Raw genomic sequence first — 121,896 nt, 5'->3', positions numbered from 1 at the left:
AGCTTGAGAACAGAATCATTGTGAAAATAAAATCAAAAACTTTTCAAAGACTGAAAAATTGCTCACACATACCATAGATAAGGACGTTACCCCTGTGATGAACAGGAAACTTGTGTGTGCCAAAAGTTTTCATTTGGAATAACACACCAACTCACGGAGTGAATGAAGGGGTTTGTTTTAATGATACACAAGGACTGTTATGGAAACAGGACCAGAGCAAAGGGAGGGCTCAGCCTCATTGAGATGAGAGCTGGAGGGTGTTCATGTCAACCTAGCTCTTGGTCCTTGAGCAGCAGGTGTCTCTGGAATTTCAACACCTATGGCTACAAAAGGTAAGCTTTTATGGGCAAAGTGCCTTTTGTAGAGTAGCTTAATGTGGCTAAGAATTTGACAAATCTTTCACCCTTTACCCTGTGTTTTGAATCATCAAGCTCAGGATATTAGTTTCCTGAAAATCTTTTTTTTTTTTTTTTAAGATTTTATTTATTTATTCATGAGAGACAGAGAGAGAGACAGACATAGGCAGAGGGAGAAGTAGGCTCCATGCAGGGAACCCGACGTGGGACTTGATCCCGGAACTCCAGGATCACGCTCTGGGCCGAAGGCAGGCGCTAAACCACTGAGCCACCCAGGTGTCCCTCTGAAGATCTTTTTAAGTAAAAGGCCCTAAACTAAGGACCACAGTATATCTTCCAAGAAATGTGCTAGGCATTCTCATTGAGCTGGAGGATTGTTAACATCCAAACCCCTGCGAGACTTAGGGCTGCAGGGCTAGGGTTAAGCCAGCATAAGTTACTGAGGCCTGGAGGTCCAGAAGCAGGCCAGAGGCCAGTCAACATTGTACATCAAAACCAATTCCATAAACTTTTAGCCTGTCTGCCTTTGCCAGTTAAGTCTGAAGCCTCTCCCAGCAACTGTGAACCCATTATCCATAATTTCCATTGTGAAGGACAGTCTCCAAAACATTTTGGACAATGAGAGCCATATCAAAGCATCAGGCCTCCCAAACATTCAGACATCTTACATTGTTCTTACTACATGTATAAGTTCTACTAGTGTTTTAATTTACCTGAAACAACAGACCAAAATGTTGTTATAATTGGTGATGGCGAGTCCCTTTTATGGCTATCACATTAAAGATGAGTTCTTGTAACCATACAGAATCACTACAGTGTAGCACCTTACACATTGCACTTTGCAGCTCTACAACCTCTGACCATTTTTAGGATTTCACGGTCTTGAGGGAAATTAGCTTTTAAAACAAAATGAGGCACTTGTCAGAACTCACTGACCAGTAACGCACATAAGTTTAAGAGGGCAAACTTTACTGTTTATAACTTATACCTCAATAAATCTAGCTTTAAAGGTATTAGGCAATTTTACATTTTAGGATACTCTGAGGAAGGGGTTCACGGTGAGGCTGTACAATTTGGGGCCAATTCTGAGTAATGAGATTATCATCACTGCCGGCAACTGATTCAAGCCAACTGAAGCCCTCTGGGAGACGATGACGAATATACTGGAGAGATTAGGAACTGGTGTGATGAGGCACTTGGGTGGCTGCCGGTGCAGCATCTTCCTTCAGCTCAGGTCATGATCCCAGGGTCCTTGGATTGAGTCCTGCTCAGCAGGGAGCCTGCTGCTCCTTCTGCTTGTGCTCACTCTGACTCGCTCTCAAATAAATAAGAAACTGGTGTGTGTGGTTGGTATGGTAGACCTGAAATCTTGACTTCCCAGTCTCCCACAAAGAGACCCTGGGTACCAATGACTGAGTGTAGTGGGGAGACAAAGGCAGGCCAGCTCCTAGAGACATGAAGTCCCTCAGAGAACTGTGACTCTGGGTTGAGGAGTTCCTGTTAGCCCTGCTGAGACCTTAACTGTTGCATCTGAGACTTCATTCCTCCCCCTTTCTGCTTCAGATGTCCTGCCTGCCTCATGAACTCTCAATTCTCAGGCTCTCCTGGTCTCGTCCAGCTCCTTCTCTTTTCCCTATCAAAAATCTCCTGCATTATCTAATGTTACCTCAGCGACTGCTTCCCCAGAGGACCCGGACTACTGAGTATTTCTTTTCCTGTTCCCTTCTTTGGCTGAGGGCTGTTCCCTGGGACATTATCTGGTGGGCACTCCAGTGTACTGCACAGGCCAAAGGAAGGCCCTCAGGCAGACCTGCAGGTGCCTACAATACACCAGAGCATCCACAGGGGTAAGGGTGGGGCACCACCGTCACATGGTAAAACATAGCCATAAGTCTTTATGACTGGTTTATATTGTTTCAATAAAATAACTTTCCTTTTCAAAAACCTTTCTCACCTATCTTGGAGTTAATTCAGAAGACTGAACCAAAAGGAAAAATTGAAGCAGCAAACCTTTAGCTTTATTAAAATGTCACCCTCTATTTATCTTTTGCCAATTCCCTTCATAAGGATGTACTTAAGCTCTTTCAGGAACAAAACCTTTTCCGGCTGAGACAGGAGAACTCTTGTTTTATGCACTACACTCAATTCACTTCACATCAAGATCCCTATGTGGTATGCAAACCCAACCCTGAAACCAAAACAGCCTGAGGGATTGCACAGGATAAAAAAGTCTCCAAGCTTACTCCAAGAGTCCTTCAAAGTAGATACAGGAAAAGTCACTAGTCTAATGGGGTTGGAAACACAAACTTAAGGCACAAATGATCTGCATGTTGTAACTATCCATGTGTATATGTGTTATTCCACTGAGGTTCTCATTTTAATCCTGTTCACTAGGCCATGGTTGTGAAACAGAATGAATATGTAGGGATACGTAGTGTTCCTACAATAAAGATAAAACTGACAGAGCAGGGCAGCCTGGGTGGCTCACCGGTTTCGCACCTGCCTTCAGCCCAAGGCGTGATCCTGGAGACCCGGGATAGAATCTCATGTTGGGCTCCCTGCATGGAGCCTGCTTCTCCCTCTGCCTGTGTCTCTGCCCCTCGCTCCCTCTGTATCTTTCATGAATAAATAAATAAAATCTGAAAAAAAACAAAACAAAAAACTGACAGAGCACTTAAGAGTGCATGACACTGTTATAAATGTTATTTGAAATGCTCTAAAATTAGTCACCAGCAAAATACAACAAAGGATCTATTTAAAAATTAATTTAATGCTTGGCTAAAGCTTAATTACATATATAATTATCAAACAATAGTCCTTAATTTCCAAAAAGTTCCTCTTTTGAAAATCACAGAATCAGAAAGCATAAACTTTAAAACAAGTTCTCTGAATATTTACAATGTGGTATAAACATTATAGAAGACCAAGGATATTAAATTGCCTGGGTGTACCTAATCAGCAAGGCGTATTCTTTATTGCATATATAACTCACATATGTGGGATTTTAAATAAAATGACAGACTACTAAAATTCAAATGCATGTATTTTTGTAAGCTGGTCAGGGGGTAAAATCATGAATGAGACAGGACAGTCAGCCCAAAACCATGCATTAGGTTTGTAGGGCTATTATTTCTAAAAGTTACACTTTTACGTTCTTCTCAAAAACCTATGTTGCATATATTATTCAGAGTTCATATTAAACCCACATTTGACTGTAATGCTGATTCAAGGAAGAAAGTTTCCATTCACCCAATGACTAAGTCCACACTCAACTCTCAATTTTAAGGCAGCAAAGCTACAGTGATAGCAACTGCTAACCAAAAGGTGATGAACACTTAGTCATTTGCCAGCCCTTTTGTTGCAACAGTGTAGTAATTTCCCTAAGACAATTTGCTACTGAATAATTTTCTGCTGTTAAAAGGCTTACTCTGTAGAAAAACACCACAAATTTCCAGTGTGAAAGTAACTCCATGGTGGTATAAATATATATATGCATAATTACACAATTTACACTGCACACATCGTTTACAGAACAATTAACTGAGAGGGTTAATTTGAAGGACCATAAAAAATACGTCTGTAAACAAAGTATGACAGGCAGTAAGGAAAACATTAATAGGCTTCCTAGAAATAACGTGAATTCCTTTCATTCCAAAGAAATTGCATTTAAGGACACAGTATTGAATATTAATAATGTTCTTTGTATTAAAACAAGAATCAGTATTTTACAGTTAAGAAACTTTACATATATACAAAATTTATACACTGGGAATGGTATTAAAGCAAACAGGCTTTTTAGTCTCACAAATCTATTTTCCTTCAATCAAAGACTTAAATTCTTTCACATTATGGTCACTTGCAACAGACATGGCATGATCCAAAGCACGAACACTTGCAAGGAGTTTTACTATCTGTTTTATGTTTTCCCTAGAAAAGAAAAAATGTAACAACATCTTAAGTTACTGATTTTATGACCATGTTTGAGGTTTGCAATCAATTTTTTCAAGCGTACATTTTTAAAGAAGACAGAGATAAGCAAGCTACAGCATGCAAAAAAATAAATAAATTTGTCCATGTAAAACAAAACTGGTATATGTTTAAATGACTAGCCCGGAGACCAAGGATCCACTTTCAAAAACAAAACCACCCCAAAATTTCATTCAGATCAATGACTTTCACGGATATCTAGATAGGAGAGAAAGCAATCTATTGCCAAACTACTTCAGAGACCTGCTTCCCATTCTCCCAAACCAGAGTTCCCAGGTAATTTTCTGAAATTATCTGGAACATAAATGTATTTGTGTGTATACATCCCCAACCTCGCATAATCTCCATTCTTCAAAATTTGCTAAGAGCATAAACTGGCTTCCTCTATGACCCCAGCTAGCAGCCATTCCCAGTAGTCCTCAAATTTTAGCATACATCAAAATTACTTAGAGGACTGCTGATACATAGATCACTAGGCCCCACCCCCAGAATTCAAAATCAGTAGGTCTGGAGTAGGGCCTGAGATTTGCATTTCTAACAAATCTCCCAGGTGATGATGATAATCCAGGAGCCACTTGAAGAATGACCATTTGAACAATGAAGTTTGAACCATGTGTGAGAAACAGCATACAATGTGACATTATTAGATTTATCTGCAAAATTGTAGCAAGCATCTTTTAGGGAAGGATTATATTTGTAAAACTTTGTAACCCACATGGAACCTATCTTATGGGCTCTGCTCACAGCAAATGCTTGTAATGGGTGAAGTTCTTTTCTTTTCTTTTTTTGTTAAGAATTTTATTTATTTATTAATGAGAGACACAGAGAGAAAGAGAGAGAGGCAGAGACACAGGCAGAGGGAGAAGCAGACTCCATGCAGGGAGCCTGACATGGTACTCGATCCCGGGTCTCCAGGATCACGCCCTGGGCTGAAGGCGGCACTATACCATTGAGTATAATATGCCGGCTGCCCTGAAGTTCTTTTCTGTAGAAAAGTAAATACCATTTGTTGGCATTTAACTTCCTAACAAAAACAGTTGTATATAAACAAATCAAAATTTAAAAAACGATTAGGACTGATCTAGTAAGAAACACTGAGGAGAAATACTAGTGCCAATAAATATCAACCAATAACAAAATGACCTAAAGATGAAATTAAAATATAAATCAAAATCACTTGCCAAAGAATTTTACCACTAAAATCTTTACTATCTACTTGGTTTTTAACTTTATTGTAAGACAGCAAATTTGTTAAAGAAAATAGAATTCTTCTCCATGGAAGGGAAACGAGGGAAAAGAAAACATTTTGTTACAGGGATATGACTAATGGTGTATATTCTGAATATGAAAACTCTGACAGAAGACTATATGAAATAAAACTTAGAAAATTCTTTCAAATTGTACTTCTTAATATTATTACTTACTTTTTATGCTAGAGATTTAATCCCAAATTACATGAATATCCAAGACAACATAAGCAAAAAAGGATAATGGTTCATTCCTTCCTTGCAACTCTTGGTAAAAACTGTGTACAAGCTGCTCCCCAAAAATCATGAACCTTAAGCCTATATGAGGTTGATACAAGAGAACTCCACACGGAGAACAAATGTCCTGAAATTGGCTAACCTTTAATACACTTAAGTTTTTGTGACCAGCTTTTTGAGTGTTTTTATCTCTATAATGAACTTCCAGAGATTAAGATCCATGACATTCTAAGAGCCTGAAGTCTCCCCAATTCTTCAAAGGAGACAAGAGAAAACCATGATTCATTCATTCTCCTTAGAACTGGTGCTTACCAGAAGTCCTTCTTAATACCTTCATAAATAACATATATATATATAAAAAAAAGATTAGGTAAAACTGAAAAAATGAAAAAGGATGTGTATTTTTGGTGGGTTTTCTAATACCAAATCAATGCACAATTTAAGGTAAAATATAAACACGACTCTAAGACATTTTAATAATACTAAAGGTGACAAAAAATAAAGACTCTAGCCCACCATTTCATTAAACAATTACCAAAAAATTACCTTGCATTTCTTTTTTCCACATCAGAACATCCGATACTGTTTCTGTAGATTGTATCTGCTAAATGTACAAGGTATCGACAGAAGTTTTCTAACTGAGAAATAGTTCTTTCTCCTTTCAGGTTCATGAACCATTGCTTTGGGAAACAATTGATTACCTATGAAGAAGAAAGATGTAAAATAAAATAGTTAAAATAAAATGTCTAAAAGCTGAGCCTAGACAGGGGGTAAAATGTATGTAACTAGAAGACCTGCTATTGAACTATATATGTATCGCCAATACCTTTGAAGAGACATTCTTTTCAACCTGACTTTCCACATTAACTATACAAATATACCTGAATATTATCTGTACTTTTAACTTCAACAACAGGTACTCAAAACAAAAGATAAATGACCTTCAATATTTAAGGAAATTAGGAACATAAAACTGTTAACCAATTGCTTCATTTTCCTGTCTTCCAGGAAGCCCAAAATGAACTGAATTGCCATTTTTATCAGTGGCTTTTGATATAAAAACATGTGCAGCATAAATATCACAGCATAAACATGTGTAGCCCCTCCACATCCTGACCAATTCTGAGAGTAGGTGTCCAAGCTAGCCCAGAGTGGGGTCAAGAGAATAGTGCAGCAGGGGGGTGGCTTAGGGCAGGAGGTGACCTGGGCATGGTGTCAGTACAAAACCCTAGTAAGGGGAGACTAGTTTCCACATGGGGGAGAGCAATGTACCAGGAGGATTCATTTAAGTGAGCAGAGGACCAAAGGACCCAGGGATGCTTGGGAAAATGACTGATTCCAGAGCTGGGGCCAAGCAAGTAGAAGATGAGCCTGGAACATCACGGGCCAGAAAACAAGAAAGTGCTCCCCCAAAATGAGAGGACATGTTACAAGGTCACAGAAGTCAACTGGCAGGGACTCAAATGAAATCTGGGACAGTTCCTGCCAAAGATGCAGAATCTGAACCCAGTCATGAAAAGATTAAAAAAAAAAAAAAAAAAAAAAAAACAACCCAAGTTGAGGGACATTCTGCAAAATAACTAGCCCTTCACCTTCAAAAGTGTCAAGGTTTTGTAAAGGTCAAGGAAAGCCAAGAACTCTTCCAGATTAAAGGAGCCTAAGAAGACATGATAATTAAATGCCAAGAATGATCTGGGAAGTATTTTGCCAAGGATGTGATATTATCGACATAACTGACAAAACTTAAAAGATCTCAAAGCTTAGGTGACAGTAATAGATAAATGATATTGATAGATTGTAATTATGTATAAGAACACCCATGTTTATAGGAAACAAACATAAAAGTATTTGAGGCAGGGGAGTATCATGTTAGAAACTTACTCTGGCATGGTTGAGGGAAAAAATTTTCTATCGTACTTGCAAATTTTAATTTTATAGTTATTTCAAAAAATATTTTCAAAAAAGGGAAATTAGGGGTGCTATAGGGCATATGACTCTTGATCTAATATGGATGGTAAGTTCAAGCCCCACATTGGATGTAGATTGTTTTGAGAATAAAATCTTAAAATATAAAAAACATGAAACTGTCTAACTCCCATAAAATAGAAAACAAAATAAAATTAAACAGGGACACCTGGGTGGCTCAGCAGTTGAGCATCAGCCTTCAGCTGAGGGTGTGGTCCTGGACTCCTGGGATCGAGTCCCACACTGGGCTCCCCTTGCGGAGTCTGCCTCCCTTTCCCTCGGACTCTATGTGTCCCTCATGAATAAATAAATAAAATCATAAAAAAATAAAATTAAACAAAATTATTTCTTCAATGAGAGACTATTGCTATAATAACACTCAAAATAGTATGCATCCAATTGTAAAAAATTTATTATTCTGAAATTAACAACTTTAACACCTACCAAAATAATGATATAATAGATGGATAAAAGGATAGATACAAATATTACAATATACATTTTTATGTGAAAAATTCTAAGGGGGTTCAGAGCTACCTGGGAGGCAAACTGATTGTCAACATTTCACCAAGGTCAATAATCAAAGGGGTTTTCACAAAGTCTAAAATCTCTCCTCAAATAAAGGAAACTTAATTCATTGTAATTTACATGCTTTACAAACCACAATATGTATCACTTAACTCACATTTTGGGCTTTTTTGATGCTGTCATCTCCATATTCAGAATTCTGAAAAGCCATGAGAATGTATCTGTTTAATAAACCATCTATTGACAATTCCTGAAGAGTTTTATTGGAGAAAATGCCATACCACTGAAGAAAATTCCCTAATAGCTAGAACGAGAAAAAAAATTATTTCCCCTCAGACTGAGATCATTGACACATAACACTGTATAAGGTGTACAACATAATGATTTGATCTAAGTATATACTGTGAAATGATCACCACAGTAAGTTAGCATCCTTCACCTAACTCTGAATTTTTTCCCTTATGACGAGAACTTTTAAGATCTACTCTCTCAGCTTTAAATATATATCACGTTATTATCACCTAGCCACCACGTTATACATTACATTCACAGAATGTAACTGGAAATTTTACAGATTTTTCATCTGTAACTGGAAGTCTGTACTTTTGGATCCCTTTCACCAGAACCCCCCTACTCACTTCCATCCTGGACTCCCACTTCTGGCAAACACACATCAGATCTCTCTTTCTACAAGTCTGGTAAATTTTTTTTATGAGAAGAAAAACTATCTAGAGGTACTGTTAAGTCAAAGAAAATAGTTACAGAGTAAAACACCTTGTGAAAGAAATACAGTGGACTATGTCTTGCTGAAGTATTAATAGTTTTAAAGGGTCCAAATACTGCCTCAAATGACTAAAGATTTGAATTTTAAGCTTTAATTAGTTAAAACTAACTAACTGAGACATAAATAGCTACATGACTACTACATATGCCAGGCCAAAAACAGAGTATCTTCCATCATCATAGAAAGTACTACCAGGGAAGTGCTGATTCTTAGATAAATGTCCTTCATTAAAAATCACAGTTAAGTGAGTCCTACAACCATCCTCAAAAAGATGGAAATTCTCTGACTACAACACTGCATGTTTACTCAATCTCACGAACCTGAACTCAAGCTACTAAAGCTCAATACATGCAAAACAGAAGCCATTATTACAAAATGGGAGTGCCCGGCCCAACCCACCATAAAAGTTTCTCAGTATTTCCCAGCTCAGTAAACATTAACATTATTAGTAAACGTTAACATTATCCAACCAACTCAGTACACCGGATGCCTGGATGTTATTCTTCACCTTTCCCTGAAGCTGTCTGACCCCATTTCCATCCACTGTGTCCATTTCTCTCAGTTCCTGTTGCCACCCCCCAATCCAAGCTGCCATCGTGTCTTTCTGTCTTTCACCCCACCGTCCCTTAAGCAATTATGAGCATAAGCTCTAGAGTAGTCCTTAAGCAGGGTTCTGTGAGAGAACTAAAACCCACAGAAAATGATCTGAGTTATTTCTTATTTAATTTTCCCAAAGATGGTACATAGCAAGTACCATTCTAGACACAGGGAAAGAGAATTCATTATTTTCCATGGAGGACTTAGGGCATTAGGCATTATTTCACAGAAACCGACTGAGAGGAGCTGCTCATCAGTCAGACTGGCCTCACTTAGCCTCCCATTTCTACACTGAACAAAAGAATGACTTTGGGCAGGTTATTCTGTTGCCTAACTGCTCCAGGAGTAGTATGAGAATATAATAGGGTCTAGTTCTTAGGCTACTGTGAAGATTCAACAATAAAGGGTATGGCACAGTGCTTGGCACATAGTACATCCATAATAAATTTTCATTATTGCTATCCTTACCTGCTGTGATCCATTATCCTCACAACAGCCAAAGTAATCTTAAAAACGGCAATTTGTGCATGTCACTTCCCTGCTAAAAACCCTTCCATGACCAATATTAATTTTCAACAAAGGTACACAAACAATTAAATAAAGACATTTTGAATTGTCAGCATTATTTATAATAGCCAAATTATGGAAGCAGCCCAAGTGTTCATCAATTGATAGTAGATAAAAATGATGTGGTATATATACCGTATACACACACAAACACACACACACACAAACAGAATATTCAGCCATCATCCAGAATGAAATCTTGCCATTTGCAATATGGAGCTAGAGAGTATAATGCTAAGTGAAATAAATCAGTAAGAGAAAGAAATGCCCTATGATCTCACTTATATGTTAAGAAACAAAACGAACAAGCACAGAGAAAGACAAACCAAGAAACAGACTCAACTAAAGAGAACTGATACTCACGAGAAGGGAGGCTGGGGATGGGGAGGTGAGGAGTGAAACAGGTGATGGGGATTAAGGAGTGGACACATCATGAATACTGAGAAATGTATAGAATGATTGACCACTATATTGTGTACCTGAAACTAATATAATGCCATATATTAACTATACTAGAACTAAAATAAAAATTGTAAAACTTAATAATAAAAAAAAGCCTTTTCAATAAACATTTCTGGAACGAAGTTCAATCCAGGCCCCACATCTGCTAAAAAAATTAACTCAAAATGGATTACAGACTTAAATGTAAAGCCTGAAACTATGAACTATCTAGATGAAATGACAGGAGAAAAACTTTGTGGTCTTGCGTTAGGCAAAGATTTCTTAGATATGACACCCAAAACACAACCCTTAATAGGAAAAAGTGATAAACCAGACTCCATCAAAATGAGGAACTTCTGCACTTTGAAAGACTGTTAGAGCATGAAGATAAGCCACACAGTAGCAAAGAAAAACTGCAAACTATATATCTGGTAAGGAATTTATACCTAGAATATGAACTCAAATCTCAGTAAGACAATTTTTAAAAATGCAAAAATATGGGTGCCTGCGTGGCTCAGCTCATTAAGCATCTGCCTTTGGCTCAGGTCATGATCCCAGGGTCCTGGGATTGAGCTCCACATTGAGGTCCCTGCTCAGTGGCAAGTCTGCTTTTCCCTCTCCCTCTGCCTTTCCCCCAGCTCTTTCAAGTAAGTAAAATCTTAAAAAAAAAAAGAAAAAAAAAAGCAAAAGATTTGAACAGATACTTCACAAGAGAACATAGCAAATAAACACATGAAAACATGCTCAACATCATCAGTCATTAGAGAAATACAAATTAAGACTAACAGGACAACACTACACACATAGTAGAATGACTTAAAAAAACCCACCACTCCAAAACTGACAATACCGTGCGTGTGCATTACGTGGTAAAAACGAAGGATAATTGGGGAACATTATATATTGTTGATTTGAAAACCAGCTTTGCATACGTATTCTTCACCCAAGTGAAATGTAAACTTACATATCCAGAAAAGGCCTGTATACAAATGTTTACAGCAGCTTTATTCATAATCGCTCTAAACTGGAAACAATTCAATATTCCTCAATTGGGGAATGGATTAAAAAAAAAATATAGCAACTTGTGGCATATCCACCTTCAAAGGAAGACTACTTAGCAATAAAAAGACATGAACTACTGACAACACTGATAAGTCTTAAATGCATTATGCTAAGTGAGTGAAGCCAGACTCAAAAGTATCCCGTAAATAATACTATTCCTAGGGCACCCTTACAAAGAAAACCATAGGACAAGAAAAATGGGTGGCCATGGTACAGGGGAGGTCTCCACTACAAAAGAGACTGGGGAATTTGGGGAGATGGTAAAAGTGTTCCCATCCTGATTTGGGTAGTGAACACACATTTCCCTTACACCAGGCATCTTGGACTTTAATATCCTGCCTTCCCTCACCTCAGTGTCAGCTCCTAACTTATTCTTTTAGTCTAATAATCTAAATATCACTTACTCAGGGTAGTCGGGGATCTTCTGTGACTCACCAGTGAAGGTCTCTGTACCCTTGTTTTTTTTTTCTTTTCCTGGTTTTATGCTCCCACATCACCCTGAATTTCTCCTTTCAGGATTCATCACACCTGAGATGCTAATAATACTTGTCTGCTGTCAACTGTGCTGATTATAAACTCTACAAAGACTCCACTTCTATTATATTTAGTGCTATATTCCCCACCTTAGAAAAGCAACTGATACTCTACACTTGATGAATAAATTAATTATGATTTAGCAAGTTGATATATTAACTCTGGCTGTATATACATATATATAAAGTAACTTATACATTAAAATGGCTAACTTGGCTAGCTTGGACTTTGCTTGGAACTCAGAAAACATTTTCTTGTGTGGAAATACCAAACCTGAGTAAACTTTTGGAATAAAATTACTTTGTAAAATGGAGTTTCTTTACAGACATCAACCTAAGCCTATAGATCTGCTTAATCAAATAGCAAAATACCTTCCAAAATATATGAGTCAAACAAAATCTGAAGTCTTTTAGATAGCCTACAGACACATACCTTAACTGAAGACCAAAACTGTCGTTGAAAAAACAAATAAGGCCCAGAATTTTTATTTTCCAAGACACTAAGAAAAAAAAACATGAGCAAACATTTTATATATTAAGTGCCATGTGATTCCTGGAAAAGATTTCTACAAGTTTTAAAATAGATAAACAAAAGAGTTAAGTAATTTTTCAAATTTTCAAATAACTATATTCCAGAAGGTAAGTTTTAAAAGATAATGGAAATAGTGGTGAGATACAAAGGGGAACAAAAATTTTATTTGCTTTATCCTGCTTAAGGGAACAATTTCCCCACCGACTTAGGTCTCTTTGGGCTACAGGTTTACACTCAATACATAAAGTTATATATTCAAGCTACCTTTAGTTTTTCGAGAATTTAAGAAGTCTTCTCTGGAAGACAATGGAGAATATTATCATCTTTAATGTTTTGAGGTGTTACTTACTTTTTGGGATACAAGGGCATGAACACATCATCATCTAAAGTTCTCCTCATTCTTAATAAAAGTGCTTTTAGGTACACCTGAAGAATAAAAAACAGATCACACATTTTAATAAGGGTCATGATAAAAGTTGAATTTTAAGAAATAAAAACAAGTCATATTCTAAAATATACTATGTAGTATTTGATTTCAAGTCAATGGTCTTCTTCAATTTTTTACCTTTCTCTCTGAAAGCATAAAGGTCTTTAATACTCACTATTCTTAATTGGGCCCTCAACTACCAGGCAATAAAGCCACTTAGAAATCTGTAAACCCTTAGAGTCTACTATATCACTAAGATTTAAGATCAGACACATAATCTGGTTCTTCTCAAAATAAAGTCAGTGAAAACAGTGATAAAGAGTACCTTTTCTCAGGCACCTGAGAGGCCAGGTGGTTAAAACCTCTGCTTTCGGCTCAGGTCATTATCTTGGGGTCCTGGAATCGAACCCCTGCTCAGGGGGAGCATGCCTGTCCCTTTCCCTCTGCACCCCCTACTCACGCTGTCTTTCTCACAAATAAATATGTAAAATCTTAAAAAAAAAAAAAAAAAAGAGTACATATTCTGTGTCTAAACAGCTCCTAAGAACGCCAGAGGTTGGCAGCAATCTCAAGTTTGGAAACTGTTTTTAAATGTTTTAGCATTTAAATCATCAGCAGTTACCCACTGTAGTAGTTTTACGTTCTTCTTTTTCCAAAAAAATAAAGTTCTTAAAGGGATGTTTGATTAGTGGGGGGTACGGAGGTGAGAAGGATGAGAGGCTACGTGGAGTAATGACATCATCTCGCCAGATATTTTTTTTTTATTCATGATAGACACACACAGAGAGAGAGAGAGAGAGAGAGAGAGAGAGAGAGAGGCAGAGACACAAGCAGAGGGAGAAGCAGGCTCCATGCCAGGAGCCCGACGCGGGACACGATCCCGGGACTCCAGGGCTGTGCCGTGGGCCAAAGACAGGCGTTAAACTGCTGAACCACCCAGGGATCCCCTCGCCAGAGATTTTATTTTATTTTATTTTTTATTTTTTTAAAGATTTTATTTATTTATTCATGAGACACAGAAAGAGAGGCAGAGACACAAGCAGAGGGAGAAGCAAGCTCCATGCAGGGAACCTGATGTGGGACTTGATCCTGGGTCTCCAGGATCACATCCTGGGCTGAAGGCGGTCTAAACCGCTGAGCTACCTGGGCTGCCCTCGCCAGAGATTTTAAAATTAAAAATGATTATCTCAAACCTTGTATATTTCAGGCTGTAAAGGACCAGATGGCCTGAGAGAAATCAGATTTTCTGGCAAGTCTTAGAACGTATCACTCATTCCCTCAACTCTTGCTCATTTTGAAAGGAAAAGGTAGGGAAAAACCTTTTACAGACAATAAATAAATTACCTGTGTATTTTTGTTTTCTGCATTCACTACTGAAGGATATCCGTTTATTAATTTTAGTGTAATTCCAACCATTCTTGAAGTCTGTGTCGTAGAAAAAGGGTCCCACATATTTTCAGCTATTACTATTAAGAGAAAAGTACAATGTGTTGAGATACAGAAGTAAATTGGAGTTGACTTAAATCTGCTGTCAAGCAGTCCTCAACTTATAAATGCCAATCCTGATTTACTTTTTCTCTCTTTATAGTATAAGCTGCAGTCTTCTTTGTCCTCTTAACAATGGGAACGCTGAGGATTAGGCAAATGTGGGGAGGGCATAGATTCGTTCTATTTTCTGCTGCTCAGCGATAATAAACATTGCCAGGGAGGGGAGGATTTCTATATCCTAGGAGATGTCCCAGCAAGAATTCCTAACTAAACTTAAAACTTTATTTTTAATATTTTAAATAGGTTCCCACACCAATGATTCCTAATCTTTTTTTCAGAAATTGATGGAAGTAATGAAAATTGCTCCCCAGGAAAATGTATACCCTCCCGCCAAACTATGTATTCAGTTTTGCCTCAAATAGTGTATAAAAGTCTCTAAAATTCATCTATGGATCAATTACTGTCTCCAACTCCAAGCCCACCCCATGTCCTAGGTTAAGAGAAATCTTTTTTTTTTTTTTTTTTTTTTTTTTTTGGTTAAGAGAAATCTATCCTTTAGTCCAGTGGTTACCTTAGCATTTGTAATATAACTTCCATGAGGAAATACGCTCTGGTTAGAAACTCATAAAAATAGAACTGGAAAACCCATGTGTTTAAATGTTCAATTCAGAAATCTACCTGTTAGTTTAGGAAGAATCACCTTTTCCACAATGGTAGGCAATAGTGCAACATCTACATCATCTTTCTCTTGCTCTCGCTCTTCACAACCATAAAATAGCAAAGATTCAAACCACAGCATATTCTCAAAGTCACGACATTTTGCCTAGAAAAAAGAATGTTATAAGCAAAACATTTAAAATATCTGCTATTTCTGCTTCTAGCCATAATTAAGAATAATGGACAGGATTTAACCTTCAGTCATAAACAACTAAAAACTGTACGAAATATATGAAACATCTATTTTCAGACACTGGACAAGGTAGTATAGGAAGATGGCCCCCGAAAGGGAGACAATCAAATGAGGTGAGCTCCCAGTGGAGAGAGCAGAGCAGGGTGGGAATTGCAAGCAGAGCAGTTTTACTCAGTTGTGGAGAAAAGTACTGGAGTTCAGGGTGGCTGAGACAACTGGAAGTGGTGGGGGCAGAGGAGGGAGTGACCCAGAACAACAACTCCAATATGCACACAAATCCCCAACCATTGCTGTGTTCAAAGACACAATATCCAGCAAAGAGCAAATGGGAGCTGGAGGTCAAATGTTCAGGTTTTTTTTCAGTTGTTTCCAGGGCTCCAACCTCAGTCCTCTTCCCCTTACAACTTACACATTCAACCCAGCCAATCTCACTCAGGCCCATGGTTCTCTGTCCACATGTAGGTAACCTCTAACACTCTCCCTTAAATAGGGCCACTGAACACTTATAGGCCATCTAGCCTCCCCTCTTATAAACCAAACCAACAGGTCCAATTGATTCCACTTCCTAAATTTATCAATTTGTATTATTCTCCCAATTTCCATTACCACCTACTTAGTTCAGGTCCTCCTTTCACATCTGCCTCACTGAGCTTCGCATGAGGTTCTAAATCTTTCTAGGACCAAAGAATCAAATTATTATTCATTCATGTTCATATCCCAGTATCACCATGTATAATTTCAGTTGAGGAAAGCACTGTATGTAACCTGAAAATCACAAACAGCTCTCTTCAGAAGGAAGACTGCATAAACGATCATGACATTATACAATCTGTATTGTAGCCCTGTGACCGTATCTCCCTTGAAAAATATTTTGCTAGCTTTGAGATTAAAATTATCCAGGCATCATGTTATATTGCTTGGTACTAGTGACACAAGCCACTTACCTCGAGAGGAGTCCAAGTGAGAAGCTGTAGCCGTATAAGGGGGTTGAACAGCTTTGGCAAACAAAGGCCGATGTAAGCATCCTTGTAGGACAGGTAGTATTTTGAACGCCATGCCTCAAATTGGGATTTAATACAGTCAATTGAATAGAAACTTTCAAGGACATCTTCAAAAACCTTGCTGGACTCTTTTGAAATGCGATCTAAAGAAAACAACAAAAACCCCACAGAGAACCATAATTTAGTATGGAGTAGACAAAACACAATTCAGTATTTTCTTTGTAGCTTCAGAATCACTCAGGCTCATTAACAGAAGAATCATTATTAATTGCAATTTAACAGAAAGCATAAAGAGAGTAAGTTTAGGTTTCAAATGTCTCTTATGCAAACCAGAGTGCAGGCAGTGTTTGCACGGCTCCAATATATACCATTTCCTATTCCCAGAGTTTTGTTAAATACCACCTGTCCCCCAACAAGTTTTAAATTTCAGTTACTATGGTATATTAATCATGAGTAATTGCATGAAGTACAGACTTTGCTGCTAGCTCTTCAGTTCACAAATCACTATAAAGATCAGAAGTGCATTATGATCAGTGATTTCAAAATCTGTTGGTGAGTGCAAGGATGGACACAGACAAGTATCAGTAATGAATGTTAAGACCTTTAAGTGGAAGGTTACTTGATGACACTGATGACTTGGGAAACAGGAATCTTTTATAATGGGGAGATCTACTTGTGACAATCTTCTCAAGATCAATCTTAATATCACTAATACTGGGACAATCTAACCTTTGCCATCTGATATTATACAATAAGTAGCAGGCTCTTATATGAAGTATTCTTGCCAAAACAAAGCTTAACTTGAAGCTAATCAAGTCTTCAGACCTAAGTGCCGGCTTACGTTGAAATATAGTGAATGGAAAAATCAAACTAAGACTATGAGAAAACAGACAAATTTAGAATGTAGAATGCAAATAAGTGGCCTGATCTCTTCAAAAACCCAATGTCTTAAACAATAGGGGTGTGTATATGTGTAAGGAATTCATGGACATTGATTAGTTCTAGGGAAAAAAAATGGAACCAAATACAGGGCAGGAAATCTCGTGTGGATTCTAGTTTGGAAAATACAGAATAATCCACCAAAAAGAGTCTCAAGAGTTTTATTTTGGGGGAGCTGCTACTAAATAGACACAATATTAAGAACTTGCAGTTAAAACATGCTCAACTGTTTATAAAGTATCATGATGTTTATAGGTTACTTTGAAATAGTTCAGCAATATACATATACACAGGTATACCACCCCCTCCCTCAACTTGGTAGAACTGTTGGATCTGGGTGACAAGTACATGGGTGATCACTGTGGTATTCCGTCTAATTTCTGTCTGTTTAAAAATATTCACTATAAAAAGGTGGGAGAAAAATAGACTTCTCCAACTAAGTTCCAATGGCTTGTAGCCGGTAAAACTCCAAATAACCACAACCAATGATGGGAAATGAAGACTTCCGAAGACCCTTTTAGAAATGCCTGGCACATATTGGTAGTTACTATTCCTCTTGGTTGAAATTATTCAGAACTCCCCAAATCAGTAGTTTCCTTCAGGGCTGAGTGTCCCATGGCCGAGCTATACCTTCCCAGGACAGGTTGCATTAGGGCTATCCTTGGGAATCTGACACTTTTTTTTTTTTTGGTCATTTAAAATTCTATGATTCTGAAGAGTAAAATAATTTATTATGCAAGTGCTAAATAAAGCCCATGATAAGGTATCATCACTATTTTTGAGAATTCATCATATATTCAGTTAAGAAAAATGGGTGCAAGTTTTTACAATTAAGAAAAGAGTGGCTGATTCTAAACGCAGAGGCCACAAAACTTCACACCACCTTATGGTAAAAACCACACACAAATAGAAACAAAAGTGGCAATAAATCTCATTTCCCAATAAATGTCTAACCTTTTTCCAGATTGAAATTTGTAATATCCGTAGAAGTTTCTTCATCATCACTGGAAAGGCCTTCAAGGTGATCTGCCATCTTACCGGTTTGCTCTCTGGCTTGTCTACGACGAGTCCTAAATAACAAAGATCATGTTCCCAAACCAGATAGAAGAGATTCCTCCCTTTGCAAACAAAGCAAAAGCCACACATTTTTAGAATTACCTCCTGGCCTCCCGTTCTGCAATCCTGCGTTTTGCATGCTCTTGATACAGTGCCCGATCTCGCCCAAAGGAATCAAGATTTGGTGCCATTAGAGCTTTATCTGTAAAACAACAATAGTTAAAATTAAAAGCCTTCCTTCAACAATCTTGAGGAAAGAGTTTGCACAGAATAAGCCATAATGATAGACTGTTTGCTAATCTCAATGGCAGGATTCTGCAGTAACTGGTAAACCAGATAGTTCTGTAGTTTAGAGCAAATCTCAGTATTATTCTGCGTTCCCATGAAAAGGAGTAGAAAAATAAATGGAGAGTTCAACAACCCTACACAAATACAATTGGGTTTAATCACTGTTTTTATATCTACTTGTAAGAACTAGTTGATGCTATCATGATAATCAAATAAATTAAAAATCAAAATTACCTGTGCAAAGGGAAAAATAATAGATTACTTTTTAAGGAAGAAGTTAAGCATCACATGTTGAATGGTATGACAGAAAAGAAACACAAGTAGGAAGGATGAGAAAAACAGCTTTGTTTCAGAGAAGTTAGTAATCTATCCTATTTACTCTGATTTTGCTGAGTAGAAATTTATTCTCCTTACTATTTATAGAGCAAAGGCAGAATCAACATGCAAACTGGAAACACGATCTAAGAAGACCAACTTAAATGCTGCCTCAAACAATCGCTTTCAAAGCAGAATTCTGTACTTCTTTTGCTTCCTATTTTCATCTCTCTTTAACTTTCTAGGGCAACTTTCTAGCTTTAACCTTCCAACCTTCCTATTTAAATTTATATTTCAGTCACCATGGTTTTAATTTCTAAGAGATGGTTCTTATTCTTAGAATACTCCTTTTCTATAGCATCCTCTAGCTTATGTCACATGTAGGACACCTCCTATGACCTCCCAAAGGGTAGCAAGTATATTTTATATTTCCTTCTGTCACCTGTGTTGTCTTTGTTTCCTCAGTTCCTCTGGTTCTATTGTGTGTGCTGCGTTCTCTGATGATCAGTAACTACCTCAAATAAAAGAATGAGCCTGGAAGTTCTGTGGACAAAGGTGGGTGGTATCTAACAGCAGCCTCTAGATCTGACCACTGGGAGAATGTCACCTCTTCTGTTGGGGGCTCCCAAATGTTAGTGTCTCAGAGTCTTTTCTCTGGACCCATTCTCTTTCTCCAGAGAACTGTCCTCTAATCTCTTGTCTAGGGTAGGAAGAGGAGTGGGGGTAATATCTGTCTGCAATACTTCTCTCATTTCTACATTTTATAAAGATAATCCATAAGACAGGGATCAAAATAGAAGCCAACAACCCCAGGAATAGGATACAGGGAAAAACACATAAAATGAAAAATACTGATTTAAGGTTTTTGCTACTTTCCCCCAATATCAGAGATGTGCCACCAATAGCAGCAACACGAAAAAAACAAACCCCCAAATTAGCCCTCTACACTTCAGGGTATCCTAACTAATGCAGACCCAACTATTTTAAAAGTTGACTTTCTTATTGAATTGTTCATTCATATTTCAAAATAGTTCTGACATTAGGAAGTCTGTTCTAGAGTTCAGCAATACTAAAGAAAGATGAGCATGGTAAACAAGACTGTCCCTGTTGCACCTCAATTGTGAGTTCACACAGCACAGGTAAATTAGCTAAAGCCCCAAACTATAAAAATGATTCTTGTCTTTTTAAGAGATATCCTTCCTTAAAGAAATGCTTTGAAAATACTCACTGCTATTATAAATACTTAAAATGTTGCTATGTTTATAAAATTCTACAGTATATTAAGGGAGATATGAGAGAGTAGATGATTAAGGGATAGCCTCCTTCACTTCTCTAAGAACTACATGCAGTAACTGTGGCAAGTGTTCACAAATCTCAAAGGATTAATTTCAGGTTGCTTCTTTAAAAAAAGATCAGAAATGGAAGGGATACTTTTGTGTCCCATGTAATTCTCCTCAAACCTCTGACAATGAATACTCCCTTCCAAGACAGTATTTTCCACTTTCTCATTACTTTTGACTTCCTTTTCAACTTTCAATCTAATTAATATACATCATTCAACCCTTACTTCTAATTCCACTTAAGTAAATAGCTCCAAATTATGAAGAACAGATCATAGGTAGGAAGAGGTATTTGGTAAAATGCACAGCTCATACAAACCATTTAACTTAAGAAGGAATCACTTCCCTTCATAGAAGGTTACCTGTAATCTGCCCAGAAATCTGGTTCTGCCTGGATCAAAAGTGATCTGGAAGGCCTGCATTAGCCATCTAGGTGCCCAATACTGTGGCAATAATCCAATTTAAGCTTGTGAGGCAAAAGTATAAGATCAAAGCCATTCATATGGCTCACATCTGAGTCTCGCTCAGCTCTGAGGGCCATACTACCATCTCTTTACAATGCTCCAAAACCCATCCCACACACAGGATGCCTTCTCAGGGATCCAGCATCTACTTTAGATGACACGCTGTATGACAAAGCACTGTTTTCAAAAAGAATAACACTAGGGCCCTTGGCACTTGGATCACCCGTGGTTAACACGCAGATACTGGTCACCATCCAAGACCTAGCAAAAACCTCTGGGGATAGGACCAGGAAACCTGCATTTTAAATTTGTATCATGTGTAATTCTCATGCACACATCATTTAGAACTGTTGAGACAGGAACAAAGAGATGACAAAAGAAGCTACGAGAAATCCATGCTGGGAAAATTCCTAATAGAGCACCAAAGAATATGGAGCACAATGGAAAAACAGAATTAAAAAGTTTAAAACATCTGGTTAAAGAATCACAGCTGAACTATTTAATAAGAGGTTTCCAATTAATTTTGGTTTTTCATAACATAATGAAAGGAATACAAACTGAACCTCTAAATTTTTACATTAAAATTTCAAGAATTGGAGGCATCAACTGACTCACTAAAAAACCCAGGATAAAAGGCAAAGTAGAGAATAAAAAAATTTTGCCTTCCTTGGAGACATGAAGCTCTAAAATCCCCTAATCTTGGAGTTGTTTGTTATGTCATTAAAACCCCCTCTGCCCTCTTTAGTACTTTCCTAATCTCTAAACTCAGAATCTTTGACTATGATCAGCAACAGCATTTGTATTGGTGTTATGAACAGGATGAAAATGGGAGGGGGGGGGATCAATTAGCGCCAAATGATAGTGATTTTAAGATAAAATGCTGATGTCTTTTCTATACTCTAAAGAATGAAAAAGTATATCCAAAGAAGAATAAGATTGATAGAATATCAGTGCACGTTTTTGAGCTCTTAAACACAGTCCAAGTACGTGCTGTTTTAAGTTTTAGAACTACCTGACACAAGAGCAAGGAAATGTGCTTCTTAAAAAAAAAAAAAAAAAAAAAAAAAACTAAGCTCTCTAATTTTCAATTAGGCTGCACTAAGTAAACAAGGTTGTTTAATGAATAATAAAAACCTTCAAGATGGACTGACTTGAATGGCTTGAAAACTCCGAAGATTCATCTTTAATATCATCTTGTCGTCTTTGGACAAGGCGGGAAGCTCGCTGTTTGTACAGCTGATGTATTGCTGATTCAAGTTCATTAATCAGTGGCACCTGTAAAAATACAACACACTCCGTAACACCAAACTCCTCAGTTGCTTACTTAGTTGAGGGTTCCATACTATTTCCGGATTTCTGAAAAAGTACCCTCTATGGACAGAATAATCATGAACTCCCAGTGGGACACAATGGCAATTCGGTTTTAGGTGTTTAGAACACATCTCTTCTTTTAATCCATACATAGAGCTATAATGTCCAGTGCCTAGCTATCGGAGTAAAAGTTTGGTTAGGAAACTTAACACTTAGTAAATATTAGTAAAGAGAGCAAGTAAAGAAATGTCAAAAATTGTAGTGCTTTTTTCTTTCAGAATAAAGTATTTGCAAGTCTTTTAATGTCCATTTTTAATTTTCTAGCAGCATGATCTACCTTAGAATTTTTGTAGCTTAAAATAAACCATTATTGCTGTACAGTACCAAAAAAAGGCAAGGGCTCCATGAGCAGGTAAGAATGGGAGTCTGCTACCTGCCCAATTCTGGACGCTTAAACTGCTCTGTCACTCACATGAACCAAGCATCTTATGGTAATGTCACACTACATTGCAGCTTTATCACACGTTCTTCACTGTGAACTGCATTCACTTACGTTATAGTAAGGCAAATAAAATTTCTAGCTTTCACTAACCTAGTATCAATATCTCGAACTCAGAAGACTTCCTATAAAACGTTTAAATTTTTCCATATTTTGAAATAAAATAATAAAATTTATTACATGAATTATCAGTTTACAAAGTCACTGGATTTTTCCAGGTTAATATCCACAACTAAACATTCACTCGGTTCATACAGCATACAAAAGCTTATAGCATGAAACCTAACTTAAAAAGAAAAAACAGAAAACTTTCTCTTTATCAATATCTTATAACAAAATGCTATGCAACTTTCACAAAACACTAACGACCACTACACATACCTGAGGAAACCAGAAATTCTAGTTTCCTGATGGTTAGTGCAAATGGAAAACACATTATTTAGAGTTTGGGAACACTGGCACCAAGTGTTATAGCAGCTTCCTGAACTGAACAGACTGCAAATGGAAAATAAAAAAAGGCAGGTGGAATTCAAAGATGTCTGTAATAAAAGCAATTTTATACACTTGCATGATTCTGTTGAAAAAGCAGCAGATGTTCACAGAACGATCAAACTGATGGAGTTATTTTAATTTCTACTATGCCACACCATGGGCAACAATGTCCCCAAATCTGCCCTGATTATCTTAGACAGCTGAGCCCACAAGAGTCTATCTTTAAAATTTACGAGTGATTTTTTTTTTTAAGCATTTGGTGCTATATTACTGTGACTTATACTTCCCCATCCCCCTAGTTTTTTCCACACCACACAGGACTAAAGACTAACGTATCCATATACCTAAGGTGCATTCTTTCAGCCCTGGAGACTGTTAACATTCCTCTACTGTAAGAGCTACACACCACAGGTTGAATCAGACAATTTAATTATTCAATTCGTAGTTAAAGTTCTGATAATGTAATTTTTCTGTTTAGGTCATTGGAATGCTTTTCAACAAAGCTGAGAAAAGTCTGAGAACAAAAACCTTCCAACACTTTTCAGCTCTCTTTCATGTTTCTTAACAATATTGATTTGTCTCAAGAGTATGCACCATGACAATTTCTTTACCCTCTCCAAACTCAAAACTGTTCTTGACTATTTTTATTTCAAGACCAAATTTAAGGCGAAGGACATAAGAAGGAAGATGACTAAAGGGAAATAAAACCATGGAAAGTTAAAATGATCTTTAAATAATTAAAAAATCTAAGTTCAAAACTACTTAAACTTTTATAACAAAAGAGAAAAAAACAAAGAAATGTTTATCTATGGCCTTACCCTGAAGCAAATTTTTATTGTATAAAATGAATATTCAAATGTATCCAATTACTCCTAACTAATATTTCCAAGGCAACAATTTATGGCATTATTAATTTAGTAATAGTCTCTTAATAAAGCTCAATCCAATCAAAATATCAAAATGAAATAAAACTCATCCTTAAAAGAAAGGATTATCTACCTCTGTAAGTGACTCTGAAACCATATTAGCACAGTCTTAACTGATTTCTCTAGAAAATTGAGATCAATAAATTATGCTACTACTTGTTTTTAAAACAGCAATTGAATACTATATGAACCAGACATCCTAGCAGTCTCTTTAATTCAAGAATGATATAATCGAGTTGACCATATTACTATCAATTTTTAAGTTAAGCTTATGGTTACAAGTGTATGAGTTTACTGAAGTTAGTTCTAAAAGCAAAGGTACTTCAAGAAAAAAAAACTCCACAGGAACAAACCTTACTTACAAAGTATGGTTTAAGACAAAGATTCTTTCTCTAGTCAGAGTTGCCCACCATGCCCACTGGGCTCAAAAGGACTTTATTAACAGGAAGAACACAACCACCAGCTCTGATACCTATGTCCACTTCCCACCTTGAGTCTACCCCCTGCAGCATCAATTCTGTTTCTTTCCCACCCTTGTACTTGTCACCCTAAGTCAGTGATCTGCCACAAGGGATATCATAGCTCAGGCTATAGCTGCTTCTTCAGAAGTCAGGTGATAAGACAAGAACGTGATAAGCCCTACAAATAAGACCTGGTGAATGCTGTCTCCGTCTGCTCTGACCACAGATTGGCTAAGAACCAGTAAGACCCATTAGGAAGACATAGTCTAGGACTGTTCTTTTTGCAAGTCTTTGGCTTTAGGGTATTGAAGCAACCAGCAGAGATACTAAAATACTCCTTTAAACATATAATTACAGACTCTATGCTAATTCATATAACCAAGAAGGGAAAAATGTGCCTCCTAATCCTGTATCACTTCAAAGTTCAGGATATTCAAAGATTTTAATTTTTTTTAAAAACATAGGGCCACAAAGTCCATAAATGCTTATAAACCAATGCACCAAAAACATTCATCTTAAAAAAAAAATTAAGAAGTCATTTGAGAAGGGGATCCTATGTGCAGCTAATTTTAAAAATGCAAATAAGCAATACAAAAGAACGCAAATCTATGCCAAGTGACTAGTACACAAAAAAACAAGCAAAAACCCCAAACAAAAAACGAACTTGGAAGCAAGAAATGAGGCCTTCAAAGAAATTATGACCAATGTTACAGTTCCTGAAGTGGATAAAGCATAGGCTTATTTAGATGAAAACTATCAGCAGCAACATGACCAACTTTATCTAGTTAAAAAAAAAAAAAAAAAAACTAATAAATTTTCCAAGTTTATGCCTATTTGGAATTACTTGTGGAAACAGTTTGAAGGTTAAGTTTAGACCAGAACCATATTCCACCAGGAGTCCCTTATATTCTAATATTTCAGGGCTGGCCAATAATCTACCACTATATTAAGCAGAACTTGCCAAAGTCTTATTTAAATATGCTCAACCTTTTTTGTATTCAACAAAGGCACTATGCCATCCCCAAGATAGAATGCTGCTAATGAAGTGAAGAAAATGAAGCATGGCTTTTCATCACTTCTAGAGCTGAATTCAGTGGATATACAGAAATGATCTACACAAGGCCGTCTAGACCTCCCTAACTTTGCCTTAGTCAAAGAGATTAGTATTTTTGCATTCTTACCTTTTCACTGAAACACTCAAGCAAGTCTTGGACATACCCTCGCATTTCTTGCAAAAATTTATACCGTTCACCAATACCCCCAGAAGACCCTTCTAATCTTTCAATAGCCCTGGTAGAGTCCACTCGGCTTTGCAGATGTTTCTCATGCTGCTGTCGATTTGTTTTGTGCAGTTCTTTCATGGAGTCCAACCTTAAGAACACAAAAGGATAAATATAACACATTTACATCCAAAAGTCTGTGCTGTCAGGACTCTTGCAATATTATAATAATGCATTTAGTTCCACTATTAGAATATAAAAATACTTGGAGTGGCCATCTTTTCATCTGTACCGCTTTTTTCCTCAAAAAAAAAAAAAAAAAAAAAAAGGAAAAAAAAGGCAGTTTACAGACTTCAAATAAAGTTATTTGGTGGGCTAACCAAAATCTTTCGTTTTTTTCCCCCCATATCTTGACTACACTTTTTCAAAGTCCGAGAGGTACAAACTCAGAACTGTCTTCAACAAGATCATGGAGTGGCATTTTTTATAACTTTTCGAGGCTTCCACAGAAGTAATCCAAGAAGGTAGCAGAACAAAGTATGAAGTCATCTTCTGTTTAGCTTTTGAAGATAGGCCAGTGAAATCTTCGTTGCGGATATTCTGCATCTGCTACCCCAGACTACATGTTGCCTGAGGGAACAGAAAGCTAGAGGACAGGTCTTTAAGAAGTTGATCTGCCCTACCTGTCTTTAAGCTGTTTCTTTACCAAATCAATAGTAACGGGAGTCATCTCATTACTGGGAGTTTTGAAAGGGACTGTATTATCTGTTTTTTGAGATTTGGCATCAGATGATCCATAGGCAGTATAACTATAAGGAATGCCATAGGATGAACCATAAGGCATCGTCTGGTAAGTGTTCTGGTAGTACATATTCACTTCAGTGGGCTGACTTGCTTGAACCTAGAAAAGAAATGGGGACATATGAAAACTAACTGTTAAAACTATAAAATCACACCCCTAGTGTTAATATGAAAAAAAAAAAAAAAAAAAAAGCAAAAACAAATAGCAAAAATTATACCATTTTCCAAACAGTATGCCAATTAAGATAAATAATTTCAGAGTTCTTCAGAATCATATAAAGGTAGTGTTTGGAAACATTCTAACTCTTATGGGATTGCTGAGAATAATTTCTAATAATTTTCAAGAAAACAGTATATCAAAGAAGTTTAGAGTTGGAAAGGACATAAAAAAAAATAATCCAAGGCCACCATGTTATGAATGGAAGAGAATAAATGACTTCTTATAAGATAGATAAGCAGAGACTAGAGACTGCCATCTAAGTATCCTATTTTCTTAACCCACGTGTGCAAAATTCTGTGTCAAAACACCAGTAACAAAAGTAGTTTACATTTATGCAACACTTCCACTGTACTAAATTCTATAAAGCAAATTATTGTAACAATTGAGCAAGACTTTTCATCTACAGTTAAATTTTCACATTATAGAGAAATCCACTTTCCACAAAATAATTTCTAAAGTCAGAAACAATAAGCCATACAGAGAAGAAAGGTTTTATCTGAACAGTGGTTCTCCAATTCAGCGTGCATCACTGCTGGCTGCCCCCCACCCCATTTCTCATTCCCTAGATCTCAAGAGGGTGAGAATTTGCATTTCTCATAAGCTCCCAGCTGCTGCTACTACTGCTGGTTGAAGGACCACTCTGAGAAATACTGATCTAAGAAATCAAACATTTTCCTATTTTGACTGTAAAAAGCAAAAGATAATACAATTTTAAAAGCTTATCAGATACATAACTTTATGTACTTTTCTTAACCACATTGGTTGAATGAATAAGATTCGATTCAATGCACAATGTTTTTAACTCAACAAAATAGGCAAAAAAGGTTTTCCATTTACTTTTTTTTTAATTTTTGAAGTGAAATCCTTTAGTTCTCACCTGAGGGATATTAATTCCTTTTCTTATCTGCTCCTGTTCCCATCGGCTGAGCTCTTCATCTTGTTCTCCAGTTACTAAAGCATCATCATCGCTCCCTTCGATGCCTACAGCCATAGCAGCAAGGAAAATTAAATACTTTTAGAAAAGCAGGGAGGGAAGAGATGCTATCCTGACACTTCAAAACTACTGGTATTAACTCAGTCTCACTAAAATGTCTAACCTGATCTCCTCTCCTTTGATCCTCCTGGCCTTGCTTGTCTTGGCCACCATATCCCTTGAAGCAAAGGCTAAGTATTATGTAATTGTTAAAACCTTAGAAAGGTTTCCTAATCTCTGTGAGCTTGACATCAAATCGACAAAGGGAAGAACAAAACTTAAAGGCCTCTAAAGAATGCTAAGCTGATTATAAAAAATTTACGCATGTAAAGTGCTTAACATAGTACTGCCTACTCAGGAAGTACTCAATAAACATTAGTTTCACAATCATGCTATAGTTTAAAAAAAATTCCAATAAGACACTTGTACCCAAACAAAAACAGTTCTCAAACATTAAACATAGTTAAGTAAATGTGGGTACTTTTCATAGGACTATATTTAATAGCAAATCATATTTAATAGCAATGCAACAGGCTTACTATCGTATTAAATCAAGTTACCTATTTCCTCCGCAATTTTTTGTCTTTGTGACTTTTCTTTCACGGAAAAAACTATGCGGCGTTTCTCATCATCGTCTTCATCATCGCTGGCATCATTCTCATCTTCTCTAACAAGGCGGCCTTTACCAGGCTCACTATCATGAGGAGTAAAATCTCCTAATTCTCGGGCCATTTGACGCTTTTTCCTTGCAGCATGTATAAAAGCTGCATCTGGAATTTCTCCTGGAAACATATGGTAAGGATTATAAAAGATGGAGGTATTAGGGAATAAAATTTCTAGTTTCTTGAAAATATGAAGGGTAAAATAATTTCAAAAACAGCCTGGTTGCAGTGATGTTCTAACTAACGTTAGTTACTGGTATTCCCCTTCCCAAAATGTGCCAGTAATCCATCGGATTTATTTTTAATTTAGCATAAATGGAAACTAAAAGTCGCTAAGGACCCTAAATATATATATAATGGCAATATGTATGGGAAAGGGGGGAGGGGAAAATCCACCATACAGTTACTTTAACTGTAATTTTTTCATTTTTAAAAAATAAACAAAAGTAATCAAATCATATTACTAAACTAGAAAGCAATCAGTAAAAGCACCCAAAAACAACCTTAAAAGCCTATCATAGTATGTTTCTGTTGCAAATAGTCTAAGTTCACCTGTAAGCATACAGAATATATCATTGTGTACCTATTTCTTCCTCCTATTAAAGCAAAGTTTTTTCCATGTTGTTGTTTGGCATAAATATAATTTGTAATGGCTTAATCTACTACATGATCAAACTGACTTTTTACCTCAATAAAAATTAATGCCTTGCTACTTGTCTGTTATTTTAATGGCTTTGTAACATCAATCATGTTAAGTGTACCTTAACTTACTAAGCTGTTCTTCTCTTGCTAGATTCTTTTTCTAAACATTTATTTACTGGAAAGCTGATTACCCAGAGAATAGTTCTGCAAACTATTCCCTATAGAAAAGTAAAAACGAAGTGTGGGCATAAAACTAGTAGCAATTACTTTTGCTTTTAGTAGCATTTCTAAAAATGTTAAAGTCTTGATGAAATACGTGAAAAAAAAAAAAAAGACTTCAGTTCCATTTATCCATTTTCTCAAAGCCCCACATTTGATGATAACAGAAGTGCCTGAGAGTGAACTTGGAAAATTAGAAAGTTTCTAGTTCTCTCACTTTATTTGCAAAAGGCAAAACCCTGGCTTATATAGGAATGTTCTAAGAAACACCACTTCGCTACCTCCTTCCTTCACCATCGCTACACATGGCCCCTCCTTGGGGGCTTCCTTCATGTCTAAGAAGTATTTACAAGTACACACCTGGACGGAGAACGTTCAAAGAAGATAAAGCGTTAGAAAAGGCTCCACCAGCTTTTGGCTTTTCTTCCTCCTTCTCACTTTCCATATCCATTTCATCTTCACCGTGTTCATTGATGATAACTCCATCTTCTTGACTGGTGTCCTTAATATGTCCTGTTTTGTCCAAAGGTGGTTCATCTACATTTTTGAAAAGTTATTAAAAGATATTTAAAACAGACTGCATAAAGAGGCACCTTTTATTCATTTATAAGCTCAATTTATTCAAATTGCAACTATTTTAATTTTCTTAAAACTCAAACCACTGATGTATGAAAACGAAATATCCAACAATAGGCATTAAATGGGAAGTAAAAATAATACAGGGGTCACAGGGATGCACTGGAGGCCCTGTTCAATTCCACCTTGAGTTCATTACATCAAAATTTTACTGAATTTATCAAAATTAACTGTTTCTTCCTCTAGACTCCCACTGATAACTGTTCATACCTCTTTGAAGCTTATTTCATCTTATATGCCAGTATTTTATTAAACTCAAAGTCCATCTGAGGCAGCTTTCCATCAAGAACAATGTTTATGAGCCATATAAACCTCACTGTAGGCAGCCCCGGTGGCTCAGTAGTTTAGCACTGCCTTCAGCCTGAGGTGTGATCCTGGAGACCCGGGATCAAGTCCCACATCGGGTTCCCTGCATGGCGCCTGCTTCTCCCTCTTCCTGTATCTCTGCCTTTCTCTGTCTCTCATAAATAAATAAATAAAATCTTAAAAAAGAAAGAAAGAAAGAAAAAAAAAAACCCTCACTGTAATGAATACGTCAGGATTATCTTCTTAGGTCACAAATATTTGCCATCCATCACCTCAAGGGATAAGACCCTTTTAAGTCACATTTATACAGTGTAACTCTGACCCCACTGCCATGACTGAATGTTCAAGACTAACCAAAGCAGATTCAAAAAAAGTGACCAAAGCAGGATTTGTGACCAAAGCAGAGACAACCTGATTCTCTTTCCGGGAATCTGGAACTGAGACAGAAGACAAGTCAGAGACCAGGTGGCACTAAAAACCACCACATGTAAACCAGGAAGGGAGCTGGAGTGCGCCACATTCTGCCATATGGACAGAGGAGAGAGCTCCCTAATGCTGAGGCCATTCCTAAGACTGGTCACAACACTGCTTTTCCTGCCACTGCACTCCAGGAGGCACCACTGTATCTTTATAGAGCTAACCAGTCCTACTGCACTATCAGTAGGACTGATGAAAAAAAATCACGAGGGGATCCCTGGATGGCTCGGCGGTTAAGCATCTGCTTTTGGCCCAGGGCGTAGTCCTGGAGTCCCAGATCAAGTCCCACATCAGGCTCCCTGCATGGAGCCTGCTTCTCCCTCTGCCTGTGTCTCTGCCTCTCTCTCTCTCGAATAAATAAATAAAATCTTAAAAAAAGAAAAAAGAAAGAAAAAAAAATCAAGAAAAATCAAAGTGTTTTTCACCATGAGCACTGAACCTGGCACATTATAGGTATGATGAATATAATAAAATACTAGAAGTTTATCTAAACATGATATTCTTCTATTGTTTCCCTAGCATGTTCCCCTCCCAAAAAGTGTTTCAAAGATTCTCTATTCTTCTCAAGCCATATTGCACTACCTTCAATAGGAATCCCAGAGATAACAACACTCCCCCATATACACACTTTTAACTTGACTAGGATTTAGGTCATTATGTTTTAAGCTCCTTAGTTTTCTCATTTATCTTCCTACCTCATTAGCCACAGCCTTCCTTCTAAAGTACATTCTGACACTGTAAGATTTAAAAATTCACTGTATCAGATGGATACGGTTAGATGAGAGTCAAAAACTATCCATTTCCTTCTACTCTAAACCCACACTACATCAATGGCTTTTAATAGAACTGGGGTATACTAAACCAGATAGGTATGTTCAGATAATGATTTCTGCAGATTTTAAAAGACTGAGCAAATAGATTTTATGATTGATCACATACAAGTGCACAACATGGTGACAGCTAAGTTTTTGTTAGTGGACATGGATTATCCTTCCAGATGTCTTTATAAAAAGAAATACTAAATAACCTTTCTCTAGGCTCCTCTTGTATCTTCAATTTCTTCTACTACCACATCAGGAAACTTGTTTTCATGAACATTCTCTTTACCTTGATCAGGCCCTCCCACGTCTTTCTTCTGTCTACAGACACGTTTCTATTGAAAAACTTCTCCTTGATCCCAATGGTCTCTCTAGCTACTCTCTCTGTCCTCTACTTCTCTCTCTGACAAACTTCTGGAAAGCAGTGTGGACCTGCTGCCTTCTATTTCGTCGCCACTTGTGCCTCAACCTGGGCAAATGGCGCTTGATTTCTTGCAGTCCCAGCTCCCATACCAGCTATCCCAATGGCTGCAGCTACAATTAATTCATACAGTATCAAGCAATTTAGCAAAAGATGTTTCTTCATCCAAACAGGTAAGAGCTTGTCTAGTGGGCTTGTCTCTTTCATCAGACATTCTCCTCCAGAAAGAAAACAACAGAAACCCTGAGAAAGTTCCCTCAACCCCATGGTCTTTTCTTTTCCTGACTTTTCTGGTCCTATTTCATACAAATGAGTACCATCATCTTGACACTTTCCTATCTCTTCTCTGGCTATTATGATTCTATTTAGTAAAATCCTCTTCTCTATGCATACATTTATTAAAGATAGAAGTCTTTGGTCCTCTGGAATTTCTCTTCCTTGCTGCTCCCTCATCGATTCCATTTACTTCTGCTATTAATAAATACCTTGCTAAGCACCATACCTAAATCCACATCTCCCCAACTGTTTACTGGCTATTTCCACTCAAGTTCAAGTTTAAAAGCAAACTCCTTATTTTATGAATAACACAAAAATGTCAAGTTTTCTAACTTGACAGTAGTTGGAGATTAATGCACCTCTGCCTATCTAAGGAGGACTGCATAAGGAAGAGTTCAGGACTGTCAGCTGATTAATGAAAAGAGCTCCACAGCACCATCATTTCAGGGGTAAAGGTGACAATATATAATACAGAGGCTCTACCTTTAGGGAGGACGTTAATTAAGTCACCTGGCAAGTGCAGTATCAGTTATGTAAAAGTGGAAGACAGGTCACAGGGAAGGCCTCAAAAATCCCAGACTTGCTTCAATTTCTAATGGTCCTTTCTCATTTCTCCTGACCTCTCTTGCACTATTATATTGCACACAGTCGGTTCTCAAGATATTTGGGAAAAAAGCAGTTTCCTAGACTCCAAAATAAGTGGTTCCCCTAAAAATACTCCTCCTCCCACCTGCCTTCCCTATTTCTGTATATAATACAGAATTGTTCTCTCAGTCACCATGGCACAAAAGTTCAAATTTGACTGTTTCTTTTAAATCCAATAGCTAAAGCCTATATCAAGCCTACAAACTTCTTCCTTGGAACGTTTTTCAAATAATCCTTTCTTTTCACTTCTTCTCCCACACCCACAGCGAACATTTTTAACTCATCCACAATTTCCCACTGAGTCAGGAAAAGCCTTAGTCTTGCTCAACTAAGACCTTTTTAAACTCCCTATTAATTGATCAAAGCTGGCCCTTGATTTTAAACAGCTTTAGGGCTCCAATCTCTCCTTGCACCAATCCATTCTGCATGTTAATACCAGGTTACAGTTTCAAAGGCATTTTTCATGTCACCATCTTGGCAAGCCACTGAACACAGCAACTCTAAACCCCTTATTGGAGATTAAACATCCTTCATAATCGGTCAACAATGTACCTTTCACCCCAAACCTCCACTTCCTCTACAAATCATCTACTTTGACCTGACAGGTATACTTGTTCTTGCCTTAGTCACTTTAATCTTCGATGATACACTCTATCTTCCCTTTCCCATCTTTTGGAATTTAAATTATCAAAAACCCAGTTTCATATTCCACTTTATCTATAAAGCATTCCTTCTCCTGCCTCCAAAAAAAGAAAAAAAAAATGTAGTTCCCTTTTAAACCACTCACTGGACATTCTGCCAAACACTAGGTCCAATGATACATTTAAGTAATTTTGATGCTGTCTCCAAAATTAGACTCTAAATTTGAGATACAATGACATACCTTTTCACATTAAGCCTATGGCTGAGAACCTGTGAAATAATTCTATCCTTAATTCCATAGAATAAAAATATTTCTCTAAGGTATTTGCATGAGAATAACTCAGACCACAGCATATTATAATGAATCCACTTTCCTCCCAGACAAATAACTTTTTTAAATTGTTAAGCTTCAGTTGTGAAAGGGTGTGAGAAATGTCTGTACAATGCAGGCAGGGGCCTCACACTGAGGAGTCCTCACCACATATCTGATAAGGCTACAGAATGAGAAAGCATTATCAATAAACATTAAAACAAGGGCGTTCCTAAAAGTTCTGCAAGAATTAAACCAACTGTGAAAATATCACCAAAGAAATTGAACACCAGTCTCTATAAAATACAAGTACAGGAACTTACACAGTACTACCTCAAACAGAAATAAACCTGGGTCTCAGGCTTAAAATGGGAAACTTCCTTTCTCTGGTCAACAGCAGCCTGAACACCAGCAGGAAAATTTGGGGAGGATTCAGGTGCTACAGCAGAAACATTTCAGCAGCAGTTAATTCTGTCTTTGTGAAAAATCACATTTACTGTGTAGCTGTGTTAGAATTAAATAATAGAACTGTATCAATATTCAATTTGGACCTTTGAAAACAATCGAGTCAACTGACTCTACATATACAGCAAATCCATTCAATCCCTGTGAGAAAGAGGTTTCATTTTGTTGTTTCAAAAGACTCCTATGAGTTTGGTACTTACTGTCTGCTGAGGAGTTGAGTTCTGTTTTAATCTTCGATTTTTCAAGATCTTCTTTATATTCTTTCTTAAGTAATTTTACTATCTTTTTGCTGTAACTTGATTTCTTCACTTTGAAAACTTCTTCATTTTCTTAGAAAAGAAATTAAATGAAGTCTGTAGCAACCATTTCAGATAGCTTCGTTTCTAACTTTCACATGAACTTAGGTGCTTTTTGCATTCATCCAAATAGACACTCATAGAACAAAGCATTACATCATTTGAAGTTATTCCAAATCTGTCATAGACCCTCAAAAGCTGAAGTCAACTTCATAAATTAACCTCGCATAATGCAAATTTGAGACCTTTTTTTTAAAAGGCACAACATATGCAACTGCACAAAATTTTCCTGTCCCATTGTCTTCCTCAGGAGGAAAACAAAATCATTGAAAAAAAGCACATAATTACTTTATTACGGTATCAGGGGAAAAAAGAAAAACATCCCAAATCAAAAGATGCTGGGTAATAGAACTGTCAAGTCTGACTAAATCTTTGTCCATCAGAAACTGACATATTATTTCAAGACTAAGCTGAGAACAAAGTTTTCAAAAATAAGTTCGGTATGTATCCACCACCTTTGATTTGAAAATTTTAAAGTCAAATGCAAACACTTTACCAAATAGTTTCTGCATCATTATGCAAAAAAAAAAAAAAAAAAAAATCTGGCAGTGGTCCTCTCAAACAAGATAAAAATTAACAGAAAGGTCAAAAAGAAACTGCCCACCTTACTGGAAAGATGAAAGAAAGCATCTTGCATCAAGATGCAAGTGAGATATCCAAAAGTCTTTCCTCCTAACATACGCTTAACTGAGTTACATAAACACACACACATGCAACTGGTCGGGAAGTTAGATTTAAGGCTCATGTATGATCAGAAAGCTAAATTCAGGGATCCCTGGGGATCCCTGGGTGGCGCAGTGGTTTAGCGCCTGCCTTTGGCCCAGGGCGCGATCCTGGAGACCCGGGATCGAATCCCACGTCGGGCTCCCGGTGCATGGAGCCTGCTTCTCCCTCTGCCTGTGTCTCTGCCTCTCTCTCTCTCTCTGTGTGACTATCATAAATAAATAAAAATAAATTAAAAAAAAAAAAAAGCAAGCTAAATTCACAGCAGCTTGGCCTCTCACACCCGATTGGATAAAACGCCTTCAGTTACTATTGCACCGTCTCTCTCCACCGCCGAGGAAAGCCGTACGTCTGCACCCCTACTCATTCCCATAGGAAAACTGAGGCTTGGCATTTGCAAAGGGCTGACCCCAGGTCACTCAGAACCAGGGCTTCCACTCCGGGGATTCTGCTCCCAGATTTAGGAAATCCTCCTTACAATCCCGGCCTTCCTAAGGTCCAGGATGCCTGGACAGATTCCCCCCAAGAGGCGTGGGCACCGGGACCTGCAGAAGATTCCGAGACCCGGCCAAGAGCAGACGAGGGGGACCCAACTCAACACACCCGCCGGGGGGGGGGGGGCAGCAGGACAGGGGACACTGAAATTTCCACTGAACAAAAATTCAGAATGACGGATCTGAGCAGGAAATGCACAGGAGGACGAGGAGGAGGAGGAGGAGGCGGTGGTTAAGAAAAGGCTGGCGGCGGCGCGGGAACGCGTCCTCCGCCGGGAGCAGAAGGCCGGAGGCGGGGAGAGATGTGCGGCGGGTCGGGCGCGAGGGCCGGGCGTCGGGGGAACGCGGGGAGGCCCGGCGGGGCGCCCAGGGCAGGCGGCCCAGGGCAGGGGTCTGGGCTCCGGGGGCCCCAGCGCGGCGCTCACCTTCCTCCTCGTCCTGGAAGCTCAGCAGGCTGGCCCGCGGCACCTCTTTGTTCTCCCGCGGCCTCTTGCGCGGCTTCAGCCCGTTGCCAGGCTCCGCGCCGCCCGGGAAGCAGCCCCCGGCCTCGGCCCCCGAGCCCGGGGTCAGCGCGGAAGGCGGCGGCAGCCCCGGGCCCTGCAGCGACTCCCCCCCAGGGGCCCGGTCGCCGCCGCCGGAGCCCGGGTCCTCGCCCGCGCCCGCGCCCGCGCCCGGCGGCGGGAGCAACGGCGGCGGCTCCTGCTCCTCATCGCGCTCTCGCTCCTCCTCCTCCGAGTCATTCCGCTTGCGCACGTTCACTCGCCGGGCCTTTCGGAACATCCCCGCGGCTCGCACGGCGGCCTCACGCCCGCTCCCACTCGGCGGCCCCGGCGGCGGCGAGCTCGCGACGGCGCACGCGCGCACCCCGGGCCCCAGCCGGGTCCGGTCTCGCCTGCCGTCTACCGCGCACCTCCGAGCGCGCATGCGCGGGCGCGCTCCCTCCGAGGAGAGCCCCACCGCGCCTCTCGCGAGAACGCCAGCTGGCCGCAGTGTCCTCTGCCGGCGTGGAGGACTGCGGGCGCGGAACTGGGACTCGGCGCCGTCCGACGGGTCACAAAGAGGATCATAGAGACGAGAGGACGGGGTAAGCTCGGTCTTCCCGCGGCCCCCGCTGCTGCAGTGCGTCTTCCGCACTTACGCAGAGTGGTCACGCGAGGAAAGCTCCCGCCAAGCGCGGGGAGGGGCCGATGGAGGGGGAGGAGGAGGAGGAAGGGAAGGGGAGGGAGGGGAGGAGGAGGAGGGGAAGGAGGGGAGGAGGAGGAGGAGGGGAAGGGGGGGAAGGAGGACGGGACGGAGAGGGGGGAGGGGGGAGGGGAGGAGGGAGAGTAGGGAGGGCAAGGGGAGGGGAGGGCAAGGGGGAAGGGAAGAGGAGAGAGGAGGGCAAGAGGGGAAGGGGAGGGGAGAGGGGAGGGCAAGGGGTAGGGGAAGAGGAGAGAGGAGGGCAAGAGGGGAAGGGGAGGGGAGAGGGGGAGGGCAAGAGGGGAAGGGGAGGGGAGAGGGGAGGGCAAGGGGGAGGGGAAGAGGAGAGAGGAGGGCAAGAGGGGAAGGGGAGGGGAGAGGGGGAGGGCAAGAGGGGAAGGGGAGGGGAGAGGGGAGGGCAAGGGGGAGGGGAAGAGGAGAGAGGAGGGCAAGAGGGGAAGGGAAGAGGAGAGAGGAGGGCAAGGGGGAGGGGAAGAGGAGAGAGGAGGGCAAGAGGGGAAGGGAAGAGGAGAGAGGAGGGCAAGAGGGGAAGGGGAGGGCAAGAGGGGAAGGGGAGAGGGGAGGGCAAGGGGGAGGGGAAGAGGAGAGAGGAGGGCAAGAGGGGAAGGGGAGGGGAGAGGGGGAGGGCAAGAGGGGAAGGGGAGGGGAGAGGGGAGGGCAAGGGGGAGGGGAAGAGGAGAGAGGAGGGCAAGAGGGGAAGGGAAGAGGAGAGAGGAGGGCAAGAGGGGAAGGGGAGGGCAAGAGGGGAAGGGGAGAGGGGAGGGCAAGGGGGAGGGGAAGAGGAGAGAGGAGGGCAAGAGGGGAAGGGAAGAGGAGAGAGGAGGGCAAGAGGGGAAGGGGAGGGCAAAAGGGGAAGGGGAGAGGGGAGGGCAAGGGGGAGGGGAAGAGGAGAGAGGAGGGCAAGAGGGGAAGGGGAGGAGGAGAAGGGGAGAGGGGGAGGGGAGGAGGACAGGAAGAAGGGGAGGAGGAGGAGAGGAGTGGAAGTAGTGGGAAGAGAGGGGAGGGGAGAGGAGGTGGGGGAAATCAGAAGGACAGACCAGGTTTGGGGAGAGAAAGTAGGTTCCAGGTGGGAGAGGCCTCCCGAACTCTCTGGTAGTTGTCACGGACTCTAGTGCCTACAGCTTTGTAGCCACAAAGCACTCGCGGAAGCCTTGGATTTCATCTATGAGAACCATTACCGGGCCTGATGGCTGCAGCCCGTGTCTCCGTTAAGCCGAAAGCCAACGTGTTTTAGTGTTTCCGAGGGAATGCCAAATTTTCCAGCATTTCTGAAACGCAGCTGATTTCAGAAACGGAAGGGAAATGGACCTGCACGAGTGGGGATGGTTGTGACATCAGCCTTGCGTCACAGACGAGGCCCCAGCAGGCTCCGGGACTGCTTGCCCAGGGTATCCCCAGACGGAGGCCTTTTCCTTCACCTGTGCGCCTCTAGGCGAGGTCCTTTGCACATCTCAAAATTGAGAGGGTAACAAAGGGCATTGCTATAGTGAAAAAAAAAAAAAGAAAAAAAAAGCACATCCATCACCAGAAGTTTTCCAGTTGTGCCTCAGTTAAAATTCTCATGATCCTCCTGAGATACTCTTTGAACGTGAAAGCAAATGAGTGTATCTTTATGAATTACCTCTTTTTACACAGCACGTAAACTATGTTTTTAGTTTAACATAAATTGGAGTTTGGTTCGTGTCCATACATAAAGGGTTGGCTTTTTTTTTTTTTTTTTTTTTTTTTTTTTTTTTACCTAGCTGCATACGGATCTCTTGTTGGAAGGTACCATAATTTATAAAACCACCCCATAAGGTTATTTCCCGTCTTGCTGTAATAATCAGTGCCACAATGAAAATCTTTGAAAAATGGTCACATCTGGAGAACAAGCTAGAACTGGACTTTGCTAGATCCAAATGTGTGCATTTGTAACTTTGCTAATTATAAGTTGCTCTTTATAGAATCTGTGTCTATTTGTACTCTTACCAGCAAATGTGAGAGCGCCTTTTGCCCACGCCATCCTGTCAAAATTTCGCTTAAAAGTTAAGTTCCTGGGATCCCTGGGTGGCGCAGTGGTTTGGCGCTTGCCTTTGGCCCGGGGAGCGATCCTGGAGACCCGGGATCAAATCCCACATCGGGCTCCCGGTGCATGGAGCCTGCTTCTCCCTCTGCCTGTGTCTCTGCCTCTCTCTCTCTCTCTCTGTGACTATCATAAATAAATAAAAATTAAAAAAAAAAAAAAGTTAAGTTCTTGGGGCAGCCCGGGTGGCTCAGCGATTTAGTGCTGCCTTCAGCCCAGGGCCTGATCCTGGAGACCTGGGATCGAGTCCCACGTGGAGCTCCTTGCATGGAGCCTGCTTCTCCCTCTGCCTGTGTCTCTGCCTCTCTCTCTCCTTGTGTCTCTCATGAATAATTAAATAATATCTTTAAAAAAAAAACTAAAGGTGGCTTAGTCCTTGAGTGTCTGTCTTTGGCTCAGGTTGTGAACATGGGGTCATGGGATCCAGTCCCACATGGGGTTCCCCACGGGGAGCCTGCTTCTCCCTCTGGCTGTGTCTCTGCCTCTCTCTCTCTCTCATACACAAATTAAAAAAAATGTTTTCTTTAAAGAATTAAGTTCCAAGTTGAAGCAGAAGATTCCAAGCCCACCAAGAATTTCTATGTCATACATATCTACCTTTTTCCCCCCTCTGGTTTTCTTTGGATTTGAGAACTGCCCAGCCGGGACCCACTTTTAGAAACTGGAAGGATGATTTAGGTTAAGAGCCTCTTCTGTAACATTTTCGTCCAGTTTATAGGAAAGGTTAGTAGCATCTAACTCCCATTCTACTCTCATTTCTCTCAAGTTCTTATATTCTAGTTGCTCAGCACTGATTTAAGTTCTGATTCCAATAGAGTGTTTCATTGGTGAAATGGAACTCCAGTTCCCATCACAGAAGATTCAAATTGTGCTGATTGGCCTCCAGACACCTGAGCCAAGAGACAGATTTACAGTAATATGATGAGGGCAGAGGCAACAAACATACGGCCCAGAACAGAACATGTTAATATCTTGGCTTAAAATTTCAAAAAGAACTTCCACCGTAAGAATGGTGGCTGAATATAGAGAGAGGGGAGGACACTTGTCATTTTAACATGAGCCAAGAAAGTGATAGACAATGAATGTATTTATAACTTTGACAGTCTACCTATTCAGATAATTAAAGGGCAAAGTTAAGCACTTGAAAGTTATTTTGCTACACAAGCAAGCCAAAGGTCCTTTTATAGAGGTTATAGATCTTGTGGAAATTAAATTCCTGAAACTGAATAGGTGCTTTGGTTGCCTGTCAGCCTGTATATTATGCAAACTGATGATTTTATAAAATGCTTCTGTGCTTTGAGTATTAAACAGACTAACTTTATTGCATATAGTATGTCATCACCATTTATTATTGGAATGTCTTTAGTATTCTAGGGAAACAAACACAGCTTACATAGAACTGTTATATCAGTCATTTTGTTTGAATCAAGAAGTTAGTTCTTCTTAAGCCATCTTTCCAGGCAATAATTCTGATTGTTTTTTTCCCCCACTGAATTGTGACTTCGCACGAATTAATTGACCCATAAATTCAGATAAAATAGGCAAACCAGTTTTGTTTTGTTTGCTGACTCAGTATTAGACTCTATAGTCTAGAACAATGGTTACGAAATGTAGGTCTATGAACCTGTGAAAAGTTTTCCCTAGTCAGCTGCCAAACGAGAAGAGGAAGAACAATCTGTGTAGAGTAGCCAGATGTCCTTTCTTAGGGAAAAAAATATTTATTCTGAGATTGTCTTTCTCTTTCCAGGTTAAGATACTAAAATCTCTTTCTGTCTGAAACAGGAAGGATGGTATATGATTGTGTGTTTGTTTTTGCATTCTTATTTGGCAGATTAAAAAGTAAAAGCTATGAATCCTCCTAAATTTTTAATTTTATCTAAAAATTGTATTTGGCAGGTGAAATCTCATAGTTTAGGAATCCCTGATCTAGGATTTTTTCTCTTTTCCTTCTAAGACTATAATTCAAAAATCCTATTCTGGAAAAATCATTTAATTATTTAAATGTCTTTAGAGCTTGCCTTGCTGAAGGCAGTTCTGCATCAACTTAAAGTGTAAGCTTCATGGGAGAAGAGATTTTATGTTTTGTTCACTGTTATCTTCATGGTCCCTGGAATGCACCTGCACACAATAGGCAATAAATATTTGCTGACTGAATGGTACTGAACATTATCTGTTTATTTAAATACTGATAAATATTTCTTCCCATGTTGATATAAATTACATTTTCTACAGCTTATGTCCCCTTATTCTCAAAAGTTCGCAATACATTTGTTATAAATTACTGGGGAGATGAGTTCTTAAAGCAGTAATAGGTCCCCATAGGCCTTTCGGAACTGGAAGCCTGATTACATAGCACTAACTGGGCGAACATGGGCACCTGATCCAAGGTGAGCCAATCAGATTGTCCCAGATTTTGCACTTGAAACTAAGACCATGAGTCCCTGCTTGTGGCTGGCATTGCAATGAATTCAAGAGCCCAAGGGAAGCCATAAATTACCATGTCGATTCAAAAGCTGAGAAAACTAGTCTGTGTAGCAGAAGAAAAGAATGAAGCAGATGTGCTAGAAAGCAGAAGGCAAAATAGCCTGTGGGGTTCTTGTTTCTTTCCTGGTTCTCAATGCTCCTTGAAGCAGGATTGCACTGCTGTCTGTGGGCTCCCTAAGATGCCCCAGAATCCTTAGGGTAAATTTCTTTTTCATTGTGTTGCTATTGGGGATGTTTTCTTGTTTGACTGTGTGTTTTTGCTTAAAATACTTCACGTTTGGGACACCTGGGTGGCTCAGCGGTTGGGTGGCTGCCTTTGGCTCAGGTTGTGATCCCGGGATCTGGGATCGAGTTCTGCATTGGGCTCCTGTGAAGAGCCTGCTTCTCCCTCTGCCTATGTCTCTGCCTCTCTCTCTCTCCCTCTCTCTCTCTCTGTCTCTCATGAATAAATAAATAAATATTTTTTTTAAAAAAAGCCCTCATATTTGTTTCCATTAGTTAGAATCAACACTAGGACCAAAAAATTCTAACAAATTCTAACAAAATGACCAACAGTTTTTTAAATTCATAGTAATGTTAGTTTTATCTGTGCACTTTGTAAATTGTGGGTTTTTTTCTTTCAAGATTTTATTTGAATTCAAGTTTGTTCACATATAGTGTAGTATTAGTTTCAGAGGTAGTATTACTATCACTATAGTATAGTATTAGTTTCTAGACACTCTAGAGGTAGAGTGTCTTATGATTTGCTTCCCTCTCTGTTTTCATCTTATTTTATTTCTTCCTTCCCTTCTCCTATGTTGATCAGTTTTGTTTCTTAAATTCCACATAGGGAATTCCTACGTGAATGAAATCATATGATACTTGTCTTTGACTTATTTCGTTTAGCATAATATCCTCTAGTTCCTTGATCCATGTCGTTGCAAATGGCAAGATTTCATTCTTTCTGATGGCTGAGTAGTATTCCATTGTATATATATACCACACCTTCCTTATCCATTCATCTCATGATAGACATCTGGGCTCTTTCCATAGTTTGGCTATTGTGGACATTGCTGCTATAAACATTGGGGTGCATGTGCCCCTTCAAATCACTATGTTTGTATCTTTTGGGTAAATACCTAGTAGTGCAATTGCTGGGTTGTAGGGTAGCTCTATTTTTAGCTTTTTGAGGAACCTCCATACTGTTTTCCAGAGTGGCAGTACCACGTTTGCATTCCCACCAACAGTGTAAGAGGGTTCCCCTTTCTCTGCATCCTCACCAACATCTCCTGTTTTCTGAGTTGTTAATTTTAGCCATTCTGACTGGTGTGATGGTATCTCATTGTGGTTTTGATTGTATTTCTCTGATGATGAGTGATGTTGAGCATTTTTTCATGTATCTATTGGCCATCTGGATGTCCTCATTGGAGAAATGTCTGTTCATGTCTTCTGCCCATTTCTTGACTGGATTTTTTGTTTTTTGGGTATGGAATTTGACAAGTTCTTTATAGATTTTAGATACTAGCCCATTGTCCATTATGTCATTTGCAAATATCTTCTCCCATTCTGTAGGTTGCCTTTTAGTTTAGCTTTTGTTTTCTTTGCTGTGCAGAAGCTTTTTATCTTGATGAAGTCCCAGTAGTCCATTTTTGCTTTTGTTTCCTTCTCTCCAGAGACATTTCCAGTAAGAAGTTGCTGTGGCCAAAGTCAAAGAGGTTGCTGCCTGTATTTTCCTCTAGGATTTTGATGGATTCACATTTAAGTCTTTCATTCATTTTGAATTTATTTTCATGTATGGTTTAAGAAAGTGGTCCAGATCAAAACAAAACAAAACAAAACAAAACAAAACAAAACAAAACAAAAAAAAAAAAGTGGTCCAGAAAAGAAATATACCTGAAAATAGATCTGGTCCCATAAGTACCAAAAAAAAAAAAAAAGGAGGGGGGCCAGTTTCATTTTTCTGCATGTGGCTGTCCAGTTTTACCACCACCATTTGTTGATGAGACTGTCTTTTTTCCACCGGATATTCCTTCCTGCTTTGTTGAAGATTAGTTAACCCTGGAGTTGAGGGTCCATTTCTGGGTTCTCTATTCTGTTCCATTTATCTGTGTGTTTTTGTGCCAGTATCATACTGTCCTGATTATTACAGCTTTGTAATACAGCTTGAAGTGAAGCATTGTGATGCTTCCAGCTTTGCTTTGCTTTCTCAACATTACTTTGCCTACTCAGGATCTTTTCTGGTTCCACACAAATTTTAAAATTGTTTGTTCTAGCTCTGTGAAAAATATTGGTAGTATTTTGATAGGGATTGTGGTTTTAAATTTTTAAGTTTAGCAGCTTAATATCTCTTCAGCTTTACTGTAGAAATTTAAAGAGGACTTGTCTTTCTTTTTTTTTCTCTTAAGATATCCATGCAGATATTAATTTTCTTTTATTAAGATATCTATATAGATACTAGCATTTAAGTCACAAGCAAAAGTGAGGAAAGCTCTTTATCTTGCAAGTCTGTAGTTATTGCAAGTACAGAGAACAAGTACCTCCATCCAGAGCATGTGAATGATACTATTAAAAATGTTAGGGCAGCCCTGGTGGCTCAGTGGTTTAGTGCTGCCTTCAGCCCAAGGTGTGATCCTGGAGACCTGGGATCAAGTCCCACATCGGGCTCCCTGCAAGGAGCCTGCTTCTCCCTCTGCCTGTGTCTCTGCCTCTCTCTCTCTGTATGTCTCTCATGAATAAATAAATAACATCTTTAAAAAAATGTTAGACAATTTCTAAATCCTTTTTCTCCAACTCTTTTGAAATAGAATCATTGTATCTACTTCCGTAAAATTATCTTTTTCTATCAAACCATTATTATTGATGGAATCCAGATTTAAATGACTCAGGCTTTTAAAAGTTAAATTTTTTTCCACCACATTAGAATTTTCAGTAGAGAGACACTCAACTTTTAAGAATATTTTAGCAATTCAACTGTAATGGCTCTTCCTCAATTTTCTGAAATGACAGTTTCTTCAAAAAAAGCAAGTGAAATTTCTTTTCATCCAAATTTAGGGTGTCATAATAAAAGTAAACAATGTTTTAATTCCTCGTATGGAAATATTGAGCTTATTCAGTATTTGAAAAATACAACTGCTGTTTAGACCAGGTCATTCTATTATTATCTACTTATTCAACAAAACTTACTAAGCATCTGCTATGTTTTAGGCATTGTGGGCAATAGGAAACAATAATGAACAAGACAGATATGTATTTTCTCCTTCCAGACCTGTAGTCTGTAGTCAGGTGCTAGAGACGTAACAAACAAGTACATAAAAATTAATTACTAACTGCAGTTAATATTATTTAGAAATCAGTAGGGTACTGCATCCTAAGAAGCACAAATATAAAGTGATAGAAATTTTAACTTGATTTATTTCTTCCCATGTGCCAATGACTATTTAAATATCTTCATCATCAGTAAATATGTAAGAATTTCTAGGATTGAGACAGAACATTTTCTTTCAAGATTATGATTACTAGCTCCAGGATGATTCCTTGAGTAAACGTTTCTTAAAAATTTTCATGTAAAATGAGGAGCAGTTGAAATCATTTTATCTAGTTCAGTATTTTACATTTGTCTTTTTTTGAAGTAATCTCTATACCAATATGGAGCTCAAACTCACCACCTCAATATCAAGAGTCCCATGTTCCTCTAAGTCAGCCAGGCACCCCCATATTTTTTTACATTGCTAGTGTTGCTCTGTGAAAGAGTATAATTTGCAATCATAGTACAGATATAATACTTATATTGCATTCATAGTGGACACCTTATAAATGCATCTAAGAAATATACTACTAATGCAAAAGCAAAAATAGCAATGCAGCCTCTCTGAAAGAACTCACTTGTGTTAGCTCAATACCATGCATACATTACTGTCTGTCCTACTTGAGATAAAAATGAAAAGAAAATACATTATTAAAAACAACAGTTATGGGATCCCTGGGTGGCGCAGCAGTTTGGCACCTGCCTTTGGCCCAGGGCACAATCCTGGAGACCCGGGATCGAATCCCACGTTGGGCTCCCGGTGCATGGAGCCTGCTTCTCCCTCTGCCTGTGTCTCTGTCTCTGTCTCTGTCTCTCTCTCTCTCTCTCTCTCTCTCTCTCTGTGTGTGTGTGTGTGTGTCTGACTATCATAAATAAATAAAAATTTAAAAAAATAAAAAAATAAAAAATAATAAAAACAACAGTTATAAGTATCTCTTCTAGGTATAAAAGACAATGTTTCTTTCTTCTGTGTTATTGAGTGTTACTAGAAGGCAGCAAGGTAAACCCAGTAACCTTGTAGTACAATTACATAGAGAAGAACCAAAGCAAGCTTGCAATTCCTTAAAAACTAAGTGGACTTTTATTTTTTATTTATTTATTTATTTAGAAAGAGAGAGTGGTGGAGAGGAGTGGAGGAGAGAAAGTTCTAAGCAGACTCCTCGCTGAGTGCAGAGACCAACACTGGGCTCGATCTCAAGACCCTGAGATCATGACCCAAACTGAAACCAGGAGTTAGACGCCTACCTGACTATGCTACCCAGGTGCCCCAATTAAGTGGACTTTTAAACATAACCTTTCTTTAATTATAAAAGTACTACCTGCCTATTTAGAAATTCAGGTAATGCAGAACAAAAGAAAGAAAATTATTACTTATAATCTTAACACTTAATTTTTGATGCATTTCCTTCCAGAATTTCATTCATTGCTTCTTAGTGACTTCGTCATTCTGGTACATAATCTACTTGGAGTTAGTTCTATACTCTGTTTATCTTTAATAATCATATCCACCACTCTACTTTGGCTTGCTACAATGACTGCACCTCAGACCTTCTCCAAGTCACTGGTGGAGTTATTGGGTATCTTTGAGGAACTGTCTCACTTCCATCCTTCCCGTCTGCTTACTCCACCTCCAGTTACTCATTACTGTTCACTGCCCATTCTCTTCCTCCTGCCTTTGTTTCCCTCCTTTTCCAGGTTGGATTTCATGGGGCAAGATTATAGTCACCCCTTTGCTACAATTTTAACTCTCCTCTCCCCTCTCCCTTTGTTATACTCAACCAGCAAAAATTTAGCCATAGTTGAGGCAGAACTTTCTGTATCTGCTCTTGAGTAGCTAAAATTCCTGATTCTGTTTTAAATGGAATGCAGACTTCATATGGATGCTAAAAACATTTCTAATACATTGTTGTAATATGTTTTTCTGTTTGAGTCAGACAAGTGTAGTAGCCAAGTTATATGTAAAGGTACATGAGATTTTATTTTATTTTATTTTTTATTTATTTTTTTGGTACATGAGATTTTAATAATATAATCAGTGAGCTCAAATGTATAGGTAAAATGATAGAATCATGTACTCTCCAGAAACTACTTAATCATCTGTTTCATCTGGGAAACATTTATAATTAGCCATCATTAACCTGGCTACAATTAAAAAAAAAAAACAACTTGGACAAATTCTTCAGGGTAGAGATTTTACACGGCACATTCTCTCCAACCACAGAGAAAGTTACATGACAAACTAAACTCAAAAAGCAACCCTTCTGAATGTAAATTCCTTAAAAAGCCTTGACTACTTGGGAATTATTGAGCAGCCACCTAAATCTCCGAATGAAAGAAGAAATAAAATATGCTTTAAATTATCTAAAAATTCTAAAATTAATAAAAATGCTGATAGTTGCATATAAAGTATATGATACACATCTAAAGGTATAGTTGAAGTATAACTTCAAACTGTTTGTAATTATGAAATTGTGATAGAAATAAATTACCCAACCTCGGAAAGCACAAAACAAAACCCTGGCAAAGTAATTCAAAGGTTGTGGAGAATTGGAATATTCAAAGAGAAAACTATAATCAATAAATGAGAAAACAATAACACCCAAAACGTAGGAATTATAAAGAAAAACCTAAGCCTGATTTTAAAAAGCATTACAAAATACGCAAACCACCTACAACATTAGATATAACCAGAGCCAAATTAATTACAAGGAGATGTTATATGGAACCCAGCAACAATACATATGAAATTCTACAGAAAATGTACTTTGTAACAAAATACACATTTCACAAAACTGACATAAGGAGAGCCAAATGGTCTTAACAAGCAAATAACAAAAAGAAGCAGGAAAGATATTAAAGAGGTAGACAGAGTTTGACTTAAAGCTGTGAGAATGACCGCAAAGTTATTATCAGTCTTTTCTCCCATTACCCCAATGAAACCATGACAAAGGAGATGAAAGAGACTTCTGCATATGAGGGATTTCAGTAAATTTATCCAGACTTTTAATCTGTGTTCTTGGTAAGTTTCCTCTCCCATACTATGAGAGTAGCATATAATCCCTTCTCAACTAATGACTACATAACTCTTTACTGAAAAGATGGAACCATCAGAAAGGGCCACATCTACAAATCTGCTTGCATCTGTACTTACTCTTGTTTGCCTTCACTCATGTCAGTCAAAACAGAATAATCCTTCTTCCTAGCTAAAATTAATCTATCAAACTATGCACTGTATTCACTTTCTTTAAGGACTTCATTCTATTGTCTAACCCCTGTGTCTTCTGCTCCCTGTCAGCACACACACCTACTTTAGTAAGTTCCATCCTAGAACTTCCTTGGACATTTCACTCTAGCTCCTTTTGTCTGGTCTCCTTCACAGCTGAACGTCATACACTTGTCTCTACTCACTGCCAGCACTTCCTCATCTCCCATTCATTCCTCAAACCTCTCCAGTCTGGCTTCTGTCTCCACGACTTTGCTAACACTCCTCTTTTAAGGCCACCAATGACTGACCTCTTACAAATCCAGAGGATGCTTCTATGTTCATCTTATTCAATTTATCAACAGCCTTCAAACCAATTGACCCCACTCTCCTACTTGAAGTACCATCCTCTCAGTGGTGTACAGGAGCTGACTTATGTGGACTTAAGAAGAGCTGATTATACAATCTCTTCTCAACTTCATGCTCAGTGCTGTCACATTGTAGCTTGAAACTGGCTGAGGCAGGAATATTTACTCCATGGAAATCAGCAGATTCCTCAAATCAGATCTCTTTTACCTGGAGAGCTGGTATTAAACATTTAGCAGAACATCACTGCTTCAAAAACACCCCAGGCTCATATTATTTCCTTTTTCACTAACCTTGCTAGCCCTTTAGAGGATCTCCTGTAAGTAATCACTAAGTATACAATTGTTTTGTTGTTTGATCTTGGATCATTTTTTTTTTAACTCTCTTGTTAGACAATTGAATTAAATCATATGGCTTTATTATCATAATAAGGATGACCTTAGGCCTGTGACCAACATGGATCAGTTGAATTGAATGAAGTGAATAGTAGGAGTTGAATTTAGTTAAGTTGGCAAATAAGTAATCACCTTCTGAGAAATTACTCCTGGTTTGCCCTAGCCCAAATAGACACTTGAATGCCTAACCATGGGATACCAAGTGACCATGTTGATCTAGCTGCTCTGATGAACTAAAGTTATCTGATCTACTAAAATATAAAGCTGGACATGCAAAACAGTCCTCTAAAATTTGGTGGAAGTAGTACATATGTGATTGGATGCTAACAGATCTTGAAGACGCTGTTCCCTGTGCTTTGTGTCTTGTACTCTTGATGCATTGCTACCTGTCCTTTGAAGCATACCTATGGCTTCTTGGGGTATTCCCAAAGACCAACTGATTAAGGAAGAAAAAATTCAAGTCTAGTTTACATAGTTTACATGTGGTTCTACATGATGTGCTGACACCACCTAAAGTGGGCTTTGTAGCGGTATAGCCCCAGTCAGGAGTGGACATGAAGAAAGCTGTGAAAGGATATCATCCCAGTTCGTCTGGCTGCTTGCTTTGCCAGGGAAATGCTGGCTAGAAGAACAGGTTTATTCTGACTCATTATATAAGTCACCAATGGAATAATTTCCACTCTTCAGCTGGGGTTCCTCAAGAAAATTAGCCTCTTTGCCCTAAGGCATCCTTTTAAAGTATTAAATTAGCTTATCTTTTATTCATCTAGAATGAACTTATCTTGTAGGCATCTAAGTATGTTCCATCTTGAGAGAATTAAGAAAATAGCCATTCAGATCATTTTCTATATGGTTTAGTTCTCTTGCAGAGGCCAGGGTAAGAAAGGCTGGAGTGAATGGTCAGTGACTTAGAATTAGACAAAGTGATATGAGAACAAATGATATGAATAGACTCAAAATAAGCACAAATAGGGGGATACTTGTGTCTATGCAAAGTCCCCCCGCCAAAAAGAATGCTCTCAATAATCAGGTGGATCAGATGACTCATTCTATGGATATAGTCTACCTCTTTCTCTAGCTACACTAGTTTACAGTGGCCTTCGGAACAAAGTAGTCATGGTGTCAAGGATGAAGGTTTTGCATGGATTCAACAACGTGGACTTCCTTCACCAAAACTGATCTATTTAGTGCCCAACCTGTTGACAGCAGAAACCAAGGTTGATCCTCCAATATGAAACATTTCCTGGGAGGACCAGTCATTTTCATTATACTAGGCCCTTCCAGTCATTAAGGGGAAACAATTTGTCCTCATTGGATAACTGAGATGTTATTCTATGGATTTTTTCCCCTGTGACAGTTAATTTTATGTGTCAACTTGACTAGGCTAAGGGATGCCCAGATTGCTGATAAAACACTATTTCTGGATATATCTGTGAAGATGTCTCCCATAGAGATAAGATCTCCTTTACCAATGTGAGTGGGCATGATCCAATCTGTTGAGGGCCCGAACAGAACACTCTACTTGAGCTGGGACATTCATTTTCTGCTTGAGCTGAGGTATTGATTTTCTCATGCCTTTTATAGCTGTTGTTTTTCCCCAATACAGAATCCAGTGAAGATTGTGTATTACATTCAGTTGTCATAGAACATAACTGTTCTAGAACAGCCCATCTCTCTCTCACTTTTTTTTTGTTTTAATGACATTGATATTTTTAGAGTCCAGTTCAGCTTTCTGAGTTTTTCCTCATTTTCATTTTTGTAGAATGTGCCTTAATTTGGATCCGAATTAGATGCAGACTTAACATTTTTAACAAGAATACTAAATAGGTAATGTTGTGCCTTCTCACTGTGATAATACAGACTCATGGAATCTTTTTCGAATCAATATGCTATAAACCATTCCTGTAATTGATCATATTGATGCTCAGATGGCCCCTCTTATGGCCAGTGGAATCCTTTAGTCTGGCTTCTGTAGTTTTTGGATATGTTCCCATCAATTTATTGAGCTTTTCTTAATTTCTGTCACAATAAGATATTCCAGACTTACCTCATACTTTTGCTGTGCTATCCCCTGGAATCAGCCATTTCTTCAAGGACCTATTTTGTTATTTGTTTGTTTGTTTTAATGGGGAATGGTTTTGAGAAAACAAAATTTAGGTATTGATGTGTTTTTTGCCACAAAGATGTCATTACTTCTTGGGCCTCTCAGTGGATAAAGCTATGTAATGTATACCTTAAAAACCCTGAGTTTGTGATTAATTTGTTTCTAAACACAGGTTGTTGCTTTTCCTCCCTTTAGTTCATATTTCCTATTATTAGAACTCTGGTTTCCCAAATCTTCAACATATTTACTCTTTTGCACAATCGTATAATACACACCAAATGGTTTCATAATCATGCCAGTACTACTACCAACAACAAGCCTATTAAATAAAATTCATAATGTATTTGCAGTTTTTAAAACTAATATTGTTTATATATGTTTTGTTTAAAAAATTTTAAACAAGTATTTAAACATTTTTTAGGTAATTGTGACAAAATATTTACATTTGTCAATTCTGGATGATAATTACATGAGTATCAGTTATATTATTATTTTCTTTTTAAAACTTTTTATTGAAAAAAACTTTTTATTGAAGTATAATGTGATTTTTAAAGGTACATATCTTTCTAGGTGAATGGCTAGATGAATTTTTACTAGTTGATATCTGTATATTTGTGGGGCAAGGTGCATAAGATAGATATAAAGAAGTAGAATTGGCTTCTAGCTTGTCTGTGCTTTAAGACACATTCCTAAATTGTACTTTAAAGTGGTTGTATGAGTTTATTCTCCCATCAAAATTATATGAGAATATTTATTTGCCTACAAGTAAGACAAAACTTGGTATTAAGTAGCTTTTTTTTTTTTTTTTTTTTTTTTGCTAGTCAAATAGATGAAATATCAGTGTCCCATTGCATTTGTCTTGGTTCTTTTAGTAGAGCTAATTTTTAACTCAGTTATTGGCTATTTGAGTGTCATGTGAATCACCAATTTATTTATTTCTGTTTAATATAATGTTAATCCTTTTCTTTTTCTTTCCCATATTTTAGAGTTGTTTGCAGTTTCATTTTAGTATTACCCAACTTAACATTATGATGTTGCTTAGGAGGTCAGGCTGTAGCTTTAGGTATTAAGCACTTGTTCTAGCATTTGTTTATATAAAAAGGCTCTTATTGGGTTTTCCCTATTACAAAAGTGATTCTATGTTTATTCAGAGAAGCTTAGAAAATCAAGATACTCAGGAAGGAGAAAATGAAAATCACTTTTAATATCATCACCCAGACACAGTACCATTAATATTTTAGTGTATATACTTTTTTTTTTTTAGACTTTATTTATTTATTCATGAGAGACACAGAGAGAGAGGCAGAGACATACGCAGAGGGAGAAGCAAACTCCTCGAGGGAAGTTTGATGTGGACTGGATCCCGGAACCTAGGATCACACCCTGAGCCAAAGGCAGACACTCAACTGCTGAGCCACCCAGGTGGCCCAGTGTATATCCTTCTGATCTTTTTACCCCTCTGCACACCATTTATTAAAATTCCTTCCCTTTTTCTCCTCTTCACACCATTTATTAAATTTCTTTTCCCATGGATTTGTGATATTATTCTTAACATGTGCTGATTCTTTTAAATGGGGCATCTGTTTTTGAGTTGTTCTTACCGCTTTATTTATTCGCCTGTGTGGTGTTGTGCCTGTATCATTTAAATTGGTGAGGCTTGAGATGCCTGGGTGGCTTAGCAGTTGTTGAGTGTCTGCCTTTGGCTAAGGCGTGATCCTGCTTTTGGGATAGAGTCCCACATCAGCCTCCCTGCAGGGAGCCTGCTTCTCCCTTTGTCTATCTCTTTGACTCTCTCTCTGTGTCTTGAATGAATGAATGAACAAATGAATGAGGCTTTATGATACATTGTGCTCCTGCAGAGCCAGCTCCCCCTCAGTGCTTTCCTGTAGGCTACATCAGGTAGCCTGATGACACATGTGTATCATTCTGAGTTGTGACTTGTGATTATGGACTCTGTTAAATTTAAAATGCATTAAAAATTTGAACAGAGCATTGGGTGTTATTCTATATGTTGGCAAATTGAACACCAATAAAAAAATAAATTAAAAAACTTTTGAACAGAAAAAGGGCTCAGCATTAAACAACTTTTTGTTTTCACATCTTTTTTTCCTATAACAAATCCCATCAGATTTATAAACGTCCTTCTGTAGATTCTGGAGAAAGAGATCCTGGAGTTATTAATGGACTCTGGGAAATGGAAATTGATTGTCCAACTCCCATTTTTAATTTAACATGTAAAAGGCTATTAATGGCTTTTCTTGATTCTTTTATTCTTCCTTCCTTTCAGGAGCCTTTCATAGGTTTACTGAAGATTTTTAACCCTGAACTCGTGTTTCTCATAAGGCCTTCGATCCCTCACTATCCGCCCACCCCCCATCTCCCACTTAAGGGCTTTTAGGATCCTGACTCTAGATGTTGAAGAGTGAGCTACTGCATGGGAGGGGAGGGCAAATTTCCTAAAATTCCCACCTGTAGCTCTGAAAGATGAGGAAATGAGGCATATCAATACTGCAAGAGGAGGTGCCTGTGTCACTTAGTCATTTGGACATCCAACTCTTGATTTCAGCTCAGGTCATGATCTCAGGGTCCTGAGATTGAGCCCAGAGGAGGGCTCCACACCCAGCAGGGAGTCTGCTTGAGATTCTCTTCCTCTGCCCACCATCCCCCACCCTCTTAAGGACATGTGCACACTCTGTCCATCTAAAATAATAAATAAATCTTAAAAAAAAAATACTGCAAGTGATCTTCCACAACCCTGAGGTCATTGTCTTCACTCCATTCCTTCTGCATCTCTTTCTACCAGTCAGTGGGGCACTGGAGCTCTCTTGCATTGGCTCACCAGAGCTGACTGTTAACTTTTCAGGATTTTTGCAAGCTGATTGTTAAATAGTCATTATTAAAAATTAAATTATAAAAACTTAAAACGAATTGTATAAAAAAGATATTCCTCAAAACTTACCACTTCTTCATTATTCTACTGCATTTTACTATTATTTATGTTCTTGAGATTATTTGTGCCTCTTGCATCTGTAGGTAGAAATGCTATCTAATCATGTCCTACTGCATATCTTTGCTCAACTCTGTGCTCAGTGGCTTCTCTTGGTTATGATGTCAGTATTTACACCATTAACATTGGAAAACACTACATATCAGGGTTTGATTTGTTGTTTTGTTGGGTGTGCTGGAGAAAATGTTAACAATACAGATTAAACATAAAAGTGTATCATTTCAATAGCCTTAACATTCGAATAGTCCTCAAAATTAAGGAAATATCTTTCCAGTATTTGAAAAATATTATTTGATTCAGCAATTTGCTTACATCATTGACTACAAATGATATTCCCACAAAAATCTTTTTTAATTTCCCTCTTACTCCTAACATAAATAAAAATATCAGCCAGCATTCATGCCAGAACTAACTATATGCACTCATCAGTCACAACCCTAGGTTAGCTTTGGATACAAGAATTTGCCAAAAATCACCGAAAGCATTCTTCAGGAATTAATTATGTATATTTTATTATCATTTTGTAAATTGTGTGATACACAAACTTTCTATCAGCAAAATTTATAATAAACTTATGTACATATTTATCTATGTACTTTTTTTTTCTTTCTGGAGAGCTGGTGGTTAAACTTACCAGCATACCACTAATCAGAGGTGACAAATGGCTAGCCCCAAGGTTAAGGGGACCATTGACATGGTCGTGACCACATAGTGTTCCTGAAAGCAACAAACAAAAAGGCAAAATAGTGTGTTAACATTTACAAATTATGAGGTTTCACATAAAAACCTGGGATTCCTAATTTTCTTGAAAGATGGAATCTGGCCCCATTATAGGCTCCCACGGCTAGAGCTGAGGTGCTGTGGACCTTCAAAGGGTGGGTAATACTCTCAATTTGCCACTATCCCCACTGCTCCCTGGTGTCTCGCCAGCCCTCACCCTCCACTGAGCACCAAGTGTCCTTCCCCCCATGTATGTGCTGTGGATTTTCTCTGTTCCTTATTTATCCTCTGTCAGTGAAACCTGAACCATATTTTCAGGCCAGAAATAAATCAGGCAAGCTTGATTTATTACTAAATTAACTTTCCTCTTCTATTGATTTAAGTTCCATTGATCTACAATTATTTCTTACAAGAATCACTTACAACATTTGTGAAAGGGCTTTGAAACTATTCAATGCCACCAAATGGAAGATAATGCATATGAAGATGCTCATGATTTCTAACTCATTTAATTTTATATTTTATTAATAAAAATCCATTAAAATTCAGTTTTTTACATTTTCAGTAACTAATGATAGTAAATATATTTATTATTCATCCTTTCACTTTTATTCTTGCCTTTCCTTTTCCAAATCATCTTTTTCCTTGTCTTTTTCTCTCACTTTAAACTTACTTCTCAAATACAATGTCATTAATGAGGTCATTGCATTGTTCTATTAAAATTCGTACTTTGGTCTTAGTTTTGGCCTAATTTAAACACTGACATTATGGACTCATGCTAATTAGCCTGAGTGGCCAAATCCCCCACGAATTAAGTGAATGTGGATATTTCAGGTTATTTCAGGTGCCCTATGTTAAGGTTAAGAGAAAAATGTGGTAAATGTGATCTGAAATCATGAACCCCAAGACGTCCTGTTACTTTATAATAAAAAATCTTTCTTCCCATTATGACAGTACAAATGCAATTATGTTTCTAGTTCCTTGCATTGTGAGTTTGGTCATTTGTATCATGATTGCCATGGATTCTTTACATTCTATCTTGGTGGTAAATTGAATCTCTGCGAGGAAAATTTTCCTTTGTACACTAAAGTCAGTTTCCTTTTTTTTTTTTTTTTTAATATGTTGCCTTGGTTCCTTTTGTCATCACATCTAAGACCATTTTGTGTCAACCATGTCATACAAAGTACCCTAACTTTCCAGAATTAAACATCAAATGGAAAATATCTTTTGTAAATTGTATGATGCACAACCTAAAAAGAGCCCTAAAAGATCTTTTGGTAATTATCTGTTAGTAATATGAGCATTTTTGCCTATAAGAATAACATTATAAATGATTCTTAGATTCTGCAGGCTAGCCCCTAGTAGTGTTAAATTCAGTTCTAATGGTGTTAATCTAAGTTCTTATTTCTGGAGCAGAAGGATAAAGGGGAGAGGGAAGATGAGGAAAATGAGGAGAAAGGTGAAATGGTACAGAAGGGACAACAAAGTCAAAAAATGAATAAATGAAAGAGAAAGGATAAAGAGAGAAACTCTCCAGGTTTAGGGCTTGCCCTAAGCAAAATTTTGGTGCTAATATGCCATTGGTTTTTGTGCTCTCTGGTTTTCATTTCTGTATCACACTCCTCAAAACCTAGTGCTTTCATTTGGTGAAGGTCCTACCCTAACCCAGCCTGTTCCACTCTCAAAACTCCCCTTTCACAGCGCTCAAGTTTTTAGCAACATTTTTTAGCAAAATATCATTCTAAGAGAATGTAATCATTTTGTGGAACTCACAGTCCTGAAGCCTCTGGAATCCTATCCTTCTCTTCTTAAGGGAATTCTAGTCAATGTAATGAAAGGAAGCAGAAAAAAATCAAGGCAGTGTTTTGAAGGAAGATGTCTTCCTTGGGGGTCATCCCCCTCTGCTGAGTCCTTGGTGTGCACTGCTTTCTCTGTTTCTGACCTGACATTTCTCCACAGCCTCTGGCTGGTTCTTAAGACCTTCTGGACTCAAGTAGTTTTGTTTGTTTGTTTGTTTGTTTGTTTGTTTGTTTTGGGTTTGGTTTTTTTTTCCGAGTTTTTGTTTGTTTCTTTCCTTTAATTTTGTTTTTCAAAACACCTCCCATGGTTGGGCAGAGAGTGGAGAAGAGAAGGCTGGTTGTAGGTGTGGCTCTGTTGTGAATAGGGCTGGGCAGACAGGTGAAGTTGTAGGTAAGGGTACCCAAGGCCTTATTTCCAGATTCCTTGTTCACCTTATCCATAGTTGGCCACAGTTCTTGGTGTTTGGAGCCTGTTTCAATGTTAGTAAATGAATGTGACCACATAGCTTTTGTTGCTTAAAATTGGGATAGTTTCAAAGTAAGAAAAGTAAGGAAAAGTGTTGGCAATACTGGCAACGTTTTCAATACTGTATGCCTTCAAGGATGACTTCCTGTTGAAAAGTGCCATATCTAAGAAGGAGATGTACATACATGTTTGCCAGCCTTTGTGTAACAACATAATCTTCTCTCTGGGTTCACTTTCCCCATTGTTGTAGATGAGTAAGCTCTGCTCCAGTGATGGACCCCTGGCCTTAGCATTGATACGAAGCCTCTTCAGACCACAGATAGCCAGGTATTCAGTGGGGAGAGTGTTGGTACCACACAGAGAAAGCTTCAGGTCCCGGACCAGTGTGAAGTTCAATAGGAGGCCCAGTGCAGATGTATCTGTGAACCAGATGGTCAGATGGCCATCGTAGCTGGTTTGCTCTATTGCAAAAGGCAGGACAGTTTTGCAGCTGCACATCAAGTTGGCCAAACTATAGTCACAGTCCTGGACATCTGCAGAGCAACTGCAGTTCCTAATGATGTTTTCCTTTGTGAAAATGAGTGTGCTGTTCTTCTGCCCTCTTGTGAAGCAGTGGAGTATGAAGATGCCCAGTGCACTGGTCAGAAGGAGGCTGTGCCCAGAAGGTGGTGCCATTCTGGTCTCAGCGGGGGCCGGCAACTATGTGTTTCCTCTTTGCAAGCCAGTTCCCTGAAGCTCACCAGAAAGAAAAGCATACAGGCTGTCGTTAAAAATATACAGCTTATGGGGTGCCTGGCTGGCTCAGTCCATAGAGCCTGTGACTCTTTTCTTTCTTTCTTTTTTTTTTTTCAAGCCTGTAACTCTTGATCTCGGGCTCATGAGTTTGAGCCCCATGTTGGGTGTAGAGACTACTTAAGAAACATGCACTGATAAAAAAGGAGCCCCTAAAATAACCCACAATAATTTTCTCTCTCATAGTTTTATTAAAGGTAGGCAATGGAGCCCAAGTGCAGAAATGATCTTTGCTCAGGGCCTCAGGAGAGGCAGCAAACAACCTGCTCATCTGAGGTATAAAACTTGTTGTGATGTCTGCCGACAGGCTAACACACTAACAGCAAGCAAGACAGGGTGCCCGAGATAAGACCCGGTGCACCCTGTCTGTGGGCAGGGATTTGTAGTGCTTTGAGTGTGCACATTCTCCAAACATTGTCTTCCTTGTACTGAATCCCTGGCAACCCCTGAAACCTGCACATTCCCTCCTCCCCCTCAGTATCTGACTTTCTGGAATTTAGGACACAAACAGTTCCGCGTTGGATTCAGTTCCCCAAGCGCTACCTGTTAAACAGCATAGCATGAATACCAGTGAAACATTTAGTTAATGATAAACTTTAATTTCTAACTAGACAAACATGCCCCCCATCATATTAATCTGTTTAGAGGTCCATTGATACTTCCTGCTCTCCTACAAATGTGAAGTATCAGAGTAGATTTTTAACTGTATTGATGGATAATGAACACGCTAACATGCACCAATTAATCACAAGGAACTTGCTCATCTGCTCCTTCTCCAGAATAAATGTTATAAATTGATTTTATCAAATAATTTAGTGTAGGCTTCTAATACTAAGCAATATATCAGTAGCATTCAATGATCTAAATAAGGTAGGAGCGCATGCATAGTTGAAAGAGCAAAGCCAATGTCTGATCTGGAGGAAAATGCTCTAAGTACCTGGCATATCATAGATACGTGGTCTTCTTTTATGGTGAGCTTGGAATGAGACATACATTATAAAGTAGGGTCAGGTTTTAGTCTTTCAAAAATAAGGACATTTCCCCTGAGTGAGCTGATGCCTGACCAAGAGATACAAGACCAATGGTACAAGTCAGTTCCTCTGAATTGACCAAAGACATAGTTGAGTTAATCTGCATGTACAAAGCACCATGGGTTTGGCAAAATACTTAAAATAAGACCTCTGACTTGGAACGTCCAAGGTTGGTGACAGGGCGCCCGCAGGAAGTGCTGGGGAGGGATAGGTGGGTCAGTCTGAGGAGCTGAACATGTGTCCAAAGAGAATGGTGACAGCAGGAAAGGGGCGAGGTGGACATGCTACACGTAGGGTGCAAGATGAGGCCATGAGGTGGCAAAGCAAGGTGAAGAGAAGTCAAGGGAGGTAAAGCTAAAAGTGCCGGGGTCAGGTAGACGGGCTGCAAGCACAAGCTCATCAGCAGGTGCCTGGAGAGCAGGGAGACTAAAAATAAGCTGAGCCAGGTATATGTGAGCAGGTGAGATATTGGTTCACAGCAATCATAACTCCATTCCTTCAGCAAACGTTAATGGGAGTTCCTCAGGCAGCAGGCACTCTGCTAGCCTTGGGGACACAGCCCAGAAGACAACGAGCTGTTGGAACTTGTGTTCTAAGGGAGTTGATTCTGTTTCCAGGCCTTTCAGGTGAGGATTGAGGGGTTGCAGCAGTGGGGAGGAAGAGGATGCAAAGGTAGAGGAGTCAGGTAGGATTCAGCATGGGCCATGTGCCAAGGGCAAGCAGAAGAAACAAAGACAAATAAGACACGTACCCTTGCCCTCCAAGGGCTTATCGGCAGAAGGGGACAAATAAGGCGGAACTGAGAAAGGCCAATTGAACATATGTATAGTTATAGGGACATAGCAGAGAGCTAGGTTAAAGTCGATTTGAGGGGCTGAACATGGTACTTTATAGAGTTTTGTGTTTATTTTGAGCTCGGCACAGGGCTTTTTTAAAGGCTGTATTCATTGGTTCATTTTGTAATAAAAGAAGGGCTTTGAGGAATGCATAGGGCCAGATTTCTTCCTGAACACAAGGTTTAACAGTTTTAAATAGTTTTAAAATGTGGTGGTGACTACCCCACTTAGTAAGGAGCAGTGACTAACTTGTTAATTACAAGATAATTTTAGATGATCAGTTGTCCCAGATTCCACTGGAGGTTTCTGGGACTTCATGCCCTGGTAACCCTTTCATCCCAGAACTAGGAAAGCTGTCAGCAATATCCCTAGCTTGCTCTGACCCCAGCCTGAGGGGACAGGGAGGTGGAAGAGAATCTATCCATCAGCCTGGAGCTTGGTGAGGAACATGTCTACTTTTTTCTTGCAGGTGCTAATACCTTTTAGAGGCATTCATGGAGGAATAAAAGAGGTAGGAAGGGAAATGGACACTGATTTCCTGAAATGAGTGGGGCTGGAGATCATAAAAAGGACTTGTGAGCAGTTCCCCGGGCCCCTTGGGCCCCCCACCCCCTGCAGTCAAAGCCCTGGCTGGACCTCAGGGTGGCCTTTCCCTGCCTTCTGGTTTTCAGGGCTGGAACCAGGAGGCTAAATACATGAAGCCTCCTGATAGAGCACAGAATGGGATAGATGGCCCTGGTAACAAGCTGATGGGGTTTCCAGAAAGCTGATGGGGTTTCTAGTTGGAGATTTTTCTCCTTCAGCTTTACCCTGGACTACTTTCTTTAGATTTGTTTCTTTAGATTTGTTAATTTGTTTAGATTTGGATTGCGAACACCCTAGTTTCACTATGCATTTACTCATTTGTGGGCAGATTCCAGTATGGCATAAGGAGAATGGGCACAAATACATCACCCTGACCCTTTTCCTCCCCTAGCTAGGTCTCTGACTGTTGTGGGGGTGGTACTATGGGGAAAGAAACTTTTTCCTCTGGGGGTTGCCCATCTTGTTAGAAGGGAAATCTTGATCTACTGGTGACCATAATCTTATCTCCAGAAGGGGTGAGCTTGCCTGACAATGAAGCTAGCACAGAGAAGAACAGACAAGAAATGGAGAGACATTGTTAACAACCTTTTTTGAGCACTGGGATCAAGCCATGCCTGACATCCTTCCTTGATTTTTGAAATATATGAACCAAGTTTTTGTTTTTGTTTTTCCTACTCAAACCAGTCTAAATTGGATTTCTTTAACAAGCAACGAAGAAGACACTGACATTTGGTAAACTTTTTTTTTCATTCATTCAATAAAACTTTGTTGAATACTTGCTATATACTGGGCACTGTGCTGGAAACTGAGAATAAAGGCAATGAGAGCTCCCTCAGGGGTTCTACACCAGTAGAAGAGACCCCTGAATCAACAACCACAGCATGGTGTGACGATCATTATAACATTTTGTACAGAGTGTTAAGTCTACCCCTAACTTTGCCTGGAAATGGAAGGTGTCATAAGCTTCATGGAAGAGGAAGTATCTGAGGAGGGCAGTAAAAGTGAAAAAAAGAAAAGGAAAAGTTACCTATGTAATTATCATAGGGTGATCAGAATTTGAAAACCCAGGAGTAGGGCAGAGAGATTGATGGGCTGTGGGGATGGCGGTGCAAGAGGGGAGGTAAGTGGTCCTATGGGGTGAAACCTTGTGACTTGCCCTGACACATCATTTTCTCAGCATCCCAGCTTTTTGTGTGCTCTGTCATTAGGACTTGCCTCCTATGTCCTAAGATGAGCCCTCTCCCCACCCCCAGGATGGGCAGCGGCTTAGTAGGGGACAGGGGCAATTTGACGTGTCTGTGCTGTTCTGCTTGTGTTGTGTTGGAATCTGCCCACATGAAAAAATACATAGTGGACCTACGGCAAAGGTTGATTTGCCCCTTATGTGGCGGTGTAATGCCAGAAGGAGCTGTAGGGATGGGAGGGTGTGCTCTTCTCCACATGGTCATACAGGGACTCAAGCTTTCATCCATAGCTCTATCATCTCCTGGGCCTTTGGATCCTCTACAGAAATTTTTGTTCACATTTCACTGACCAGAACTCAGGCACATGTCAACCCCTCTCTACAGGCAGTTTGAAAATGAAGTCCAGGATTATGCCAAAAGAGGAGAGGATGGTTGGCATGGGTACTGGTGGGTGCCAGTAACGACCTGCCTAGGTTGTGAGACATAATAAATGGCTTTATGCAATGATGACAAATGACCAGGTGGTGTCAATCCACCTAAATTTTTCAGGCAAGGTGCAGAAAACCATGTATGATCATTACATCTTCGAGCCTTTAAATCACTGAGTATGTTGAAAAACCACAGCTAACAACCAACTATTCAGAATCAGTTCAACTATTAGTTTTGTTCTGCAACTGAAGAAATCTCAACAGCAATTAATACCAGCAATTAGCTGCATAAAAGCAAAGATTTCTGAATTGAGCAGATACAGACATCAGTTATTTCAAAACAAGTTCCACACAGATTCCTCCCCAATCTAGGATTACACCCAACGTTTAGATAATGTTTATACTTGGCTCCAAAAGGAATGTTTCAAACTGCACTAGTTCTGTTTATGAGAAGACATTACTAGTAAGGAGATAGTGTGTCTGTCGGTGGGAGGATACTGTTTGGACCATTTGCCCAAAACAGATTTGAAACCTCTTGAATCATGATGTTTTGAACTCTGTAGTCTCAACACAAAAGAGAGAAAATACAATTGTGGAAAAACAGAGTGGAATTCCCCGGATTCTAACTGCAATTAAAAAATTAAGAGTGATTTCAAGTTTTTCATTGAGAAGCAAGTTTAATTTGACATTAAAAAGGATTTTTTACTTTTAAAGGTAGAAAGACACTTAGGGAAAAGACTCTGTTGAAGAAGCTGAAAAGTAAGACCATAGACTAATGACATGCTCCACCAAGAAACACATGGTCTGAAAGAGAAATCTGAACTATAGACATGGGAAGAAAGGCAGGAGACAGCTAGTGGCCAGGTACCCCATGAAACCCACTCAAAGCCAGGACCTGGGGAGCTAGGTTAGGATGATGTCTCTCCCAAATGCAGTTCTCAAAGGGTGTTTTTGCAAGTCGTTGAAGATTCTCAGGGAGCGAAAATGAGGGAAATTCCAGGAAAGGTGACAATTTGGAATTTGGGGTGTATCCCACAAAGTGAGACCTACACCTTACTCTGGCAGTGTATTGTATCCCAAAGGTGCCCAGTGCTGCTAACCCTGAGAGCAGGAAGATGGCCTCACTCACCCCAGGGGTCCAATGAATTGAATTGCCCCAGGAGTTCAGCAGCTACTCTGGGATAAAACAAGTAGGCAACTAATTATAGGGCAATGAGATTGATGAGTGATTTTAAAGTCACAGAGCAAGCGTTAGGCAGAAGGACCCGGAAAAGACTCCCCAAATGGGCGCTGTTAAGGCCAGGTATGAGGAGAGGGCAGATAGAAGGATCACTTGAGCAAAATCTCAGAGACTGTAGTGCTTGGCGCTTCTGGGAACCCATGAGGCTGGTGTGTGGGCGGGGCAGGGTTAGACAGGACCTTGCCAGCCAAGCTCAGGGGTTTAGTCTCCAAACCCTACTAATCCTCACCCCATCAATAAAAACTTAAAAAAAAAAATCCTCCCCAATAGATGAAACCTTTTATTTGTAAGAACATTATAAATACCATATTTCTATATTATCTGCATTGTAAGCAATAAATGAAGAGTAGAATTTTTAAAATTTGAGATGAGGCACAGCGGTTTAGCGCTGCCTTCAGCCCAGGGCCTGATCCTGGAGACCCGGGATCGAGTCCCATGTCAGGCTCCCTGCATGGGGCCTGCTTCTCCTTCTGCCTGTGTGTGTCTCTCTCATGAATACATAAACAAAATCTTTAAAAAAATAAAATTTGAGATGAGTGAAAGCTGGAGGATGTTCAGCTCTACCCCACTGGCCTGGCTTGTGTGCTCCCTTGGATGCAAATACTCCCTTTGGAGGCCCCTGGAAGAGGCAAAAAGGAGGTGCTGAAAGTTTGTAAGCAGGGCAGACCTGTTTAGTTCCCTGTATAGGGAGGGTCATTTAGGCGCCGGTCAGAGATGAAATTGGAGTCAAGATAGAATACAATTAGTTCTAAATAGCAGAACATTTTTTTTTTTTTGGTATTTTCTTTTTTTTTTTTTTAAATTTTTTATTTATTTATGATAGTCACAGAGAGAGAGAGAGAGGCAGAGACACAGGCGGAGGGAGAAGCAAGCTCCATGCACCGGGAGCCTGATGTGGGATTCGATCCCGGGTCTCCAGGATCGCGCCCTGGGCCAAAGGCAGGCGCCAAACCGCTGCGCCACCCAGGGATCCCTGGTATTTTCTTTCTGCATTTGCTGACTTCTCCCTCTAGGCTCTCCAGCTAAATCTATTTCGGTATCCAGAATCCTGGGATGGGGCAGGGGACTGAGGGAGGGGGATTCAGCAGGCAGGGGTGAGGACAAAGCTCCTGCCCTGCTGTGGGCATGCAGCCAGGGACACCTGCCTGAACTCCTCAGGAGGAACAGGTGGTGTAGGAAGCAGGAAATCCCAAGTGGGCAGCACTGGCAAGCATTCGGTTTCGTTCTTAGCATCCCATCATGGCTTGCCTTGGACTCTACTCCTGAAGATGCCCATTCTGTCCCCGACAGCCCTGAAAAAGGCACAGTTCATTTTCTGAGTCAGGAGCCTCTGGGTGGTTTTGTTAGGCTGGCAGTGAGACCAGCTGCTGGCAAGACAAGTTCTAGGCAAGATTCTGAAGTGGGTACAATAGCTTTCCCATCCCCAGGGTCCCCTTGCTATGCCTTCCCTTAATTCCTTGGTCAGGGCTCATCCAGATACCTGGTGCAAAAAACCCACCCTCATACAGGGTCCTAAATGGCACTTGGTGAAACCTTAATATGGATTTAAGTAAACACGTTCTTGCTCAAGGGTGTTTGCACTTTGAGCTTTATCCCTACTTGTCCCTTGTTAGAGGGAAAGCAAGGATTAAATAAGTAGGGGAGGAGTGTGGGATGGGGACTCGTCTCAAGGACCCCAGAACTGAGAGATCTCCTGTTCTCAGGTCTGGTTTCCATTCATCTGTGGCTATACAATTACCCTTCCCAGGCAGGCCAAGGAGGAAGGGCAGGCTCATGGCTCGGTGGATGAGATGCTCATGGGGGACCCATTAGGTGCAGGACCTTGAGAAGCTCTTTGAGAAAAAGGATTTGGGGCATTTTCTTTTCTTTGGCTCTGTCCCACAAACACACTGCAGGAGGCAGGTTACAGATAAACACTGCGAAAGACGATATTTAAAAGAGGAGTGATAGCTTTGTCATTTAATATTTGAAATCTTAATAATGCTGAAAGCCACATTGATTTGGGTCTCTCCTCAATGTTTTCTTACTGTGATAAGTGTTGTCTTTCCTTTTTTCGCATTCCACTACAGCACACCCCCTAGGAGCCACTGAATTTTCACATGCCTTCCCAAGTGTCTACTTCTGGAGGCACCACCGTGTGCACACTCTGTTGATGAAGGGCACTTCCCTGTCACTGAACTTGACACAGTTCACTGTGAGAGGTACAAAGTGGAGTTCACCGTGATTCTGAGGGATCGGTATCTTGTTGGATTTATATAGTAGGAGCTAAACTGTTTGCTATCATCTGATTTATTTCCTCATCTAGAAAAAAGCGGAAACAAAAGTTCATGCCTCCATAAGATGGCATTGAGGCAAAATTAGCATCAAGCATGCCATTCGGGTCTCCAGAGGACACAATTTAAAGTATTTTTGTGATGGTTCATGTTCAACTTACTGTGAATGTGGGCCACTCAGAAATGACTTTTTGAGTCATTTCTCCCAACGTGGTATGAGGATGATAATCCCTACCACACTAGGATATAATATGAGTAAAGCAGGGTGCATGTGGAAATATATAGAGTCTATTAGTGCTATTCATGAAGTACTATTACTACTAAGTATACTATGATATACATAGTATTATAGTACTACTTATTAGCTATGATATTTTGTAATGTCAGAATTATAATAATAATAGGGATAAATTAACATTCTATCAGGGCATCCCAAAAGCCACCCCAAAGGAATAGAAAGTTATTGTTTCTTTTAATGCACTACTTACTACTTATTCAAAAATTTGAATAAAGAACAGGCTCAACGTAAAGCAAAGATGCCTCTTTGCACCATTTATCCTGTAACAAATAACTCTGACTTACAAATATTCTTCTGTAATTCTGGGGAATGGGAAGCCTTGAAATCATTAGTGAGCACATCTAGTAAATGGAAAGAAGCGTCCAGCGATTTCTGCTAATTTAAATGTGTGTAAATGTTTAAAGGAGCAGCAGGGTATAGACTTTGATCAAAACAATTTCTCTCCAGTCTCTTCTTATTCCTGCTAGATACTGTGGGGGCTGCATAAGGGTTGCATGTCCTAATCCCTAGAACCTATAAATGTTGTTTTACAGAGCAAGAACGACTTTGCAAATGTGATTAAGTCAAGGATCTTGAGATGGGGAGATCCTGGATTATCTGGATGAGCCCAAGGTAATCACAAGAGTCTTTCTAAGAAGAAAACAGGAAGAGACAGAGAAGAAAAGGGCAACATGACAACAGAAGCAGAGATGAGAGTGATATGGCTACAAGATGAGGAATGCCAGCAACCACTAGAAGCTGGGAGAGACAAGGAACTGGTTCTCCCTTGGAGCCTCCAGAAGGAATGAGCCCTGTTGACACCTTGACTGTTAGCATAGTCAGACTGCTTTTGGACTTTGACATCCAGAAACATAAGAGAATGAATTTCTTTTAAGCCACTCTGTAGAAATTCGTTATGTAGTAATAGGAAACTAATAAGGAGGTTATGAGGAAACTACAAAACACCCATAATCACACCACCCTTTGGACCAAACGCACTAGCAACTCTGTTTACAGCCCTACAGTATTTGCTAATTGTTTCTTGTGTCTTATTACTCTCACCAAACTGGATCATAAATAAGCTCTTGGGGTAACTGTATCCTCAACTCCATTACTTGTTTTCTGAAATACCAAGCTCAAAACTGTCCAGAGTCGTCATGCTGTTTGGACCCAGCCCAGCCTAAACAGATGCATCTGGACATGTCTCATGAATTCACAGGGGGGCCTGTATCCAGTAGTTATTTTCATGTGTGGAACTGTCAAGGAAGAAAGAAGGAAGCGTGAAGATGATGTGTGAAGGCCTGGGGCAGGGATGAGTGGAAGGACAGGATGGCACTTGTCTTTTCTCAGCCCAGACTAATTAAGGCCTTGGGCTGAGTCCAGTGGAGCTGTAGGCAGACACTGCACAGACTGCTCTCAAGAACTCTGAGAGGTGGGGCACAAGTGGCCCTATCTGGGTGACAAAATGTGACACTGAGCTAGGGGTAGAGTCCTTCTCCCCACTTCTGCATGGAGTGCAGAGCAGCTATGGCACAATAAAGAAAGAGGGGCAGGCAACACCACTTGGCCCTTCCAGGAGGACAGACTGGAGATTCCCCTGGTCATTACGCTTCAAGTAGTGAATCAGTGGAGAGCCCTATGGCTAAGGCAAGGGACAGTCAACATCCAGTTGTGGTGGCGATAGAATCAGGTGAAAGGGTAATTTCTGAGCATGGGTAAGACATTCCTGGGGACTCTACTATGTCAAACCAGTGGTAGGAAAGGAGGCAAGGACCTGTATCAGGTAGGTGGAAGCACAGACCAGCAAAATACAAGTGGTTAATGTTCATTTAACCGTATTTGTGCTCTTTGGTTGGTTGAAGTCAGGATTTCTTCAAGGATCCATGGATTACTGCTTTGAGATTAAATGTATTTAATAATGGAAATGGGCTCAGAAGCTTCTGGACTGGACTAAGAACCAACTTGAACCAAATGAAAAGCAGGCATTTTGTTTTGAAAGTGTTGAGCTCAGCAGGGTACTCATTTCACCTGCTAATTTGCTAAATTGGATGCTGGACCCCTTGCTGTTGGTATGCTGTGTAGGTCAGGTTTCTGATGTGACAAAACTCTGGTCTTTTTGTTTATGGTTTTTCCCCCAGTCTTAGCCCAGGTACATAGAGACATTCCGTAAATATTTATATTACCCAAGTGGATCCCTACATTAGCTAAGCCAAAGATGCATATCGTTGATCTTTTGCTTCTTCTTTTACCTTTCACCTCCTAGAATTGTGGAGTGCATCACATTATCAAATCAGCAAACAAAATTCATCTTTTTTAGAAGGAATTTTGGTGTTTGGCCTAGCCGTGACAAAGCAAGCATATTGAGACTTTGTGAATGAGTGAGAGGATGGGAAGTATGAACTTGATATCCTAAGCCTTGTCTATGAGTCCCCACTAAAGCCATTGAGTGACACCTGGCAAAAATCCTATGAAACATCCCCAACCTTTGTGGCTTTACCAATGAGTGCCGTCTAGGTTTGCAGTTGCCTTGGAACTTTCCTGTAAGTCTGATGGAGACACAGGGCGAAACACATTCGCCTGGAATGGGGACTATGAGCCCCAAGTCAAGGCCCCAGATCCCTGTCCTTCTACCTCACTGCACACACCCATTCAGGCCTTATGGGAAGAGTGAGCAGAGTTTGTAAGCATTGATTTCACAGATAGCTGTGAGCATTAGAAGCCATTGCCCTAATTGCTCCCGGTTGAGGAGTTATAATAACCCCTACTGCAAACTTACCCACAACCCAACATTTAAGCACCCAGTTTTTAAAACTATCCTGGAACAGCTTTGCTGAAATTACTGGGCCTATATTATATGAGTGTGAGGTTGCCAAGGAGAATGAGTCAGAGTAATCCCTTTGCTAAGAGATGAGGGGGAAAAAGAAAAGCTTGCAAACCTTTAATATTTTAATTACCTGCTTCCAAAACAATAAAAAAGGAGTAAGCTCTTCCACTTAGTGTTATACATTATTACAGTCCCATAAAATGCCTTGAACTATTTCCTCACAACGTAAGCCTTAAGCTTTTCCCTTTCATCTGTATTCAACTATTCCAACAATTTGATTTTAGAAAAGTAAGAATTAAATTTCCTTTAGTGGTTTCAGTTAGAAATATTGGAACCAAAAGCAATTTAAACCCTGCTGCTTTCTTTTTTAAAAAAAGATTTATTTACTTTAGAGAGTGAGAGTGTGCATGTGAGCAGGGGGAGGGGGCAGAGGGAGAGAGAGAGAGAGAGAGAGAGAGAGAAAGAGTGTGTGCATGTGAGCAGGGGGAGGCACAGAGGGAGAGAGAGAGAAAGAGAAAGAGAGAATCCCAAGCAGACTCTGCACCAAGTCCAGAGTCTGACACAGGGGTCGATCCCACAATCCTGAGATCACAACCTGAGCAGAAACCAAGAGTCAGCCACTCAATCAACAGAACCACCCAGGTGCCCCAAACATTGCTGCTTTCTTAAAAGATTTGTAAGGGTCTTTAAATGCCTCCTGGGAATGATGGCTAAGGGTAATGTGGGATCCTGGAAGAGAAATAGGGCATTCTAAGGAAATCTGAAAAAAAAAAATGTGTACATTGGTTAATAATAGTAATGTACTGATATTAGTTCATTAATTGTGACAAGTGTATGTAGCATAATGAGGTGAGATGTAGCAATAGGGGAGATGGGATGTGGGGCACATGATAGTCTTTATGCTATCTGCACAATTTTTCTAAGACTAAAACTATCCTAAAATAATTTTTTTAAAAGAATGCCTCCTTATTTCGTTGACTTCTTGAAGATTACTTTTGTGACAACAGCAGAGCTCCAGTGGATCATCTGGGCATCACAATTTGGGCCAAACTGAGTACCCATGATATGATGTCTAGGTGTGACTCCAAATGAATTCTTTAGCCCTTTTGGCCACAAGAAGATTCTGGCTTTCTTAATGACCTTGGAGGCCAGGCAATTCAGAGACGCAAACGGGAAATGATCCTTTTATGGAAAATGGATCAAAACTGGAAGGGAGAGGCATCAGGAAATATTGTGGGAAGAAGTCCTGAAAGGGCTTGGGGGGTGTGTGTGTGTGTGTGTGTGTGAGAGAGAGAGAGAGAGAGAGAGACTTCCTTCATGTGGCTTATGTTTTTCCCTGTGTCTGGGAGTGTTTTCTATTTCCCAACTGCTAAAAAACCAGCCTCGTCTCAAAGCATCTTTAAATCCTACCTGTTGCATGAAACTATAGTAGCTAGGGACATGAATGGCTATTCTTGCCTGCCTCAAACCTGTTTCTCCTATAGGGCTACACCAGTCTACCATAAAAGATATTAAAAACAAGCTCCTATAAGCAAATCTGTAATTGTACAGAGAGAGCCCATATGTTGTTTGTGTTAGATTTTTAAGCCACTCCAGTCAGGCTTCTGTTAGTATCACTCCATTAAAACCATTGTCCTCAGCTTTCTGGTGACTCCCACCCTCCAACATGCCCATATCCAGTAGTTAATTTCCTGATCTAATTTTGCTTGCCCTCTTACCACCATTACTCTCTCTTTGAGCAAAGAACTTTCTGTTCTTCCCTGACACCATATTCTACAGTTTTTCCTGCTACTTCTCAGTCTCTTTGGCATCCCCCTTCTTCCTTGTCATTGTTGGCTGCCTCTGGTTCAGAGCCTCGCTCCCTTCTCTGTGTATATCCACTCCTTTACTGATTGCATGCTAATCTATGGACTTCAATATTGTCTATATGCTGATGATGAACCATCTCCCAAACTGTTCCTGAGCTTCATGCTCATATATCCAGCATCTTACTTGCTAGCTCAACCTGATAGAATATTCAAGACACCTCAACTTAACACAACTTTTGATTCCCATTAGAGTTCAGACTGCTTGTTAGAGAAGACATGTTATTGAATCAACATCTTACCACATCGACATTTACTGCCCCTCAGCCTTGTGTTCACACAACTAAACCAGCTAACTATAAGAAACATTAATAACAGATGAGGTACTTCCAAATAAGAAACGTGGAAAATACATTGTGTTGAAAGTTGACTGAAATTAGGAACTATACATATGTTTTATTGATTTATAATAATATTTAAAGATTGCTTCTCTTGTGCTGGGTATTCTTCAAAGAACTTTTACATGTTTTATATCATTTAATCCTTGCAATCATAATAAAGGTAGATATTGTGGCCCCATTTTTATATCAGAATATGGAGACACACAGAGGTTAAATGGCTTGCCCAAGGTCACAGTGCTGGTAAGAAACAGCTAAGATTTGAACCCAGGCAGCCAAATATGCTCTAGGGAGTCGTGGTGGACATCACAGTGTTACTTTCCATGCCAGGGTCACGTTCCTACTCAAAAGCCTCATATTCTATCACTAGACTCTGTGCCCTTTAACATAAAGGGTATTTAGGAACCTCATGCTAGAGGAATAGGAAACAAAGACACAAACATTTCAGAAACACTTTTTTAAAAAAAGAACATTTAGAAATTAGATTTAAAAATAAGGGCATCAGTTGAGTGCTGCCTCTGCATGTGGGACACAAACTATCTCAGAGACCGAGCAAATGGGAAGACTTCACTAAAATGTGTAGCTACTGCATTTCTGTCCTTGACACAGGGCCTTGTGAGAATTAGTTAACCAGTGATTGCAAACCCTTGAAGCCTTTTCCTTGAATGACTTGATCTATGCTCAGCTAATCAGATCATTGAGGTTCAGACCCCTAGCATGCCACACACTCCCATGTCTGTGCCCTTAATCATACCATGGAGCCACGTGTGACTTGTCTGTTCTCCCGACACTGATACAGAGATGTGATCTGCTGAACACTGGATTTAAAAAGTTGATTGTATACCAGCTTTAACCAACACAAATATTGGTATGGAAAAGAAAATTGGGAAATCCAAGTCAGCTGTGGAAAAGCACTCATTTCCATAAACACTTTATTGAACCTATTATTTTCAGAAAATGCCCAATTTCTATAAAAAATTTAGTGAGGATTTTTTTTATTCCTTCAAACATATTGCATTACTTGGTCCAAAAATAAAAGTTTTTAACTTTTTAAAGTGATCCCAAAGATCACTGTTTTCATTAACAAATTTTTCAAACAAATGAGGCTGGATATTTTTGGTAGTTTTTGAAGACAGGTTTTTATAGAATATTATGCACAACTTTTCTGAAATATTTGGTAGTTTTTGAAGACAGGTTTTTATAGAATATTATGCACAACTTTTCTGAAATATTTCCTCTCTCAGTTCACACCAACATACTTTCTGCTAAAAAAAAACTGTCCATAAACATGCTTATTAACAATAAAATTTATGCAGACTGTGTAAGGCTATAGGTTTGAACTAAAAAAAAAAATCCCTATCCTCCTGCCTTCAACTACAGTATTTATCAAAATTTTTCACTTTTAAATAAAAGGACACATTTTTTAAAAAGTTAACCAATCCATGGCTAATGCTCATCTAAGCATACTTTCTTCTTATCTTTCTATGTTTTCCAGTGAGCAATGTGTAAAAAAGCAATAAATGTAATACTGTTAGATAAAAACAGAGCAAAGGAACAATATAAGCTGATGCTTTGAGAGTTCCCATTTTTCTCTGTTTGGGATCACAATAAGGAAAAAGGTCATCTCGTATGTAATTATGATTTCACATTGAAGATGGACAGGGAAATAGAGCCAAATATTTTAAATAGAAACAAGAAGCCCAGGTTCCATGAAGATGTCTCTTGTATAATATTAGCCTAAGTGAGTTTATCTGCTTAGAGACTAAATGAGAAGACCATTTCACTCTTTGCTGAAGGCACTAAAACATTTCCTTTTAAAGGCAAAATCTCAGTAAAGAGCAATGCATGTGCCTAGAAGCCTAAAAAAAAAAATTGTTTCGTGGTGAAAGCCACCCGTAAGCGTACATTATGTTCAGGAAATGTAAATTCTGTGAGAAAAAGGGGTTGCCCAAAGTGGCTCCTCACAGGGTCACAGAACTTGCCTGCCAGGGAGCAAAAATTCTGAAGCTATGAAAAACTACCCGTCATGCTAGACATGCTTTTCAAAAAAGAACAGAGGAAGTACTTACATCTCAGAGTTCCACCGTGAGGGTTACTTTTCCAGTCAGCAGACCTCTGCTTGATTCTTCACTCTGCTTGACAGCTGGTTTAATCTGCAAGGCAGGATGGAATGCGTGGTCTTGCACTTGCTGTTCTTTTCCGTTTTCAGAGGGCCAATGGCCCTGGTTGTTCCCCTGGCAACCAGGAGGAAGCTGCCGGCCCACCAGCTTCATTACCCACACAGCAGGGCGGAACCTGCTTTGGTGAGTGCTGGTGACTGTCTTGGGGTTCTTCAGTGGAAAGTTTCCAGAAGAAAATAGGGAGAGTGGTGCTGTGTGCTGACCCCAAAGGGCCGACAGTAATGAAAGAAATTCTACTGTAGTGGGAATCGAATGGGCTAAGTGTAGAGCATGGAAATTCCTACATGCTTTTACTTTCATGCTTTGTTCTACTCGTTTTGGCCTGATGGATTGTTATGTATGCAAATGCCTGAATTAGGGTAAAAACTGTCCTCTTGTGGTTGTTTCAAAGAGAAAATGAACTCATTTCAACTCCAAAGATGTCCTGTTCTCTCCCTCTTTTTTTTTTTTCATTCACTTTTTAAGAGCCACAAAGCAAGGAAATATGTAAAAAATATTCTGTATATGTTACTGATGAGGGGGTCAGTAAATACTGGAGAAATCAGATGGATGGTCGTGATGGAGGAATGTCTCACTAATGAAAAACACGAGGGAAACTAAAGCAGTGATTTGTAATTACCCAGAGATTGATTATCCAGTATTTTAAAGAAGAGAGCACTGCTTTAAGGAAATTCTTTTTTTTTTTTTTTTGTATTATTTATCTAGTAAACCCTTACCATATACACGTGCTGTGCCAAGAGCTTTAAGGTACAACGGAAAGAAATGTCATTGGGACCGCCTGGGTGGCTCAGTGGTTGAGTGTCTGCCTTCAGCTCAGGGCATGATCCTGGAGTCCAGGGATCAAGGCCTGCATTGGGCTCCCACCATGGAGCCTGCTTCTCCCTCTGCCTATGTCACTGCCTCTTTCTCTCTCTGTCTCTCATGAATAAATAAGTAAAACCTTAAAAAAAAAAAAAAAAAGAAATGTCATAGTTCTTGTCTTCAAGGAAGCTATAATATGGAAGGGGTAGTTATATAAATTGGTATGAGAAATGTTTGAAGGGAAGTACAAAGAAAATACATGGGAGTTACAGGGAAGATAGAGCTGCTTGTTGGCAGGGAGATTGAAGATGTCTTTGTAGAGGAGGGGTAGCATTTGATCTGGGCCTTCAAGGACAGCTAGGATTTGAGTAATCGGATATAAAGAAAAAGGACAATAATGCCTCATAGAGTGAGTCTTTGGCCAATGGAGGATATGAGCTGATGGATGAAGGTTTCCTCCTCCCTTATCCCATATAGTCCTGACACCCAGGTCATCTGGCATCTTAGATGATCTATGGGACCAAGCTCCTAAAGCAATTAAGAATGTTGCTAGAGCAAAGGTTTGAAGATGGGAGAGTATCAAGCCTATTCAGCTCTTTGCAGGCCAGTGAATCATAGTCTGGAGGAAGGGGATTGAGAAGAGTGAATCCACTATCCCCAGCATTTAGTTTTAGCAAAGCAAACATATAAATTCTACCATGTGAGAACAGACGGACATGGACTTTGGCTCAAATCATGATTCCACTACTTTCTGGAACGTTATTGTTTAAAATTCATGAGCCTCAGTTTCCTAATCTACAAAAGGGATAGCAATACTTCATTGAAAGGTTGAGGTGGGGATTCGATGAGATGATATATGTTGTTAGGAATCCTGAGAGTAGAGGAAGGGAAAGCTGGCCAAGCATAGCCCAGCTGTCCCAACTTTGCAGAATAATTGTGGCTAATACAGGAGTATGACACACTGAACCTCTGTCCCAGTGCCTTTCTCTCTTGCCTGCATCTGCAAAATACGTAAATTGCAGTCTTCAACTACCGTTGCTGATGCAGCTCCAGATAGGATTTAAGTTTTATTGATCACTTCTCCTTGATCCGGAACTAAGTCACATGGAGAGAGGACCATGGGACTTTGTTTAGGAATTGAGTTCAGTGGGGAATAAGAAGAGAGTTCAGCATCTCTCTTGCTGGCATCGGCCTCAGCAGAATTGGCCTAGTGTGGGAGCTAGTGCTTTCTGATAGACTTGCTTCCTGGTCATGGCAGATGTGTGTCATGACTTGGAGTTGATGTCTGTGGTCCTGGCTTTCTGCTGGAGAAGGTGGCCTCTTACTTCAACTTCCTGATTATGGAAAAGGCAACAGCTCCCTCCATAGCTTAATTCCCTGGGGACTTTCTGAGTTCCTCCTGTTCAGCCCTCCCCATGACTCAAGAACTATCCGTATGTCTTAAGAAATTCCTTGGTTTTTAAACCAACTAGAGTGGACTCTGTTGTCTGTAACCAACCTGAACCCTGAATGACACACCAGGGACAAGTTCTGGCCAATACCAGGCGAGTGGCTGTTTGCCGGTAACTGCCTCCTCTGCTGCTTCTTCCTGGGTGAACACAGACAGAGATTGCAGGAGCAGGTCCTGTCACTGAGGAGGGCAGAGCAGGACCGTGGAGCAGCTTGGCGCCTCGAGGACATTGCTGAATCCCCACAGCAGCTCTGGACTGTTCCGTCTGTAGGAGAAAGATACCATCACATGCTCACAGGTATTTTATAACTAAGAGAAACTACGTGAAGCATTAAGCATGAGCTGTGCACAAAAGGAGCCATGGACAATGGTGACTGTGGTCAGTATTACTCTTTGTTAGGACATCGATGCCTCCCAGGACCTCTTGCTGAGCGGGGGACACTGGGACAAAGACACAGAGCATGAGGAGATGGGTTCCTCCCTGGAAACCTGAAGGTCAAGCAAACAGCTGCTGATGAATATGACTGGATCTGTGTGTGTAGCATGTTAAACATTTACAACAGGGTTTATATCTCTGTCTTTCTAAAACCTTCAGTTATAAAACGTTTAGTGTTGTTGTGACCTAGGTCACACTGTTTAAGGGGATTTAGCAAAAATGAGTTTGGGAAAACTAACAAAACCCCACCTTAGGCTGCCTGCTTTGTTCAGCTGAGGAGTCAAAGGTAGTGGACAAGTGTTTGTTCACTGTGGGCTTGAATTCTAGTTTTGCCCTTGACTAATTTTCTTTCTTTCCTTCTTTCCTTCCTTCCTTTCCTTCTTTCTTTTTCTTTCTTCTTTTTCTTTTCTTTTCTTCTCTCTCTCTCTCTCTCTCTCTCTCTCTCTCTTTCCCACAAGAGCAATGCAGGCTCCCAATAGCACATTCAAATAACACTCCGTGCACTTAGTGAGAGTGAAATTCTACACACCTCTCCAACTTATCTTGCAGAAATAATGCCAGCTATAAGTCTGCGTTGAGGCAAATCTTGCTTTGTTTTCAAACTTTAGTATCTGCTTTGATTGTTAATTAACATGTTCATTCTCTAAACTCTTTTAAAGCAAAGCCTCTAACTCCACTCCGTCCAACAGCCTTTCTCCACGTGTTATCATCCAAAGTCTTTCTTACCACTCCATAACCACCTCCAGATCATTATCAGTATCTTCTATTAGGATTTACACCATCCTGGGCAACTTCAGGATGTATCTCAGGTTTTCTCTTTCCATCCCAGGTTCTTATATGTCAATCAGAACATCCCTATTACTCCGTTCGCTGCAGGATACTGAGGCTTGTGTCCTCATCTGTTAGCACTGTGCTCTAGACCTTGTCATCAGCATGTGGCTCTGTTCCACCTTCAAGTTGTCACTGTTTCCTTTTTGTTCTTTCTCTCCCCCCACTCCTGCTCTGCTTTACCCTCATGGAAATGTCTATGTGGGCAGTGCCTGGGCTTCACTTCATCTGTTTCACCTACTCTTGACTCTGTGATCAGCTGCTTCCATGCTGCTTTCCCCACCACTCTGATGACTCCCCACCCAGCCCTTGCTGTACACACCATACCAGGCCAGACCTGGATTGCCCCCACAACTGCCTTCTCAGCTCCTCTTGTGGAGAAAATGCAAAGATCCATAAGTTCATTAATGCTTGGCTTTCAATGGACCCCTGCACTATCTGACCATCCTTCCAGTCTGCTCTTGCTCAGTGGCTTTGATGACTCTCCTCTACTTATACTGAATGTTCATTCCTACCACAGTGCCCTCATTCTTGGAAGAGGTCCTTGCATCTTATTTTCTTGGGAGGAGCCAGGAACCTGGTCTCCATTTTTAAATCACTCTGTTCATAGAAACACATGTCTTCTTAAACTGCAAAAATCTTGGAGCAGGCACCTGTTATGCACCACTCCACCTTCTTTCAGCCATACTTGTTTTCTACTCCAGTCACCGCTGTGGTAAATAGTTCTGCCATGGGTCCCACCAGCTGCGCCTGAAGGCAACCTGCAAGCACCTCTTGCCTTCTATGCTAAGGCTTCTCTGTTGTCATTTTGGCTTGGAACAAGGTAGACAACCCTTGGCATCTTCATAAACACAACCTGGAAGTGCTGAGGAGTTAATGCCTCATGGAGTATTCTTTGACCAGCGGAGGGTGCAGACACATTCTGCCTGTTTTCTCACACCACACGGACAGTCCTGAGATGTGTGTCCAATGGCTTCTTAGGTGCCTTGTGGGGTCAAGCAACTCAATAAGAGAACTTCCCAGTGTGTCACTCTCCTTCACTGCTGCTTCTTGGGATCACAATCCTCAGCAAAAGATTTGCAGATATGTGTTTTTCTCATGTTCTTCTCTCTGAGGAAACCAGGCTAAGACACATCCTTTGTTCTTCTTTCCAGATTCTGAAATATTTTTCCTCCTCTGAGCTAAAAACCAGCCCTTCCCCTTTCCTGAGATGGTTTTCTTCTATAGTGATATCCTCACCTCCTCCAGTAAGTAAAATCTTGATAGTTTTAAGAGATGTAGAGTTTTAAAAAATTTTTTTTGAGGATCTCTCTTGTATATAATTGTCTCCATAAAATAGAATACCTGAAACTCCAAAGTGATGTCTTAAGACCCTAAAGTGGTTTTATAAAGGCCTCTTTCAAGGCCTTACTCTACTTATGCTCTGTGTGGTTCTTGACTATTAGCCAACCCTTCTATGGTCCTTGATTCTGTGATTTTTCTCTCGTGTTTACTTAATAATTACATCATCTCTTTCTCTCCCTATAGCTCTTCTTTCTCTTTCCTTTCAGCACTACCTAAAGGTCATAACTTTTTTCCTATCTTCTTTTACATTTCTTCTTCATGAATTCCAATCCCTTGTTTGAATAATCCTAAAGCTACCCCCACTTGGAGGACAAACCCAACACAGCAGAACTCAACTCAACACAGGAAGGTCATCTTCTTAATACTTGGTAATCCATCCTCAGCGAGAATACCTCCAGAAATGAAGGTCTTACCTCTTTATATGGCAGATTTTTTTCATTTCTAGAGAGTGCTTCTGTGTAAAATGGTTTGTTATATATGGTTGACTCTGTCTCCTGGTAATGAGATATTGTTTCTCTGTCTTCCAAAGCAGCACTGAAAAAAAATCTGCCCTCTTCTTTTTAATAGTCCTTTGCAATACTCTGTTGTCTCATACTAAGCTCCCTTTGGTCCCTCAGACTTGATGCCCCAGAAGCATTTTTGATTTTTCCTTCTCCTTCAGTCCAAAGAGCAAACACCTGCAAGTCTTGTTTTGAAGTTTCTTCTCCAGAAATAGCATATTTCAAGGTAAAAGAATGAAATATTCTTTTAAAAAAATTTTTTTGTATTTATTTATGATAATCACAGAGAGAGAGAGAGAGAGAGAGAGAGAGAGGCAGAGACACAGGCAGAGGGAGAAGCAGGCTCCATGCACCGGGAGCCCGACGTGGGACTCGATCCCGGGGCTCCAGGATCACGCCCTGGGCCAAAGGCAGGCGCCAAACCGCTGCGCCACCCAGGGATCCCCAAGAATGAAATATTCTAAAAATGACTTCTCTCAAGTTAATTTATAAAGATAATGCAATAATGATAAAAATCCCCAATGCATTTTTTCCGTCAGTGCGAGTATTCTGAAGATTCAACTGAGATAATAAAAAATATTCCAAAAATGGGGGGGATCCCTGGGTGGCTCAGTGGTTTAGTGCTGCCTTCGGCCCAGGGCGTGATCCTGGAGTCCCAGGATCAAGTCCCACATCGGGCTTCTGCGTGGAGCCTGCTTCTCCCTCTGCCTGTGTCCCTGCCTCTCTCTCTGTGTGTCTCTCATGAATAAATAAATTTAAAAAAATCTAAAAAAAAAATATTCCAAAAATGAAGAGTGATAAGGAGAGATTAGCCATATGAATCATTAAAACAAAGTTAGAGTTATAAAAGTGGTATGGTACTAACTTGGGTGTATACAGATAGATCAATGGAACATCATAAACAGTGCAGAATTATAGTCTATTAAATATATAACTGTGAAATATAAAAGAAGACAATAAGTATCAATGAAGAAATTAAAGATTACATAACAATGATTCTGCAATCGCTGGCTACAAATTTAGAGGAAAATCAAAATTTAGATGGTCACTACAATTGGATGAAGTCCATATGGGATTAATGGATTTAAAAAACAAAGCCATAGAAAAATAGGAAAATTACTTGAACAGTGATCAAATCTCTGGACACTGAGAAACTTTTAAGATAAGAAGTATTGATGGTGCAGCCACTTTGGAAAAGAGTCTGGCAGTTCCTTGAAATGTTAAATGCAGAGCTACCATATGACACAAGCAATTCCATTGTTAGGTATATACCCAAGAGAAATGAAAACGTGTTCACATGAAAACTTGTACACGAGCGTTCCTGGCAGCATTATGCATAACACCCAAGAAGGGAAGACAACCTATGGCCATCAGTGGACAAATGGATTAATGAAATGTGATATATTCATGTGGCAGGATATTATTTGGCAATAAAAAGGAATGAGGTACCAATATATGCTGCAAAATGGATAAACTTTGAAGACTTACATAAGTGAAAGAAGCCAGTCTGAAAGTACGATATGATTCCCTTGACATGAACTATCCAGAGCAGGTAAATATATACAGACAGAAACCACATTCGTGATTGTGTAGGGCTTGGGGTTGAGTGAAATCGGGGGTGATTGCTAATGGATGTGGGTGGAACCCCACAAGGATAAAAAAGTGATAAAAAAAAAAAGTTCTGAAATTAGGGACACGTGGGTGGCTAAGCGGTTGAGCATCTGTCTTTGGCTCAGGGTGTGATCCCAGTCTGGGATTGGGTCCCATATTGGGCTCCCTGAGAGGAGCCTGCTTCTTCCTCTGCCTATGTCTCTACCTCTCTCTGTGTGTCTCTCATGAATAAATAAATAAAAAATCTTAAGAAAAAAAGTTCTAAAATTGATAATGAGGCTAGTTGTAGAATTCCATGGATGTGCTAAAAACATTGAATTTATTATTTTAAATGGGTGTATTAGGAAGTATAGGAGTTATATCCATAAAAGTGTTGAAAGAATTGAAGTCAGCAAGGAAAGTATCAACTTATTACATTCCAAAAATATGAATCTTATCCTAAATCCTTTCTTTTTTTTTTAAATTTAAAAAAATTTTTAATTTATTTATGATAGTCACAGAGAGAGAGAGAGAGAGACAGAGACACAGGCTCCATGCACCGGGAGCCCGACGTGGGATTCGATCCCGGGTCTCCAGGATCGCGCCCTGGGCCAAAGGCAGGTGCCAAACTGCTGCACCACCCAGGGACCCCCAATCATTTCTTGAATGAGATAGAAGTGTACGCTATTCACAAGGCAGGGAGCTCAAATAAAGTAAGAACTGAAAAATTCTGTTTGTACTTTCTCCCCCCTGCCCTTATCACCTATGGTAAGACTCATTAAAATGTTTTGTAATCATATTTCACAGGATCGTATTTCAATTCAGTGAATCAAGTCTTTACATTTCTTTTTAGAGTCTTCACCTTCGTGTCCTACATAACACACCTTGTCCAGCAACCCCCTGGTGAACTCCCAAGATGTGACTCTTCATTTCCAAGGTGAATCCACTGGATTTTAATACTGTAGGTAAGGAATAATGATCCCATCTTAAACTTATTGGAGAAATAAAGAAATTTCTGCAATGGGCACTTTAAGTGTGCATTTTGCTTATTGATACCAACCAGCATGTCTTCTAAGAATAACACAGAGCATTTTACAATTAAGCCCAAGATTTGGAGTGAAGAATTCAGATGTTACTGCTTTGCTGGCTCGGCTGTTAATACTGCGCTGGTTCTTCCCATAGGTCCCCTTCATTAGGTATCACAAAGCTTCATCTGTGGTACAGTGAGGTCATACTCCTTCCCTTCAGTTGTGAAGTCTGTTTGGTCAGTCTTCAGGTTGATTTCTGGAGTATTGAGAGAGATTTGATGGCTATTTAGTTGTGTTTGAGGGATGAGACCAGCGTAGGGTCCTCCTACTATGCCAAATCAATGCAACAGGTCAATGTATTGAAACCATTGACAAGTTGGAAAAGCAAAGGAGTTCTACTTTGAAAAACTAAAGAATGTTGAATGGATTTGCCAAGAGAATATGGAAGAAGATTGCCCTGTATTGGGAGTACATGCCAATGACATCCTTTATGCAGTGGTTATAGAGACATATTTTAGAAGTAGGTGACTGGCCATTTAGAAGGTTATCATCACTCAGGGTCTAATCTAACTTTGAGTTACCAGAAACTCAATTTTTTTTTTCAGCGAATGTGAACCTGATCATGCTCTGAGGAACAAGCTCATGCTACTCAAAATCTTAGGGGGCTGGTGTATAAGCCTGGTGAGGTGTGGTACAACTAATGTGAGGCAGGGGGACGAAGGGAAAAGGAAATGGACAGTTTATTAACTTTTTTGCAAAAATCCCAGCTTGCAAAGCACATGTCCAAGAGGGAGGAGCCTCTTAGGATATTTGGGAGACAAACTGGCACAAATATTTAAACAACCAGTATAGTAAAATGTGTAGATTTATGTACCAGATGGAGAACCAGTGATTAGAAGACTCACTGGCCTTAACTTCCTGAATCCCACCAAGCCTGTATGTTCAGCTGAGCTGGGTATCTGTTGGCAGCCTGCTGAAGTGTAGGTGGCTGGAATCCACAGTTCCACATCATGGTGTGTTCTGGAGATGGAGAGGAGAGGGCCAGCCAGATGGAGAGGGCCCTGGCTCAGGGGGCTATGCCAGTGTGCAATAAAGATTGGGACTCCATTGCCCAAGGGAAGGTGCCTTTGGAACTCTCTGTGGAGGACTGCCCTGGCTTAGTGGTGTCATCCTTCACTATGTCCCACATTTCCAGTTAGTCTTGGGTCTCATCTAGTTAAATATCCACTTACTGATATTTGCTAAACTATCTGGATCAGGAGCATCCTCTGACCTGCTTGGATCACTTAATAGCTAAGCTGGCAACCTTCTCCATCTCCAACATCCCACCCTCCAAACCCCCCATGAATTTCTGGCCAAGCACTCCACCTACTGGTGACACTTGATTCTCATAGACTGAGATCTTAAACCCAGCTGTCCCAGTACTTGACCAAACCAACACTTACCTTGAAAGGCCTATTTTAGAGGGGTTGCTCACACTCCCTTTATCCTATTACTACTAGAAGTTTCAAACTATTGACAAGAAAATCAGTGTGTGTTATGGGCATTGTCCGTGAAGCAATAGGAGATTAATTAATTAATTAAAAAATATTTTATTTATTCATGAGAGACACAGAGAAAGGCAGAGACATAGTAAGAGGGAGAAGCAGGCGCCATGCAGGAAGCCCAGTGTGGGACTCCGACCCTGGGACTCCAGGATCACGCCCTGAGCCAAAAGCAGACGCTCAATCGCTGAGCCACCCAGGCATCCTAGAGATTAATTTATTTATATACCAGATACTGATAGGGTGAAACCAGAAACAAAACCCAGCTTCTCATCTTGGTAGGAAAGAAACTCAAGTAGTCAAGAAGGTGGCAAGAAAGGCCACTTATGCTCCTTATTCAACCTTGTCCTAATTCCAACTAATTCCTCTAACTTATAGTCTTCAAATCTGTGATTTGGTTGTCTGTTATAAATCCTTAAAGTTTACTGAGAAGGAAATAGCAAACCCAGAACTTTGCAGATCATTAAACTCCGACTTGTGTGACTTGTCCAAACTAATGTTTTTACAAACTCCTGGAGTCCTACTAATTTTAGATGATAAGGCAGTATTGCTAGTTGGTTAGTCAGAAATGAAATTTAGGTTCAATTCACAGGATTTTTAAAAAATCCATTCTTCAGTATTTTAAATACCATCTTGCAAAAGCAGCAATGCTGAAAATATATTCAACTGGATGATACAGCTAGAATGATGGTAATAAATTTTCTAATGAAAAGGATGGTAAAATAATAAAAATAGCACAGGAAAACCACACCTTTACTGTGTAAAAAACATAAAATGTTGTAGCTACGCAATGTTACTGGTTTTCGCAAGTGAACTGTAATCCTGTACATTGCAGTTTGTCAATCTTTGAAAAACATGACATAAAAGTACTATGGAATTAAAGAACTACTTTTAAAAACTAAGAAATCATAAATAGTTGTAAAAGATGAGTATAAAGGAAAGTCTTATTGCAAAGTCTGCTGGACCTCTAAGAAATCTGTTTCACTGTTTCTGATTTCTATGGCATCTTACTAGAAAATGTGCCTCCAAGCAGAGAAAGAATACATCATCTGGGCCATACTTGCAGCATCAAGGTTGCAGATTCTGGTCCTTGATCAACTGAGTTTTGTTGGACACCCATGATGCATGCACATTTTATAATATGGAAGTGTAGCAGAGAGAAAGAAGGCAAAAACACACCTCATGGAGCTTATGCTTGGTGGAGGCAGTTTGGTGATGAGAGGCGGGGACATACACACATAAAATGATTGAATGAAATGATTGATAGAGCAATTCAACTCATTTATATTTGTTTGGTTTTGATGAGTAGATCTTGAACTCTTGTCCTTCCATTATGCTTTTCTGTTATTTTTCCTTCTTTGTTACCTTCCAGGATTGAATGGCCTTTCCTTTCCTTCCTTACTAAAATTTCTGGACTTTGTTAGGCAGAGATTTGCCAAATAGAGCGCGCTTGTCTCTTGTAACCGGTGTAATTACTTCAACAGAAACCAATAACAACAACAAAAACCCATAAAGCACTTAGTGTCAGGCGGTTTTCAATGCTTTATGCATATTGCTCATGTAATCTTCTCAACAATGCTTTGAGGTAGGTTCTGTTATTACTTTTTTAAAAATGCTGTATTTATACACAGATAATCTAAACTTCCTACTCCTGTTCTCTACTTTCTCTTAGGATTGCCAGAAGTAGTTAAATCTATGTGGCGGCTTATCATAAAATTTTTTTATCATATCATAAAATTATAGCATATTTTAGCTATATCGTTTTAGCATATCATATTTTAGCATATCATAAAATTTTTTGGCCACCTGCCTCCTTAACTTTGTTCAGGGGCCTTCTTTTCGCAGAGAGAAGACTCCAAGTGCCTCCCAAGTCAAGAATGTCAGCATCAGTGAGGATCTATGAAAACACTTAGATTAGAAACATATTTATTCTGAACTGAACTTCATGTGATTTAAATTTTATTGGCTATATTTGGCAAGATAGTAAATGCTACGGTTACAGCCCCCTTTGCTGCTGCTGCCTTTTGAAGTCAGGATCAGCCCTGGTGGCTCTTGTGCAGGGCAGAACATTCTGCATTCCATCAGTTTTTAACTTTTTAAACTTTCAGGGGAGGAGTTCAGACACATGGGATTATAACCTAATGTGGTGAAGTTCTCCATCTTGTCCACTGGATTTATTTGGATTCCTTCTTTGCTGCTATGACCTACAAACAAAATGGGGGAGAGTTCTGAAAAAGACTTCATCAAATTCTTCTATTATTATTCTGATTTTTCAGATATGGAAACTAGAGAACAGAGAGTAACTTGCCCAGGTTCTTGACTGCTGGTGAGTCCTGGAGCTCAGATTGGATCTCACGCAGCCTGGCTCCAGAGCCTTTCCCCATCTGAAGTTATAAGGATATTTTATATATTTTCTCCTGAACATTTTAAAGTTTTGCTTTGCACATGTGAGTTTTTTTAAACATACCTATAATTAATTTTGAGCATAATGTAGATATTAATTTTTTTAAATGGATGTATAATTGACATATGTTATTAGTTTTAGGTGCATAACACAATAATGATTCAATGTTTGTATGTATTTCAAAATGGTCTCCATGATAAGTTTAGTTAATATCCATTACCATACAAATTTGAGAATTTTTAAAGTTTACTCTCTTATAAACTTAAAAATGTGCAACAGAGTATTATTAACTATAGTCACCATGCTGTACATTAAATCCCTGTGACTTATTTTATAACTAGAAGTTTGTGCCCTTTGATCCCTTTTACCAATTTCTTCCCCCCACTCCCCACCTCAGTCAACTACCAATTTATTCTATGAGCTCAATTTTATTTTGCTTTTTTAGATCCCACATTTAAGTGGGACATCATATATTTGTCTTTTTCTGATTTATTTCACTTAGCTTAATGTCTTCAAGGTCCATCCATATCATTGCAAGTAGCAAGTTTTTATTTTTTTCCATGGCTGAATGGTATTCCATTGCACATATATATCACAACTTCTTTATCCATTCATCCATTGATGGACATTTAGGTTGTTTCCATGTCTTGGCTATTGTAAATAATGCTGCAGTGAACATGAGGATGCAGATATCTTTTCATGTTAGTGTTTTCATTTTCTTTGGATAAATGCCTAGAAGTGGAATCATACAGTAGTTCTATTTTTGTTTTTTTGAGTAACCTCCATATTATTTCCATAGTGGCTGCACTAATTTACATTTCCAGCAACAATGACCAAGGGTTCCCTTTTTTCCCACATCTTTGTCAGCCTTTATTACTTTTTGTCTCTTTGATAATAGTCATTCTGACATGTGTAAGGTGGTATCTCATTGTGATTTTGATTTGCATTTCCCTGTGATCAGTGATGCTGATCACCTTTTCATGTATCTGTTGACCACTTGTGTGTCTTCTTTGGAAAAATAGAATTAAAATTAGTTAAAATTGGATTGGTTGTTTTTTAGCTACTGAGTTGTAGGAGTTCTTTATATGTTTTGGATAGTAGCTTCTTATTAGATACATGATTTGCAAATATTTTCTCCCATCTAGTAGCTTGCCTTTTCATTTTGGTTTGATTACTATGGCTTTATAATATAGTTTGAAATCAGGGAGCATGATGTCTGTAGCTCTCTTCTTTGCCTAGGTGTCCAATTTTACAGGAAGACCTCATTTTATTGTGTTTTGAAGATACTGCATTTTTTAAAAAAGATTTTATTTATTTATTCATGAGAGACAGAGAGAGAGAGAGAGGCAGAGACACAGCAGAGGGAGAAGCAGGCTCCATGCAGGGAGCCCAACGTGGGACTTGATTCCGGGTCTCCAGGATCAGGCCCTGGGCTGAAGGCAGCACTGAACTGCCACCTGGGCTGCCGGATACTGCATTTTTTACAAATTGAATGTCTGTGGCAACCCTGTGTTTATCGAATCTATTGGCACCATTTTCCCAGAAGTGTTTGTTCACTTTGTATCTCTGTGTCACATTTTGGCAATTCTCGGCATTTCAAGTTTTCTCATTATTGTTATATTTGTTATGGTGATCTTTGATCAGTAATCTTTGGTGTTACTATTGTAATTGTTTTGAGGTGTCACAAACTACTCATTCGAGACCAGAGAACTTAGTTGTATAAATGTTGTGTGTTCTGACTACTCCACCTACAGGCAGTTCCTGTCTGTCTCCTTTTCCTTTGGCCTATTCACTGAGACACAATGTTGAAATTGGGCCAATTAATAACCCTACCATGGCTTCTAGGTGTTCAAGCAAAAGGAAGAGTCACACATCTCTCCCTGCAAATCAAAAGTTAGAATGATTAAGGCTTGTGAGGAAGGCACGTCAAAAGCCAAGACAGGCAAAAAGGCCTTTTGTGCTGGTTACCCAAGTTGTGAATACGAAGGAAAAGTTCTTGAAGGAAATTAAAAGTGCTACTTCAGGGGATCCCTGGGTGGCGCAGCGGTTTGGCGCCTGCCTTTGGCCCAGGGCGCGATCCTGGAGACCTGGGATCAAATCCCACATCGGGCTCCCGGTGCATGGAGCCTGCTTCTCCCTCTGCCTGTGTCTCTGCCTCTCTCTCTCTCTCTGTGACTATCATAAATAAAAAAAAAAAAAAAATTAAAAGTGCTACTTCAGTGAGGACACAAATGAAAAAAAAAAAAAAGCACCACAGTTGAATGGTCTGGATAGAAGACAGAGCTAACCACAATGTTCCCTTAAACCAAAGACTGATCTGAGAGCATGGCCCTGACTCTTCAATTCTGTGAAGGCCAAGTGAGGCGAGGAAGCTGCAGAAGAAAAGTCTGAAGCTAGTAGAGGTTGATTCGTGAGGTTTAAGGAAAGAAGCCATCTCCGTAACATAAAAGTACAAGGTGAGGCAGCAAATGCTGATGTAGAAGCTGCAGCAAGTTCTCTAGAACATCTAGCTAAGATAACCAATGAAGTGGCTACACTAAGCAACAGATTTTCAATGTAAACAAAACAGTCTCACATGGGAAGAAGATTCTATTTAGGACTTTCATAGCTAGAGAGAAGAAGTCAATGCCTGGCTGCCTATTTTGTTAGGGGTTAATGCAGCTAGTAACTTTAAGTTGAAGTCAATGCTGATTTTCATTCTGAAAATCCTAGAGCCCTTCAGAATTATGCTATATATGCTCTCCCAGTGCTCTGTGAATGGAACAACAAAGCCTGGATGACAGCTCATCTGTATACAACATGGTTTACTGACTATTTAAAGCCCACTGTTAAGACCTACTGTTCAGGAAGAAAAGATTCCTTTCAAAATATTACTTGCTCATTGACAATGCCCTTGGCCACCCAAAAGCTCTGATGGAGATGGACGAGATGAATGTTGTTTTCATACCTGCTAACACAGCATCCACTCTACAGACCATGAATCAAGGTGTAATTTTGACTTTCAAGTCTTATTTCAGAAATACATTTTAAAAGGCTCTAGCCACCATAGACAGCAATTCCTCTGATGGATCTGAGCAAAGCAAATTGAAAACCTTCTGGAAAACCTTCACCATTGTAGATGCTATTAAGATCTCATTCATGATTCATGAGAAGAAGTCAAAATATCCACATGAACAGGAGTTTGGAAGAAGCTGATTCCCATGCTCATAGATGACTTTGAGGGGTTCACGACTTCAGTGGAGGAAGTACCTATGGATGTGGTGGAAATAGCTAGAGACAGAATTAGAAGTGGAGCCTGAAGATGGAACTGGTTGCTGCTGTCTCATGATCCAACTTGACCAGGTGAGGAGTTCGCTTCTTACGGATGAGCAAAGAAAATGGTTTCTTGAGATGGAATCTACTCTGGTGAAGATGCTATGAAGATTGTTGAAATGACCACAAAAGGTTAAGAATATTACAGAAAGTTGATAAAACAGTGGCAAGGTTTGAAAGAATGACTCCAATTTTGAGAGAAGGTCTGTGGATACTTTCAAACAGCATCACATGCTATAGAGAAATTAAATTGTTCATGAAAGGAAGAGTCAATAGATGTGGCAAGCTACATTGTTTTCTTATTGTAAGAAATTGTCACAACCACCGCAGCCTTCAGCAACCACCACCTTGGTCAATCAACAGCCATCAACATCAAGGTAAGATCCTCCAGCAAAAAGATTATGATTCACTGAAAGCTCGGATGATGGTTAGAATTTTTTTATCAATAATGTATTTTAATTTTTTAAAAAAGATTTTATTTATTTGAGAGGGCTGGGGGAGAGAGAGAGAGAGAGAGAGAGAGAGAGAGAGAGAGAATGAGAGGTGGGAGGGGCAGAGGGAGAAAGCAGACTTTCCACTGAGCAGGGAGCCCAACTCGAGGCTTGATCCCAGGATCCTGAGATCATGACCTGAGCCCAAGACAAACCCTTAACTGACTAAGCCACCCTGATGCCCCAGCCCCTGCCCCACTCCTGAGTGCCCGAGGAAGGGCAAATGGAGAACCCCAGGTCCCACGGCTCAGGGAATCCTGGTGACTTGGGAGCCTGCACAGGTGACCTATGACTGCCATTACCTCTTGCAGACCTGCCCCAGCTCCCTGAGCACCCAGCCTGCGCTGCCATCATACTCCGCTCAACCACCCACACCAGGCTGGCTGTACCTTCTATACCTCTACCGGCTGGCTGGGTCCCCACGCACTTGCCTCACCTTGGGTGGCTAATCTCACCACCAGAGCTCCATTTGCTCAACAAGAAAACAAGCACATGGGATCGGCTCAGAGCAGGCATTGTCCTAAGCACTGAGCCAGGGTCACAGCCTGACCTCCTACCAACTGTGCGCAGCGAATACTATTGATTAGCAATCGTATTTTATGTAAGAGAAACTGAGGCACAGAGAGGTTAGGTGACCTGGCCAAGGGTACACAGCTAGCGTGTGGCCGTGCCAGGAGTCAGACTCTGAACCACCAGGCTGTGCCGGGTCGGCAGTGAGGATGCTGGTCCCACCACCAAACAAGACCCAATGTGGAAATGATCACACGCAGCCAAAAGGCAAGAGGCTTCCAGAGGTGAAGCTGGCTCAGAGCTTCCACTCTGGCCACCCTGCCAGCTGACAGAGTGCAGCCTCTCAGTCCCAGTGGGGACGTCAGGGCCAGCAGGGGACGAGGACTGCAGCCTCAGCACCAGGGCCGCTGGCTGTGTGCTGGGCTCTGAAGCTGCTGCCGGGAGGCTCGGTCACGGGTCAGGCCCTGCTGAGGCCACTGCCAGAGGGTCCCTCCCATGGTAAGAGCCAGCTACAGGCCATCTGTGGCTTGAGAGCTTTCATCCCCCATCATCTCCCTCCTCCTCCTCCTCTTCCACAGCCCCTTCCTTTCCCTGCCCTGCCCTGGCCCTGGCGAGGATGTAAGCTCGGGGGCCCAGAGGCCTCACCGCGTGCACACTGTCCAGGGGCAGACTCAGTGCTGCTTGGATTCGACGTCAGCCAGCGAGCAGGTGCCCGTTGCGATCACTTCTTAGCTCCTTGAGCTCCCTCTGGGTCAGTACAGCTGCCACCCAGCCTTCTGGACCGCTTTTCTCAAGAAGAGGACCTCTGGCGACAGTGGCAGGTACTTCTCCCCAACTCCTTGCCTGCGTCTTTGGCTGTCCTCCCGCAGAGGCTGCGGATCTGCCTCGGCACAGGCTGGCCAGTTTCCTCTCGGGTGCAGGTGCTGCATTTCCTCCTCCGCCAGTTTTCTCTGAAGTTGCAGGATGTGTTCTTGGTGTAATTCAGGCAGAATTTGAAGCTGCAGCTTCAGCCGCTGAATCTCCCTTTCAAGCTGTGAATTTTCACGCTGCAAAGATGCTTCCTCAGTTTGGAGACTTTTTATTTGTCGTCTAAGCTCTTTGTTCCCTTTGCTTTTCTTCCCACGCTTGTTTGGCTAGTTCTTGATGTTCCTGGTCAGAGCTCTGAAGGGACACACTGAACCCAGCATCATCAGGGACACCCTTGTGCCCGATGGGCAGGGTGATCACTGTGTCTCGCTCCCCACTTTTGCTGGACTCCCTAGGTCCCGGCACCCCGATGATCTGCAGGAAGGTCAGGAGAGGGGCGGCCTGCAGCCCGGGGCCTGCCCTGGGCTGGGACTGGCTGGCTGGATCTTTCGGGGCAGCTCCACGCCTGCCTTCCACTGCCCCCGCCTTTCTTCCCCCTCCTTTTCCTGACCTCTCTGCTTCCATATTAAAATTCCTTGGTTGAGCAGTTCTGGACTTTCTGAAAAATGAGTGTTTTTACTCAAATGATCCATTATTTTCTTCCAAAGTTGTTCTCCATCCTTCTCTGATACTCTTAAGATGGGTTTTTCACCAGTGACTTGGGAAAGTTTAGGAGGCTGGCCCATCTGTGCCTTTTTCAGAAAGTTGACCGTGTCCCAAAGTGAGAGCCTGCTCAGGTTTGCATTCATTGCTGACGAGCAGGCTTACAATGTGGGAGGACTGGCCTCCACCCTGGGCGGCCTGAGGGCATCATTGGCTGGTGTCATCTGTCCAGTGTTCTCACTGCCTCCTCCACGGGCTTTACCATGGGAAGAACACCTTTTGCCCAGCGCCTTCGCACTTCTTAGAGTGAGTCGTCTCTTCTCTAGGAAAACCAGCACCCAGTACATACCAGCATCGCCCCAGGGAAACACAGGGACACTTGGGCTATGTCCCCAGCTTCCAGAAATCACCAGAAGTACATGCGACATGAGCTCCAGGATGAACTGGAAAGAGAATCCGGGGGCCAAAGGTGGGCCCTCCATGGCTGTGTAGGGCTCCACAGCTCTGCCTCCGAGTGCCAGCCCGTGGGCCACAGCTGACCACTCAGAACCCTATGGAGAGTTCCATCTCTAAGGTAACAGGTGTCTGGCAAACAGAGATCAGCTGGGCTGGGGGAGGGGAGGCCAGCCACATTCTAGAGAATAGCTCCCCCTAACTGCTCTGAAGTAGAAAGCACTGGGGGAGGCTGGAGGGGCCGATCCCAGCCTGGAGCTCACCATTCTAGGCCCCCGTGGCCTTCCTGCAAACCTATGGGGTCAAAGCAGGGCCAGACCATGTCCCTTTATGAGCACAAGAGAAGTCAGGGCAGAAGGGTGGAGGTCCTTCCCCTGGATGAGTCTCAGTCTCTGGTTTAAATTGTCCTGCTTTAGGAACTCTGGTGCTATCCACAAAGTTCCCACGATCTTCCTTCTCTGAGGTTTCCTTTCTTCTTGTGTGTGGTCACTGTGGGCAGGCAGGGACCCAGGACTGAAAAGTATCCCCTAAGAGACCAAGAATCCAATCCTAACAACTCACAAGAAATCAATTGGAATTGACAGCATCTTAAAATTTCCTGGGTTTTCTGCGGAGGCTGCATGCTCCTGTTCAATCCAAGTGGTCCTATAAGGGGATGACTCAACTCCAGGGTGACCCAATGACCTGGGCTCCTTCCCTTGTGTGACCCTCCATTGAAGCCCATACGTCCCTCTGTTTTTACTCAAAACTTTCTAAGGCTTGCTCTGCCAAGGCCTATGGGACACATATGATAATGTTCATTATTGCCCTTGCGATTTTCAGAAATCTCAAGTATTTTCTCTTCATTTGGGCCCATCAACTCATCTCTATTTCGACAATAATTTCTTGATAGCATATTTCCAAAACGGGATCACCAATCCAGAATACCACACCAGGAAGGTTTATTAACACCAACACCTATGTATTCTGAGCCCATGGGGCCAGACTAAGTGGAGTTTTGACAAAGAAATCACAGTATGTACATAGACAAGGGGAAAGTACCAGTAAAAATGAAGGGAATCCCAAACTGATCATAAAGGAAAAATACCTTTATTCTCTCCTGATTTCCTTCCCTGTCTAGCTCAGATTTCTGTAGGAAAGTAGCAATTACATTTGTTTCAATTCATTGAAGTATAACATTTAACATGGAAAGAAAATGATCAGAACTCTTTCTAGAAAATTTTAAATGTGATTCTGCCTAAAAGTGAGATGGCATCTGGGGCACCTGGCTGGCACAGTTGGTTAAGGCTCCGACTCCTGGTTTTGGCCCAAGCTCAGCACAGAGTCAGCTTGGAGTTTCTCTCTCCCTCTACCTCTGCCCCTCCTTTGGAGTGTGCGCTCTCTCTAAAATAGATAAATCTCAACAACAACCAAAAATGAGATGGCACTAGAAACATTCAATCCACAATCATACCCATAGCTCAAGGAAAGAAATTGGGTACACTGTTCTTTCTTGCACTAGATGGCAATGTTTCTCTGCAAACCAAACCAGATTTATAGGCTCTGGGACAAGCTAGTAGACTCCCCTAGGGGGTGCCCGAGGGCTCCCAGTAGTGCTCCTGACTCCAGGAGACAAATTAGAAGTGGTACAAGCTTCTAGGGACCAAGGGAGGAGAGTTGCCCTGGTCCCCTGAGGCTGGTGACCAAGAAGTAGGGAAAGTAGACAGAGAGTGAGAGAAGAGAAGAGAGGGGCTACTCCATCGCAGCAAACATCTCAGTGAAAACACAATAGGAAGCAGGGGCTCTTCTGAGCAAGTATCTTTGGACCTAGCTTTGGATTTAAGAAGGGAGCTTGGTTTCCTTCTCTTTGATGTACCACATTCATGGGCTTTCTTCACCCAAGGTGTTGGAAAGAATCCAAATGATAGGCAAGGCTGCGTTAGGTCTTAGGATGACTCAGCTGGGGGTCAGCGCACGTTACAAGATGCTTACCTTGTCATGTCACTGTGCCTCCTAGTTCAAAAAATCTTTCCCAGTACATTTCTTTTGGTATCTTTTATCAATAGATTTTATGGAGAGAAGTCCACGTTCAAAAAATTGTGCTAGCACTTTGACAGGTACAAAGAGGTACTTGGTATGTACTGAAGAAGTACTACGATTTTACCATGTAAACATATTGGGTCATCAAAAATAATACAGTCAGCCCCTTGTCTATGAAGGGCCTGTAATTTTCAAATTTTTGGAACTCAAAATACATTTTCTAATTAACATTTTACATGATGATTAGTTTTTCAAATTAACCATCAGCATCACTACATTTTATCATTTCCCTCTATCATTTGGGTAATCTATGGTTATTATAAAAAATATAAACACAAAGGAAAATACTGGACTCTCCCCCAAATTCCATCTCCAGAGATGATCACTGTTAATGTTTTACTGTCAATATTTTTCTCTGTGCATTACAAAAAAACAGTCATTAATTTTTAATTACCAGAAGCATTTCCTTTCACCAGTAAAAATTCTTCAAACTGTGAACTCATTGATTTCTGACCCCGGTTTCTTTATCTGCAAAGTGAAAGTAATAAAAATCCCAATAACACAGGATTAATATAAAGGAGATAACACAGGTAACATGCTTACCATAGGGACAGGCACATAGGAAATGACCAATACTTTGTTTTTAATGTTGTTGTTACCATTATTGTGTAAACCTTTCTATTACAAAACGAATATTAAAAGTTTGAAAAATTCAAAGAAGTAAAATAACATAAAAATGATGTATAATCCCACTACATGGAGATAATCATTGCTAACCTTTCACATTTGTTTTTAAAATTTAACTTTCTTTCTTTCTTTCTTTCTTTCTTTCTTTCTTTCTTTCTTTCTTTCTTTCTTTCTTTCTTTCTTTCTTTCTTTCTTTTAGAAAGAGAGACCACGTGAGCAAGGGGAGGGACAGAAGGAAAGGGAGAGAGAGAAAATCTTAAGCAGGCTCCATGCCCAGCCAGGACCCTGAGAGGGGCACGATCTCAGGATCCTGAGATCATGACCTCAGGTGAAATCAAGAGTTGATGTTTAACAACATTTGGATGTTGAGTCACCCAGGTGCCCCAAAGGTTTTTATTTTTTTTTAAGTTATACATATACCCAACGTGGGGCTCAACGTAGAACCCCAAGATCAAGAGTCACACGTTCCACTGACAGAGCCAGTCAAGTACCCCAAAGCATTCACATTTTTAATGCTTATTTTTTAAAGTCCAAATAGGGATCATACTCTATGGTTTTTGTTTGCCGCTTTTTGACTTATAATCTCACCAAAAATCCTAATCTTATTGGCTGGAAAATACTCTCTTGTAGGGATGTATTGCAATGAACTATTTCCCTATTACTGGATGTTTGAGTGCCCTCTAATTTTTTGCTGTTATGAACATGATGCGATGGATATCCTAGATAATAAAGCTTCATCTGCATTTGACTTATTTCTCTAGATGAGTGTCATAGAAATGGAACTATTGAGTTGATGTATATGAACTATTTTTAAATTCTTTTTTTAGAATAAATTTTTTTCAACTCACATTTTGTTTTAAAGATTTTATTTATCTGACATAGAGAGAGAGAGAGAGAGAGAGAGAAGGGGAGAGGGGTAGAAGGAGAGGGAGGGGCAGACTCTTTGCTGAGCAGGGAGCCCAATGCAGGGCTTGATTCCAGGACCCTGAGATCGTGACCTGAGCTGAAAAGCATACACTTAGCCAACTGAGCCACCCAGATGCTCCAATTTTTAAATTTATTGGCTAGATTCTCTTTAGAGTCTAAGTATACCATTATTTTAAAATTTTGGCTACTTCGGAAAGCAAAACATATAATTCCATTTCACTTGGCCTTACTTTGATGATAGGGTAAGACTTATTTTTTTTTATCGTTCCTTTTGTCATCTATCTGCCCTGTGAAATATCTTTTTTCCTTTGTCAATTTCCTGTTGTTCTATTTTTAAAAAATATTTATTTATTTATTTTAGAAAGAGAGAGAGAGTATGAGTGAGAGGGGTAGAGGGAGAGGGAGAGAGAATCTCAAACTGACTCTGCACTGAGAATGGACCATGGTGTGGGGCTCTGTCCCCACATGAGCCTGAGATCGTGACTCTGAGATCATGACCTGAGTGGAAACCAAGAGTTGGACGCTCAACCAACTAAGTCACCCAGGCATCCCTGTTTTATTTTGTAACAAGTCAATTTGTGTTAGGTTTTTATATAATACATATACTGATTTACTGTACTGGTCATAGTACTTTTCAGATTTTGCAATTTGCTTTTAATTGATCTTACAGTGGAATTTTCTTGTGAAAAAGAAAATCTGTATTTGTGTGCGGTTGGACCTGTTCTATGTGTGTGTGTGTGTGTGTGTGTGTGTGTAGTAGAAATGGGTTTCTCGTTTTCTTTTTATGCTTGCATGCATTCTTTCTCATCCAGAGATCAGTTTACATTTTCTTCTGCAATTAAAGAGCAATCTGTGGGGTGATGCTTTGAGACTGTGATGCTTCTGTTCCTCTAACAAAATTTGCCCATTGGCGTTAGTATCCGCTGAGAATTCTTGCCTGAATTGATGATTTCATTAGAGATTGCAATATGTACTTACTGCTTTAAAATTGAACAATTTTAATCCATCAGGAATTTGGTTTGAATACAGAATGAGATGAAAAGTTCAGGGACACCTGGATGCTCAGTGGGTTACATGTCCAACTCTTTTTTTTTTAAATTTTTAAAATTTATTTATAATAGTCACAGAGAGAGAGAGAGAGAGGCAGAGACATAGGCAGAGGGAGAAGCAGGCTCCATGCACTGGGAGCCCGACGTGGGATTCAATCCCGGGTCTCCAGGATCGCGCCCTGGGCCAAAGGCAGGCGCCAAACCGCTGCACCACCCAGGGATCCCCACATGTCCAACTCTTTTTTTTTTTTTTAAAGATGTATTTATTTATGATAGATATATATATAGAGAGAGGCAGAGACACAGGAGGAGGGAGAAGCAGGCTCCATGCCGGGAGCCCGACGTGGGACTCGATCCCGGGACTCCAGGATCGTGCCCTGGGCCAAAGGCAGGCGCCAAACCGCTGAGCCACCCAGGGATCCCTGTCCAACTCTTAATGTCAGTTCAGGTCTTGATCTCAGAGTTGTGAGTTCAAGTCCTATGTTGAGCATACACTGGGTGTGGTACCTACTTAAAAAAAGGCTCAATAGACTTTATTCCTTCCAAGTATGGATATTTACTTTTTATTAATTGAAAAAGTAATATATGCGATAAAAATGCAAATAGTAAAAAAAAAAAAAAAACAATAAAAGTAAGTTATCATCCTATCCCAGTCTTTCAGTTTCTTTGTACGTGTGTGTATTCAGTTACTCAGTGTTTCCTGTTTCTTGTGTAACTTTCCAGAATTATTCTTATATGCAAGTGCACATGTAAGTGTGTGTGTGTGTCCATTTTTACATAATGGAAACATACTATACAAACTGTTATGTACCTTGTTCCTTTCTTAACTTTTCTGAAGTCAATTTCTTATCTCAAGGGTACCTCAGAGTTTTTTGGTTTGAGGTTTTTGTTTTTGTTTTTGATGACTGCAGAGAGTTGTGTTGTATAAAGGATGTATGTTTACTTGACCCATTTCTAACTTTATTATTTTTAAAGATTTTATTTATTCATAAGAGACACACACAGAGAGAGAAAGAGGCAGAGACACAGGCAGAGGGAGAAGCAGTCCTGCAGGGAGCCCGATGTGGAACTTGATCCCAAGACCCCAGGATCACGACCTGAGCTGAAGGTAGATGCTCAACCGCTGAGCTGCCCAGGTGCCCCTCTAACCTTAAAATAGACTTTTGCAAGCTGGAGTGGGGATGTGCTGTGCATTCTCTTTACTTTTCTGTGGGAATGGATGTGGTGTCCTTGGGGGCCCCTGGAGCATTTCCAACCCCCTGCTAGTCGGGAAGCTCTCTGAGGGCATTGTTTTTCTGCTCTGCTGTATGCCCAAGTGTCTATCCCTGGGATATAAATTAGCCTCTTGTGCCCCTAAACTTCTCTTTTTCAGCCTTCATCCTCAACTTGTAGCCCTGAATAGATGAGCCCTTTGGCAAATCTCCTTTCCTTTGCCCAGCTGGAGGCTTCTATGTACTGGGTAGTGAGTGTGGTAGCTGGGAGGTGCCTGGACAAGTGGAATAATTAGAGAATTGTTAACAGCCCCCTCTGAGGGACTGATCAAACAAGCAATGTAGTAAGTGCTGATAGACAAGCACACTACTGGGCATGACACTTTGTCATTACCAGGACCTGCAGTTCCTTGCTTATCTCAATCCTTGGATCAACTCAACTCCCATGATTTCTGACCCAACCTGGAACTATGGTACTAGTTGCTGCTGATGTGTTACTGTTATCTCCTCACTTGTCTTTTTGCTCAGCTTACATGGTTCCAACATGATATCTAGAGGAAAGAACAGAGTGGACAAGAGTAGTTAGAGAATGTAGGGCTCGAACTGAGCCCTTCCGATGAATGGCTGACCTGATGGATTAGTCTGCATGGTGCCACAGGTGGGGAGCTTAACAGAAATTATTTTCTCACTGTCCTGGAGACTAGACACCCAAGATCAAGGTGTCAGTGGGGCTGGTTTCTTCTGAGGCCTCACTCCTTGGCTTGAGGATGGCCGCCTTCTCCCTGTGTCCTCACCTGCATTCCCTCTGGGCCCATCTGTGTCCTAATCTCATTTTATAAGGACAGCAGTCATATTGGATTGGGGCCCACACAAATGACCTCATTTTAAGTTATGACTCCTTTAAAGACACTTTGGCAAAATACAGTCAGACTTTGAGGTCCTGGGGTTAGGACTTCAAACTATGGTTTCCAGGGGGACACAGTTAAAACTGTAACACTTGGAAAGGTATAAGGAAGGGGAAAGATTTGCCAGGGAGAGAAACAGTACGAGTGAAGGCCAGGCAGAGCAAGCAGAGTGTAGCATGATGAGCTCAGAGACCGAGGAGGGGTTGGCTGGAATTGGGGAGGGTAGTGAGAAGCACAGGTGAGCAGAGGGGAGGGCCAAGGCAGGGGGAGGGGTGCCAGCTGGGGAGCAGAGTGGTGGCCCAGTGCAATGACATTTTCGGCTGGTTAGCTGGTCTCATATTAATGCTCCTAAGAGCAGACCTGAGGTGGTGGGGGAGGAGACAGAAGGTGTGTGGAAGGAACAATAACCGGAAGGAGAAGCTAAAGACTCGAGAGAGAATTTGAAATAGTAACACTTGGAGACAACAGGGCATAAGTGTTGGAGAGGGAAAGAGGTGGACATCTTCTGGCCGAAAAGCTAGAGTGTGGATGGTGCCAGGGGGCAGGAAGCCAGATGGCGATCTCTACATTCTTCATTTAAAGGCAATCTTTACCCTAACTATTAAGATCTTGCTTATCAGAATCACAGAATTGGAGAGTTGAGAGGTTCCAAGAGGTCATTTAATCCACTCTCTCCATTTGGCCCACACAGGCCAGGCCTGTTCTATTACCACCTGTCTGGAGGTGTCTAATTCCAGCTGTCTGGAATTTTACTCTTTCTTCATAGTGCAGCAGTGTTAAAAATCACCAAGTCTGTGGGAAGAGATTACTGGTTAGCTAGCTACAAGGAGAAGCTCACTGCACCAGGAGATGCAGCCTGGGGTCTGATGCTCCTCCAACAGGTACCAACCAGGCAAACATAGGTCGTCACCAGGCCTGGACGCCTTGCCTGCCTCAAGGCTGAGAGCTGAAGGCCAAATCAGGTGACCCCCATGAGGCCCCCACAGCTTTGAGACCTGGGGCTGGAGCAAGCCTGATCACCAGTGTGGGTGGCTCTACCTCCCCCATCCATGTCATCATGCTTTCACTGGTGACAATGGCTTAGTCCCCCTCCCATGTATTTAGGATATAGGGATTTTAGATTTAAATAGAAGAGGTAACCCAATTACTTAAAACAGGAAGGTGTCAGATCTTTCACCAAGAGCTAAGAAGAAGAAAGGGTGCCAAGAATGAGAAAAGAGGAAGCCATAGGCATTCAAGACAAACAGGTGCATTTCCCACCAAATCCTGAGACTGGCATGAACATAAGGGCTAACTTTGTCTGCCTGCCTGTCACCATGGACTCCTGGCCCCTCTCTTCCCAACTTGGGAGCTGAACTGGGAAAGATGGGCAAAGAAACGTCACCCCCTTGGCACAGTGTCCTAATGAACCTGGCAGAGACGGAGCCTGGCAGGGAGAGATGGTCCTTCCCTGGGCTCTGATGTCTCCCCAAGGGCTTCCGCAGCTCTCTTGTATTTTATTTTTGTCACCAGCATTATGCTCCAGTGCTGTCAGTATGGTTACAGGGAGCAAACAATCACAGATACACTCGCTTCCACATTTCCCTTCAAAACCTTAGTCATCAGCCAGATATTCGACTCTGAGCTGAACCCAGCCAGCAAAAAATGACTGTACATTTGAAAAAATCTATGCACACAACACCACACTTTTGTGCAAAATGTCACTATAGTTTTCTATGTAATTTGATAGCTGTTGAAATACAGTGGAAAAGTTTCTGAAACTCAAGAAATCAACTATTTCAATTATTTTAAATATTCCTGTGCTTGTCCGATGGACTTGCTAGGCCACTAAATAAAACTTACAAAGGGCTGCTATTTGCTGTTCCAGAGGGCCACAGGCCTAGGCTCTGTGATCCATGCACGTCCTTTTCCTGCTTGCAGCTGAAAATGCAAGAAATTTGTGTTAAAGCTGTGCCACAACGTATTTTTCCCAGAGCAAACTTATTCTGCAAACTGTTCTCTACCATGTTCAACAGATGCTAATCATCCACCGATGAAAATTGGAATGTGCTTTGTAAACTCACTTTCTTAATGAAGCAATTCATGAAACAAATTGTTTTTTCAGTTTATTTCAAAATCATCTCTGGTTTTAACAGACATTTTATAATTTCTTTGCATAAGATTCAAGTAATAACAGATGGAGAAATAGCAGAATTTTAAAAAGCCACCAAATAAAAAAAATAAATAAAAAAATAAAAAGCCACCAAATTGTAAATAAAATGTAAATTGTAAATAAAATGAAAACTGATAATATATTTCAAATTAATTTGGTATCATACGATATTAATTTAGTATACCCTCAATTTCCTCTTGTAACTACAAATTACATTTTAACAGCCTCTCTTTGGATATGGGAGAACTAGTAGTTTAACTGCAATTTTTTAAAAAAAGAAATCTTATAAAAAGATTCTGAGTTTTTAAAATATTAAATGTTTACTTAGAGTCATTTGCAATTATCATAACTCAAACATGGCCTTTCTAAAATTGTACTGCGTGCTAAGGAATGAAACAAAAATCAGTAACAAATCATGTTATATTTAATTCAGATGATCAATACAATCAAAATGTTACTGTGACCCCCAAGAAAGGAAGGAATGCAAATTAATATGAAATTCTGTGAAAAGACAAGTCCTTCTTAATAAATCATACATTTTTAAAAGCAGAACTCTAAACCCGAAGGATACAATTTCTGTATTTAAAGAAGGTGAGAACATTTACATTTTTACTAAAAACATTTTACCTGGTTCACTGCTACTTTACTTTGCTAGACTTTTACAAAACACACCATAGTCAGAGAGCCAAACACAAAGAAACGGAAACTTGTGTTAAACTAATTTAGCAGTAAACTCATAAACGATCATACTTTGTGTATGTGTATTTTAAGGTTTAAAAAAAGAAATAGGTTTATTACCTTGAACAAATAACCTAGTTTCATTGATTAGCTCAAATGGTAAAACATTTTTAGGTCATGATTCACCTTATTGTCTGCCCCAAATGAAATGAGAAGTAGCAGGATTTTGGCTTCTTTTTCATTGATGTGTGGTGTAGGTGGGGATGCACATTTCAGAGCCAAACTGTTGCTGGGATTGAACTATAGCTGAATGCTGTTGGCCTCTGTGGTCTCCAGCCCACTCTTTCTGCAGAGAGCTAGAGAGCCCCTCCCTCAGGTGGGCCTGGCAGCCCACTGGTTCTCCCCATGCAGTCCAGCAGTTGGGCATCACCCATCTAAGATATGGATTTATCATCTCCCAGGAAGGCTGGTTATGTTGTGAAGCGAGCACAGGATTTGAAGTCAGACAGTCCTGAGCTCCTCCTGCTGTGCCATCAACTGATTATCTCTCCCTCAACCATGGTGTTGTTCTACAAACCAGGGCTGAGCAGGACCAAACTCTCATCGAGAGAGGCTGGAGGCTTGCATGAGGTTGCAAGGAACAAGGCTGGCACAGTGCTTGGCACATACATAGTAGATACAAAATAAAATACCATTTTATGTAGACTTGTAGGCTTCTGGTAGGTTTAACCTGGCTCCTATGATCTTAGGCAAATCATATGACTTCCTTGAACCTCAGTGTTTTAGTCTGTAAAATGAATCCATAAAGCTCAGTCAAGCCAGGGGATAGTGGAAGTGCTTTGTAAATGGTAATACAGGGGATGCCTGGGTGGCTCAGTGGTTGAGTGTCAGCTTTGGCTCAGGGCGTGACCCTGGAGTCCCAGGATCGAGTCCTACATCCGGCTCCTTGTGGGGTGCCTGCTTCTCTCTCTGCCTGTGTCTCTGCCTCTCTCTCATGAATAAATGAATAAAATCTCTTTAAAAAAATGGTAATGCATTAAGTAAATGTTACAAACATGTCTTTCGATGCATATTTTTCTTACATCAGCCTGGTGAGCAAGGAAATACTACACTCCCACGAATGAAGACACACACTCAGGTATGTTATGGTGAAGTCAGACAGCTAGGATGCAACCCAAATCTTATAATTATAATGAAATCCTTAAATGTTTATACCATAAACATTTGGTTATCATATTAATACCATACTCAAATGCTTTATGATAGTCCCAATGTCCACATACTATAATGCATGTCCAATCTTATACTGTAGTACCCATATTCACATATTATAAGGCTCTACTCAAATAGTATGAAAAATGCAAATTCTCAGATATTATAATCACAATACCATGCTCAAATATTATATCATTGAACTAACACTCATGTATTATAACCATAATACTATCTTCAGAGCTTTGTCATAGTTATCTCTCTGTTTTATGATTTGCATTTATTTCCAAATCCTGTCTCTGTCAAACTCCATGTCCTACCCTCCGGATGAAGTTCCTCATGGACAGGGGCAGCTAAACACGTGGCCAGCCATGAAATGCTTCAGGTGGACCAGCTCCTCAGGTCTGTTCTTCTGTTGTCATTGGTCTAAGGCAGGGCAATGTTTGCCTCCTCTCCGAAGACTTGCTGCTCATTCCGGCTACACTGTCTCCCTATCTCCTGGTCTCCAGTGGTGCCAAGAGGCAACACCACTGGACTTCCAAGTATGTTCAGTGTTCTTTGATGGTTTCCCATTGTTGTTTGGGCAGGTATTGTTTCCTTTGAGAGTAGAAACCATGCTTTAATGCTTGCTTAAAAACACTTCGTAAATCCTGTCGATCAATCCATTAATTAAAGTGCAGTCCCTCTGCCTCCAGACCTATTTCTCACAGGTAGAATGTCAGACTCTAAATGTGTCATTGATCTTCCTCACAAGGTCACACTCACACTATAGAAAAGGACCAAAGATGCCAGGTCGGGCACCACCTCTGGATAAGCCATTGCGGAGGGATGCATGCCAGGAAAGAAGTTGAAAGTTGAATCTTGGTTTTGGGAGCTCCATGCCTGCAGAATATTGCAAACATTTTTATTTTTATTTTTATTTTTTCAAACATTTTTATATATAAGTGACATTTTATTTTATTTTTTTAAAGATTTTATTTATTTGAGAGAGAGAGAGAGAACAGGAGCGGGGGGGGGGGTGGAGGGACAGAGGGAGAAGGTGAAGCAGATTCCCTGCAGAGCAGGGAGCCGGATGAGAGGCTCAATCCCAGGAACCTGCAATCATGAACTGAGCTGAAGGCAGATGTTTAACCAAATGAGCCACCCAGGTGCCCTTGTGAGTGACATTTTAAAGCTCAAGTGGATTTCTCTACCTGATATAGTCTTTTTCTCACTAACCTTGGGGAATTTACGTTCTTTTAAAAATGGTCTTAATACTGTATTAAACTCACTTATAGGGGCAACTTCAGTTCAAGTGGTGATCCCGGGGTCCTGGGATCGAATCCTGCGTCAGGCTCCCTGCAGGGAGCCTGCTTCTCCCTCTGCCTATGTGTCTGCCTCTCTCTGAGTGTCTCTCATGAAAAAATAAATAAAATCTAATAAAATAAAATAAAGCTCACTTATTGACAAATGGCTAAGCAATCACAAACAGGAGGAATTATTTTTCATAAGGGGACTCATGAAAAATTCAGACTTCACTAGTAAGCAGACATGGCAGCTACTTCTATAATTAGCTGACATGTTTTACTTTTCTAAAAAAAAAAGATGTATTTATTTATTTGAGAGAGAGAGCCTGAGAGGGAGGGGCAGAGAGAGAGAGAGAGGGAGAGAGAATCTCAAGCAGACTCTATGCTGAGGATGGAGATCTTCGTGAGGCTTGATCCCATGACTCCGAGATGACAATGGGAGCCAAAATCGCCCAACTGACTGTGCCACCCAGGAGCCCCACAAACATGTTTTAAAATGAAAATCTGTGGGGCACCTGGGTGATGCAGTTGGTTGGGCGACTGACACTGGTTTCGGCTCAGGACCCTGACCCCTCCTAGGGCTCTGTGCTGTGATTTTTTCCCCTCCCTCCTCCTCCCCCTGTGCTTCTCCCCCTGCTTGAGTGTACGCTCTTTCTCTCATAAATAAATAAATAAATAAATAAATAAATAAATAAATAAAATCTTTAAAATGGAAATTTGCTGTGCAGGTGAGACCTTGGAAAATACTGCACCTATATATAGCTGGTTATAGTGAAAATTGGTACAAGCCTTCTGAAAATGAGGTAGCGATTCAGGGTTGAGATCTCACATCATAAAAATGTTCATCATGTTTGATCCAGTCATCAGACTTCTTGGACTCTCTCCTAGGCAAAGAACTAAAAAGAAGTTGAACAGTATGTGTTTGAAAATGTTCAGTGTGATCCTACTGTTAGTGTGGGGCACAAAGAAACCAGCTAGCCATAGCTACCACTTGTACGGGCTCTTTGCTTCAGAAACAACTCTCACGCTCATCATGTCTTTGATTTTACGGTGGCCCAGGGAAGTAGGTGCTGTTGTTACCCTCACTTCATAAATGAAGAGCCTCATGTTCAGAGTGGTAAAAGTACACAGATTACACTGTTGGAAAAAGGCAGACCAGGGCTGAGGCCACCTCACCAGTAGTGTAACATCCCTTCATATATGTGTCCAGCAGAAGGGTAAAGGTTAACAATATGAACTTGATAAAATACATATCTAGCCATTGAAATCATCATTATGGAAGCAATGTAGCAATATGAAAAAGTGCTTGGCTAAAAACCCCTGCAAGGGACAGAGATGCATCTTTGCTGTGATTATTATATAGAACTCGACAGGCAGAGTAGGTAAGGACTGGAAGAGGAAGGAAGACATTTAAGTCGTTGAGAGATGTCCTTGGATTTTAGTACCACTGTGTTTATAATTTCACAATGCTATGAGCCAGCTGGCATCTTTAGCTCCTTTAGTGGAATGAGAATTTTCAGGGAAAATAATATATAGAGAAAATGGTCCCACTGGGCTACACTCCCTACGAGAGACTCCCTAACTAGGAAAGGGCCTGGAAATTAAATCATGGCCTTCATAGAATTATGGATCTAGAGAGTAACAAAGCCTGTGAAGGATGGGCCAGCACTGGTAGCAGAGGCTGGGCCTGGCAGTCCCCAAGCCCCACATTTCCTGGCTGTTTCATCTCAATGACACTTGTGAAGGGAATCTTGTGTGGAGCATGGGGAGGTGGGGCCTCCTTGGGAGGCTGACAAAAGAGGGCTGGGCTTGCCAAATGGAATCAGGCTCAGGGAGGCTGAAGGAGCCTTCATTGTCTTCCGCTCCAGTGATTAAATGCCGGATTAAAGAAGAAACATTCCTTCCCCCGCCCTGCCCCCTAGCCTCGTCTCATCAGGCCCATTCACAAGGCTCCTTCCAAAAAATATTGACAGGGGTGCCTTCTATTCATCGCCCTCACAGCTGACACTGCCACCCAGACAAAGGGGCTTCTGGAGGTTAATTAAAACCAGGTAATAGAATGATAGAAGACCAACACTTCAAAAATGCCACAGGGGTTCTAAGGCAGGGAAAGACGTATGGGATGAAGGCCACCTCCCAGACACTGTCCCACTCATGCTCTGCCTCGAGCTGGCTCTCAGTGATTTTCTGGAAAGAGAGGAAGAACCACTTTCTCCCCGTGTTTTACCCTTCTCCTGATCAAACAGGTGTGTCTTGCTGTCCATCTTAATCTAGCTAGATCTAGTTTTACCAGACAAGATGTCTTGTGTCTGGCAGTGTTGCTTGCAGCCTCTCCATCAAAATCATGTGGATATTTAATTCTCCTTCATTACTGTGGGCATGCCTGCACAGGATCTGCTAGGATGCCATCAGACTAAGCTAGTCTCTTGGGTTAAACTTAATATTTCCTCAGTCTGACACACGGGATCAGGGAGGACAGAAATGTTGCAAGAAAAGTTTTTTTTTTTTTTTAACAAATATTACCTGAATAAAAGAGATGCAAGCATTAGACACATAACCTAGACTCAACTATCCATCACAATATTCACTTGCTTCTTTAAAAGCAAAGTATTGTGTAGTGCCTTCAAAATAGGAGTCACTCGGTAAATACACGTTGCAGGTGGAATAAATGAGTGGCTTAGGGGATCAAAGCATATGCTCTCATGCCAAATTGCCTGGACTTTGTCACTTACTACCTGTGTGACCTTGAATACATGACTCAAGCTCCATTTCCTCATCTGAGAAGCAGAGATGGTGACCATGACAATGAGGACAACAGTGCTTTCCTCATAGGGCTGCTCTGAGGATAGAAAACATTAAAACATGCCAAGCTGTTAGACTAGCATCTGCCACAGAACACACTTTATCTAACTGTGAGCTATAATTATTACTATTACTTGCTTTCAGCAAATCAATTCTAAATTCTAAAGTTATTACTAGCATCCCCCCTGCCTATGGTGCCAAAGAGAATCGAAACATCAGTATGGAGGGGGATAATCCTATTCTTTTATATTATATATCCTTAGGTACAATTCTGAAGGAAAACATTAGCATATAGAATTCAGGAGTTTATTAAAGTGCGAAAATCACAGGAGTGCAAGGATAGTTTGATATTATGAACTCTAACATCCAAACTCGCTATATTTATAATTTAGAGAACAATCCCATGATTATATTCTTGGTGGCCAAAAGAGCTTTTCATCAAAATTTAAGTCACTTTTTTAATTTAAAAAGTTTTAATTAGGAATAATCCTGGGGATGCCTGGATATCTCAGCAGTTGAGCCTTTGGCTCAGGGCATGATCCCAGGTCCTGGGATCAAGTCCCACATTGGGCTCCCTTCGAGGAACCTGCTTATCCCTCTACCTATGTCTCTGCCTTTCTCTCTGTGTCTCTCATGAATAAATAAATAAAATCTTAAAAAAAGGAATAATCCTGAACACAATAAATTCACATGTAGACACATGTGCATGTTAATTGAAAAATGATCACAATGCTTCATGGTAAAATGTTAAAAGCATTTTCCTATAACCAAAGATAAGAGAATATTGATTACTGTGGAAACTATTATTTACTATTATTCTGAAAGTACTAGCCAATGCTACTTGATAAGAGAAACAAACAAAACCTCTACAAATATGACAAAGGAATTATTTGCAGATTATATTAGAGACAACAAGATAACTAAGTAAGGTGCTTGGTAACAAAGATAGTTATACACAAATTAATAGGTTTTCTTTAAATAAATACCATGAGATGCAATTGATGACTTTCCAAAAAGTTTTCTGATAGACTAGATTGATTTTTTTGGCTCTGCAAACTGGGCTTCTTTCTGCCCTTGAGCAGTGGGCTGTGACAGGGCAGATTTCTGTCAGAGAAACTGAAGTGGTGGCTTGGACAACAGGGAAATTCTTCATGAAGACACACCTTTTTGTTGCTTCTGATTACCTGCTGGCAGGAACTAAGTTTGTCTGTTATATGTGTGCCATGTGTGTCAAATCAGACTCTTTGAAGTTGTTCAAATAAAGAGGATTAGTCATAGTTCTAGGGAGACATAAAGACTAAGCCAAAAGAAGCAGAGTTCATATGGTTTCATGCATCTGTTAACCTGGCTTAGATACATTTCCTTGTTGTAGTATGGGTATTTTATGCACTGTTTGCCTTGAAAAAGTCACAGATTTAATCAATTCTTTATGGTACTAGACCTCTTGTGTCCACAAAGAAAGAAGATGTTCCATCATTATCTTAATAGCACATCTAACACAGAAGGGCAGTACAATCCAATCAGAAAGTTATTTCTCAGACCATTACATTTATACATAAACTCCAAACACCATATATTACATTTAAGCCTACTTTCTGATCTCCTGCCATCAAACCTGACATGTTGCTTTATTATGATTAACTCTCTCTAAGAGTTTACTTTTTCATCTATAATGTGCTTTAAGAGCTGAGACAATTGTAACAACATTTTTGAAGCTCTGTGATTTATTCCTATTTATCGTCCACTGTCAAACATGCATTATTCAAAGATGTGTTACCATTTTCAAGCACTCATAGTTAGGGAACATAGAACTTGGAAAGTGGTAGAAAGCTTTACCCATAAATCCCAAACCCCTAATGCCGCATACCCAGTTCATCTAGAGTATCAGAGGAATCCTGAATATAACATATATGCTTTAAAAAAAAAGAGGCAAAGATGTGGGGCATTGGGGGGCTCTGTTCACTAAGCATCTGCCTTTGGCTCAGGTCATGATCTCAGGGTCCTGGGACTGAGCCCCTCATCAGGATCCCTGCTCAGTGGTGATCCTGCTTCTTCCTCTCCTGATCCCCCTGCTTGTGCTCTCTCTCTCTCTCTCTCTCTTTCAGTCTCTCTCTCTGTCAAATAAATAAATAAGATCTTAAAAAAAATTTAAAAAAAGCAGAGGTGCTTGTATATGTTTGTAGGATTTTTAATGAAAAATAATGTTAATCATATAGAAAAGACCTACAGATTTATTTTAAAAATCAGCTTGGAGAATTCTGATTATTTAATGTTGTTTTGACAATAGATGCTTGATAAATATGTAAGAGGCAAAAATAATTATAAAATACATCATTCAGTTTTGTGCTCCCTACATGTGTGTCACCACATAAAGAGAAGTGAGACTTAACTCAACCATTAAAAAAACCCCTCACTGGAAGCAAATCCAGCATAAACCCTAAAGTTTTTTAGAAAATTAATTTATGGTCATTGTCCTTTTTCTGAAAAGATTCTTCATTATGGGAGACACACACATACACATATATATGCACACAATGCTTCCTTTAAATAGCAAGCTCCTTCAGTATAGCTAAAAGCATTTAATTTACAGAAATTAAAGACACATACATCTATTTAAGATCCCATTCAGTAATTTTTTTGGTTAAATCTTTTCTGGCAGATATATCTTTACCTCCTTGATCTCAATCTCCTCCCTAACGGGTTTGTGATCAACCTTGAAGTACATTATAAAATAAAAATGCATAATAAAATTACTTACTGTTCTTATGTTGCCTTTTAAATTTCATTTATTCATTCATTCTTTCATTCAACACATATGTACTGAAACCCCGCTATGTGCCAGGCATGTGTGCCCTGGGGTTATAGCCGTGAACAAAATTCTTGTCCTCATGAAGTTAAGATTCTGACTCTGATGGAGATAAGAAACTGGTTGCTTTAACATTTTAAAAAGTCTACCAGATGCTGAGTTTGTCACAAAGAAAAAAAAAGGGAAAGAAAGTTCGGGTCAATACATGTATCCTGCTAATCTAAATCCTTCTTGGAAGTAGGCAGTTCTTAGTATATAGTCATTTGGGCGCCTCTCCAACTGCAGTGCACAAATAGAAAATAATCCTTTTCCAAACTGCCACTCCCTTTTGGTGAATCATTTGGTAGGAGCCATGAGCTATTGGAAGTTGCCCACAGTTTCGTACCAGTGTGCCATTCTGGGAAGAACGTCTGCCATGATGTCAGAAGAACTTGCCTTCAGATCTCATGTCTTATTGGGACATTAGGTGAGTTACTTGACTTCTGAACCCATTTCTAATATTCCCTCAAAGAACTATCATTCAGGTTAATGAAATAGTCAGTAGAAGGTGGTTAGCAAGTGGGAGTTACCATACTTGGGGTTCCTATTTAATGGCAAAGCCAAGATTAGAATCCCTGTTAGCTCACCTGGAGACCAGTCCTTTGTCTTGTACCGTGTTTGTACTTAGTAATGTCTGTTGACTTTACCCATATGACAAGACAGTAGATATATTCATCATTTATCAAGAAGACCCAAGTCCTATGCTATGCTGCCTCATGGGCTCCTCTGGGTCTCAGTTTCCTCTTATGTAAGATGAGGAGTTGGGCGGGATGGTCTTTAGGGTCTCTCTCACCCATGCATGGCGATGACTCCAGGTAGAGTGACCAACTGCTCTGGTCTGTCTGGGACCAAAGAGTCTCCCTGGACACCTGATTTCCAGTGCTGAAACCATCAGAGTTCATGCAAACTGGGTGAGTCCACCTCCAGTAACTCTAGGCTTCCTCCCTGCCTGGTTTCCACTATCACCTTTCCTGATATACCACTTAATTCCCCAAACTGAACACACTCCTGCAGCAGAATTCAAGCATGAAGTTAGCAAACAAAATGGCGGTCCTTGGGCCTTCACCTCTTCATCCTTTCTTCATGCTTAGAGTTTTCCTATCTGAAAGCTGTTTTGCAAACCTGTTTCTAAACAGCCACTGCTATGATTTTAGCTTTGGTAGCAACCTATAAAAGCAGCTGACCAGCCACCTCAGCAGACTGAGGAACAGTCACAGACTTCCTTTTCTGCAAGTCTTGACATCCCTATTCATGCCAGTGGGAAGAAACCAGAATTTCCATAGTCCCAACACTCAGCCTTGGCAGAAACATTCCCTAGTGAGTGTAAGTGCAAGTCTCTTCTCCTCCTCCTTCTTCTCTTTTTATTTTTATTCTCCTCATTATTACTTTCATTACTACCAAAAGGCAGTCACCTCTATGGGAGCAACAGCAGAAAGGAAGCTCTCAGAGCATGATGTTTTGATGCTGAATGGAGGCTGCACACCTTTTGGCTGTTCCCTGGTGGGGATCTTGGCTCTGCCAGCCCCAGCTGAGATATCACTTAACAGTGTGGGGCCTTCAGGGGCAGGCCCAGTCCAACATGTTTACAAGATGTGTAGCCATTAGCAACATCTTACAACTCACGTTAATTAATGGGGAGAGCGGCTGATGAAGGCCAGCTCGAAAGAGGGCCAAATTGCATCAGTGTTTGGGCTTTAAATTGATACCAAAAAATAACTCGTTACAGGGGTGTTTTGAGTAGCACCTTCCCCCAGCAGGTTGGTTGTTTGCTACGCTTCAGCGACAGTAGATCCCAAAGTGGCCAAAACACCAGGGTTACAGGTTTATTAAGGTCACTTAAACTGGTTAAGCATATCCATTATTATAGCTGAGTGACAGAGACTGTACACAGGCACCAGCTCCCATGAATCCTGCACCAGGAACAACGTGGTCACGAGGTCCTGCCCCTGTCACAGTTGGGGGCATAGATTTGTGTAGTGTTCTAAACCTGGGGTTGGAAGGCTCACTCTCCGCTCTAAGATGCATGTGTTATCCCAGCAGAAATGCAGTGTTTCCCTCCAGTTTAGAATGAAATCTCTCCACGCTGAACTATTTCAATCAGATCAGTGGATGAGAGTTTTTGTTTTGTTTTTGTTAAAAGAACCCTTTTACTTTATAGCTTCTTTGGCAGATAGCAACCTTACCTGTTGTTTTTCAATGTCTACTTATTTGAAAAATTTCCAATCGGTTGAGGAAAATAACTTAGAATTTTGAGGTCACCGAAATTACCACTCTCTTGGATTTTATTGTCTTGGATATCTATCTATTTAGTGCTTTCTCTGCCTCCCTGGTAAGAAGGTGGTGAGTTTTATCACGTGCATTTTATGATGGGTAAAATAGCACCCCTACTGTATAATCCTCCCAGGGTTAAAAATAAATAAATGAACAAATCAAGACAAAACCCAAACCTCTGAATTTCCAAGGGAAAAGGTTATGGTATGTGTGAGATATTCCCCCCACGGTTGATGTAGCAGGCACATTCTGGCTCATTCTCAGCATCATAGAGGAGATTCCAGTATCTACCAGGACATTGATGAGCACCATCCAGGACCCCTTTCAGAATACATGACACACCAGTAATAGCCATTGCTCTTGGACAGAGGGAGAAGGACAGTCAATGGAGACGTGCGTGCGAGCAGAGAGAGGGGCAGAGGGAGAAAGAGAGAATCCCAAGCAGATTCCCTGCCGAACGTGGAGTCCGATGCGGGGCTTAATCCCAGGACCCTGAGATCGTGACCTGACCTGAAGCCAAGAGTCAGCCACTTAATTGACTGAGCGACCCAGGCGCCCTTATTTTGAAAAATTTTAAAAACAACCAAGTGTCACTTTTCAATAATACAAAAACAATTTTTTTCAGGCTCTGATTCAAAGATACCCTCTGTGTTTGGGTATGTTTGCCTCCGAGCAGACACAGATGGGGCTATGGATTTGGAGCTGCCCCCTGGGGCTGGTGGCAGCTGTGCGGTGAGATGCGACCAAGGGCTACCTACAGACCAGGAGGTAGGAGGTGCCCCATGGTCATCTTTTATCTTCCCCAGTTTAATTGGGATGTAATGGACATACAGCTCTGTGAAGCTTAAGGTATATGGCAGCGTGACTTGACATACCCTGCGGCAGACTTGATGGAACCCCTGCGCCCGGGTTGGCCAAGCCGTCTTACTTTGGGGGCACTTTGAGGGGAGGGTGGCAGAAAGAGTTGCAGTAGGGAGAGAGAGGAAGGTGGCTGGCGGCTTTGACACCATTCCACGCTGGGTTGCAGGGGTGCTGTGAAGCTCGCTGTTCACTAATTACACCTTGGTGAGAGCTCATGCTCCTTGGAGGAAAGGCCAGCCGCATAAATGCAAAATAACAACCAAACATTGCTGCTAATATTGCCTAATGACTTTTCTCTTGGAACTCAGTCTTGGGCTGGTCCCACCTTTCGGTGGCACCTGAGCCACAAGGTTTCTGCCCAAACTGCCCTTCGGCTGGGCCTTTCTACCACAAAACATGATCCTCTGTGTCTCCTGATCCTTAGAGAAAAACCTTCTCCCTCTCAGCCAGTCTTTTTTTTTTTTTTTTTTTTTTACAAATATTTATGTTTTATTGGTGTTCAATTTGCCAACATATAGAATAACACCCAGTGCTCATCCCATCAAGTGCCCCCCTCAGTGCCCATCACCCAGTCACCCCCATCCCCTGCCCACCTCCCTTTCTACCACCACTAGTTCGTTTCCCAGAGTTAGGAGTCTCTCATGTTCTGTCCCCCTTTCTGATATTTCCCACTCATTTTTTCCCTTTCCCCTTTATTCCCTTTCACTTTTTTTATATTCCCCAAATGAATGAGACCATATAATGTTTGTCCTTCTCCGGTTGACTTATTTCACTCAGCATAATACCCTCCAGTTCCATCCACGTCGAAGCAAATGGTGGGTATTTGTTGTTTCTAATGGCTGAGGAATATTCCACTGTATACATAGACCACAGCTTCTTTATCCATCATCTGTTGATAGACACTGAGGCTCCTCCCACAGTTTGGCTATTATGGACATTGCTGCTATAAACATCGGGGTGCAGGTGTCCCGGCGTTTCACTGCATCTGTATCTTTGGGGTAAATCCCCAGCAGTGCAACTGCTGGGTCGTAGGGTAGCTCTATTTTTAACTCTTTGAGGAACCTCCACACAGTTTTCCCGAGTGGCTGCACCAGTTCACGTTCCCACCAACAGTGCAAGAGGGCTCCCCTTTCTCCACATCCTCTCTAACATTTGTGGTTTCCTGCCTTGTCCATTTTCCCCATTCTCACTGGTGTGAGGTGGTGTCTCATTGTGGTTTTGATTTGTATTTCCCTGATCCTCTCAGCCAGTCTTTTAGCCACATGCAGGTGCTGCTGTTTTGATTCTAAAATGAATCCCCAGTCTGCTCTGTGTAACAGGGTGTGTGCGGCTCAGTACCCATCTGAGTGGCAGAAATGAGAACAGGTATCCGCCCATCTTTTCTCCCAGAAAAAGACGAGCAGCTGATTTTCCCCTCCTACCCTGATTCCACCACTCCCTCACCTCTCATGCCTCTTGGCCATGCTTCCGACAACAGCAAGCCTGTCATTAAAAGCGACCACTTTTATGAGACATTGTTTTGCCAAAGCAAATACCCTCAATGTGTTGATGTAGGGAGGTTTCAGGGGAGCCAGGATGAGGCCGCTCGTGCAATGCCGGGCTAACGACTTTTGAAAGAGGACCATATGTTGTCCTTACAACATCCCTTTGGTGTTTAATTTGATGAAACAATGTGCCATAATCAGCCGTGAGGACAGCGGTTGTGATTGATGGAGAGAGACTCACGTGGTACAACTCTGATTTCAATATCACCACGCTAATCCCATTATTCGCTTGAGTTGGCTTGTTTTGGGCTACCTTCAAAAAAGTTATTTCTTTAATGGTCAAATTGCCGTGGGGTCTAGAAGATTTAATGTATCATAAAACTCATTAAATAACCAGCCTGATGACCCCCACTGCTGGGTAGTGTTCTGGCAAACAGGGGATCCTAGCCAGACTCTTCCATTCGTTTCTACACCAAGCCCCCAAGCCTCAAGGGGTGAGTTTAAAGTGTAGAAAGAGGTGTGTACTAAGTAGTCAGCATTTCTCAAAATTTTAAGTACCTATGAATCATCAGAGTGTCTTACTGAAACAGATTCTGATTCAGCAGATCTGGGATGGGGCTTGGGATTCTGCATTGCTGGCAACGTGCTATCAATACTGCTGGTCCATGGACCGCACTTTGAAGAGCAAGACCCTGGAGGATCTTGAGACTATCCAATAATAGCAGTTAACATTTATTAACCCTAGAGTCTGTCTTATAAGTACCTTATTTCTGTGTTATGGATGTTTGTTTAATCCTTACTTTCAGCCTCATGGTAGGTATTGTCACCCCCACCTGATCCACGAAGAAACCAGTGCACAAGCTCGTCAAATAACCTAGAGAAATCGCACAGCTTCTCCATAGCTGCAGTAAAGTTCAAAGCCATGTCCTCTGCATGGTCTACTTGATTTTTGGTTTTGTTTCTCTTTTCAATCCCTATATTATATTCCTTTCGATTCAAGATTTAATTCCCTGGCCCTATCCTTAGTTCAAGAGTGGTTTCTGTTTACATGGATTTTCCATGGGCTGGTACTAGGCCAATGATGAAATTTGTCTTGGGGCCTTTAGCTTTCTCTTTCTGAAAGACAGTCTCTGCCGATCTGTGATGTTTGTAATACTTGCATTTTTGGAGAAATGTGTCGAATCAAGGCAAGAGGTAGCCCAAGCATGGAACTGCTGATGGCCTAACCTGAACCCTGAGAGGTAGTTGTTTCAGCCGCCGTGTCTACATGCTGAATTGGTGCTTGCAGTGAAGCTGGTCTGGCAGCCTTCCCAGAAGGAGAATGTCAAAGAAGAAAACAAAAACCTTTATAGGTTTCTGGGGGGGGGGGGGGGGGGGGAGACTTAGGATCTTGGAAAACCTGTGCAAGTACATTTCTCAGACAACCTGTTTTAATTGGCATTCTTGTTCACCATTCATTCCACCCTGGGGCCATGATTAGGGACTGTTTTCTCAAGTCAATACATTTGTGTGTGTGTATGTGTGTGAGAGAGAAATGTATTTCTGATGTTACATTTTTAAAAGATTTTAAATGACAGACAGATTTGTTTTGCTTTATTAACTTGGCTTCACAAGTAACAAAACAATAACCACCACCTCTGCAGTGAAGTGGACAAAAAAAATAGACACTGTAATTAATTTCTAAAAATAGCTCTTAACAGATCCATAAACACACCTAACAGGCAAAGGGAAGCCAAACAATGTCAATTCAGTTTTGAACTCAGAAAACTCTCTGAACTCACCCAAATGTTCCATTTCATACAAAGTAGGAATCATGCATTGAAAAGACAAATCAGGATATAGCCTTCACAGCATTTCTTTTTAAATGAATGTGCATGAAGAATATTATTAGATTGGGGGTCAGGAGGCCAGAGTTTTGTGAATTTGAACCTTGGTTTCCTCACCTATGAAATGAAGGAGGTAGACATCCAGAACTGACATTCGATGAATTAAGTCTTACCTGGCAATGCAGCAGCGGAGTGAGTTTACCAGTCAGGTTAGCTTATGAGCTATAGTCATGGCCTCTGCTTTCCATTGGGTCTTTTGGGTGTCTCCTGCAACACTAGTATTTCTTTATTTCGGCCAAATGAGATTTCTCAGAAATATATGTTTTTATTTCTATTTCTTGATTGCTGGACCAGGCAACCAAGACTGTGCTACACATAAATTACTCAACTCGACAACAGTGTGAGATACTACTTTTCCCACTTTACAACCGGGCAGGGAAGCTCTTGGAAGAGTCAATTTACTACCACAGAAGATTGCATGTGTAGTTCAATGGCATTTCCTTCAGCAGAGAGACCCACACTCGACACCCATCCCTCCAGGCTAACTATCTAGCTTTCTGTTTTTAGCGTTGGGTCACCTTTTCAGAACTACTAAAAATGCTTTGTATTTTAGCCTATTGTTAGCTATGTAAATATATTTCTGCTAGTAGCTTATGTATCTAAGACAATAAGCAGTCCTAAGTACTGATTCATTTTTCTTCAATCTTTGCATGGAACTTGGGTCAACTTTGGTCTCATTCATCCTTGGGTTCTTTTCAATCTCAGTGGATTGTTAGGGAGAAGCCTGCCCCAAGCAGGTGACTGATGACTAAAACTTCTTGCCTTTGCTGATAGCTTGCTCACTGCATTACAAAATTCATGGGGAAATGCCATGTCTCTCTAAAAATATTGCACTCGGGCAGCCTGGGTGGCTCAGCGGTTTAGTGGCGCCTACAGCCCAGGACCTTATCCTGGAGACCCGGGATCGGGCCCTACATTGGGCTCCCTGCATGGAGCCTGCTTCTCCCTCTCCCTCTGCCTGTGTCTCTGCCACTCTCTCTTTCTCTCTCCTCTCTGTGTATTCTCATGAATAAATAAATAAAATCTTAAAAAAATAAAAAATAAAAATATTGCACTCAACATATGCAATATATTTTAGCCCAATTCTTCACGAGTCATGGCCTCTGTCTTTGAAATGTCCTAAAGCATCCTGACGAAGTAGGGAAAAATTCTTACATTTGAAGAAAAAGGGATGGATGCTGCAGGAAGATGTTTGCAAAGCTCTGGGAATAGTAGCGAGAGTTGGAAACTGGGAAGAGGTCTATTCTATGTGCAGCCATAGGGTAGTTTGTTGTCGCTGAGCTGTTTGTAGTTTTCTCTGCCACTCGTGTCCCCAGATTTAAATGACCGGTTTTGGCTTAAGGGCTCACATGTGCAGCATACTCTGTAGGCTTGGATGAATTCATATGAAACGACTGCACCCTATTTGGGATGGAGGCTGATCCACTGTTCTCTCTCATGCTTTTGCTTTATTCAGATCCCCAGTAGCCAGCTGTCACTGACTTTGAACATTAATGAGGTATGATCATACCTACTGTTTGTAAACTCTTTTTTTTTTAAGATTTCATTTATTCATTCATGAAAGACACACAGAGAGAGGGAGAGAGAGAGAGAGAGGCAGAGACATAGGCGGAGGCAGAAGCAGACTCCCCATGAGGAGCCCCATGTGGGACTTGATCCCAGGATCTCAGGATCCCAGGATCACAACCTAAACTCAACCACTGAGCCACCCAGGTGCCCCATGTTTGGAAGCTCTTAATGCTTCAAAATATCAGTACAAGTTTTAGGCACCAATAAGAGAAAAGGTTTAAAGGAATGTTTGAATTAACTCATCACTTCTGCTTGCAACATTGCCTAAAAGTCTGATTTTTTTAAATGGCCTTTATAGTACATGGAAACATGTGATAATGAACTTCCTGATATATGAAAGGATAGCTTCTAGTATTGCAGGGTTGGCCATCCAGGGGCTGTATCTGACCAAGGGGAGAGTTTTGAACTCAGAGGTGTTAGATCAAGCTTAAATCTAAAAAAAAAATTCTTAGTCTGTTACCTTTTTTGTTTGTTTCTCCTAAAAAGTGATAGAACTATATATTACTCTTATCTACTATTCTGTTATAGTTCTAATACACCAACGAGTTTTTTAACCCAATCCAGAATGAAAACTATCACCTTACTGATGATAAATAACGTGAGAAGAACCTTCACCTGACTCCCTATACAGCATCCTCGAAGATTTTGCAGGAATTTAACTTATTCACCAAACAATTCAAACTTCCATAGAAAAATAAAAAGGGTTTTGGCTAATTTACACATAATTGCCTATGAAAAGATTCAGAAATCCAAACGACCCATTTTGAAAGATCAATGCAGTTAGAAGGAGGGGAGGTATTATAACCCGTTTGAAGTAACAGGTACTAAAATGAATGAGATGAAAGTTTTTGAGCTCTCCCTCCACTCTCTCTGCTCTATCTTTTAAAATCACACGTCTTAAATTAATTCCATTAGATTTTCAGCTGCTTTCCGAGAAGCAGGGTGCCCAAGCAGAACAAAATGTTTCCTGCCAAACAATGGTCCTGCTTAATTTGATGCCTTCAGCAAAAACCCAACAATATTCCATGAGACCACTACACACTATTTTATCCTTTCCTTTCCTTTTCTTTTCTTTTCTTTCTTTCTTTCTTTTTTTTTTTTTTTTAATGTTTCACTTGCAGGAGCGGGGAGGGGAGGGGGAAAGGCTAAAACAAACTAATTTTTGGTCATTTTATTCCTTTCGCAAACAGTTTGAAGACTAACCAATTTGTACTTACAAATCTGGGGCATTAGCAGGCGGGGACCCTAAATCCACATGCACACAAGCAGTAACTGTTTGTATGCCAAGCTGTTTGTAAGCCTGATTTGACAGGAGAGAGCTATTCATTCTTTTGTCAACTGTCAGTCTAAAAACGTTAACCTGCCCGGGTCCCGGGGTATGGGAGCGCTAAATCTTCCGTCCTACAACTGTATAATGAACAGACTGTTTCATTAGTGGGACAATTCACTCGACAAATCCAGCCCAAACAACTTATTTCACAATTTGTGAGCAGAATTAAATTTAGGGGAAGCCGCAGGAGGAGGGTGGGAGGGGAGGAGGGGGAGTAGGTGAGCCGCACACAATATACTGAGGGATCAATGTGTTGGAACAAGTGTTCCAGGCAATTTTGCTGGCAGTTGCGGGCTGAGGCTCGCGAGGCCACGGCATGCAGATCAGCGGATTAGGGGGGCCACAGCATTAGGTCAAGTGTCTCGAGGGGGGCTGATAAACACCCCAAACCTGACAACAGATTTTCCTTTCTTCCTGCACTACTTGTTAAGTGTCAGAGCAAATCTTTTGAATGGCAGTCGAGTTTACTTAGAGGCCCTTTCTTCAAGAAGACACTCTATCCATTTTCTGAAGCCCATTCCAGGCTGCCTGCGGAATAAATTTGCCCCGCATCTCTCACACAAAAAAACGTCTTTTTCCTCCACATCTTGACTATGAGCCTTTGTCTCAAGGTGTGTGAACCAGAACAAAAATCCACATCGAGAGCCCCTAAGGTTTCAGAGCCTCTGGATTTAGCTTTAATACAAATTAAACACTTTGAAGATTACACAAATACTTTTTTTTTTTTTTTGGGTCACACACACAAAAACCCTCTCATTTTTAACATCAGCAATGTATAGATTCTGCTGAATGGGAAAATTTCAAGCAGCAAATGGTCATAGACTAACTTATCTTAATCATATCCCATATGTACATCACTATTCATTCAAACCAAATAAATAGCCGGCATGCTACATTTCTTATGTTCTAAGAATCCCAAATGGAAGAAGCCATGCTTATTGTATTAAGTTGTATCTCTGTGTTAACGCAAAGTGCATGATAGAAAATCTGCGTTGTAACATCAAACATTTTCTAACTAGGTTTGAGCAGAGATGCTTGTTTTTCACTTGGAGACGTTCTTAAATGTTTAAATGGGATCAATGTTTGAGGATCCTTTGTTGCAGCTTGGCTTTGCTTTATGGTTTTACTTTTTCATTTCTTTTGGCAGTCAAATTTTAAAATGATCAAGGAGGAAAGCCCTCTAGAAATTAGGATGTCACTTCCCTAGACATTTAAGTTGGAACTCTTTGGGGTAAAAATTTTGCAGATAATTTCCTGTTAATATGTACTTGGGGTTATATTTTTAGAATGCCTTTTTTCCCTTTAACTTAGCTGATATAAACTGTGTTTTTGAAGTATTGGAAATTCTTTAAGGAGAGAAAGCTTTTCATTTCTGTTGCTAGCTCCACCTACTCTAAAGAGAACATTCAATCAGGCACATTAGTAATTGGGCCACCGAAGCTTCTCCCCCACAGAAAAGTTTATACTGTTAAGCTAGTCTATTTTAGAACAGATAACTATTCACATCTTTGATTGATGAGGACCTTAAAGCTGAGTGTAATAGTTACAGGGATAGTCCCCCTCTTTTTTAGGAAAGAAAAACTTATTATATCTCATAGTGCTGGACACACACCATTCAAGATAGTTTTCAGCCTACTGTGGACCTTGATGGGTTGGAACGATTTCTATGTTGCTTGGAACGATTTCTGTCCCACCTCCAAAGACTGTGGTGTCTCCTGAGAAAGTTAGCTTTGCTACTTCCTTTTCCTGCACAAGCCCCATGTTAACTGAGAAAAATCCCGGTTAGCCTGACCGTGCCAGTGGCGCGCTGAGTTCTATGATGGCAGGAATTCTATGAATAATAATGGGACACGCAATCCCGTGCAGCCTCCCAGTGAATTAGCTCTAATCACCCGGAAATTCTGCTTGGTCACAGTTCTTTCTCTTGCCATAAACTGCTTTGGATCCCTCTTTGCTTCCACATCATTGACGCCTTTCTGCCACCCTCAAATCCATCCACAGGGCCTGCATGGACCGTTATCCTGGGGTTTCTCAGGACTTCCCAGCAGCTCTGTCCCAGAGGCCTCCTTCCAGTACCACACCGACTCTTCTAGAATGTTCAGGCTACATGGGGCAGGATGAGGAACAGAGTAGACATCTCCCTAAATTCTCCACCTAGAGTCACCACCATCAACAGACTGGAGACCACTCTCTCAGATGTCTCCCTGGCATTTGTACATTTTATTAGGTGAAAATTAAGCCATACCACACATACCATTTTATAAATGGCTTGTTTTTTTTTTTTTTAAGATTTTATTTATTTATTTGATGGAGAGAGAGAGAGAGAGGGAGGGAGGGAAAGAGAACCCAAGCAGAGGGAGCAACAGGCAGAGGGTGAGGGAGAAGCAGGCTCCCCGTTGAGCTGGGAGCCCCATGTGGGGCTCTGTCCCAGAACCCTGAGATCATGCCCTGAGCCAAAGGCAGATGCTTAACCAACTGAGCCACCCAGGGGCCCCAAACTGCTTGTTTTTGCTCAACAGAATATTATGGAAATTCTTTCCATATCCCTGACTCTAGGTCTGCACATTCCTTTTTAAAGGGAGCATAAGAGTCCATCATCCAGACACAACTTAATTACCCAACTAAGCCCTTTTTTGTGAGGCAGTTAGAGTATGTCCGTTTTGTTCATAGTATAGAGAACACTGAAATGGACATCTTCATATAATCATTTTTGTGATTATATATAGTATGTACTTCTCTGACTAAAGTAGAATTATCGGGTCAAAGGATAATATGACGGTTTTTACACATGTAGTCAAGCTGTCCTCTGGGAATTTATTACATAATACAAATCCTGCCAGCTGACTTTTTGTGGGCAGGATATGCGGTGGCTGGGAAGCCAAGCTGAACTGTATTAATTCAGCCTCTTGCAACCTGCAGCTCTTATGCCTTGGGACTATAGTTGTCTTGTGTTCTCTCTAGGTTCTCCTCAGCAATTTACAAAACACCACCTTCTCCCTCTGTCTATTGCATATGTCCTCTGATTTAGTTGGTCCATGGATAATCTCTCCACTGCTTTCTCCAGCTTTGCCACTTTCCTTTGTCATTTTATGTGAAAGGCTGTAGCTTGGCACATGCCACATATTCTAAGCTGTAGTAGAGATTCACTCCATTTTATTTCGTAGAAAATATTTATTTAAATTATAAAACCAACATTGTCTAATTCCATAAAGATAGAAAAATAGAAAAGTAACCCCACCATTTCTCCAAGTTGTGACATAATCTTCTTTGATCTATGTCTATAGTTTTGTGCCAGTACCATACTGCTTTGAGTGACATGATCTTCAAACTGTCCTCTAGAAAGTCACACAAATGTTTGCCCCCTTTGTGAAGCTGCCGCTCTCTTGTAGCTGGAATGTGATGTTTCATCTTAAACCAAAGAACTACAGTTATAGAGATTTGTGAACTTTCAGAACATTGGCTTCTCAAAATAAACAATGTTTTCTCTTTATAATATAAGGTTAATTTAAGGGTTAAAAAAAT

The 121,896-nt window shown here is 40.5% G+C and overlaps 2 protein-coding genes and 1 long non-coding RNA gene across 5 annotated transcripts; 1 reads left to right on the top strand and 2 right to left on the bottom strand.

The window, feature by feature from the left end:
• Positions 1–3,106: 3,106 nt before the first annotated feature.
• PAXBP1 (PAX3 and PAX7 binding protein 1) lies at positions 3,107–36,939 on the bottom strand. The gene is made up of 18 exons (XM_025985189.2): positions 36,485–36,939; positions 34,687–34,815; positions 29,851–30,027; positions 28,528–28,749; positions 27,872–27,975; positions 26,657–26,874; positions 25,935–26,124; positions 22,216–22,339; positions 18,760–18,859; positions 18,556–18,671; positions 16,606–16,805; positions 15,430–15,574; positions 14,608–14,729; positions 13,186–13,262; positions 12,738–12,804; positions 8,478–8,624; positions 6,374–6,528; positions 3,107–4,283 (listed from the first exon to the last, which is right to left on the bottom strand). The coding sequence occupies exons 1-18, from the start codon at positions 36,837–36,839 to the stop codon at positions 4,166–4,168; spliced, it is 2,766 nt and encodes a 921-aa protein (XP_025840974.2). The 5' UTR covers positions 36,840–36,939; the 3' UTR covers positions 3,107–4,165.
• Positions 36,940–37,044: 105 nt separating this feature from the next.
• On the top strand, positions 37,045–96,078 carry LOC140595796 (uncharacterized). Of its 2 annotated transcripts, none has more exons than XR_011997673.1 (3): positions 37,045–37,143; positions 80,803–80,914; positions 94,106–96,078. It is a non-coding gene; the product is annotated as an uncharacterized lncRNA (long non-coding RNA). The 2 variants fall into 2 exon arrangements; XR_011997672.1 differs by lacking the exon at positions 94,106–96,078 and adding an exon at positions 84,798–85,061.
• On the bottom strand, positions 54,650–73,046 carry EPCIP (exosomal polycystin 1 interacting protein). Of its 2 annotated transcripts, none has more exons than XM_025985191.2 (2): positions 72,890–73,046; positions 54,650–57,876 (listed from the first exon to the last, which is right to left on the bottom strand). In XM_025985191.2, the coding sequence occupies exon 2, from the start codon at positions 57,820–57,822 to the stop codon at positions 57,163–57,165; it is 660 nt and encodes a 219-aa protein (XP_025840976.2). In that variant the 5' UTR covers positions 57,823–57,876; positions 72,890–73,046; the 3' UTR covers positions 54,650–57,162. The 2 variants fall into 2 exon arrangements, with proteins under 2 accessions (XP_025840976.2, XP_025840975.2); XM_025985190.2 differs by having other exon boundaries at positions 54,650–57,882; positions 72,890–73,045.
• Positions 96,079–121,896: the final 25,818 nt, after the last annotated feature.

This window comes from Vulpes vulpes, chromosome 15 (assembly GCF_048418805.1).
Source record: "Vulpes vulpes isolate BD-2025 chromosome 15, VulVul3, whole genome shotgun sequence".
Classification (NCBI taxonomy): Eukaryota; Metazoa; Chordata; class Mammalia; order Carnivora; family Canidae; genus Vulpes; species Vulpes vulpes.
Note: the sequence above shows the minus strand (reverse complement) of the source record. Positions and strands in the feature narration are given on the sequence as shown.

Coding starts and splice junctions, on each gene's coding strand:
- PAXBP1 (XM_025985189.2), bottom strand. CDS start 36,839: ATGTTCCGAAAGGCCCGGCGAGTGAACGTGCGCAAGCGGAATGACTCG. Junction 18,860..22,215: donor GGAGTTTTCAAGCCATTCAA/GTCAGTCCATCT, acceptor GTTGTTTTACAG/ATAAAGCTCTAATGGCACCA. Junction 14,730..15,429: donor GATTCTTCCTAAACTAACAG/GTAGATTTCTGA, acceptor TTCTCTTAATAG/TAATAGCTGAAAATATGTGG.
- EPCIP (XM_025985191.2), bottom strand. CDS start 57,822: ATGGCACCACCTTCTGGGCACAGCCTCCTTCTGACCAGTGCACTGGGC.